At 32.0% G+C, this 144,179-nt stretch overlaps 3 protein-coding genes across 6 annotated transcripts; 2 read left to right on the top strand and 1 right to left on the bottom strand.

The window, feature by feature from the left end:
- Positions 1 to 17,351: 17,351 nt before the first annotated feature.
- Positions 17,352 to 19,549, bottom strand: LOC115698188 (2-alkenal reductase (NADP(+)-dependent)). Its single transcript, XM_030625376.2, has 5 exons — positions 19,132 to 19,549; positions 18,822 to 18,999; positions 18,411 to 18,577; positions 18,006 to 18,088; positions 17,352 to 17,870 (listed from the first exon to the last, which is right to left on the bottom strand). The coding sequence occupies exons 1-5, from the start codon at positions 19,354 to 19,356 to the stop codon at positions 17,492 to 17,494; spliced, it is 1,032 nt and encodes a 343-aa protein (XP_030481236.1). The 5' UTR covers positions 19,357 to 19,549; the 3' UTR covers positions 17,352 to 17,491.
- Positions 19,550 to 32,958: 13,409 nt separating this feature from the next.
- LOC115697112 (ankyrin repeat-containing protein ITN1) lies at positions 32,959 to 82,170 on the top strand. Of its 4 annotated transcripts, XM_061118871.1 has the most exons (8): positions 33,002 to 33,109; positions 33,333 to 33,410; positions 50,360 to 50,557; positions 50,699 to 51,184; positions 65,326 to 65,472; positions 65,599 to 66,035; positions 81,395 to 81,697; positions 81,969 to 82,170. In XM_061118871.1, exons 3-8 carry the CDS (start codon positions 50,365 to 50,367, stop codon positions 81,996 to 81,998), a joined length of 1,596 nt encoding a protein of 531 aa, XP_060974854.1. In that variant the 5' UTR covers positions 33,002 to 33,109; positions 33,333 to 33,410; positions 50,360 to 50,364; the 3' UTR covers positions 81,999 to 82,170. The 4 variants fall into 4 exon arrangements, with proteins under 4 accessions (XP_030479878.1, XP_060974854.1, XP_030479879.1 ...); XM_030624018.2 differs by having other exon boundaries at positions 32,959 to 33,109; positions 33,293 to 33,410; positions 81,395 to 82,170; XM_030624019.2 differs by having other exon boundaries at positions 81,395 to 82,170.
- A 35,193-nt stretch (positions 82,171 to 117,363) lies between these two features.
- On the top strand, positions 117,364 to 131,780 carry LOC115697489 (uncharacterized). The gene is made up of 6 exons (XM_030624515.2): positions 117,364 to 117,708; positions 119,628 to 119,818; positions 123,010 to 123,486; positions 123,600 to 123,749; positions 130,145 to 130,554; positions 131,156 to 131,780. The coding sequence occupies exons 2-6, from the start codon at positions 119,644 to 119,646 to the stop codon at positions 131,555 to 131,557; spliced, it is 1,614 nt and encodes a 537-aa protein (XP_030480375.1). The 5' UTR covers positions 117,364 to 117,708; positions 119,628 to 119,643; the 3' UTR covers positions 131,558 to 131,780.
- Positions 131,781 to 144,179: the final 12,399 nt, after the last annotated feature.

Raw genomic sequence — 144,179 nt, forward strand, 5'->3', positions numbered from 1 at the left:
TTCCTTCTATTTGCTAAGCTCGAAGGGAATCATCACTTGACTTCTATACACCAGTAGAAGCTAAAGATTCTATATTTATGTTCAGCACTCACACTCAATCATACTATCATGTTCCCAAAATATACGTATCACCCTGACCTAAAAGTAGGCTTAACTAATAAATCAAAGAACATGAATAACACTCCTGAGTTGAGCCTAAGCATATCAGGATTTAGATTCTTTTAATCTTAAGATCAACTACTGATATTGGCTTGGAAAGATATATATAATGGTAAGTTTGTAATATCTTAACTTAGTTGCAATATCGGTCCAGTCCAATGTATACTCCATACATTCGAAACTAGTATACTTTACTAATGTCCTGGAAAGAACATAACACTTACTCCAAGTGTAAGTATACATCATCGTTGATTATCACATTAGTGTAAATCCAATAACACTGATGAAACAGGGACCAAGTCTTTTGATTCATATGATCACAATCACATTCCACTGTGTTGACGATACTGTAAATTTTAATAAACATATGATCTGGATTTAACTGATTTTGTGTGTGTGAATGTAATAAACATATTAAACCATTAGCATGTAAAATTCATGAAAACCTAAATCACTTCAAATTTCTTGTATTGATAACTAATCAGATTGTAAAGTGTTTTATTTAGGGCATAAAACCCAACAAACTCCCACTTGCACTAATATAAAACAAAGTATGCAAGTAGGTCAATCTGATGTCTTGATCTTCCGATCAAGTGTAGTATATTTGAATCCACCCAAAAGAGGCGATGGAGGCGAAGTCGAAACTTTTAAATCTAGACTGGTCGCCAAGGGTTACACCCAAGAGAAGGCGTGGACTATGAGGAAACTTTTAGTCCGGTCGCCATGCTCAAATCCATGCGAATTCTTCTCTCCATAACTACTTCTTTCGATTATGAAATCTGGCAAATGGATGTCATGACAGCCTTAATAGAATTCTTGAAGAGACCATCTATATGGAGCAACCAGAAGGCTATGTTCTTCCAGGGCAGGAAAAGAAAGTTTGTAAACTCAATAGGTCCATTTGTGGACTTAAGCAAGCTTCTCGCTCCTGGAACAAAAGGTTTGATGAAATCATCAAGACCTACGACTTTCTTTAGAATGAAGATGAACCTTGTGTTTACCAACTCAAGGAAAACCAAGTGGTAGTATTCCTGGTCCTTTATGTTGATGACATTTTGATTATTGGGAACAATATCAAGAAAATGGCTGACATCAAGGAATGGCTTGACACTCAATTCGAAATGAAAGATTTGGGTGAAGCTGCCTATGTTCTCGGTATTCAGATTATCACAAACTGGAAGAACAGATCCCTTGCGCTCTCTCAAACAACTTACATAGATAAGGTTTTAGAGAGATTTTAAATGACCAACACCAAAGGGGCAACAATTCCTTCTAGATTTGGTATCCGTCTATCTAAGGAATAGTGTCCCAATGACCATCAAGAGATAGTGGACATGAGAAGGGTTCCTTATGCTTCAGCAGTTGGGAGTCTAATGTATGCAATGTTATGCACTAGACCTGGCATCTGTTATGCAGTAGGAATTGTGAGCAGGTATCAGACGAATCCAGGACAGGAACATTAGAATGTTGTTAAGCATATCTTAAAGTACTTGAAAAGTACAAGGCAAATCGTGTTAGTCTACAAGGGTGGTGCTTTGAATCCCGTAGGCTATACCAATTCAGATTTCTAGGCATGTCTTGATGACAGGAAATCTACATCTAGGATGGTGTTTACTCTTGGGGGTGGAGCAGTGGTTTGGAGAAGTGCTAAACAAACCACAATTTTAGACTCTACCATGGAGGCAGAATACATAGTTGTTGCTGAGGCTGCAAAAGAACTTGTCTGGCTTAGAAAGTTCTTCTCATGACTCGGTGTCGTTCCTGGAATGGAAAAACCACTGGTTTTGCTTTGTGATAACACTAGAGCCATAGCCAACAGTAAAGAGCCTCGAAGCTACAAGAGAAGCAAACATATAGAAAGGAAATACCATATCATCAGAGAGTAAGTGGCAAGAGAGGATGTACTGGTGGCAAAAGTGGACACAAAGCACAACCTATTTGATCCATTCACCAAAGTCTTGGCGGGAACAACATTTGAAAAGCACCGTCAGAATTTACGATTAATTGAAATGTACTGATTGTTTTATATTAGTGCAAGTGGGAGTTTGTTGGGGTTTACGCGTTAAATAAAACTCTATTTCAATACAATCTCTATTATTTAAATATCAATAAGGAGATAGAAGTATTTTCATCACTCATTGTGTCATTTGGTTCATGTTATCACTTATTTGTTTATTTGATTTATAAATTCATCCAAATCCTTATCACATTTATGTTCTTGTTATTGTGTGTCGTTAGCACAATGGAAAGTAATCAAGATTGTGTGATTAAATATATATATTCCTAGATTTATCAGTACACAGAGTTTAACTGATATGCTAATCTACAACATAGTTTACTTGCACCTTGGATAAGTGCTATGTCCTTTCCAGGGCATTGATTAAAGTAAAGCTTGGGTTGGATGCATGGAGTATGCATCTTAAGGGACTGATATTGAACTTTGTATAAATATGATAAGTTTACCGTAATATCTATTCAGTTCAATATCACCTAGTTGATCCAAGATCAAGTGATCTTAATCCTGACATGGTTAGGTTCGATCTCAAGAGTATTATACATGTTCTTTGATTTGTTAGTTAAGCCTACTTTTTGGTCAGGATGATACGTACATTGTGGGAACATGGTAGTGCAATTGAGTGGGAGCGGTAAACATAGAGATGGAATCTATAGCTTCTATCAGGGCATAGAAGTGAAATGATGATTTCCTTCGAGCTTGGCTAAACAGAAATAGATGGTTGAGTACTCATGTCAGAGATTATGTTAGTTCACTGAAATATCATTTATAGGTGGCTGAGTGTTTTAAGGATAAAATGCATTGAAGGGTGTAATGGTAAATTAATCCCTATACAATGTAGATCATCTATAGAGGATCATTGATTATTGGGATTATAACAATAGATAACTGATAGCGTATCTATATCGTGGAACATATAGATCGTTCTATATAACTAAGAGTGCAATTCCAAGTTCTATGGTGGATGCAACAAGGAATTAATAAGTTAGTGAATTTACTTGGTAAATCCTAGAGCTACTTATTGGAAGCTCAGATATATAGGTCCATGGTCCCCATACTAGTTGAGATAATACTACTTGTACGACTCAGTTAATTGATTTTGATTAATCAATTATAATTATAAAGTTAGACTATGTTTAGTTTATGAATTTTCACTAAGCAAGGGCTTAATTGTGAAGAAAGAGTTTCTAACGTTAATTTGTTAATTAAGAGACTCTGATAAGTCTAACTAATAAATATATTAAATGAAAATATTATTTGATAATTAATTTTTAGTTATTAAATAATTAAAATTGGCAATTAAATGGTTAAATTAAAAAATTGGCATTTTTGAGAAAATAAGAAGGAAAATGAGAAAAATGGCAAAATTTAAAAGTGGGGCCGAATATCCATTCATGGCCGGCCACTCTATAGCAAATTTTCTATTTATTTTTTTCATTATTTTAATGCCAAATAAATGTAACCTAACCCTAGGTGGTTTTCTATAAATAGGTAGTGATGGCTGAAGGGAAACGATGATGCATCTCATTCCTTCAGTAAAAAATTTCAAAGCCTCCTTCACTACCCTAGCCGAAACCACTCTCTCTCTCTTCCTCTCTTCTAAACCAAGCCTATAGTGAAAGAGTGAGTGCCCACACACATCAAGTAGTACTCAATCATAGTGTGTAAGGCTGTGAAGAATCCAGTTTCAAGAGAAGGAGATTCAGACTCTGATCTTGGTGATACTCTGCTACAAAAAGGATACAAGGGTTAGAGATTTGAGTGGAAGGAGACATTACATTTTGCTGCGAGCACTGTAAGGTTTCTTATACTTTATATGTGTTTATTTCATATCGTTTTAGAAGTTCATATTTAGGATGTTAATAACATACTTGTTGGTAAATCTAGATCCTGGTAAAATATTTCCAACAGCCTTGCAATATTCTTAAAAGAGGGTTTGGAACCCTAATGCCTAGCGCGGACTTGGTTATCTCCAATAGGCACATTCGGTCTATGCTAGTTAGGATCGAGGATAGGGAGTTGAGTGATGACCTTATCGAACTGAAACTAACAGAGTTTGACATCATACTTGGGATGGATTTTCTGTCCAAGTATTAGGCCATTATAGTGTTGGGTTTTGTGCCCTAAATAAAACCCATTACAATCTGATTAGTTATCAATTTAAGAGATTCGAAGTGATTTATGTTAACATGTATTTTTTATGTTTATGGTTTAATATATATTCAATATATGCACAAAATTAGTTAAGTCCAGAACATATATTTATTCACAATTAAAGTATTGTCAACACAGTGGTATGTGATTGTGATTATATGATTCAAAAGACTAAGTCCCTATTTCATCAGTGTTTTGGATTTACACTGATGTGATAATCAGCGATGAAGTATACTTACACTTGGAGTAAGTGTTATGTTCTTTCCAGGACATTGGTAAAGTACACTGGTTTCGAATGTATGGAGTATACATTGGAGTGGACCGATATTGAACTTAGACAAGATATTATAAACTTACCGTTGTATCTTTCCAAGTCAATATCACTAGTTGATCTTTGATTAAAAGAATCTAAATCCTAATATGCTTAGGCTCAATCTCAGGAGTGCTATTCATGTTGTTTGATTTATTAGTTAAGCCTACTTTTGGGTCAGGGTGATACGTATATTTTGGAAACATGATAGTATGACTGAGTGGGAGCGCTGAACATAAATATGGAATTTATAGCTTCTACTGGTGTATATAAGTCAAGTGATGATTCCCTTCGAGCTTAGCTAAATAGAAGTAAATGGATGACCTCTTGTTTCAGTGACTATATCTTAGATCACTAAAACATCATTTACAGGTAGCTTTTTAAGGGGCCAAATACATTGAGGGGTGAAAACGGTAAATTTTATCCCATCTCGATGTAAATCATCTATATAGAGGATCTTTGATCACAATAAGATTATAACGATGGTTAAATGAGATAGCATATCTATATCGTGGAACATATAGAATGCTCTGTATAAGTCTTAGAGAGCAATTCCAAGTTCTAAGAGTGGATTCAACAAGGAATTAATAAGTTAGGGAATTTACTTGGTAAAGTCGGTTCAGCTTATTGGAAACTCAGTAATATAGATCCATGGTCCCCATTCTAGTTGAGACCATACTGTTTGTAAGACTCAATAATTGATTTATGATTAATCAATTATAATTCTAAAGTTAGACTATGTCTAATTTGTGAATTTTCACTAAACAAGGATGAAATTGTAAAGAAAAGAGATTCTAGGTTTATTTATTAATTAAGAGACTCTATATGTCTAATTAATAATTATATTAAATGACAATATTATTCAATAATCTATTTTAGTTATTAAATAATTAGTTTTGGCATTTAAATGGTTAGAATTGGAAAATTGGCATTTTTGGGAAAATAGAAATAAAATTGTGGAAACTGCAAAATCTAAGTGAGGCCCAATAACACCCATGGCCCGCCACTTGTGTATGCATTTTCCAATTATTACTTTCATTATTTTAATTCCAATTAATTACTAACCTAAACCTAGCAGTTATCTATAAAAGGAAAGTGATGGCTCACACCAAATAAGTCAGTTAAGCAATTACTCAGTAATTCAGGAAACTGCCTCTTTCAGAAAGTTGACCTTTTCCTTTTCTCTATATATAGTCGCCCATCTCCTTCTTCTTCAACAAGAGAGATACAATTTCGAATGACCCTAGTGAAAGAGTAGTCCCCACACACAACAAACAGTACCTCAATCATAATTTGGAAGATTGTGAAGGATCAAATCCAAGAGAAGGACATTCAGACTCGGATCTTGATAATACTCTCCAACAGAAAGGATACAAGGGTTAGAGATCTGAGTGGAAGGAGACATATTATTCCGCTACAACCAATGTAAGGTTTTCTTAACTTTATATGTGTTTATTTTTCGTTTTAGAAGTTCATATTTAGGATGTTAAATAACATACTTGTGAGTAGATCTAAGATCCCAGTAAAATAATTCCAACATATAGATTTTAAACAGAAAATGTTAACTTTACAGCTAGAGGGTGAAGATCCATTTGTTTATGTTGGATCAGTTCAGGGGTCTCACAATTTCGGTTATTTCGGTAGTAAGGATAGGGATCTATTACACAGTGGATGTGTAGGATGTTTAGCAGTGGTGATTGACTCCAGCAGACCCGAAACATTTGGGCCTGAGGTAGTCAGAGTGGTTAAAGATTTTCTTGACGTGTTTCTCGAGGAGTTGCCGAGATTACTGCCGCAGCGAGAAATTGACTTTGTGATTGATTTGGCACCTGGATCCGAACCAGTTTCTAAAGCTCCATATAGAATGGCTCCAGCAGAACTCAAGGAGCTTAAATTACAGCTTCAGGGGATGCTTAATATGGGGTTTACACGACCCAGTGTGTCGCCTTGGGGAGCTCCGGTTATGTTTGTGAGAAAGAAAGATGATTCCCTCAGAATGTGTATTGATTATTGGGAACTAAACAAGTTGGCAATCAAGAATAAGTACCTGTTACCCAGAATTGACGTTTGTTCGATCAACTTTAGGCAAAGACAGTATTTTCGAAGATTGACGTATGAGCCGGTTATCATCAACTCAGAGTTCAGGAAGAGGATATACCAAAGACTGCATTCCGAACAAGATATGGGCACTATGAGTTTCTGGTAATGTCATTCGGATTGACTAATGCTCCTGTTGCCTTTATGGATCTCATCAATAGAGTATTCAAGGACTTCCTCGATAATTGTTTCATAGTGTTTATCGATGACATCCTTGTATACTCTTACTCAGAAGAGGAGCACGAGCATCATCTTCGAATGGTATTGCAGCAACTTAGGGATTACAAGTTGTATGCAAAGTTCAAAAAGTGTGAATTCTGGTTGTCAAAGGTATCTTTTCTAGGACATATTGTAGGGAAGAATGGGATTATGGTTGATCCTAGTAAGATTGAGTCAGTAAAGAATTGGCCGAGGCTGAAATCAGTGACAGAAATTTGAAGTTTTCTCGGTTTAGCAGGGTATTAACGACTATTCGTCGAGGGATTTTGTAAAATCTCTATGTCCCTAAGTGAGTTGAGTAACAAAAATCAGCGATTCATGTGGTCAGACAAATGTGAAGCAAGTTTTCAGGAGTTGAAGCAACGTTTAATAACAGCTCCGGTGTTAGCTTTGCCATCAAATGAAGAGAAATTCGTTGTTTATTGTGATACATCCAGACAGGATCTGGGATGTGTTCTGATGCAAGCTGACAGAGTCATAGCTTATGTGTAAAGACCGCTTAGTTTAATTTAGAAATTAGCAGTTAATCATGTTTAATTATGAAAATTATTTATAGATATTTAAATAATTATTTATACTGTTATTATTGATTTCTGAAATGCATTTTATGTCATTTAGTGATTTTCATAAGTTTGCATTTCCGGTGCCCGGTAACATGGAACTCGGTGTTTGGCTCAGTAAAATCACAACTTAGTATGTTAGTATTATGGGACGGTTTATTAGACATTGGGAATGTCGGGATTGGCCGGGAATTTAGAATCTCCCAAAATACCCCTTTAGTGTTATTTATGTTATTTTAGCATGGAGGGGTAAATTGGTCATTTTGCCCCATTGTTATTTTGTCCTTTAGTGGACTTAATAATTGGAAAATATGTGTTTTATTATGCTAATTGTTGGCTGAAATAAGTGTTCTGTTTGCATGCTTCCTCTCATTACTCAAGATTTCAAAACTTAGAAAAAATTAGAAATTTACAAAGCTCTTTTCCTCTCTCTCTCTCTCTCTCTCTCTCTCTCTCTCTCTCTCTCTCTCTCTCTCTCTCTCTCTCTCTCTCTCTCTCTCTCTCTCTCTCTCTCTCTCTCTCTCTCTCTCTCTCTCTCTCTCTCTCTCTCTCTCTCTCTCGGCTGGTATGGTGTACTAGGGCTGGGATTCCTTTGATTTTCAAGCTCTTTTTCTTTCAATCTAAGTGTTCTTCAAGTGTTGGGTAAGACCCTTGTATCTTACTCTTTAAGTTTCTTTAATTTTGATGAAAAGATGATGTTTGCATGCTTAGTTTAGGTTGTTGTTGTTGCTGTGATTTTGTTGTTGTTTGCAGAGGTTTAAGCATGATTAATTGAGGATAATTAAGCTGCTTGTGATGCATGATAGTTAGGTTGTTTAGAGTTGTGGAATTTTTAGCTCAAAAGTTTAGTTTTCAAAGTGAAAGTTGAGAAATTGGTTGTTATGATTGTTGAATGAGTTTGTGTATGTTTTCTGCAGTTTCTAAATGCATGAATATGTAGTTTTAATCAAGGTTTGATGCATGATAGGGTTGTTTAACCAAGTTTGAGTTTTGAACTCAAAGCTTGGAGCTTTAATGACATTTTTGATATCTGTGTGTTGTGGACTGTGTAGATGCTTTAGAAATGTTCTTTGGGGTATTTAGAACAGGTCTGGAAGGTCTGGGGTGAATTGGATTTGATTTGATGAAGTTATGAATTTTTGAGTTTTGTCTGCAAGGAACCGAAATTCCGGTTGTGCATTCAGAATTCCGGATGGGGTTCTGAAATTCCCAAAACTGGAATTCCGGTTGGGCAACCGGTCTGCCGGTTGGGTGATTTTCAGGAACCCTAGATTTCCTCGGTTTTATGTTATTTGGGGTATTTCCATGCTTTTTATCGATAGGGAAACTTTTAGTTCCTAGTTTAAGTCCCCGGGAAGTGATTTAGCGTATCACTTATAGTGTTGTGATTGTTATGGTTTAGGAGCCTGTAAACCGCCGCGCAGTTCGTTCCAGTCAAGTTGACCAGCACACCTGAATTCAGAATTGAGGTAAGATTAGTATAACAGTATGCATATATATTACATGTTTAGCGTGCATGTAGGAAGCCTGTTAGATTACATTAGATATGTATGTTGGCTTCGAACCATCCGACTGTGTCACATCGACATGTGCTAGAGTATGACTAGCAACTGAAGTATGACCAGTGTACCGAGTATAGGCTGACACCGTATCACATCGCATGTGCTAGAGTATGACTAGCACTGGAGTATGACCGAGGTACCGAGTATAGCCGGATACTAGGGTTGGTGGTTCTGTACTATTTGACGTATCACATCGCATGTGCTAGAGTATGACTAGCAGCTGGAGTATGACCAGTGTACTGAGTATAGGCTGATACTGTAACACATCGGTACAGGCTAGAGTATGACTAGTAGCTGGAGTATGACCAGTGTACCGAGTATAGGCTGTTACTTGTCAATACTACCATCTTATGAACGTTCAGGGCTCAGTATCGTGTGGGACACGACAGTTAGGGTTATGGTCAGGGGTATTGGCGTCTGATCATAACTCGGGATTTATGTATGATATTTGATTATGCTTTTCTTATTGAGTCTGTTGACTCACAGTGCTATGTTTATGTGTAGGTAAGGGCAAGGCTAAGGCTGAAGGACCGTGAGAGCGAGTCGGTGAAGATTGTACATGTCGGGGCGGTTAGGCCTGGAGCGTACGATCGTCGGGACAGGAAGGCTATTTTTGTAATTAGTCGCTAGGCGACAAGTATTTTGTATAATCAGTGAACTTTAGTAAATGTTTTGTAATCGGGATCCCGAGTATTTTTGTATAAATATTTTATAAGTTTAATTAAAAAGAAAAAATTTTAATTAATCACGATTTCCATAAACCTCGTTGATTAGCAACGAGCTGCACAGTATGTTTTAAAATCACGTGATACGCCTATGCTAGTTAGGGTGTTACGTTATGCCTCTCATCAACTGAAGGATTATGAGCAGCGCTACCCAACTCATGACCTAGAGCTTATTGCTGTGGTTTTTTCTCTAAAGATATGGTGACATTATCTTTATGGTAAAAAATATGAGATTTATACCGATCATAAGAGTCTTAAATACTTTTTCACCCAGAATGACTTGAATATGAGATAGAGGAGGTGACTAGAACTGGTTAAGGGTTACGGTTGCGAGATTCTTTATCACCCCGGGAAAGCCAATGTTGTGGCTGATTCACTAAGTAGAAGAGGTCTCGGGCAGGTTTGCACTACAGTTTTGATAGCCCCTCAACTAGCTTCTCAAATGGTTAGTGTAGGGATTGAGTTTGTAGCTGGAAAGTTGCACAACTTGACACTTCAATCTGATCTGTTAGAAAGAATCAGAAAGGCACAATTAGAAGATCCCGAGCTAATCAAGATTCGAGATGAGGTAATGGATAGTCGGCCTAAAGACTTTTCAGTCTCGATGTTGTTGTATAAAGCTTGAGTGTGTGTTCCTATTATTGATGAACTTAAGAAAAAGATTCTTGATGAAGCTCATACCACGCCTTATTCAATGCATCCAGGAACTACAAAAATGTATCAGGATTTAAAACCCTACTTCTGGTGGTATGGGATGAAAAGAGATGTGGTGGACTACGTGTCCAAATGCTTAACCTGCCAGCAAATCAAGGATGAACATCAAAGGTCGGCAGGGTTATTGCAACCTTTAGTCCTTCGTGAGTGGAAGTGGGAGGACATTGCAATCGATTTTGTTACCGGTTTGCCTAGAACCACGAGAATGTATGATTCGGTATGGGTTACAATGGACAGATTCACAAAATCAGCTCACTTTCTACTAGTGAAAGTTACATATTCAGTGGATCAGTATGCTGAACTCTATGTAAAGGAGATAGTTCGTCTCCATGGAGCTCCTAAATCCATTGTTTCAGACAGGGATCCAAAGTTTACATCATAGTTTTGGGTGAGTCTTCAGAAGGCTATGGGTACCAAGTTAAAATTTAGCACAACCTTTCACCCTCAGACTGATGGTCAGTTAGAAAGAACAATTCAGATACTTGAGGATATATTGCGAGCCTATGTCATGACTTTGAGGGTTCATGGAGTAAGTACTTGCCTCTAATTGAGTTCTCCTACAATAATAGCTACCAGAGTACAATAGGGATGGCTCCCTATGAGATGCTATGTGGTAGGAAATGTTGCTCCCCTATTCATTGGGAACAAACTGGAGAAAGGAAGTACTTGGGTCTAAAATTAGTTCAGAGGACTAATGAAGTTATTGACAAGATCAAGGCTCGAATGCTTGCTTCTCAAAGAAAGCAGAAAAGTTATGCTGATCTGAAGCGCAAAGATGTCACATTTCAGGCAGGGGAACATGTTTTCTTGCAGGTTTCACCAATGAAGGGTATTAGACACTTCGGGAAGAAGGGTAAGTTCAGCCCTAGGTTCATTGCGCCATTTCAGATACTTGAGAAGGTCGGGCAGGTAGCATATCGGCTAGCCTTATCACCAGCATTATCGGTTGTTCATGATATATTCCATATTTCTATGTTGTGGAAATATGTTTCAGACCCGACTCATATTGTTTTACCTTTGCCCACTCTCAATGGCAACTACGCAATGCTTTGATAGCCTTAATCACATCAACTTTATCTTAGATGGAATAGGATCCTTTGTTAAGTTTCTTTATCTAATTTCCTCTCTGTCACTAAAATTAAAACATATCATTTAATTAATTGTAAAATGTATTATTGCAAATGGTTTGTTAATACTGTTTCAATATTTTATTTATTGATTTATTTTAATTGTTTGGGCCCATTTCTTTGATCTTAATAGACCCTATGATATGATTCTGTTAGATCTTGTACAATTAAGTGGGTTTATTTTTTTTTATTTTTTTAATCACTTTTTTGTCATTTAATACCTCTTAGCAAACTAGATATATAATTGGCTCTTAGTATTTTTAATATATATCTCTCATTCTTTTTTCTCACTTTACATAGTAAGTATTCACTCTTTTCTTTCCTCCACCATCTCTACCGCAACATCACATTAGGTCAATCTTTTTTTTTTTTTTCTCATTTTCTTTTCTGACGCAACGTCACCATCAACATCACAATCATCTTTCTTTATCCAAAAAAAATATCACAATCTTTTCTTTATTATATATAACGATTTGATATTATGTATATATATGATCATATCATTATATTTATAAATATGTATATATATGAACACCATCACCATCACTATCACCATCATATCTAATATATTAGGGAAATTTGATTTTCTATACTTTAAAAATTAAAATATTTTATTCTTAAACCAATACTTTTTAAACTAACAAAAATATGACAATTTTCTCAAAACCCCAAAAATACCCTCAAACTCTCACAACATCTCTCTTTCTCTCTCTATCTCGGCATCCCACACCCCAGGTCCGTTGGTCGGACCATGGGGTCCGATGGGGTTCGACCAATCGGACCCATCGGACCCCATGGTCCGACCATCGGACCGGGCTTTTTTTTTTTTTTTTTTTTTTTTTTTTTTTCTTCATTCGATTTGAGAGACGAAGAGAGAGGGTCGATGGGGTCCGATTGGTTGGACACCATGGTCCGACCATCAGACCTAGGACTTTTTTTTTTCGAACTGATGACCTGGTCCCTTTGTGGTGCCAAGAGACTCATTTGAAAGAACAAATAAAAATAAAAGTAACGCCTAAAGATGACTACAATTGGGAATTGTGCAACTTTTCACACATTATAATTATGCATGGGAAATCTCATAAATAAATCAAAACCATTCATTTATTTATTATTATTAAATTAAATAAAGATGACTACAATTGGGAACTGTGCAACTTTTCACACATTATAATTATGCATGGGAAATCCCATAAATAAATCCAAACCATTCATTTATATATTATTATTAAATTAAATAAAGATGACTACAATTGGGAACTGTGCAACTTTTCACACATTATAATTATACATGGGAAATCCCATAAATAAATTCAAACCATTCATTTATATATTATTATTAAATTAAATTATTCAAACCTTATAAGAACAAAAAACAAAATAATATGTAGACAAAGGGACCAGATCCATCAGTTCGAAAAAAAAAAAAAAAAAAAAAGCCTGTGTCCGATGGTCGGACCATGGGGTCCGACCCATCGGACCCCATGGTCCGACCATCGGACCCCTCTCTCTTCGTCTCTCTCAAATCGAATGAAGAAAAAAAAAAAAAAGCCCGGTCCGATGGTCGGACCATGGGGTCCGATGGGGTCCGACCATCGGACCCCGTGGTCCGACCATCGGACCCCGTGGTCCGACCATCGGACCTGGGCTGTGGATGCCGAGATAGAGGGAGAAAGAGAGATGTTGTGAGAGTTTGAGGGTATTTTTGGGGTTTTGAGAAAAGTGTCATATTTTTGTTAGTTTAAAAAGTATTGGTTTAAGAATAAAATATTTTAGTTTTTTAAGTATAAAAAATCAAATTTCCCATATATTATTGTATTTATTTATTGAAACATATGGATAAATAAAAATTAAAAAAAATCAATCACATAAACTTTTGTGTACAGTATATATATGATTATTGTTTTATTTTTTTTTAAAAAAGAAATATATATAGATAGAAAGATGGCAATTTATATTGTAATATTGTCTACACTATACTATATATCTATTGTTTAATTTTATTTTATTTTTAAGTATTGTGCTTTTTTTTTTATTTAATAGTATAAGAAAAAAAATATTGAAGTAACCATATGTCACTCATATATTCTAAATATTTTTCACGAACGTTGTTTTTGCATATGAATATTTTTCAATAGATATCATTTGTATGTTATTAGATGGAACAATTTAGTGTAAATCAAAGAGTAAGTTGAAAGAATATTGAAGTGGTAAAAATATTTTTGGAGACTTGTATTCAAAAAGTATCTTTACATGGAAGGCTTTGAAGTAGTTTATAGCTAGATTTGTGAAATAAAGTTAGACAACTTTTAGGGACTACTAATTCTTTCTTTGAACCACACAAAAGCAATTGAAGAATCATTTTGATTATCTAAAGGATAAATATCAAACTTGGTTGCCAATAACTATATGAAAATAGGAAATATTTATGATTCTACAACTAATACCATTCTTATGTCCAATGTCAAACGAGATGAGTAAATTAAGGTTATTTCTCTATATAACTATTTTATGATTTAGATATTTAATTTACACATAATAAAATACATTGTGTTTTGGTATTGGATATAGGATCACCCAAAGGCAAACCATTGAAAAGTTCCCCTTTACCCTTTTTAGATCTCGGTAAAGCACTATTTGATGGTACTACTGCAACCGAATTTTATAATTTGAGTCCTAGTTGTACAATTTCTCAACCTATTAACTCATCTACATCTCCTAATATTTAGACAGATGCTTATGTTGAAGAAAGTGCACCTAGTAACCAAATTGATGAAGTTGATAACTTTTCTATCTCAATATTCAACTCCTTTAGGAGGACAAAAGAAGAAAAGAAAGCATTTATCTTAACATAATATTGATGATAAGATGTCTATTGCATTGGAGTTGTTAATTAAAAAGAATAGTTGTCCTGAAGTTGAGGATTGCATGGAAAAATTGGATGGACTTGGATGGGAGGAGCCTTTGTATAGTGCAACTATTGGTATACTTTGTGAAGGCGATAGCTATAGAAAAACATGGATGAACATGAAAGATGTCAACATGGATGGGGGGAGCCTTTGTATAGTGCAACTATTGGTATACTATGTGAAGATGATAGCTATAGAAAAGCATGGATGAACTTGAATGACGTCAACATAATGGAGAATTAGGTTAAGGCAATGGAGAAAAAATTAGGATATTTTTTATTTAGTTATTTAAGATATAATTATGCTTAGATAACTTTTATTTGGTACATCATGTCATGAATATATTTTTTCTTTTGTGTATCGAACTTTATTGATTTATTATAGTTATCTATAAATGTTACATTTTTAATCCTAGTATTGTCCTTCTAAAGTGGCTATAATTTTTTTTAATAGATTTAATATGAAATTTGAGAATCAACTTTTACCCTTAATGATTTTCTATTGATATGTACATCGTAAATGCAACTATTTACTTAGAGGTAAAGATAATACTTCAACTCTATCTTGTACAAGATACACTTTGGAGTTGCTATGCGGCTCAAATCGACAATGCATAGAGTGGATCTAGATATGTTATGATGCATTTGTTCTTTTGTGCAATCATTTTAGACAGAGAGAATGGATTAAAGATAGTAAGCATGTATCAGTTGAAGAAAATATAGAATTATTTTTAACCTTCATAGCACATAATAAGCGATTTGTTGACATAAAGCGAAAAATTCAACGCTCTTCACAAGCTGTTCACAAGTATTTTCATGAGGTTCTTGAAGCAATGATGTATTTTGCAAAAGAGATGACATTAGCCACAGTTGATCTTGATTCCAATATTCTAATTGCTCAAAAAAATATTAGAAAAATTTTCAAGGTATTGTATTTTTAAATCATGATTGTATAAGTAAAATATGTGTCATAAATATTGAAATTATAAATTTATTGTAGGGGCAATAGGTACACTTGATAGAACACTAGTGCATGCTATAATTCCACTTGATAAACAAACTGCTTATAGAGAAAGAGAAAAGGGGAACTGTTACAAAAATGTTATAGCAATATGTGACTTCAACATGGTGTTTACTTATGTTTACGCAGGATGGGAAGGACTAGCACATGATCCACGAGTTCTAAAAGAGATAGTAGCCAAGCTAAATAATTATTTTCTATTTCTTCCTCCAAGTAAGTGATTAACGAAATTTATTTTATCGCGATAAACTAATTCTTTAATTTAACTAATTCAATATTTGTATGTGTATACATTTCAAATACGAATTACCTATGTGATGCAGCATATCCATGCTCTCAGGGATTTTTATCTTCTTATCACAATGTTCGATGTTGGTTAGGAGATTATCGCCGTAGTCGTGCTGTAATGAAAGAGGAAAAGTTTATTCATGCTCACGCTAAACTTAGAAATGTGATCGAACGTTCATTTAGAGTTTTGAAAGTAAGATTTCCAATACTAGATAAGATGGCTCCATATGAGTTTTATGTCCAAAGAGATGTTGTTATTGCATGTTTTGCAATTAACAATTTTATCATGAAGGAGCGTATTAATGGTGAATTATTCAATCAATTTGATCAACCTCAAGTAATTTTTAAGGAAAGATCAGAAGAATAAATTATGGAGGAAACAAATAAACCCAATTGGAGAGCAAAAAATGCACATTTCATGAATAATTTGATAAATGAACTTGCACTAAAGTTAATGCAAAAAACAGGAAACAATTGATACTTTAAATTTTTTAAAATTAATTATATTTTGTATTTGAATATTAAAATACTTTTTTTTTTTAAAATTAGATATAATATAATAAATTTATTAACATTATATAATTAAAAACTCTGAAAAATACATTCAGATATGAAAACGACAAACAATCTATATATTTAAGTATTCTAATTCAGATATAATATCTTATTATTCAGATGTGTATTCAAATTTAAAGGTCTGAATCTTAATAAAAACAAATGCACCTTACACTCTTACTATTGGTTAGAATTATTATTCCCTATTATTAAATAAAAAATATATTAATTTTTTTTTTAAAAAAAAAAATACTTGTTGGTAACCTGTTATAGGAAGTCAACATATTACCACATCATTCTTTTTTTTAATACCCATTGATTACTCATTAAGAAATGTTCCATATATATATATATATATATATATATATATATTACTTAGAAGACATATTATAAAATAGATAAAATATTAAGAGATAAATAGCAAAAAAAAAATGTTGACATCTCATTTGATTTATATTTTTCTTTATATATTGAGAAAAAAATAATGTTAAGTTTCATTTAAAATAATTTAGTTTGAATATTTTTTTAAGCTAATAAAAATATAAAATTTTAAAATAAAATTAAATAAAAAACTTATAAAACAAATATTTATTTAATAATTACTTTTAAAAATATATAAATAATAAAATGTATATGAGAAGAAAGATAAAAAACTATAAGACATTAAAAATAAAATAATAAAAACTAATAAGGTAAGAAATTAATCAACTACCCATAAATAGAAATACTTTTGGATGAATTAATATGGCACAAAAAGAATAATATGCCTACATAATTTATAAACAATGTGAGACATTTAGTTCCATATGTTTTTGTAGTTGTTTTCTAAACAAAATAAAAAAAATTCACAAAATTTTAAAAATAGAATAAAAAAATTCAAGATGCCACCTAAACTTATTGTGTGGTTTCCTTTATATTATATATAGATAGATTAGGGATAATCAAAACCAAACAAGTTATATATTTTTAAGAAAGAAAAGTAGAACAATTCAGAAGGATTTATAAAGACAGTGATTTTAGACCATTCTGTGTTATTTTAAAGTACAGAGGACCATTAGAATTATTGTCAAAGCAGAGGTCATTCCGGAGAGACTAGAACCACCTGTTTTCCCACGTTGCATCCTTTGAAGAGCCCTACCAAAGCTTTTGGGGCACTCTCTAGCCCTTCAGCTATATCTTCAACATACACAATTTTTCCTTCTTTTAAGTAAGGCATAACATATTCGAGAAATTTTGGGTATAGGTGGTAATAGTCAGCAACCAAAAATCCAACCATTCGAGCACTTTTCCACACAAGATTCGTCAGATTATGTACACCTTCAGTTTGTTCAAGGTTGTACTGTGAGATCATTCCACAAACAGAAATTCGAGCATGGCTTCTCATGTTTTGTAGAACAGCATCTAGCAGCTTTCCCCCAACATTATCAAAGTATATATCTATACCTTCTGGAAAATACCTGTCCAAAAATAAAAAAATGTATTATCTCTATTCTATCATTGTAACATTTCCTTAACTAATAAGGATTACAATGAATTATGAGTGCTTCTCAAGAACATAATATTTGGAATTCCACCAATGTACATTGACTGACCTTTTTAAAGCTACATCAAAGTCAGGCTCTTCTTTATAGTTGAAAGCCTCATCAAAGCCAAACTTGTTCTTCAACAAATCAACCTGTGTAGTGGTTATGAAATGTTTCATAAGAGAGGTATATTCAAATGAAGAATTATTAAGACCATGTTAGCCACATGCTCATAGTGCTCTTGACTCTGGTATAAATGTACGGAGTGTAAAATAAAATCGTAACTAGAAAAAAAGGAAGGAAAAGATAACCATAATCACAACATAGTTAATTAGGTAACACGTATTTCTTTCCCTTGTAGATCTACTACAAATATCCAATTGCATTTATGTCCCAATATACGTTCATAGGCATTTTGTACTAGACAAGAGGAATATAAGAATATATGTTTAATATTAGTTAATAGTTGGGAACCTTTTCGTTCCTTCCAGCACTTCCAACAACATAACAACCCAAGAGCTTTGCGAACTGCCCAACAAGCTGACCAACTGCTCCTGATGCTGCAGAAATGAACACATATTCCCCCTTTTTCGGAGAGCAAACCTCGAAGAAGCCAGCATAAGCAGTCATACCAGGCATTCCTTATTTAGACAGAATATGATAAGAGAATAACTTACTAACATCCAACAAACATAGAAAAAAGCATAAAAATAAATGAAAGTAGTCTAACATCTTCTTTTTTCGTTTTCTATGATTCTAACAACATATTTGATCTGATTGATTTTTGCCGTGCCAATAAGATTTTTCTAGAAATTTATTTGAGTAATTATTGATAGTCAATTGACATGAAACTCATTATGATTAACTTATAAGCAGAAAACTTACCTAGTAATCCAGTATAGTAAGACAGAGGCACGTCAGTGTTTTGAATTTTAGACATATATTTCGTGGACTCAATAACACTGTATTGCTCCCACCCTGTCACTCCAGAGACCAAATCTCCTTCCTTGAAGTTTGGATTTCCAGATTTTAGTACCTTACAAATTCCATTCCCAGTGATAGGCTACATATATGGAAATCAATGTTAGACACTCCAAACAATTATTACAATTTATTGCTAAACTCATATATATATATATATATATATATATACAGAAAAACGTGTAAAGTTTGTTGAATTATGTTTGTGACTAACAGAACCAAGTTTGAAGGGCTCTATGAAAAAGCCATTGTTGAGGTTCTTCATTCGGGGTCCCATGTAAGGATCGCATGACAAATAAAGGTTCTTTACTAGAACACCATTGGAGCCTTCTGGAAGCTTAAGCTTGATGGTGGAAGTGGCTAAGACCATATCCGACTCTTTCGGATAACCGGAAACATAGTTCTTCAGCAGCACTTGTTTATTGCTCACTTCTTCCATTCTCGATCTCTCACTCTGTTTACTTTCAGAGAGCACATGAAAGAAGGTATTCTACTTATAATTTTTTTTAGCTATAAAAAGGATTAGGTGGTGCAGATCCCTTCTCTCACTGAAGTAGTTTTCACAATTTCAAAGACAACGTGACAACTACAAGAGACTTATAAATGAAAATTATACTGGTTCGGTAAAGATTCGGTTAAACTGAGTCAAAACAAAAAAAAAATAATAAATAAAATAAAAGGAGAAGCCCAGCTCCCTCCCATCACTCGCTTTCTCTTTTTCTCTAACCATGTGCTGGAACATTAGATTCCCCACCCGACGACGACCTCAACCTCCAAATGGTGTCGCTCCTTTCTCCCCTGTTAGCCTGAGATCGCAAGTCAAAGTTTGAAGATTCAAACTTTGAACGAATTTTTCGGCCACCTCTAGTGTTTGTTTGACGAACTGTCTTTACCACTAGACTCAATTCATCAAAGAGAACAATCTACACTAAGCTATTTTTTCCAGCCCGTTACTTTTTTCTGGTGACGTTTTTGTAGCTCTCCCTTTTCGGCGAATTTCCGGCGATAACGTGTACCGATTCGATAAGTGGTTAACATGGGTGTGATCTATTCGTCGAGGTGGTAGTTTTGATATATGTTACTCCTATTTTCGACGACGTTTTCGGAACACCGATATCTACTGCCACTAATAGTTAGTGTGTACCGTTTAGGTGAGGTTTCAAAACTCCAAACTTTAAATATAGTCTTATATATTTATATTCCGCTGCAACCACTATAAGGTTTCTTATACTTTATATGTGTTTATTTCATATCGTTTTAGAAGTTCATATTTAGGATGTTAAATAACATACTTGTTAGTAAATCTAATATCCTGGTAAAATAATTCTAGCACATGCATGCTCAATGTCACTCGGCCATGTTTCTCACAAATATTACTCTGCAGCCATGGAAATGAACACTCAACATGCCCTCCTACAACAACTTGGCTATAATTAGAGAAATCCTCCTAAGTATGGAAAAGGAAGGTGGCAAGTGTACGACTACAAGGATAAGGTGTGCATGTGAAATGTGTACAACCACGCCTTATGCAAGCTCCGAAAGCAAGGAGGTACGAGTAATGGAGGCAACGCACTTAGAAAGCCTGACAGTCTGACCATTGGTACACAACAGCTACCACTCATGCTACCATGAACTACTTGACACCAGACAAAGGTACAAGGTGCTAGACCACCTCCTGAAATCTGCAATTCACAGACCATGGAGATTGCCATGTCGCTTGGGACCACTATTGTCTACCAGACCATCAGAGCCAATAAATACCCTCTTCTCAAATGTGAGAAGGGATTGGAAAATCTTGTAATCAACATATTAAAAACAATAGAAAGAAATTTTTCTCTCTTACTCTAAAATCTCATTATTATTTGAATTTGTACTTCATCTAATTTATGAGTTATAAGTATAGATTTTGATTTTTCGGCCAAAAATTTAGTTTATGAGTTCTTACCATCAACATACACAAATCATATTACACAATAACAATCATAAATCAATTTACGTTTTACACACAATCTGATTTTTTTTCTTAAAAAAAAAATATATAATTATATACATATATATATATCTATATCATTGAGAGGTAGGCCGCTGCTCGGCCATCTCCAGACCTGGTGGTCTGGCTGGTTGCTGCTTAGTTGACACCGAAGTTGGTGGTGTCAGAAGGCAAGAGAGCTGGTGGTGGCAAACCAAAATAGAAAAAAAAAAAAAAAGAGACAGAAGTCTGAAAAGAATAAAATGAAAGAGATGAAGAAGAAGAAGAAGACGTGGTGGTGGTGGGGGTCGCCATTGTTGGGTTTTATGCCCTAAATAAAACTCATTTCAAAATAATCAGATTTACGTTCACATGATTTATTTCATGATTATATGTACATAATGTATAAATTGATCTGAAACCCCTTTCACATACTTGATCCTGTTTATTGTGCTGTCAACACATTGGAAAATAAACATGACTATGTGAATAAAGATTCCTAGATTTATCAGACATAGGGTTTTACTGATATGATAATCTACAACAGAGTTTACTTGCATTTGGAGAAGTGCTATGTTCTTTCCAGAGCATTGGTTAAAGTAAAGCTCAGGTTGGATGCATGGAGTATGCATCGGAAGGGACCGATATTGAACTTTGACTTAGATTTATTAAACTTACCGTAATATCTATTCAAGTCAATATCGCCTAGTTGATCCTAGATCAAATGATCTTAATCTTGTTATGATTAGGTTCAATCTCAAGAGGCTATTCGTGTTCTTTGATTTGTTAGTTAAGCCTACTTTTAGGTCAGGGTGATACGTATATTTTGGGAACACGGTAGTGCAATTGAGTGGGAGCGCTAACATAAACATGGAATCTATAGCTTCTATCTGGCGAATAGTAAGTAAAGGATGATCTCCTTCGAGCTTGACCCAACGAAAATAAATGGTGGAGATCTCATTTCACATAAGCTAAAATATCATTTATACGGGGTTAAGTGTTTTAAGGATTAAATACATTGTCAGGTGCAACGGTAATCTAATCCTTTTACAGTGTAGATCATTCATATAGAGGATCATTGATCAAATTAGGATTATAACAATGGATAACTAATGATGTGTCTATATGGTGGAACATATAGAGCATTCTATATACTGAGAGTGCAATTCTAAGTTCTATGCGTGGATTCAACAAAGAATTAATAAGTTAGTGAATTTTAGTGATAAATTCTTGATCTACTTATTGGAAGCTCAGTTATATAGACCCATGGGCCCCGCACTAGTTGAGATAATATTGCTTGTAAGACTCATACAATTGGTTTTGATTAATCAATTATAATTCTCAAATTAGACTATGTCTATTTGTGAATTTTTCATAAAGTAAGGGCGAAATTGTAAAGAAAGAGTTTTTAGGGGCATATTTGTTAATTATGATACTTTGTATGGTTCAATTAATAAATATGATAAATGACAATATTATTTAATAATTATTTATAGTTATTAAATAGTTAGAATTGGCATTTAAATGGTTGAATTAGAAAATTGGCGTTTTTGAGAAAATCAGATGCAGAAAAGATAAAACTGTAAAATTGCAAAAAGTGAGGCCCAAATCCACTTTGTATGGACGGCCACTTTTGTAAGGAATTTAAACTGATATTTTTATTATTTAAATGCCAAATAATTCAAACCTAACCCTAGTGGAATGTTATAAATAGATAGTGAAGGCTTCAGGAAACTTACGCTTCTGATTCACAGAAAAACTTGAGCCTTCTCTCTCCCTATCTGGCCGACCACTCTCTCTGTCTTTCTTCCCTCTTAAATTTCGAAATTCTTAGTGTATGAGTAGTGCCCACACACAGCAAGTGATACCTCAACCATAGTGATGAAGATCGTGACGAAAGACTTTCAGCAAGAAGGAGTTTCAGCACTAAAGATTCAGAGAAAGAGATCTAGGTTCAGATATTGATAATGCTCTGCTACAGAAAGGAATTAAGGGCTAGATATCTGGACGGAAGGAGTCATATTATTCCGCTGTACCCAATGTAAGGTTTCCTAAACTTTATATGTGTTTATTTCATCGTTTTAAAAAGTTCATATTTAGGGTGTTAAACAACATACTTGTGAGTAGATCTAAGATCCTGGTAAAATAATTTCCAACAACTGGTATCAGAGTCATGGTAATTGATTTGCTTGCAAGAAATTTGGACTTTAGAACGATTGTTTGATGTTTCGGACGGTATCATGTTGTATTGAGTGTGATTTGATGATTGATTGATGTTTGTGAATTTTTCGTGAAAAATAATTGAATATCTATTTCTAAAATTATTTTTATTGGATATTATGGAAAAAATTAAGCAAGTTACTTTTTTACAGAACTCAATTTGGATTTAATTTGAATTAGTTATGATTTTTTGAAGTTTCGAAAAAAATCCGGAATCGTGCAACTTCACGCGCGCGCGCACGAGGCTTGTCCCTCGGACAGCACGCGGGCAGACAAGATTTTTGTCTGAAATCCTGGGCTCCGCACGCGGAGAGGCTGCTGGCAGCCTCCTGCGCCGAGAAATCTCGCCCATGCACTCCCTGTTGCGCGCGCGGACAGTATGCAATGCATACTGTCCGTACAGCTCGCAATTTTTTCGTTTTTCTTCGTTTTTTCATGCTTTTTCATGGAATTAACTTCCGATTTTTTGTGTAGTTCTGTATTTATACATTTACTATTCCTAATTCAATTCTAATTATCATAATTAAATTTATTAATATTTTTTAAATTTAATTCATGATATTAGTGTAATTTGAATATGAAAATAGTAAATATCTATCTTTTTTTGCTTAATTATCTATCTTATTTTTAAATTTGATTATATCTTATCTTATTTTTAAATTTAAGGTCAGATTTTAAATTTTTAAATTAATTTTTTTTTTTAAATAATTTGACCTTATTTAAATTTAAAATAAGATAACTATAATCATGTAATTTTAAATAGATGTAAGATATTTTGCTAACTTTTAAATTTTGTTATTTTATTTATTTAAATTACATTTAAAATCTGAAAAAGATATTCATTTATCTTTTTTAATTTTTTATTTAATTTTTATTTATAAAATAACATTTAATTTTTAAAAGTAGTTAGCAAATTTTGAAATGATATTTAGGTTGGTTGAAACCTAATTTTTCAAAATTGTAGGTTTAATTTTAAATATTATTATATTAATTTCGAAAATACATAAATTTTATTTTATTTTATTATTTTTTGAAAATAATTTTTATTTAATTAATTTTTTCGAAATAATTTATTTAAAATTAAATAAATCCTACATCCAACTATCCAGCTAACCTTGTTGCAGGAGTATGTGTTTTAGCTTGTTTGTAAGTTTTCAAAACCTATTATTGCTTGATTCCAAATAGTCATGGTTAACTTTTTGCCAGATCTAATAATCTGATGGCTCCCTTGGTCAAGTCAATAATTTGTAACAGGTATATTTACAATCTTCTTTCATCTGTGTATGACCTAGCAACATGATAGGACCCATCCAAAGTGTGCCTGTGTGAGCCTATGTGTTTAATTTCATTATAGATGCATATAGGTTGTTGTTGCTAAATAAAATGTCATAGTTCTTGATAGATTTTATTTAGGCCCATTTAGTTGTTGGGCCTATTCAATTAATAACAGTTGTTCATTTTAAGGTTAAATTCCTCTCTTTTGGGCCTTGTGTAAGAGTTGAGAGCCATAGTAGTGGGCACGACATACTGAACCCAGCCTCCCCTCACACGAACCACCCCAATTGTGAAGGCCCATTTGCCTGATTTGAATAACTGTACTAGGTTAATTAAACTAGTTTAACCTAATAAAATTGATTAGCAACATAATTAATTTCATTTATTTTGAAATTAATTTAAGAAAATTATAGTTTAAAGAATTTTTTTATTCTAAGCTAAACTATATGTATTTTCTTGTATTTAATTAAATATAGAATTATAACCATCTAGATTCTTTCTGAAGCTTAATTTAAATTTTTCATTAAATATTCCTATTTAAGTTGACACTTAGTTATCTATAACTAACCAACTTAAATCTAAATATCTTTTGGATTTAAAATTTCAAAATTAAGTTGAGGAATTTTAGGCATTGGTTATTAAGATTCTTTAGATATTTTTTAAGTTAATATCTTTTCGAATATTAACTTAAAATGAAATATTTTAAATATTTTTTAAGTTAATATCTTTTCAAATATTAACTTAAAATAGAATATTTTCAAATTAAGTGGTTACAACTTAATTTTTGATATTTAATTAAATTTAAATTTGAAAATATTTAAGTTCTTTTTTAATACAACTTAAATTAGATATTTTTTCAAATTTTGTGGAAAAGATACTTAGTCAAATAAGATATTTTCTAGATAGTTATTTCTAGACTACTTATTATTTCTAATATTAAATAGGAAAATATTATACATTGTGAAATTAATTATTTAAATAATTAATTTCAGTACAATTTATTTTAAGTATATTTTTTTCTAGTATTAAACTAGAATTAATAATTAAGCCTTCTCTACACTTAATTATTTATTTCTTGAATTTAATACATTTAATCAATTTGAAAATTAAATATCTAAGTTGATTTTCATCATGATCCTTAAATATTTCTTTTTCATGACACTTAATTAAATAGAAAATTATTTTTAGTTGAAATTTATTTTTTCAACTAAATTTAAATAATTTTCAAAATATATTTTTTCTTTATTTTATTAATCAAATTTCGAAATTGCATTTCTTAAATGCTGGAATTTTGAATTTTATTTGAAAAATAGATTAAAGTTGTAAATTATTTATTTTAATTTTGGACCAACTTAGATCAATGATTTTTTCATTTATTGATTAATTTAAAATAAATGAATTAACATATATTATTAGAAATTGAATTAATTAGTCAAAGAAAAATCTAGATAGGTGATATTTTTGCTAGAAGTATTTTTCTAGTGTATTTAATTAAATAGATAATTAATATTTAAGTTGATTTTCATCATCATAATTAAATATTTGAAATTTTTCTTATATATATTTAATTAAATAGGAAAATTATATTTTTTGTTGTAAATTAATTTTATTAATTAATTTTGGGCCAACATTAAATTAGAATAATTTTTCCAGGATTTATTTTTTATTTTAACATGCATTTTCGAAAACTGTATCCTTGAATACTTTAATTTTTCGAAATGCAATATATATTTATAGAAAATTAAATTTGAGTTGTAAATTAATTTTGTAACAACTTAAATTGAATATTTTTCTAAATATTTATTGGAAATTATTACTAAGATGGAAATAATTCATGTTCTTTTCATATCCATCTAAGCAAAAATTTATATTTAGAATTTTTAATTCTAAATTGGAAATTTTAATTAAATAAATATATATTTAAAAATAAATAGATTAAAAGAGAATCAAAGAAAATACAACTCTCTTTAAATAATGAGCTTTATTATTAAGATATTGGATCTCCATTGTTGGTTTTACATCGCGTTTGTTCTAGTGAGTAATCCTCCCTAAAGGAGGAACGTTCATTAGCAATTTCGCACTGTTTAATCTCGAAAGATAAGTAGTTTGTAAGTGTTTTATATGGTATGGATCACCCTAATGGTGGCGACCATATTTGACTTGCAAATTTCGAAACAATAGTGGAAGCTCATAAGATAGAATTGCCTTGACTCTCGCCTAAACGAGACAATGCTGAATTCCAATCTTGATCGAATAAAAGGTTGCTAGAATGTTTAACATTTTAGATGAGCTGACAACTCTATTCAATGGATGGTAGCTTTGGCTCTCGCCTAAACGAGACACTGATATCAGTTTGTTGAAAACCTTGGAAATTATTTAGGATTGTATGTTTTAGTATTTTCACTAGTTATTCGTACTTGCTATATGTTTTATAATTTCTGAATTGTGTATGAATTTATATTGAACCATGTTATTTTCTGTTATTAAGTTGTAGTTTAATCTCGAATCTTCATTGTTGGTCTAACTTGGCTTGTTTATCTAATGAGATAAATCCCTAGTGGATTTTCACCATTAGACATACATAATAGTGTTAGATCTCGAAAGATAAATATTGTATATGCAACATCTAGCTGTTCATCAATTGATGACACCTTAGACTAGTATTTTTACAATATAAAACAAGAAGATTATATACATAAATAAGATTACTTTGACTTTCGCTAATCGAAGCATCGTTGGATTCTTATTTATAAACAAAATTATCCTAATTCCTCTTAGCTTATTCATTTCGCATTAGCTCAATAACATATCATTGGATGAATGGTCTATATATCATATCATGTCATTCTATATTTTCTCTTAAAAAATTAAATGACGCATATGATTATAATCCTGAAATTCTATTCCCAATTGATATAAATCCTCAATCTTAGAAATCTCCTACTTGTATGGGAAAATTAGACTTAGAGTTAAATTAGTATTGGTGGTCCAAGATAGAATTACTCATTATATTTGGTATAAATTTATGTCTTTGACTTTAATTTTAGATTCCAAACAGAAATTTTCTTATATTTCTAATTCCAGAATACAATGCAGTTACATTTTCTCAAGTGTTTAATATCCATCTTCTATTAATGGATTCAAACTATATGGAATATGAGGTATTCTGTGACCAGGATCCACTTGCACTATTTTAAGAATTCTTTGATGTAACTAAACCTAAGTCATCAAAAGACACTACCACATTTTTTTAATCTATGGCATTTGTATCTTGTTCATAGTGGATTTGACAAGATCAATCTCTGCAAAGAGTTAATATGCCTATATCCACTGAAAGTAGTTCATCTCATTCGCAGATGGATGTACATTCAGGGGTGGATATGAGTTTTTCGTTGTATTCATAAAACAATAACTCTAGATTATACCTTTTAGCAAAGAAATTTGAAATGTTTGAAAAATTTCATTAATTTCTAGCAATGGTGAAACACCATTAAGGTAAGTGGTTAAAGATCTTGCGAACTGATAGGGGTGGAGAAATAGTTAGTAGATATGCAGTTTAAAGATCATTAAATTGATTTTTGAATTATATCCAAACTTACCTCCCCAGAAATTTTGAGTTGCATATTGATGATTAGTTACTAGTCGTTGCTTAAATCCTTCTATGGTAATACAATTTCAGAATGATGTAATGGTTGTATACTTAATGTAAATTATTAATAGATTCATGGATGACCTAATCAAAATCTTAAGAAAAGCTAGAACTGTTAACAATGGTTTGTTAGCTATTCTAAGTGATAAGGGGTGGACCATCCCATTGTCAATAGATAAGAAAGTGTTTGTTCAAACAAATACTACTTTTCTAAGATAATGACTAAGTCTGAAAATAAAGTATCAAATAAAGGAGATATTTTTCTTGATTCCAAAAGTGTTCTATCATATTATATGACATATGATGATCCCACTGCCTCTGTTGTCTTGTCACAACTAAAGAGATAAATACCATTTAGTTTTTTCTTAGACATAATTCACGGTACCTTGTCGTAGTGGGAGAGTTTCTAGGAACTCACCTTCTTATGACTTGGGAGACACTAGTGATTAAAATCCATTGTAAGTTTAAACAAGTAATGGATTGTCAAGATAAGAAACTAAGAAGAAAAGCCAATAGAACTATGGTTTAATCCATTCACAAGGAGCAACCTAAGTTTTCTATTACAAGGACATAAAAGGAAATTTTTGTTTATAAGTCTATTCAATGGACTTAACAAAACTTCATGTTCCTAGTATTACAGGTTTGAGTTTATCTAAACCTATGGCTTGTGGTATGCCTGGTAATTACTTACTCTAATGCAAGCAACTTACTTTAGTAAGATGTTGAAGCATTTTCTTTCTAATGGCAATCTATAGAAGCTTCACAACTTCTTAGGCATAGATTTTATTTATCTAAGGAAAAGTCTCAACTATTCCAGAAAAGATAAAGTCATGAAAGAATTTCTTATATCAACAGTGAGAGGTCTCAGATATGCTTTAGTATGCCTTAGACCAGACACATGTTGTTGAGTGGGAGTAATGAGTAGGTATCAGATTAATCCAGGAGAAGAACATTGGAAGACAATCAAGTAAATCTTAAGATAAAGAAGAGGAACTATATGTTAGTCTATAAGAGTGTGTTTAAAACTCTTAGACTACACCACATCAAATTTCGAAATTTGCCTTTGTACTAGAAAATCATTCTGATAAGATGGTGATTACTCTGGGGTGGAATAGTGATTTTGGAGAAGTGTAAAAACCTATCTGAAGGCTCTAGGTCTACCAGGAAGAGACTGAATGTTAAAGTTGCAGGAAATGTACTTATTCAGTCTAAGGAAAGTTCTATACATTTTTGGCACCATTCCAAATTGCCTAAACTACTAGTGTTATTTCCCTATTAACAAAAAGTAGTTGCTAAAAGTATAGAATCCAGTATCCCAAGAGAGTAGACATATAGAGAGGAATTTCACATTATCAATGATTTTGTGATTAAAGGAAGAGTAATGGTGGAGAAAAGGTTGTGTTTAATTCAACCTTTCAGATCCTATTACGAGGAGTTTACTACTACTACACTTGATTTGTATATCGAGGTGTTGAGATTATTTGAAACACACTTTTTGTTTTATATTAGTGCAAGTGGGAGTTTGTTGGGTTTTATGCCTTAAATAAAACTCATTTCAATATAATCAGATTTACTTATTAATATAGATCAGAAATAACATTTAATGTTGCATGGTTCACATGATTTATTTCATGATTATCTGTACATAATGTATAAATTCATCTGAAACCCTTTTCACATACTTGATCCTGTTTATTGTGCTGTCAACACATTGGAAAATAAACATGACTATGTGAATAAAGATTCCTAGATTTATCAGACATAGGGTTTTACTGATATGATAATCTACAACAGAGTTTACTTGCATTTGGAGAAGTGCTATGTTCTTTCCAGAGCATTGGTTAAAGTAAAGCTCAGGTTGGATGCATGGAGTATGCATGGGAAGGGACCGATATTGAACTTTGACTTAGATTTATTAAACTTACTGTAATATCTATTCAAGTCAATATCGCCTAGTTGATCCTAGATCAAATGATCTTAATCCTGTTATGATTAGGTTCAATCTCAAGAGGCTATTCGTGTTCTTTGATTTGTTAGTTAAGCCTACTTTGAGGTCAGGGTGATACGTACATTTTAGGAACACGGTAGTGCAATTGAGTGGGAGCGTTAACATAAACATGGAATCTATAGCTTCTATCTGGCGAATAGTAAGTAAAGGATGATCTCCTTCGAGCTTGACTAAACGAAAATAAATGGTGGAGATCTCATTTCACATAAGCTGAAATATCATTTATACGGGGTTAAGTGTTTTAAGGATTAAATACATTGTAGGGTGTAACGATAATCTTATCCCTTTACAGTGTAGATCATTCATATAGAGGATCATTGATCAAATTAGGATTATAACAATGGATAACTAATGATGTGTCTATATGGTGGAACATATAGAGCATTCTATATACTGAGAGTGCAATTCTAAGTTCTATGCGTGGATTCAACAAAGAATTAATAAGTTAGTGAATTTAGTGATAAATTCTTGATGTACTTATTGGAAGCTCGGTTATATAGACCCATGGTCCCCGCACTAGTTGAGATAATATTGCTTGTAAGACTCATACAATTGGTTTTGATTAATCAATTATAATTCTCAAATTAGACTATGTCTATTTGTGAATTTTTCACTAAGTAAGGGCGAAATTGTAAAGAAAGAGTTTTTAGGGGCATATTTGTTAATTATGATATTTTGTATGGTTCAATTAATAAATATGATAAATGACAATATTATTTAATAATTATTTATAATTATTAAATAGTTAGAATTGACATTTAAAAGGTTGAATTAAAAAATTGGCGTTTTTGAGAAAATCAGATGCAGAAAAGATAAAACTGCAAAATTGCAAAAAGTGAGGCCCAAATCCACTTTGTATGGCCGACCACTTTTGTAGGGAATTTAAACCGATATTTTCATTATTTTAATGCCAAATAATTCAAACCTAACCCTAGTGGAATGCTATAAATAGATAGTGAAGGCTTCAGGAAACTTACACTTCTGATTCACAGAAAAACCTGAGCCTTCTCTCTCCCTATCTGGCCGACCACTCCCTCTCTCTTTCTTCCCTCTTAAATTTCGAAATTCTTAGTGTATGAGTAGTGCCCACACACAGCAAGTGATACCTCAACCATAGTGAGGAAGATCGTGAAGAAAGACTTTCAGCAAGAAGGAGTTTCAGCACTAAAGATTCAGAGAAAGAGATCCAGGTTCATATATTGATAATGCTCTGCTACAGAAAGGAATCAAGGGCTAGATATCTGAACGGAAGGAGTCATATTATTCCGCTGCACCCAATGTAAGATTTCCTAAACTTTATATGTGTTTATTTCATCGTTTTAGAAAGTTCATATTTAGGGTGTTAAACAACATACTTGTGAGTAGATCTAAGATCCTAGTAAAATAATTTCCAACAGCCATTGCCCGACCAGACTGGGGTTTTGCCGTCGCCGATAGAAGAAGAAGGAGAGAAGGAAAGAGGGATGGTGGTGGGTTTTGGCGTCGTGGTGTTTTCGTTAAGAATTAGGTTCTTTTTAAGGGGTGTCTGATAACATAACAGAATATATATAGATAGATATATAATTAAATAAATAAATAAATATTTGTATTTCAGGTGAGTCTGGGTGAAACCCGAATTTTGGAAGTGTGGAATTTTTTAAATCGAACCTGGCCCGATTCGGCACTTGGTAACATCTGAACCCACCCATGCATTATTTTTTAAAACCCAATTTTTTTGAGTTTTTCAAGTTTGCGTCAGCTAGGTTTGTCGAGTGGGTGCGGTTTTTGATTACATGTTGCATCCATGTAAGATTATTCATATGCATATAATTTATATTAGAGATAAGTTGAGGAATACTTTTTTTTTTGTATTCATTAATCCAAAATACTTTCATATTATATTGTATTAGAATATACCCATTTTTTTGAATGGATTGTCTAATATACACTCACTCTCTACTTAAGTGTAGCACATATTTTATATTAACCTAAAGGGTATAATGAGAACATCATCCATAAAAGTGAGTATATCTTAAAGAATATGAAAATGAAGTTAAAAATTAAAATAAATAAAGTAAAATGGGTCTATAATGTAATTTGCTCTTTATATTATGTAGTTTGGTTCTCCCAAAATATTGTTCAACACTTCGAAATTCTAGTGATGTACTTAATTAGGGATAATATTTGATTGGATTAGAGATTATTAAAAAAGAAAAGAAATATGGGTAATGTCAAGGGATGGTATTGGGAAATCATATATCTCATTTGGGGTTTATTGGAAGAAAACAATAAGGAGATCCGAGTAAAAAGAATAACTTAAAGGTGACATTTGGTAACACTTTTTTAATTAGTTTTCTGTTTTTAAATTTGAAAAAGTGAAAATAATTTTCAAAAACATATTCTATAAAACTTTTTTTTCTTTTTATTTTTTTAATTGACAATCAAAATTTTAAAAACAAAATAAAAAAAAAAAATCATTTTCAATATTTTTTGAACATTTTTTTTTCTTGATCAATATTTTAAACTCCGATTAGACCTGGACCCAAATCCTTTCCCACGGTCCTGATGCTGAACCCAGCTTCTGAGAGGAACCCAAATCCGACCCTGAACTTAGACCCGACTTAAATAAAATCAAAAAATAAAAATGAAAATGAATTTTACAGAACACATTTTTATTTTATTACAAAATAAAACTGATTACATATCTTATTTTTATTTTTCAAAAAATTAAAAAAAAAATAAAAGTATTACACAAGCACGCCTCTTACTTTCTGAAGAGCACAAGGACAAAACGTTGTAGCTGCCTCGAAGATGCTGACAGGACTAAATTAGTGTGGAGTCAAATTTATACTGACTACTTTAGACCTGCATATTAAATTATCTGTTGCCATGATATTTATTTTTTAGTATCAAAATGTCGAAATAATTCGAGCACCACAGAAGTTGAAGATATAATAATGAATAAATGGGACAGCCAATAATGTTGTTGAGTAATGAGTACCTCTTCCATTCCATCATGGGAATATGATGGAATAAACTTTTGATTAATCTAATATTATTGACTCCTCAATCATGATACTGTGGTGCGCGAGGTACACCTAACACTGTTTTTTTCACTAATTTATATTTCGGGGAACTTTCTTCGTCACAGTTATTATTATTATTACATTTTGTTTTTACTTTTCTTTTTAAGTCTTCGTCAACGATTACCGGAATTTAGAATAAAATAAAAATTAATGACTAATTATCCTTTTTGGGTCTACTACATGAGGCAGTAGCTTCCATATTCCATTGTTAAGGACGGAAATATTGCAGGAAAAGTCATCGCAAACTCCTTTCACTTGCATATATGAGGTTGCAGTAGACACAGAGAAGCTGCTAAAGAAATTTCAGGTACATTATTAATTTATCAATTTCCTTGACTTTTTATCCATGTAGAGTAGATTATAGTCTCTCTTGCAAGTTATATTATTATTTTATTGAAATTAATTAACTTTGAGTTAATTAATTAATGTCAAGTTTTCTAAATTTATTTACTCCTACATGATGATGATGATTGAAGCGTGTAGATGAAGTTCATACTGACTAATAATTAATATTACTTGATACAACAATTAATTGGGTAAAATGGAACATTTGCTTTTCTTAATAGTTTTACCTGTTATTTCGACAACTTTGAAGTTCCATAAAAATTATTAGTTTATTCGAAGAATTTCTTAATTGATTGTTTTCATTGTCTGAAACGAGATTCACATGTATAGTGAGCTCGTGGCCATCAATGAATATATATATGTTTGTGTTGTAAAACAAGTTTTATTTCTTTTCTTTTTTCATGAATATATATACGAGAGTTTATATCTTTCCTGCATCACTAAAATAAATAAATAAATAAAAATTTATTCTTAGGTTTTGGGTTCCTTTTTGTCACAATACACTAATATAATATTATATCTTTTGGTAAGTCTATAGTGGTCTGAATAAGTGTGACCATCCATAGATATACAATGAGATGGCATGCACGTGATTACTGTTAGACATTTATATGTATAATATAAAATATATGTATGTGTATAAACATATACACTATATGAATATAAGGATCGAAATACCTCCAGCCATTGATTCTTTGAGCATTAGTCCCACATAAGCATGATCTGCAAAAGAAACCGATTGATGTGGGTAATCGGGCTTCCTCGCTCTCTCAACTCTCTTTAGATGGAATTTTGCTGTTATGAACAGAATGATTGAGGAGCTCGGGGACCGAGACCCTATATTTATAGGTGAGATACTCCATCAGTATCTGCGCCACATTAATTGTCAGAATATTTTGATAATTAATTCAGGAAATCAAATCAGGTAATGAATATAGAAATCTGACCATATATAGAATATTACATAATTGATTTTGTCCAGATTTAATGAATATAAAATATTCATTTAACAGAAAATCAATTATTTATTTATTTCCTTAAATAGAAAATCATTTCCTTAATTAGAAAATAATTTCCATAAATAAAATATTCTAATATTCTCCCACTTGGTCAGCATTTAAACTAAAATATTCAAACCTAACGTTCCTCATTATATAATAAACATACGAATCATAGCGACATGTCCTCATTATGAATCGAGTATTATCTTCCATGTATTACGATATATTTATTATATAACAATGTACTTTATGTGGCAATGTACTTAAGTGAATAAACCCTAACCCTTATGTTTATTCAGGTCCTCTTACGATAATTTTCTCAGATGAAATTAAGGTGCACATAATATGAGAAAATATCGAAATTAGAGTTTCATTAAATAATTTTTGATTGTACAAATAAAAAAAAAAACTGCATATGGGTTAACTGAATCTCATATTTACTTTATGATCCTTGAATTTGTGTTGCGGCATGCCTTTAGTCAAGGATCTATGCGATCACCCAATTCAGTTTGCGTGATTAATGACCACTTATCACGCCTTTTTATGGCTAAATACTTAATGTCGATATGCTAGCTTCGACTAGTACTCTTAGAGTTATTAGCCATAAATATTGTAGCTGAATTTATCGCAAAATTTTCTTAATGGCCTAATGAAACTGTAATTCTGAACTCTAGGCCTACTATGAAACTCTATAATACATCATAGGAGATGTATCCTCAAAACAATAAATGAATTTGACTTCTATAGTGGAAATAACAATCAAGATTCTCTACAATATAACTTACTGGTAATCTTAAGGATGTAATAAAATATTGACTTACGTGAATCAATACAACCAGTGAAGTATGTTAGAATCTAATTGGTTAACTATATTTCCAGATGGTCAATTCATCTTAAAATATGTATGAATATAATTTTTAGTATCTTAAAGATACCTCATCACTTTGTATGAAAAATAAAGTGGTCTTAACTTTAATTATTCTGATACTACTTAACGATCCTGAAACAAATGTAATGCAAAGTCTTATTCAGACTCTTAGGCATACATTAGGCTTCTAAAATAGAAACAAATGAATGTTCTTAATTTATTCTCACTCCAGATCATTTTTCAGATGCTGGTTCGAGTTGAATTTATCACACTTAAAGATAAAGTTATATCTGATGAATAATACATAATTTTATTTAATCAGAGATGCTGTGGCTACTCTCTAATTAATTAAAATTATATATATTATTTATATTCCTTATCTCAAAATAATAATTTGAGATATGAATTATTTCAACTTATATAGAAAACTTTTATCATCATTTGCAAGTAACATATTGTCTACGTATAAAACAAATATTACTCCCACTAACCTTCTGGTATATAATTATTTCCATAATTCTCTTTTCAAGTCTAAATGAAAAGATGATATAATACCAATTTGTGAGATGTTTGTTTTAATCTATAGGTAGACACCTTAAGCTTGCATATGTTCACCACTATTAGAGGAAAATCTTTATGGCAGTCTATATACTTTCTCCTCTAGTTCACTATTTGGAATTGATTAATGAATTAAAACAAGCAACAAATGCCAAGGTCTATAATAGAATATTTTATAAAAACAAGTGAGAATGTAAATCTCCTTTGTTATTGATTCTTATTTCAAAATGAACTTCTTAGCAATGAATATTCTTTTATATCTTTATGTTTCTCAATGTTACCTAATGAATATTATTGGTGAAAAAACTTATGCTTAATTAATGTTCTCCACCCCATTAGGCAACTTTACTAAAGATGAACTTTATTGCTATTTAAGATATTCATTTCTTCATTCATGGCATATTGTACTACAACTTCAATTCTTTATCATTCTATATTTAATTTGTGTCTCAAATTAATATTGTAGTTGAACTCTTATTGTACAAAATGTGATCACTAGAATACATTGATCTTACTGTTCTAATAAGTCATCTTAAGGATGGACCAACAAACTCTTAAAAGAGCAAATGGTTCAATAGCATGTTATTTTAGAAATTGTAAGCAATTACTAAATAACATAACTTATTAGAATTTTACCAATGACTTGTATATTATTAATGATTAGTTATGAATTCTCAATAACCAGTAATCTTAAGGGTTGTTGTGAATCATAATTAATCTAACACTTGAGGTGAAAGTTTGAGAAAATATGAATGATCTTTCTCAGAAACTAGGTTCCTAGATTGATCACTCCCACTGATCAAGTCAATTCTTAATTCCACAGTTCTAGTGTTGTGAGATGGATAATAAAATATGTAGCCCTTAAACCTTATAGCTTTTCAAATGAAATATGCTCATATATGGTTTTGGGCCCAGATCTTTTCTTTGACAATTTTACTCTAACTATATATGGGTATTTATAAAATGTGTACATGTCATCAAGTCGGTTTTTAACCTTATCACAACTCAAAATATGTTTGAGAAACAACTTTGGTTAGAACACGATTCGATATGTACACCCCATTGAAGAGTATCAATAGAGAAAGATTTAGGAAAGTTTGGAGTTTGCTATGTAGGCTCCACCCCATGTCCAAAAATGCTTAGTTTCTTAAATTTGTCACATACTATGATTTAGGTGTACCAGGCATATGTATTGGGCAATGAACCCATGCTTTTAAAGAAACTTTGCAAATGGACTGGGAGTTTATCCATACTCATGAATTTTAATGTAGTATTCTCCATTTTATAATTGATCTCACTATCTTAATATGCAAAATGCACTATTTCTCTACTTAAGATTTAAATGTCTTTGAAACATATAAATCTATACTTTTGTAGAAAAATAATTTATGTGAGTAATCGTTAAAAATGAGATGCAAAATTTGAGTCCATGTCTTCAAAATTAATTGACTTGTATGATTTCTAATATGATAGAATTCTAATATGCACCGATTTTAACTTGTTGGAATACATATTCTTAATGAATTTCACACAAGTTCTAAATAAAGTTAGTAAAATCAGTGTAATGAATATCCCCACCATTTACTAACATTTATTCTATTAATGGATATATGTTCCATAATTTTTGGTGCTATAATATAGAAGAATTCTTATTAACAACACAATTTTTATTGTCAGATTGAACTTGCATATCTTTATGAGTGACATCATTTTGTAGTAAAGACCTTTAAATGTGTCTAAATCAAGTTTCAAAAGAATCTTGGAACATAAAGGTCTTTGTCAATTTTAAAACAAAGTCACTACTATATTGCTTGTTCCTTAAACTTCTAAATGTGAGAACTTATCTTGTCTGTGGATAAGATTTGCTCACAGTTACTGACTTTCTCAGGTTTATTTGTAAACCTTGCAAGAAATTATGAATGTGGAATAACAATCTAAAATAATCCACTGTGTGTTAATAATCACATTAACTATATTAGAATGTATTCATACACAATAAATTAAAATTTATTGGTGATAATAAAGTGTGATTTATTTTTCTTAATTATACAGTAAAAACTGTACATTTTGGATGAAGTTATCAGAATAAATTTTGGAAATTTCTACTGGTATAGAAGAAATTTATGAATAGTGATGTAATAAAATTACATATATAGTTTTGAGGTTTAAATGAATCATGTTTTTACCAATGAATAAACATGCTTAAATATGAAATCTTATTAAACAAAAAATGCCTGTGGGCTAAATTTTTAATTTAATAAGATTAGATTTAGATGTAGATTATGATAGATTTACACAATTTATGAAAAACTTAAAGTTTAATATTTCTATCTCAATGAAAGGTATGAAACACTTAATTATTTATAAATGTTTCAAAATTTTATACTTTATGATAAAATTATTAAATTAAATCTACATAATTTCCTGTGGGATAAATTAAGAGAATTTAATTTAACATATTAATTATGTAAAAATAATAAAATCCCTGTAGGGTAAGATTATTATGTTCACATAATTCATGTCCATTATGTGATCTTAATCCACTTAATATATATAATTTTATATAATTAAGGATGCTGTGGCTACTCCCTAATTATTTAAAATTATGTGGTTCACTAGACACCAAAGTATAAACTGAAGATTAAAATTATACTAAATCTAAAATTGCCTGTGGGCTAAATTTTAAATTTAATAAAATTAGATAAACTTTATGAGATTTAATTAAACAATTAGTTTTGAAAAATGAAGGTTTATTATCTATCTTTAATTAAATTTGTGATAACACTATTAAATTAAATCCCCATAACTCCCTGTGGGGTAAATTAAGAGAATTTAATTTAACATATTATCCTAATTAATTCTACAAATATAATAAAATCCCTGTGGGGTAAAATTATTATACTTATATAATAAATTACAAGTTATGTCCATTAAGGTGAATTTTAATTAATATATAATTTTATACAAATAAGGATGCTGTGGCTACTCCCTAATTATATAAAATTATATTTTCACTTTGACATTAGGTATTGGGCTCTACCTAAAAGTAATTTCGTTATTAACATAGTAGACAATCACTGAGATTAGTGCTCCTAGCTAGTGTGGTCGTCCGAAGATCATTAAAAACCGTTCTAGATATGAGCATTTGTCCCAAGTTCATGTTTTCTTATGTCAAACCATAAAATTACTTACATTTTATTCATATTTTATTCATTTTAGGAAGTTTTATGAATATTTTATGAATAATTTTATGAATTTTTATGAAACTTAATGTGCTATATAAAATATTCAACCTATCTTAATGTTTGAATATTTCTAAATATATCTAGCACTATAAAAAGAATTTATGTATAGCATTTAAATCATACAAATCTAAATTAATTGCATTAAACATAAATTTGCCAAATAAATACAAATTAGTACAATTATTGTATGATAAGAAATTAAATGCTTAATTCCATAATATATAATTAATTATGCATTTATGACCATATAATATCTTAAATATTTATACTAATAATTAATTTGTATAAATAAGGTAAATATACAAATTAGTACAATTAATTATATGAAATGAATTAAATGCAAAATTAAAGAATGTACTTAATGGCAGATTATCAATTAATTCAATCAGTAAATTACATAATTGGTAAATAAATATAATAATTGCGCACTTAATTGTAGAATAATCAAATATTGACATTCTTAAAATATCACAATTATTGTAATTACATGTAAAAATAAAGTATGTAATTAATTTACCAAGTTAAAAACTTTCCATAATAACTTATTACTAAATAACATATAATATATGAAGATATATGTTAAATAAGAATGGAAAGTTTAAACAAATGTAATTTAATTGACTAAATCAATAAAAATAAGGAAATAAAATAAAATTCCAAAAATAAATCAAAATAATAAAATTTCGGAATTTTCTTAAATTTTTCTTAATTTTCCTTTTTTTTTTTTTAAAAAAAATCTGCCCTGAAAAACGACACGTCGTTTTTAGCTATATGAAAAACGACACGTCGTTTTTTACTAAAATGAAGGCTGGCTGCTCACACGAAAAAACGACACGTCGTTTTCCACAAGAAGGAAAACGACACGTCGTTTTATGAATCTGAAGACTGCTTCAGAAGACGAAAAACGACATGTCGTTTTCCACAGGGGAAAAACGACATGTCGTTTAAACAAACGACAGCAGCAACAATACTTGAAAAAACGACACGTCGTTTTCCACAAGGGAAAAACGACATGTCGTTTTAGTAAACGACGAAAGAAAAAAACTTAAAAACGACATGTCGTTTTCGAGAAACGACACGTCGTTTGGGTCGTCTTCTTCAGCCAACCCGGGTCATTTTGACCCGTTTTTCTGCACGTGGGTCCGACGGACCCGACCCAAACCCGATCGGTGAAGAGAATTTTGACGACCAAATTACGTGTTTTTAATCCCGAAATGATCCAAGTGAAAAAATAAAGAGATCTATGTGGATTTTATGCATCTAAAACACGTAAAAGTCGATTTTAATTCCAATGAAGATGAGTTGGGTCCAAAGGTGTTCTTCAAAAAAAAATTTCCAGATTTTGATGTTTATTCAAATCTTTTTCATGCACGAAATCACTCTATAATTTTATATGAATGTGATATTGCAATAAAGATTTAAAATATACACCCAAAAAAGATATATATAAATATATATATATTTTTTTTTTCTTAACGAAGAACGAAACTTAAAACTTTATGTATATATACATATATACGTATACAATATATATCACATAAAATTATCAATCCAATATGAAATATATATAATGAAAATATATATAATTATACATAAATATATAAATATATATATATGAAAAATGTATATATATATGAACAACTTTTATGCATATGGATATATATGTATGTATATGAAAATATATATATATGAACTGAATATGAATATATATATAAACTGAATATATATAAGTATATACGTATGAAAATATATATGTATATATATAATTGGGATTGAATGAATATGAATATATAAATATATACACGAACGAAAATAAATATATATATATCAACACTGAATTAAATATATATATATAAACACTGTATATACGAGTATATATATATAAATGAAACTCAAACTAAAATTAAGGCAGAGATATAAACCGCTCTGATACCAACTGTTAGACATTTATATGTATAATATAAAATATATGTATGTGTATATAACATGCGGAATAAATAAACATATACACTATATGAATATAAGGATCGAAATACCTCCAGCCATTGATTCTTTGAGCATTAGTCCCACATAAGCATGATCTGCAAAAGAAACCGATTGATGTGGGTAATCGGGCTTCCTCGCTCTCTCAACTCTCTTTAGATGGAATTTTGCTGTTATGAACAGAATGAGTGAGGAGCTCGGGGACCGAGACCCTATATTTATAGGTGAGATACTCCATCAGTATCTGCGCCACATTAATTGTCAGAATATTTTGATAATTAATTCAGGAAATCAAATCAGGTAATGAATATAGAAATCTGACCATATATAGAATATTACATAATTGATTTTGTCCAGATTTAATGAATATAAAATATTCATTTAACAGAAAATCAATTATTTATTTATTTCCTTAAATAGAAAATTATTTTCTTAATTAGAAAATAATTTCCATAAATAAAATATTCTAATAATTACAACTTTAGTTTCAAATAATAAAACATAATAAAATGTTATAATTGTTTAAAAATTTTAAATCAAATTAAATTACTACTGCCGCATATATATCTTTCTCTCCCCCCTTTTTTTTTCAAATTCCATTACCATTACCACTACTCTACACCCCCATATTATATCCATCAGCACCACGATAACCACCACCATTAGGGTAAATAGTGGCAAAAGTAACCACCACTACTCTACTGCCGCATATATATCTTTCTCTCCCCCCTTTTTAAGTTTGTAAGTGGCATAATCTCAATGTTTATTTTTAGCGGCAAAAGTACCTAATGTTTGTAAAACTGTAATTTTTCTTTAATTTCGTCAGTACAAACCCTGTTATTTTCTTAAACAGGCCACATATAAGGTCTAGATTCTTGATCATTAGGTCTAAACAAAAACATGTAGTATTAGTTACTTCCAAATGTTCCTTTGATAAATTTAAAACGGAATCTGTATTGGCAAAACTGAAGAAAATTTACAGTTTTACAAATATTGGGTACTTATGCCGCTAAAAATAAATATTAGGATTATGCCGCTTACAAACTTAAAACTTTAGGTACTTATACCGCTATTTACCCCCACCATTATTATCACCGCCAAACCAACCCTAACATCAATCCTTAATATTAAAGAAAGAAGCAAAAGACTGACAAAGTGTATTGAATCTGGAATATTTGCCATTATATAGGCTATATTACAAAGTAGACTATGTGACTAACTTGTCACTATCCTAACTAACCAACTAATTATATTACTAATTCTAATAGGCTCTTTCACCGTGGAGTGTAAAAGTTTTTTACAACCATCTTGAATACAATATTATGAAAATGATTAGGAAAGAGTAGAATTTAGTCAAGATATCCACTAAGTTTGTCTTGGAGGAGATATGGTTCATTTTGAGAGTTCTATTTTTTATCTTCTCTCGAACTATGTGGTAATCTATTTCCACATGCTAGATTCTTTCATGATAAATGAGATTTTCAACAATGTGGATTGCGGCACTATTTTCACAGTAAAGTTTGGACTAGAGAGTGATGGAAACATTGAAGTCTCTCAGGATGGAGATTAGCCAAGTGACTTCACAAGTTGCATTATTGGTCATAGACCGATACTCTGCTTTAGCGGATGATCTTGAAACAATTGGCTATTTCTTTGATTTTCGTAATAAGAGAGACTGTCCTAAGAATATACAGTATTCCAAGATGGATCTTTGAGTGTCAAGGCAAGCTGTACCCCAATGCAACATCATCAAAAGCTTGGAGCTGCAGGGGTTATGGAGTTGTTGCATAAAAAAGTAATCCTTGTTCAGGGGAGCCTTCGAAATAGTTTAGAATTCTAATTCCAGCTTGTTAATGTGGTTGTAAAGGAGCCTGAAGATACTGATTGAGCTTTTTAACAACATAGCTAATGTCAAGTCTAGTTATTGTGAGATAGGTCAACTTTCCAATGAGACTCCCGTAGAAAGTGCGATTAGACATCAAGTCACCTGAGTCATTATTGAGCTTGAAGTTTGGCTCCATTGTTGTGGACACATGTTTGGAACCAAGACATCCTGTATCTTGTAGTAACTGGATTGTGAAAGGTTGTTGTGTGACGGATATGCCTTTGTCACGACGAGAAATTTCAAGTCCTTAAAAGACATGCAAACTACCAAGATCTTTAAGTTTAAACTGAGCATCAAGAGTTTGTATGAAATTGATGAGTGCAGTAGTGTTTTTAGTTGCAATTATTATGTCATCAACATAAATGACAAGAGCTAGGAAGATACCTCGTGTATGATGAGTGAATGATAATTTTGAGATTGGTGGAAACCTTGTTTGAGAAGAGTGGAGCTAAGCTTAGCATACCACTATCTTGATGCTTGTTTTTAACTATACAAGCTTTTATTTAATTTGCATAAATCATTTTGTGGCATGACTCCTTTTGGAGTGTAATCTTGAGGTAGTTTGATGTAAACATTCTCATTGCGAGATCACCATGGAATGCATACTTTATGTGCATGTGGTGTAAATACCAATTTTTAATGGCAGCGAGAGCAAACAATTAATGTGATGAATGTAGCAAGTAGAGCATAAGTATCAAAGAAATTGATACCTTATTTTTGAAAAACTTGAGTCAAATACCATTAAATTTTTAAAATGACAAAAAATTGTTATCTATTCTCAATTTTGAAAACACACAATTCAGCCAAACAACCTGTAAGGATTTATATTAATTTTGCTCTAAGGAATTTGATAAATATGGTAGTAGCGTGGGAATTTCAAGGCATAATATTGTTAGAAAATTCCTCAAAATTGGGGTTATTAAGAGAATGAATATAGCTCTTTTAGAATGTGTGAAATGCATTTTAAAGGGTGTCGACCTAAGGAGGATGTTTTGGGGAGAAGTTCTCACAATAACCAAATACTTGATAAATAGATGTCCCTCAGTATCATTGAATTTCAAAACTCCTCAAGAAGTTTGGAATGGTAAGAAACCTATTTATTAACACTTAAAAGTGTTTGGATGCACAACATATGCACACATAAGACCAGATATGCTTGGGCCTAAAGCTATGAAAAGCATGTTCATTGGATACACCAATGGAGTTAAAAGGTACAAGTTGTGGTTCTTAGAAGAAGGTTTCAAGAAGTGCATCATTAACTTATATGTGCTTTTCAGAGAAGAAGAAATGCCAATTAAAATAAGTAAAGGTGCTGCCAACAGTGTGAATGAAACCAGAACATAGCTAGAAGTTCACAAAGGTGCAAATGTTCAACGACAAATTAATACAACTGGTCAAATTGAACACATTCAACAAGATGAGACAACGAGTGGGTTGAGTGATTACCAGTTAGCAAGGGACAAAAACAGAAGGGAGATCTAGGCCTCAAAAAGTCTAGGCTATGCAAATTTATTACATATGCCCTATGTGTTGCAAAATAAGAAATCAGTTCAGATCCCATTACTGTCCAAGAGGCTCTCAGCAAATTTGAAGAGAAAGCCTGGAAATAGGCTAAGGATGATGAAATGGAGTCATTAAAGAAAAGCAAAGCATGGATTTTAGTTAACCGACCTAGAAAAAGACAAGACTTGTAGGCTACAAATAGATCTTAAAATTGAAGGAAGGAATATAAGAAGTTGAAAGAGCAAGATTAAAGGCTAGGCTAGTAGCGAAAGGTTTTACACAATAGGATGGAGTTGATTTTAATGAAATTTTCTCTCCTATTGTAAAATGGCTTCACTTCACGTCATACTTGTTAGAGTAGCCAAACATAACCTTGAGGTAGATCAAATGGATGGAAAAACAATATTTCTTCATGGTGAACTAGGAGAACAAACCTACATGGATCAACCTCAAGGGTATTAAAATGGAAATCCTAATGAAGTTTTTCTTCTAAAGAGGTCTTTATTTGGACTAAAACGGGCTCCAAGGCAATTAAACATCAGGTTTGACAGTTTTATCACTAGTATTGGTTTCTAAAAGAGTACGTATGATCTATGTGAATACTTCAATCAACATATATACTAACTATTGTATGTTGATGATGCCCTAATTGTTGGAAAGTGTAAGAGTGAAATCAAAAAAATCAAGAAAAGGCTTAGTGAGGAGTTTGAGATGAAGGATCTTGTCAAGGACAAAAAAAATTCGAGAATAGAGATTGATAATGGTCATCAAGGGGTCATTAAACTATCACAAGCAAGCTACTTAAAGAAAGTGTTAGCAATGTTTGGAATGGATAACTCTAAAGCTGTTTCAACACCTCTAGCTCAACATTTCAAATTGTCTCAATCTTAGAATCCTCAAACTAATGCAGAAAGAAAGCTCATGAAAAAGTTACTTACATTAGTATTGTGGAAGCGTAATGTATGCCATGGTCTGTACTAGTTCAGACCTGGCGCATGTCTTAAGTGTTGTGAGTACATTCATGGCTAATCTTAAAGGTGATCAGAGGTCAACTGTCAAATGGATACTCAGGTACTTTAAAGGCTCACTTAACCTAAGATTAATCTAGCTGACATGTTAACAAAGAGTGTGAGCTTGACAAAGTTCAAGCGCTCTCTATGTCTACTCAATATACACAAGTGATAATATTTTAAAATCATTTCTTGGTTCATCAACTTATTAGCTTTGTTCCAGTTTAAATGACTATTCTAAGGTTGATTTGTAGCATTTTAGATCAATCATTTGAGTTGTCTGTTGCTGATGTGTAACAAGCTTTTCACAGCTTTCCTGATTAGGCTTAGCTGACAGGTTTACTTAACTGTCCTATGTCTATAAATAGACTTTATCACAATCATTTTAATAAGAAAGAGAAAATACTTGTCTCTATGAGGATTGTAACAAGTAGGGGTAGGCATCCAATCCAATCCAATCTTTTTTTTCCTCATCCGATCCAATCCAATTAGTAATTGGATTTAAAAATCATCATCCGATCCAATCCAATTAGACCTCAAGATCCAATCCAATTTTGATTTTTTAATTGGAAATCCAATTACACACCTAAATTTCAATATTAACTTAAAAATATTAAGAAAAATACGTGCATCAGATCTTAATTTCCTCATTGGTAAGGTATTGTGTAATTCTAAAATGCTAATCTACTTAAAGTAATCTGTCTTGTACTGATCTCAATTATGAATAAAGTCTCATAGTTATTCACATGTTATTTTTAATCTTCCTGATCATTTTTATTATGGCTTACAAATCAATTTTCATTTTGATTTCTTTACAATTTTGTTTACAAACTCTTTGATTAATTTTGTGTCTGTTAATTGCTGTTATGTTCTTCAGAGTGATATGGGCTGTTAAATCAGTGTCAACCTTACCGTTACAAAATGATATAGAAGTGATAAAACTCTCCTTGTAGATTTACTACAATAATTCTTAGACAAAAGAAAATTAAAAAATACAGCAATACACTGTATATGATATGAACTTAGTTTGCTTAAGATGCTTTGAAAAGTTCTTCATAAGGTTTAAGAACAATTAATATTTATTAACACTTTGCATTGATGACAATGTATATGTATTCTCTAGTCGATTGGTGTTGTTACAAACGGGGTTTTCTAGTTTACGAAAAATGTTACCGTTTCTGGTAACTAAACTAACATTTTTTTTTTCTATTCAGTTCACTAAAAATTCATTTTCAAACAAATGTAGAACTATATTGAACTTTGAAATAGTTCATGAATTTATTTAAGGTATGTCAAACTTTGTTTCATTTTAACAGATTTATGTTTTAAATATTTAGACAAAATTAGAGTACTTTACTGGTTTTCTGCGCAACCAAAATTTGGATTACCAAATGGTTTTTCTTATAAATTATTTTCTCGAGAAACATTAAGGCAAAGTTTGATCTGGATTCAAGACGAATATATAGAAATGAACCTATTTTGATTTTAGTGTTGTTTCTTTGATGTTTCCTTTAAGATTTGTCCTTCAAGTCCTTCCTTCCATTTTATGCAAGCATCAAACTCTATCTTGTTATGCTTCATTGCTCTTGAGCTTCATAATACACTCAAATTAACTTCTTAAAATATAAATCATGGAACATTCACTACAAAAAATCTCATTTTTAGTCACAATAAAATTTGTAACTAAAAGTGAAAAAGCAGCGACTAATTATAAATAATAATTCTTATGTTGTGATTAAAAGTCTGTGACTAAAGATATTAGTCACAAAAATCAATTTGTTGTGACTAAATGTGTTTTAAGTCACAATACTTGTTGTGACTAAAACTATATTAGTGATAATTGTATCTAAATACTATATTTTAGTGACAAGTTACTTTTTGTTATCCTTAAAAGTCACCTTTAGTTACAAAAAATTTATGTTGTGATTAAAAAGTTGTCACTAAAAGTTATTAAATCAAATTATATAGGACCTGATAGTTAATTGCATCCATAACGATATGATATTTAAGAAGATACTAGACACTAATGGTACCTTTTAGCATCTTCTTTAAACCATGTCTAGAGGGTGTTTGATATAGTAGGTTATTGGAAATTGGAATGTACAACCAAACTATGTTTGGTATGGTTTTAGTGGAGAGTTTATGTTTTTGTTGTCTTAACTTTCAATTTATTCATTTTTTAGGTAATTTCAAACTCTTTAAACACTTAAGTTTGAGATTCTTTTAGTCTCAATATCTCTGAATTAAAAACTAACCATGTAAAACTCTTACATCAAACACACTCCATTAATATTATTCATCTTTTGTAATTTCTGTTCTTTTTACATTATAAGAGTTCAATTTTATATTAGACAATATCTATAAAAAAAAATATGTACATGAAATAGTAAAGTTATCCTTAATAGGTGATGAGGGGCATTTGAACTAGGGTTATTTACAAAAATATTGAGAAAAAAACATATAAGCTTTGATATATATGGCATATAAAACTAAAGTGTATAAAATATGATCTTTTTTTTTTAAAAAAAAAAATTAATATGGAAAAAACTATTATATATGAGGTGAAATACTAAAAAAAAAAACTTTGAAATTGTATTTCTTTTTTTCTTTTTAAGAAAATAATGTCAACTGAAGTAGTTTTTTTTTTTTTTTACAAAACTGAAGCAATAGCAAAACAATTTTATTTAGACGATAAATTAATAAACTAATTAATTCTATGTAATCAAAAACTAGTTTCTTAATGAAAAAAAACAGTTACAAATACTAAAACTCATATAAATTTTACAAGTTTCTTAGAGGCTTTGAGACATGACAACCGAGCCATTCGTTAGAGTTACTGCTATGCCAAAAAAGTCGATGGAGTTTGCTGACGGTGCCGGAAAGTCACTGGAGTTGCTGAGCCAGAAAAGTCGTCGGAATCGGTATCGTCATCGGAAAAAATCACTAAAAAAATCGTTGGAGTTAGACGTGGGAATCTATCTCACAGAATACAATCATTTATTAGCTAATTAGAAATCTCACCAATGATATCAGTTTCTTAAAATAACAACAAAAAAAAAAAACCTAAACCTAATTACATTTTTTTTTAAAAAAAAACTAACATTTAAACACGGGCACCAATTATTTAGTACAACAAACTAAAAAATTGAGCATACATAAGACACATAAACAAACTTGTTTCCTATTAAAAAAAACTAGTTTCAAAAATTATAAATAAACAATTAAGAAATTGAATAGGCATAAGACACCTAAGAAAAAAAATTCAAATAAACGTATAAAACTATAAGAAGATAAATTGAAAAAGAAAACATACTTAAAAAAAAAACAAAAATGTATCAAGGATGAATTCTTAAAACTTGGATTAATTTACTTTTTTTTTTCTTGGTATGGAAGAAGTTCCTCCTCCGAGTGAACACTTAAAATCTTTAGCAACATCTTCAATTACATTTTTACAAGAGGAGTTAGATTCCATCTGAATAAAAACACAAAAAATAAATCGCAATTTCATCATACAACAACAACGAACATTATGAAACTAAATAAATACTATTTTGGTCACACAACAACAATGAAAATTATGAAACAAAATATAAATGATATACAATAAAAATAACTTAAACTAATTTCATCAGTCAACCAAATAAAAAATTACAAAAAAATACTAACAAATATAATCAGAACAACACACATGCAATGCACAACAATAATCTAAAAAAAATAAATTATAGATATAAAAACCAATTTTAAAACTGCACAACTAACAATTTATAGCGTTGATAAATTTATAGACATAAATATTATTCCATTGCATTTTATAGATTTATATTCCGTAATAATTTTGAAAGCTAGCAATGAAAATGTCATTGCGGAAGTGACATTTCCTAAAAAAAATGCTAAAAGTGTCTAGCACCCTTATATGTGCTAATATCTCTATTGGTCCAACTAAGTTTCGAGTCCAATATAGTTTAATATAATAATTGTTAAGAAGTAGCGTTAGCCAATCACGGTATATTTAGAAGTGCTAGACACTATTGTGGCTAATAACATTGCTCAATAAATAAATATTATGTATAAAAAATTCTATTTTTTTTATTTTTTTATTTTAATTTTATACCAAAAAATTCTACAATTGTTGTGGCACAACTCAAAGTGTTCAAGTAATTTTTTTTTTTTGTATAAATATAATAATATATCATTTTATTGTTTTATTTAATAAATCATGCTATTTTATTAATCACAATCTATTAAAATAATCGTCTGTAATCTAATCGGGACATCTTTCCTATTGGAGACATGACCATGATTAAAATTAGAAAAACGAACTAAATAATCAGCAGACTAATTCTCATCAGATAAAAAATTTAAAAATAAAATCATATTAAAAAGATTGCAGCATCACAGTTTACTTTAAGAACACTTGTATTCAGTTTCATCTACCGCTTAGAGGACACAACAGTAGAAACTATTAGAGTAGGTTTATTCATCCTCGTAACTTGAGTACTCAACTCTTGTACAAGGTACGTAACTGCACTACATACAACTACTTCAGTCACAGAGAACTTGTTATATATTCCTAACTGCTAATATCAATATGATGGCGAGCACTCAAAATCATGTCACATGGAAAAGACTACTCACCACAGCAAAAATCCTATCGCAATGGCAAAACATAACCCTGATGAAGCCGCAACTATGCTAGGAAAGGCGGCGGGCCTGCCCAGAGAAAAAAAAAATAACCTCTTATAGCTATAAATATAGGAACGAAAAACCCTACAATAAAGACATTTTTATATTATTGAAAAATTATTGTTAGTTTTATTTTATCGGATGTGATTATGATCATTGTTTTTTCGTATAGTAATAATGGAAGGAACCAATGTGTTGAATTCGACGAGTACAGTTCTTCGTATTCATGGAGCTGAAGGAACAGAAATGGTAAAGCAAATTAATACTGTTGCTTCAATTGATGGAAATATTAATGCAAATGGTATCCACATCAACAATATATCTTCAGCTCAACCACGTTACCCTTCTCAACATTTGCTCATCAACAGCAGTAAGATACATACAATTATATAGATATTCCCTTTCAAATTAAAGAGCATAAATACCATTTCAAATAACATCAGCAAGTACTGTAGTAATATTAATAGTCACATTAAACTAAATTGATTTTTCTTTTTCCCTGGAAACGCAGAAGAAGCTAGAAAAATGTACTTGGATTTCGGTGTGCCACTTTACAAAGCCGCATTAAGAGGTGATTGGGAAACTGCAAAGGCGATTCTAATGAAAGATTCGAGACTTTTAACTGCAAGTATCTGCAAAGGAGGCCAGACTGTTCTCCACTTCGCTGCTGGAACAAAGCACGTCCACTTCGTGGAGGCACTGGTGAAAATGATGACAGAGGATGAGTTAGAACTCGCAGACAAGAAAGGGAACACCGCTTTCTGTTCTGCTGTGGCGACGGGGGAAGTACAAGTGGCTATGATTATGCTCCGGAGGAACCCAAATTTGGCAACCATTAGAGGTGGAGGGGATGATCATAAGGTGACGCCACTCTATATGGCAACCATGTTTGGACGCTCCGAAATGGCATCGTGGTTGTACCCCATAACTAAGGAAAGTCTTGAGGAGAAGGACCGCATTGGAATTTTTTTTAGTTGCATCTGCACTGGCCTTTATGGTAAGTATATCAATTCCCTAGATGTCAACATATTTCATTGAAGTTCTACAACACATACTCAAAGACCATTCAAACTGAACAATAAGTTAGGAAAAAGGCTAGAATAACTAACTCTATACCTCAAAAAATGCAACCGGTTTTATACTGGTTCATCCAATATATCACCTACTCTAGTTTTCTCTAAGATAGCATTTGGTGAGAAAGAATGATAACATATAAATAAGAATAATAAAATTAGAAATAGGAATAAAATAGAATCTAACTTAAAATGCAAAATAATAATAATAATAATAATAATAATAATAATAATAATAATAATTGTAGATTTTTGAATAATGGCTTGAATTATTTTATTCACCAAAGAATTACATATAAATAGATAGATTACAAAGCTATACAAATAACTTAGGTCAACTAATCTCCTAAAAATCAGGGATATACAATATATATTAAAGAATAAGATAATTCTAATTCCTAAATAATTGATACACAATAAATATAAAATATTTACATAAATCTACACTCCCCCTCAAGTTGGGTAATGTATATCAAACATTCCCAACTTGCACACTAATTCATCAAAGACAGTTCTGGGAAGGGCTTTGGTAAGAACATCGTCTCTTTGCAGTCTTGATGGAGTATAGATAGTTTGAATTGTGGCATTTTTAATCTTCTCAGTAATGAAATGTCTATCTATCTCAATATGTTTTGTCCTGTCATGATGAACATGATTTTTAGCGATACTAATAGCAGCCTAACTATCGCAAAGCATTTTAATGGACTCTCCTGCAAATAGTCGTAGTTCACTCAGTAATCGTTTTAGCCAAATCCCTTCACAAACACCTAGAACAAGAGCTCTAAATTCTGCTTCAGCTGAACTTCTTGAAACCACTGATTGTTTCTTACTTCTCCAAGTCACTAGATTACCCCAAACATAAGAACAATATCCTAAAGTACTCCTCCTATCTATTACGTCTCCTGCCCAGTATGCATTAGTGTAGACTTTGATCTCTCTGCTATCACTTTTCTTAAATAGAAGACCTTTCCTAGGATTCATCTTGAGGTATCTTAAAATTCTAGTAACAACTTCCATGTGTTCTTCAGTGGGATTGTTCATGTATTGACTGACAACACTAACTGAAAAACCAATGTCAGGTCTGGTATGAGATAGGTAGATGAGGCGTCCAACTAACCTTTGATATCTCCCCCTATCTACTGATGTCATGTCCTTTCCTAAACCCATTTTCTTGTTGGAATCGTTTGGAGTTGAGGAATCAGTATGTTATCAATAATAGAGACAAATGCCTAATAGGATGGTGATAATGCTTTGTAAGATACAAAATTACCAATAGGATGCTTTGTACATGCGCGAACTCCCTTTCTCAATGCAATTGGCAAATCTAAATCATCATTTAGTTGCACAACCTTATCATGGTTAGAATTACTTAAACCTGAATGAGTTTCTAGGGAATGAGGATCCGGTTCCATTGCATGGTGGTCCTCCAGATGTGTTGTGTGCTCTATATCTTTACCAGATATTTTCCTTCTCGTATAGACATGAATTTCTGGTTTTTGACAAGGTGCAAGAGCAATGGGTGGACTTGGACAATGTTCAATGATTTGGGAATCCATGAGTTTAGAGGAGGATGAGACTTGACTTTCTATGACTTGAGAGTCGGAAGAATTCTCATGGTGAACACTAGGAGATGAAGTATTATTAATAATCGGAATAGTGTCCCGAAGATGAGATTCACCTGCATTCTCCCCCTAAATCTCAGTTTTGTAGTAAGCATGATTTTCAAAAAAGGTGACATCCATAGTGTTATACATTTTCCGAGTTATAGGAGAATAACATTTATAACCCTTTTGATGAGAGGAATAACCAAGAAAAATGCATTTGATAGATTTAGGGTCTAGCTTACTATGATTTTGAGAATGAAGATGAACGAAGGCGGTGCAGCCAAAGATCTTAGTATCAAGAAGACTAATGAATTTTTTATGAGGGAATTCTCTCAAAACCGCGTGACATGGAGTTTGAAAGTTGAGTACTCGAGATGGCATTCTGTTGATTAGATAGGTGGCTGTAAGAACGGCTTCACCCTAGAAAAGTTTCAGGACCTGAGTAGAAAATATGAGAGAACGAGAAACTTCTAAAATATGTCTATTTTTCCGTTCAGCAACCCCATTTGGTTGGGGAGTATCAACACATGAGCTTAAGTGTAGAATGCCTTGTTGTGTGAGATAAGGATCGAGAATAGAATTGAAGAAATATTTGGCATTGTCAGTCTTAAGGATTTGAATTTTAGTAAGAAATTGAGTTTGAATCATACAATGAAAGTTTTTAAAAATTTCACTTACTTCTGATTTTGATTTCATGAGAAACACCCAAGTTAATCTAGTATGATCATCGATAAAAGATACAAACCATCTATGTCCAGTTATATTGTTTACGCGTGAGGGACCCCACACATCTCTATGGATCAATGAAAAAGGTTTGGAAGATTTATATGGTATTCTAGAATAGGTACTTCGAGTGTGTTTCGCAAATTGACAAATTTCACAACAAAAAAGTTTTGGATTTTTATTAGTAAATAAAGATGGAAACATTTTGACAAATATAGAAAATTTGGATGAACAAGACGATAGTGCCACAACATAATATCACTATTTTTATGTGAAATAGATTGATTATTTAAAGAAAAAAAACTGAATTTCGGAGTTATCCTAACGGAAGGAGTGTAATCTTGTAGGATGTAGAGCCCATAACACATCTTAGCACTGCCAATCATCTTCCCCGAATCCAATTCCTGAAACACACACAAATTTGAGTAAAACTTAGTCACACAATTTAGGTCACGAGTAAATTTACTAATTGACAGTAAATTACAATCCAGTTTAGGCACATAGAGAACAGAAGTGAGAGTTAGATTCTTATTTATGTTGACTGAACCCAAACCCTCAACCTTAGAAAACGTGTCATCTGCAATTTTCACTGTATGATGCTCTGTACTTGTGTGAAATTCAGACAAAAAATTTGCATTTCCTGTCATATGATCTGATGCCACCGAATCAAGAATCCAAGGGTTAGTAGTTCTTTTATTGACAATAAAAGCTACCGAAAGGTTGCATTGCATGGCCAAATGTTCTGTACCAGGTGTAGTATCAGGCTTTGAAGCGATGTGTGACTGACTTAGGAGTTTTTGAAGTGCCTCTAACTGCGCTTTAGTGAACGGTGATGAATCAGATGTGTCCCCATTTCCTACAACAGTAGCAGTATTTAGAGTGATAGTGACGTTCTAGTGACTCTCTTTGCCTTTCCATGATTTCGGCTTCCAATCGGCAGGCTTTCCATGAAGTTTCCAGCAAGTATCTCTGAAATGCCCGGATTTACGACAGTGATCACACCATGGTCGACCCTTCTGCTGTCCTCTTGAGTAGGAAAAAGAGAAGCGCCCATCATGACCTTCTTTCTGCTTTCTTCATGTCGAACCTCTGAGAATGCTTCTTTGACAGTTGGAAGTGGCTTGATACTCATGATTCTACTCCAGACAGCATCAAGTTCCTTGTTGAGACCATGAAGAAATTTGAAAGTTCTTCTTTTCTCTACAATACTTACGTATAGAGCAGTATCATCTGCACACTTCCAAGAATAAGTTTCAAACAAATCTAATTGATGCCAAAAATGAGTAAGAGTGTTAAAATATTGTGTGACTGTAGTATCTTCTTGGCGGAGATCATAAAGATCAGCATCAATCTCAAATAATTCTGATGTATTATCAGAACTAGAATAAGAATCTTTGAGAGCATCCCAAAGTTCCTTAGCTGTCGAATATAAGAGAAAATTTTCTCCTATATCATTATTCATTGAACTAACAAGCCAAGATTTGATCATGTGGTTATCTGTTTTCCAATTTTTATACTTTGGATCGTCTAGTTTTGGAGTCTCAATCTCCCCAGTGAGATATTCTTCCTTCCCCTTTCCACCGATATACATCATTACTGACTGTGACCATTGAAGATCATTATGGCCATTGAACTTGTGGCTGGTGACCAGAGAAACAACATCATTGTGAGATGAAGAACCTGTTGATGCATGTGGATTAGAGAGGGTTGATGGATAGGAGCATGCATCTGAGTTTAGGCTGTCTTTTCCAGTAGCCATGAAGAATGTGATGTGTTGAAAAGATGAGAAGAGCTGGTGCGAATTTAGGGGCTGGTGCGATTTTAGGCTGGTTAAAAAAAATGCGACTAAGATGGTGGTGCGATTAGGGCAGAGAAGAAAAGAAAAAAAAAATTAAGCGATTAGGGCATAGAAATTTTTAACCGGCTCTGATACCATGTAGATTTTTGAATAATGGCTTGAATTATTTTATTGACTAAATAATTACATATAAATAGATAGATTACACAGCTATACGTGGTAGATAAAGCTACTTCTTTTTATAAATTTAACTTTCAACTTATGCATCCACCAAATGTTGTGAATGCATACCCTGTTATAGACCTCTGGTGTTTATAGTTCCTGCATAATCAGAGTCAACACACCCTGCAATTTAAGCGTCAAACACTGCATTATTCTTGTACATCAATCTCGCACTTGCAGTTCCTGTTAGGTACCTAAGTATCCACATAACTGCATTCCAATGTTCTTTGCCTAGATCAGAGATGAGCCTTCTTACCATACTCAATGCATAAGCCAAGTCTTGTCTTGTGCACACCATGCAATACATCAAGCTTCCTACACATGAAGCATAAGGCACTGTGTCCATATTGATCTTATCCTCTTCTTTTGTTAGTGCTTGATCTTGTGACAACTTGAAATGTGAGGCTAATTGTGTGGAAACCATCTTAGCTTCACTCATACCAAATTTATTAATAATTTTTTGTATGTACCCCTTCTTTGGTAGAAACGCTTTCTCAAGTCTTTCTATCTTGAATTCAATTCCTAGTATTTTTTTAGCCACTCCAATTTTTTTCATTTCGGATTCTGAACTAAGCTAATCTTTCAACATGTTAATGGTCTTTCTTTCCTTCCCAATGATTGTCATCTACATACAGTAGTAGCCCACATGGTGTACTATTGTAGTAGACACGTGAGTCATATTCACTCCTGGTATAACTAGTTTGCAGCATGAATTCATGGAACCTCAAGTTCCATTATCTTGGAATTTATTTAAGTCCATAGAGGGATTTTTTTCGAAAGCGTACTTAGTCTAGTTTCTTGCTTTTGTGTCCATCTGGTTCCGCCATATAGATCTTTTCTTCAAGTTTTCCATGCAAAAAAGTAGTCTTCACATCCATTTTATCCCTTCCATACCAAACATTGACACTTTTGCAATCATTATCCTGATTGAAGTTTGCTTTACCACTTCTGAGAAATGTCATTATAATCAATGCCTTTCTCTGGTTGAACCCCTTTTCTACCAACCTAGCTTTGAACCTCATCTCTTCTTCTTGAAAACCTTCTTTGTGCATGAAAATCTATTTGCAACCTATTACCCTCTGTCCTTTTGGTAAAGGGACAACAATCCATATTGTATTCTTTCTAAGTGAGCACATCTCATAATTTATGGCTTTGATCCATTTCTTTATGTGCTTACCAGTAATAACTTCTCTATAATTAGTAGGTTACTGGCAATCATTGTTTATAATGATGAGTAGGTCACCAGTAATAACTTAAAATAATATAAAAAAAATTATGAAATTTCAATCATTGTTATAAACTTTCATGTGGACAATAATAAATTGTTATTAGCAAAAAAATATCAAATTGTATCACCTTAACTTTAAAAGAAACACAACTCATTAATCTCATTAACATGGCTGACAAAAAAAGAAAAAAAAAATATTAAAACCAGTTTTATAAAAACATAACTCATACTCTAATTTAATAAGTTGTCTAAGTGATTTGATTTGATTTTTAGTTAGCACTTAGGGCCCGTTTGGCACAGCTTTTGGAAAAGCTAAAAGCTACATTTTGAAAAAGCTGTGATAAAAATGTATTTGGTAAACAATCAAAAAACAGCTTTTTGAAGAATTTTTGGAGAAGCTACAGCTAAAAGCTGAAGCTGCTCAAACCTAACTTTTAGAAAAAGTTGTTTTGATAATAATTGTTTTTGTACTAAAACCATATTTACTTTTATTATATATTAAAAAAAATTAAAATAAACTATTTATAATAAAATAAATAATTATTTAATCTCTTATTTTTTTTTTAAAAAAATTAATTTATATTTTATTTTAATATTAACAAACAACATCAACCTAGAATTTTTCTTATATACTTTAGTTTCTATTTTTTTTTTACATTTGATAAAACATAATAAAAAAATAATATAAATTATTTTTATCAAATGCATACAAATTTATATTTGAAAAAAAAAAATTAAAAAAAAATATATAAAAATAAAATATTACATAAAATAAGTTTTTACATATTTGTGATTATAATAAACAAGATTATAACGTTATCATTATCATTATAATAACTCACAGTACTTTGAAATTTATAATTTACCAAACACTCACCTCAGCTTTTTTCCACAGCTTTGCTACAGCTGCTTTTCCTCATAGTTTTGCTACAGCTACTTTTCCTCACAGCACAACTACAGCTGTTTTTTCCCACAGCACAGCTGTGCCAAACTGGCCCTTAAAAAAGACATCACAGAATAATAATATGATTTCATGTAGATAATAATATTAAAAAATAGGTGGTTCCCTCAATATTGTTGGTCAGCTCTTAAAAAGATCGTCTTTATCTTAGCTTGGACCCAGTGGAGAAAATAATAGCCAAAGACATTGATATTTGCAAAAGCTAAACTTATTTTCTTTTCTCTTTCTTAAAGAACAAACAAAAATTATCCTTCCTAAATTTCTTAAGATTATAAGAGTAGATATCATATTTTCTTATATTGTCATTTAAACAAATGTCAAAACTTCTAATTGTTTCTCTAATTCACTTTCACTCAAAAAGATCGAGAGAAAGGGTGAGAAGGAATTAAAACATCACGTAGAGCTTTGGGGGTGTTGTCTATGGTCCTCCTTGTCCATTCAATTGTAGGAATAGCTTCGCCAGAGCTAGCAGTGACCGCGAGAAATATACAATAACAGAGATGAAAGGAGAAAATAAAAAAAATAATAAAGATAAATACAAAAGGCAAAGACTTTAAAAAAAGAAAAGAAAAAGAAAAACAAACTCACCAAAAATTTAGTCCCTGCATTAAAATGAGCTAACAATCATATGTGAAAGTTTTTTAAGCCAAAATCTTCAAAGCCCACCTTCCAAAATCACCAAAACTGGATGAAAAAATTACCCAGATACCAAAAAGCTTGTCTTTCCTTCTCATGTCTAACACTCTTAACTTTCTTCTTCTAACAACTGAAACTTTTTTTGTTAACATCCAAAAAAAGAAGTATATTTAAATTTAAAAGTTGAAAACTTTACAAAAAGATCAAAACTTTTGCAGAGGTTAAGTGAGAAGATTTCAAAAGCTGGGAGAGATCAATGCATTGGTAATGGGTTAAATTTATTAACATGCAACTCCAGTGAGTTCAGCTCTAAAATGGGTCTGACAAAAGTTGCAGAGAGAGGGAAGAAAGAGAGAGACTTTGAAAAATGAAAAAGTCTAAAGAGAAGAGTGAAATTGAAAATTGGGAGGGGAGGGGCATGAGGCTTTCAAAAATACTTTTATAAAGGTAATAAATGGTATTTGCAGTGGTCACGTTACGATATTTAAACGTTAAACTCAGAGCTCAACGATATCTTATGCTGATGGCAAGGAACACATAAGGAGATCTAGAGTTAGAGTCAGGCGGGTCCATTGAGTAGCCGCGGCATTGAGGTTAGAGCAGCCTACAACACCTACAAAGGACAAGGACGAAAGGAAGGAGCTAGTGTCGGCCATTAGAGAGAGAAAGTTTAGGGTTGATTTGAGAAGAGACTCATTAATACAAAATATGGGATTTAAAAAAGGAGTTTACTTAAATATGGCACATTCAAACCCATATAAAAGCCCAATAATAAAAGAAAGTCATAAAAATGATCAAACTTAGAATTGTCATATTTAAGTAAAAAAAATGTAAAATCCCATATTTCATGTAAATTTTACAGAGTGGGGAAAACATACAAGTGGTGAGAAACTGGACAACTTTTAAGACTCTCACTAATAGAGTTAGCTAATATAGGTGTTAGGTGTAAATGTCAATTAGTTAAGTTAGTTAGTCTTTCATCCTAACTAACTGAGTTTCTCTATGCCTATATAAACTCAGCTCATGTATTCCAGCAGTATATCGAGTAATAAAACAATATTCAATTCCAATTGCTCTATTTTTCTCTCATATGATATCAGAAGTATCTCTGCCCATTGCTTCCATTGCCAGACCTTCAACTTGATTCTAAGATGGTGCTCCTCCATCCACGGTCGACCCACCAGCATCTGACATCACGTCTGATCCTCATGCCGGTCCTAATCTAAATTCCTCAGCAGTTCCTCGCAGAAATCAAACTACAAGGCCTCCATCGCAGAACACAAGATCAATCCACCATTGTCGACGATCACCACACCAAAACTCTTCATGCCAATCGCCCTGTCAATGATGGTCATTCTAGTCCTTTCTTACTCAGCACTGGTGATCATCCTGGACTTGTGCTTATGTCCACCGTCCTCAATGACAGCAACTATCAAACTTGGAAAAAAGGAATCACCACGGCTCTCGTTGCCAAGAACGAGATTACATTCATCGATGGTTCTCTCCCAAATCTAGAAATTGGTAATCTCTATCTCAATTCTTGGCTTAGATGCAACAATACGGTTATGTCATGGTTAGTCAATTCTGTTTCTCAAGAAATCGCTCAAAGCATTATGTATTTTGATTTAGCCATTGACGTGTCGAACGATCTTGATGAGATATTCAATGACGGGAATGGCCCTCGAATTTTCAAATTACAAACCCAACTCACCCGTTTACAACAAGGTGACAATCAGTTTCATCATACTTCACTAAAATGAAATCCCTTTGGGATGAGTTGAAGGAATTTCAACCAATCACCACCTGCACTTGTGGTGTTATGAAAATCTTTTTAGATTACTATAACCAGAATCAAGTACTTCAATTCTTGATTGGTCTCAGTGAATCTTTAGCATCGGTTCGAGCCCAAATCTTGCTCAATGAACCGGTTCCCAACCTATCTCGTGTGTTTGCCATGATCATTCAAGAAGAGCGTCAACTGTCTCTTGGCTCTGCTGAAACAGTTCCAGTGGCAGCTGCTACAAGCTCCATGCCTACAAATCCTACAAGAGCCAAGAAACCTCGTCCCTCTTGTTCCAATTGTGGAAAAGCAGGTCACACGGTTGACAAGTCTTACTTCTTACACGGTTTCCCTCTTGGTTATGGAGATAAAAGGCGACAAGAAAAAGGGAAAGCGAAAACCAATCTTGCCAGCAGTTCCAAGAGTGATGCAGATGGTCAATCCATTCCCTCTGATCTTTCAACCCAGTGTCAATACTTGATTTCTCTCCTCATCCAGTAGCTCAGCAACAATACACCTCATGTTGATCTTGCTGCCATGGCACCTGCTGCTTCCAATCTTGCAGGTACAAATCAATTCTCCTCTCCATTCACATAGATTTTGGATAGTGTTGCTACCCACCACATATATGCTAACATAACATGTTTCACTTCCTTTTCCAATCATCATTTTCCTCAGCATGTAATTCTTCCTACTGGCCATAAAATTTTGGTTCACAGGTCTGGTACAGTTCACATTAATACTCATATAACCCTCCATAATGTGTCATATGTGCCAAGTTTCAACATCAATCTTATCTCCATCTCTGAATTTGTTAATAATAATTCTAATTCCATTGTTTTTCATAAAAACACTTGTGTTATTCAGGATCCTACTTGTAATGTGGTGATTGGGACAACTAAAAAATATGGAAAAATATACTTGCTGCAACAAGATGCACCAGTAGCTAATGCCACTTCCTTTCATCTTGATAATAAAAATGTAGATCATTGGCACAATCACTTTGGTCATCCATCTATGTACATTTCCAATCAATCTCTCCATTTTGCCAATCACCACTGTCACATTTGTGAATTGGCCAAACAAAACCGATTACCTTTTCTTTCCACTTTATAACTTTGCCAAAAACATATTCGACTTAGTGCACATGGATATTTGGGGCCCTCTCCACATCACAAGTGTAGAAGGCTACAAATACTTTCTCATAATTGTTAATGATAAATATCATTTTACTTGGATATATAGGCTCAAAAACATGTTTGATGTTCAAACTGTTATACCTAATTTCTAACATGGTTTGCACTTAATTTTCAACCAACATTAAGGCAATTCTATCAGATAATGCTAAGGAGTTGAACCTACAAACCTTTTATTCGTCCAAAGGCATCATATATTACCATTCATGTGTGGAAAGACCACAACAAAAATTGGTTGTTGAAATAAAATACCAACACATTTTAAATGTTGCTTGAGCCCTTGGTTTTCAATCCAATTTACCTGTAGTACATTGGCCCTTGTGCAAACTGCTACTTACCTCATTAATAAAACACCTTCCAAGTTGTTCAAAGGCCTCACTTCTTATGAGTCCCTACACAACACTGCTCCTCACTATGAGCACTTAAGAAGCTTTTGCTGTTTAGCCTATGGGTCCACTTTTTTTTCCAAAAGACATAAATTCACACCACAAAGTAAAGCCTTTTTTTTCATGGGCTATCCACAAGGCATGAATGCTTACATGCTTATGGATATTGAAACCAAACAAGTTTACATCTCTAGGAATGTTGTCTTTTATGAACAAATCTTTCCTTTGTTCTCTGCAACATCTCCATCTAGGGCTAACAACTTGTTTCCCCAAATTGTGCTTCCCACAGTCAGACAAGTACAGCAGATCAATAGGCCAATGCCCACCAATCCCATACCCAAACCAGTTCTAAATGGTTCTCATATCATTCCACAAAACCCTGTTGCACCTAACACCATTACACCAGTACCACTTTCCACTGATACTACACCAACAAAAGTTGTTGTACCTACATTTGCACCCCAGAAACAACAACTTCATGCTGCACCATCAACCACTGGTCGCACCAGTAAAAAACCAGCGTACTTATAAGACTATGTATGCCATACTGCCTCTACCATAGATCCCATTGAACCTTTCTTATCTTACATAAAACTACATTCCCCATTTCAAGCTGTTGTTCTTGCAGCATACTCCCACATTGAACCAAAAAACTATGCTGAAGCTTCTCTCTTTCAGCATTGGTTACAAGCCATGGACATTGAAACCCAAGCTTTAGAAAAGAATAAGACTTGGGTTATCACCAAACTTTCTCCTGGCCGCAAAGCCATTGGCTTTAAATTGGTCTACAAAATAAAATACAACCAACATGGGGATGTTGACAGGTTTAAGGCTCGCATTGTCGCCAAAGGTTTCAACCAAAGGCAAGGCATAGAATTCTCCCAAACCTATGCCCTGTTGCAAAGTTCAACACACTTAAAATATTCTTGGCACTTACATCAATGTACAATCGGCATATCCACCAATTAGACAGTAATAATGCCTTTCTCCATGGGGACCTCCACAAAGAGGTTTACATGAAAATACCCCCTAGATACAAGGGTCCACCAAACTCTGTTTACAAACTAAACTAGAACATATATGGCCTGAAATAGGCCTTCAAACAATGGTACTTTAAACTCGGTACCACTCTCATTCATTATGGTTTTCATCAATCCAAATCTGATAACTCATTGTTCATCAAACGAACACCAACATATTTCTTAGCCATTCTTATTTACGTGGATGATATCATTATTGCCAGCAATAATGTTTCCAACATCACACAACTTAACAACTCACTTGACCAAAAATTTAAACTAAAAGACCTTGGAAAACTTCGTTTCTTTCTTAGCCTTGAAATTGGTCGAACTAAGGGAGTCATCTCTATCTCCCAACGACCTTTCACCATACAGTTACTCATTGATATAGGATAAATAGGTGCCAAGCCAGCCTCCACACCTATGGAAATAAACTTGAAACTGAGTAAAGATAAAGGTGCAACACTCACAGACCCGACTGCATATTGCAGCCTCATTAGCAAACTAATTTACCTAACCATCACAAGGCCCGATATCACTTACGCAGTCATCATCTTACCTAGTTTCTATCTTGTCCCCGGGTGCATCACCTTCAAGCCGCCCATAGTGTCTTACAATATCTCAAGAAGACTCCAGGCCAAGGCATTTTTTTCCTTCAAACAACGTCCCCAACATCACTGCCTTTGCAGAAACAAGCCTGTCATCTAGTGATGTTCAGCTTTCCTTCTTTGCTGATGCTAATTGGGGTAGCATGAAGACACAAGAAAATTGATTTCAGGGTATTGCACCTTCCTTGGTAAATCCCTCATTTCATTGAAATCAAAGAAACAAGTTGTATCTCGATCCTATGCTAAAGCTGAATACCGAGCTATGGTCAATGCTACATCTGAACTGACTTGGATCTTTGCCATTCTCAAAGATTTGGGTGTTCCTGTTTCCACACCACCTAAGATGTACTGTAAAAACACGGTTGCAATCCACATAAGTGAGAATCTTGTCTACCATTAATGCACAAAACATGTGGAAATCGATTGTCACTTCATTCGAGAAAAGGTCCAACAAGGCTCCTTACAATTGATGCATGTCTCCCCTCAGAAGAATTTAGCAGACATATTCATAAAGGCTCTTCTCCCTTCCCAATTCAATAATATTGTATCCATGATGGGTGTCATTAACATTTACACTCCATCTTGAGGGGGCTATTAGAGTTAGTTAATATAGTTTAGTCGGTAAGTTATTTGTTAGGTGTAAATGTCAGTTAGTTAAGTTAGTTAGTCTTTCATCCTAACTAACTGAGTTTCTCTATGCCTATATAAACTCAGCTCATGTATTCCTGCAATATATTGAGTAATAAAATAATATTCAATTCCAATTGCTCTGTTTTTCTCTCATACTCACTAATAGTCATGAACCAAAAAATAATAAAATACACCCTAATGGTTGATTAACCTTGATCACATTTAAATTCATAAAATTTGCAAATAATAAAAAAATTACTAAACCACTAAAATCATCATCATCAATATCTTTAATGAATCCTTCTATTGCCTCAAATCCACCACATAAATTAAACTCATATGAATTAATATAATCAAAACTCCATAAAATTAATATCAATCCTTACCAAATAAGCCTTTTAACATGTGTGGATGAGTGATGAGCTGCACCATGGTTGACTCGTATGTAAATGAGGGAGGAAATATAATGACAATAAAATAGAGAGGGAAAACGAATTGATAGAGACCGAGCCTCTAATTTTTGATCTATTCAAGCTCAAGGCCAAACAATCGACTCCATGAGCAAAGAAAAATTTGATGCTCTGTTCAGACAAACGAGAGAGAGAGGGAGAGAGAGAAAGAGAGAGAGAGAGAGAGAGAGAGAGAGAGAGAGAGAGAGAGAGAGAGAGAGAGAGAGAGAGAGAGAGAGAGAGCTACGTGCCGAGAGAATGAGAGAGCTACCGAGAGGAAGGATTGTAGTGGACGACGCAACAGAGAGGGGAGGTGGATGACAAAATAAAGAGGGACTGTGGGCGGGTAAGGCTTTTTTGAAACAGGTAAGAAGGGGAAAACTTATGGTGCGCGGTTGTCTGCTAGGGTTTCAAAATGGGGGGGGGGGGAAGAGACGAAATGAAATCCTTTTTGTGAAAATTGAGGTTTTTACAAAACTTAAATCATTTTGCTCCAGTGGATAACCATGGCAAATTGTTTAACCTTTATTTTCAATCGAAGCAAAAATAATTAGCATCACTTTTCCACCTAAGAAAAATGTAAAAGATCATTTTTAGAAAATTTCCTTTTTTTCTCGGTTTTTCTTTTACCATCGGAGTATCAGCTGACGCTAATTAGTATCTTTTAGCTTTAGTTATACTCTGAAGCATAAAATCTCCACTTATTTTTTTTGTCTCGATCAATCATTTTAGTGAGACACGTTGACCGATGCAAATTGAGTCTTTTGTAGTAGTGATAATTCATGTAAAAAAGTAAAACAATCTTAAGTTAGTATAATTTTTCAGGCTTGGCACTTGAAATTCTTCAAGATGAGACATGGCTAGCTAGTGCTCGAGATAAGGATAATAAGACTGCTTTGCATCTCCTTGCTTTATCTCCCTCTGCTTTTGACAACCGGAGTCCTATTGGGTGGAACAAACTCGTGAAATCATGTAAATAATTTTTTAATTGTATTTTCTTATTGTCTCACTAGTTATAACTGTCACAACCAAAGAGAATATATAACATGTAAAATAGCTACATAACATTAAGATGTATTTTCTTGAAATTTTTATTAGGTTTTAACATTGGATTTGAAAGAAACGTGAAGCAATCTAAAGCCCTCGAGCTAGTTAAATGTTTGTGGGAACATGTTTTAGATCTTGGGGATGTGGAAGCTATGAATCTTATCATTTATCCATCAGAGTTACTGTTTGATGCTACAAAATTCGGAAATTTTGAATTTCTAGCAGCACTTATCAGTTCTTATCCAGATTTGATATGGGAAACTGATAAACAAAATAGAAGTATAATTCATATTGCCGTGTTATATCGTCATGCAAATATCTACAATCTAATTCATGAGATTGGTTCAATTAAAGACCTTCTTGCTACTTATGAAGATACAGATGAGAATAATATATTGCATTTGGCTGCGAAATTACCCCCTCCAGAACGACTAAACATTGTATCAGGGCCAGCTCTACAAATGCAACAACAATTATTGTGGTTTGAGGTACGTACAAATATCTTGTTTATTTTAATTATGTGTGTTAATATATTTATCTGATTTTGAGTAATAAATTATTTGAGGTACAAAATTTATCAATTACTTTTTTTGTCAAAACTAATTAGCTATTAGTGTGGGACAAGCGTAACAACTTAATTTTCTAGTTTGAAAGAATCCTATATGAACATATAACCTAAAAATATATCACAATTCATTTGTAATAGCCTAAAAATATTTATCTAACTAATTGAGGGTTATGAAATTAATAACCACATGTTATTACGAAAACCTCAAAGAAATTTATTAAACTAATAAAATTTTGTGATCCAATAGGGATACACCTCCCAAAAGGTAAGAAATCCATTACAATGCTTAGCCACTTTCCACTTAGCCATAACTTGAGCTTCTTTATTGGCTCTACGAGGGATAAAACAAACCTGAAAATCAGTGGCATCAAGGGCTAAGCATCAAAGTGAAGGAAGAATCAGTTGACTTGTTAAGAGCTTTTTAGGTATGAATCGAACATGAAATTATCTTACAATCTATAAGTAGTTTAAAATCTCTAAGATTTAAGGCTTAATTAAGATACCTGACTCCCATTGATCACAGCCTGCAATTCCCCTGCCAAAGAATTAGGAACTTTGCTCTTCTTTGCAAACAAGCTTATGATCTGGTCCTCTTCATATATCTTTGAAAGAAACTCCAATGCATCAACCTTACTAAAATCCATAGAGACAATAACATTCATCTCCCCTAGTTGAGGTAAACTCTAGAGCTAAAAAATGTTAGAAGATAAATTGAAATGATTTTATACAAGAGTTACCAATACATTTGATTACAATCAAGTACCAAGATCTAAGTCCCCTTAGATCTAATAAGATAAGATCCCCTTGATTCCATCAAGTTGAACTCCCTCCAGTAGATCAGTTTAAACTCCCTTCAGACATTGCAGATCAACATTCCTTCTTCAATCCTTGAAAATCCAGTGAACTACAATCGACAATACAACCAATAAAGAAGAAACATAGAAAAGTATTTTGCCATAGCAGAGCAATAATCACTAGAAGATTCTATCAATGATGGTGAGTTAGTTTTAAAAAGCTAGATTAACTTATTTAACTAACACTTCGATAACAGTGACTTAACTAACCAAAGCACCAGTTCAATCTAGCTGGCAATGAGCTGAACCAAAAAATAAAACAAACTAAAAGTTGACCTGACAAAAGATAAATGAGCCAGACTAAACAAATGCATATAAAAAGACTTAGATGATCAACTCAAATAGCCAGGAAAGAAATAATTCAGAACACAACTAATAAAATATCAAGAAACATTATTTTCCATACAAAAACATGGCACTTGCAATCTCCTCCTTGGAAAATTATGATCAACGACCAAGCAATATAGACAAAAACACACAAAAGAAGAACTAAGCACAAACAACCCAAACGATATTATCAAATCAACTTACCCATTGATATTGTCAAGTTCAACAGACAGAATAACAAAAAAAAACCTAAACCCAAAATATGAACATTGTTTAGCATAACTGTACAAAAATGTAACACATTATCTCCCCCTCAGTGATCATAATCATTCACTGCTGGAATAGGCTACAAGAGAAGCCAGAGGAACATGCACTAAATTATCAACAACATCAATACCATAGGGGAGGAAATCAGTTGAAGGCTCCCCCTGACACCAACAGTTGTTGAAACTCCTTGACCATCAACCAAAACCGACTTTCCCTACACCCAAGCAAGAACTTGTTCCCCCTGGACAATAGCACAAGTATTTGGGCTTTGATCAATAGGCACGGATGAAGGCTCAATAACAAAAGTAGGGACAGAAGGTCCATGAACCACAACATGAGATGGAATATAAGTCAGATCAAATGTGGATAACACGGTGAATGCTCAGAGAAGGCATCGTCACCATCTGAAGAACTCAAAAAATCACCACCAGTGGGAACAAAAGGACCAACCTTAGAAAACTTTAAAACCACAATCATAGAAGACAAAACATCAACGACAACTTTCTCAAAATGACACTGACATTGTTGATCTCGTGCATAAGAGTCAGCTAAGTTATGCACCAAGGAGAATAGCTGACCTTGCGAAGTAGAAGGACTGAACCCTTTAAGAGTCACTGAAGGAATAGTGGAGGTTGATGGAACATCAGTGGTTAAGGCCTCACCAATGGCAGGATTATTCCTAACAAATAAAGGCAAAGGCTTGCCAAAAACAGGAGAGAAGGACTTGCCAAGTTTAGGGACTGGTAGAATCTTGCCTTAATAAAACACAGTAAGAAACCCCCTTTGCACAACTTGATTAATCAAATAGGGATAAGGAAGTGTGTGTTTCACCTGTTTGGCAGTAGCAGAGTTCACAATCCGATCATACATAAGGGATGGAAGATCAATACTGACACCACTTCCAAATGCAAACAGAAAATTGCCAGTGTTATAATTGATGGTAGAAATGTGTGAGTCAGCCCACCAATTGGATAATGCAATCTTATGAAGGACTTTATAAAACTCAGTAAGCACGGTGACATGTAACTCCTTTCCATTCTAGATAAACTTAGAGTTGCTAGTGATCTCAGACCCTATTTCTTTAAAAGTAGGCTTAAAATCCTCATTAAAAAAAGGGTTTGCAATGGTTTTGATTTTCAAGACATAGCTAATGGTTGAAGAGGCAAACCAAAATCGATTGCCTTAGATATAAGCTAAGTATTGGAACTTTCTTTTCTTGTTCAAAATGCTACCATCAAGATTATCATAAAATTACCTTACTAAATTTTCATTTGGCTACTGAAGATAAGTGACAGTCAACACCCACCCTCTCTTTTCAATCAGCTCTCTAATTTTTGAAAAGTACTTAAGTTTGACTTAATATTCAGGCCAAAAAGGGTGAAAATACACATTATCCTGAAACCTAAGCAACTTATCATTCAAATAAAATGATGCACCCATTGGTTTGGCTCCGTCATATTAGGGTTTGAGAATGACCTAGGATGAGGAGATTTGGTTTTATTAGGGGCAAGAATGCTAGGAGAAGTAGATGGAACTATTTTTCGTTTAGTTGAGGACTTAGGGCCATGAGGATTGGATGGTAACGACTCGAGAGGTTCCATTGATGATTCAGCAAGTGAGATGGTTGTGGAATGTGGTTGAACAAAAGGAGTAGACATAGAACGAGTAAATCTCCTAGGCAAACTAGAAAAGGCTAAGGACATACCTAGGTCCGGTGTGGAATGAGTCAAGTCAGACACAACATGTGAGGAACAAGGGCTCACGACTTTGGACAATTGTGATGGTCCACCACCAGAAAAGGAAGTCCTTTTGACCTTGCGACACACTTTCTTCCCCATAACAGAATCTTTAAGTACAATACACAAAAGAGAACAAACAAGGAAGATGAACAGTACCATGGAGTGGTTCAGAATTTTACTTAACGAGGAAGGAAAACGTAAATGTGAAATGAAAATCAAAATGGTAAATGAGATATTTATTAACCTCAAGTAGATAAAAAATGACTGAAATACCCTTCAACCCATTAATGATAACCCAAGCCCATTAACACCAATCAAAAACCAAGAAAAAATCATCACTAAAAGAACAACATATGAACACACGGTAAAAAAAACATTGGAATTAAATTTGTATTACCTATAGTGAAAATTAACACAAAGTGATCAACTTGAAAACATTGAAAGATACAAAGTGCATCAGATACGAGACACTAATGCTCAGCTTAATCCAAATAAAGACACAGACACCAAACATAACAAATTTCATATCAGCAAGAGAAATTAGTCAACTGTGGTTGGACTAACATGATGTCAAGATCACATATAAACTCAGAACAAGAATTCAACTAGAGATGCAAATAGTAATGTCGACATAAGTGTGTGATGTGTCCTCATGTGAGCCATCAAAAAATTAATCTAGACAGCTCACTCATCATTTGCCTAATTAAATGATATTGCATGTTAATGTGCTTGGTACGAGAGTGTTGTACTAGATTTTTTGAAATGTTAATAGCACTTGTGCAATCACACAAAAAAAAAAAAAAAAGAACTAAAGAATCTTGTCGAAAACCATAATCAGTTACCATTTTCTTTAGCAAAATGAGTTGAGTACAATAAATCCCAACTACAATAGACTCAACTTCGGTTGTGGAAAGTGAGATGAATATTTGTTTCTTACTCAACCACGAGAGAAGATTATTCCTAAGATAAAAACACCCTCCAATGGTACTTTTATGGTGATTCAAACTTCTAGCCCAATCAGATTCACTAAAACCAACAATAGACATGTTTGTATCTCTCGACTATCATAAGCCAAACTTAGAAGTACTAGACATGTACTTGAATAAATGTTTACATTAGAAAAATGGGATTGTTTGGGATTGGCTTGGCACTGACCACATAATCTGATACTAAAAAAAATATCAGGGCGACTGACGTTAGGTAAAGAAGATTCCCTATCATGTCTCTATAAGAGATTGGATCGACAGACTCACCAGACTCATGTTTACTCAACTTAGTTGTGCTGCTTAAAGGGGTAGGAGCATGTTTAGTGTGATCTAAGCCAAACTTCTCAAGCATCTTTTTGATATATTTGGACTTAGAAATGAAAATGCCCTGGTCAATTTGTTTGACTTGCAATCCTAGAAAGAAACTAAGATCTCCTATAAGACTCATTTCAAATTCAAATGTCATGAGATCAACAAATTTGGCAGCCTTCTTATCACATGTAGACCCAAAAATAATATCATTGACGTAGATATGAGCAATAGAAATTCCTTGTTCCAAATGCTTGATAAATAGAGTATTATTAGTAGTGCCTCTCACAAAATCATGAGAAATGAGGAAAGAATTCAACTTGTCATACCATGCTCTCAGAGCTTATTTGAGACCATACAAGGCCTTCTTAAGTTTGTAAATATGATAAGGATACTTGGGATCGTCAAAACCTTGGGGTTTATTCACATACACTTCTTCTTGAAGAAAGCCATTAAGAAAAGCACTTTACACATCCATTGGTGCAACTTAAACTTCAAGAAACAAGCCATGATAAGTAATAATCAGATTAATTCAATCCGAGAAATTGATGCAAATGTTTCCTCAAAATCCACTCCGTCAACTTTATTATATCCCCAAGCCACAAGCCAAGCCTTGTTCCTTATAGCAGTTCCAAACTCATTTGATTTTTTCTTGAAAATTGACTTTGTCCCAATGATATTGACTACATTTGGTTTAGTAACCAAGATCCAAACTTTGTTCCTCTTTAACTGACCCATCTCATCTTGCATAACATTATTGTAGAATTCATCTTGAAGAGCCTCAGTGACATTTTGAGGTTCCACTAAAGAGACATAACATGCAAATGCTATGACAATTAGGACATTTCAACAAGTCACCATTAATGCAGTAGTATCCCCAATCACTATTGTAGGTGCATGAGCTTTATGTATCTAGGATGGAGGGCCTTTCTTATACAGTCGAGCATGATAAGAACTATCAGGATGCCTACTGGACACTTGATAGTCCGAAGAAATCTCACAAGTGTCTGTAGTAACTAGAACATCTGTAGAAGCACTTGTAGTATTCTTAGATGACACTGGCACATCTTCAAATGAAAGAGGCCTTGATGATCCAGAAACTTCTTGAAAGTTAGACATTGAATGCATCATTGGTATTTGTGGACCAAGAGGATCTTCATAGCATTAGCAGAGTCTAAGACTTCTAGATCATCAACTTTCACATTCATTAACTCCATCGTCGTGGAAGTTCTTTTATAATACACTTAGCATGAACGACTATTTGTCGAAAATCCGAGAAAAACTCCTTCATCACTTGTAATACCGAATTTTCTGAGATGATCTCGATCAATCAAAGTATAGCAATCACAACCAAAATTGTGCAAATGACTCAAATTATGAGTCTTTCCTTTCCACAACTCATATGCACTTTAAGTAGTGCCCGTCCTCAAATGAAGACGATTACAAATGTAACATGTTGTATTAACTATATCAGCCAAAAAATGTACAACAACATCCTTTGCACAAAGCATAACTCTTGCCATCTCCTGAGGAGTCCTGCTTTTTCGTTCCATAACCCCATTGTTTTGAGCGATTTTAAGAGCTAAAAAATCATGACTAATCCCCATTTTATCACAAAACCAAGCAAAAATTACATTTTCAAATTCGTTCCCGTGATCACTTCTGAAACGATATACTTTGGCAATTGTAACGTCTTTCTCAGTTTGTAATTTCAACTAAGAAGGCAGCAAAAGTATCCAACTTTTCTTTCAGAAAGTTCACCCTAGTGAATCTTGAGAAGTTATCAACACATACCATGACATATTATTTTCTAGAAATACTAGCTATTTGCATAAAACCCATTAGATCAATATGCAGTAGTTCCAGAACCCTCAAAGTAAGAAGGGCATTGGTAGGAGGATGAGAAGATTTTATTTGTTTCCCTTGTTTAAATGGTACACATAATCAATGTCTTTCCAATTTAAGTTCAAGAACTCCACGAACTGATTTAAGAGTCACAATCTTTTTTAGATCTCTATAATTTAGGTGACCGAGTCTATAATGCCATAGGTTAGGTCTGTTTAGAAAAACTCTATGACATTTTATTTTGTTGCTTAGGACATAATAATGACCAACAACTATGTTACCTGTAAGGACTGACTTCCCATTATATGAGACTAAACACTAGAATTTAGTAAATCTAACATCGTAGTTAGCATAACATAGTTGATTGATGCTAATCAAATTTGCTTTCAGCCCTTTTACAAATAAAACTCCAGTCAAAGGAAATGCATCTAAGAGATTCAAATCTCCTTGCCCCATAATTTTCCCTTTATTCCCATCACCAAAAAACACAAATACTTCTTTTAAATCATGAAAGTTATGCAAAGATTCACAAGAACCAGTCATATGTCACGAGCAACCACTATAAAAATATCAATAGTTCTTTTTCATGAAAGATAATGAAGTATGAGCAATAAGAGAATGATTGAAACCTTTCGGTTTCCATTTCGTAGTTGTACATGTTGTGGAGCTAGAGGAAACTTGCTTTGAGCAGTTTGATTATTGATGATATTAGTCTAATAGGTTTTGAGTTTGTAATATCTAGGTTTGATGTGACCTATTTTCTTAAAAAAATGACATGTAGGAACAAATCGTTCTGTCTATCTAAAACATTATTTCTCACCATTAGATTTTCTTCTATCCATGTCGATGTTAGATTCAACTAAGTTCTTATTTGACTCTTGTTTCTTGATTTCTACAGCACCATACATAAACTTTATATTGCCACTAGAATATGGAGTAGTATTTTCATAAATTGACAGGTCTTGACCCTATTTTTACAACAATTTATAGCTAATTGAAGTTCTATCACCCCAAAGGTTTCTGGCTCTAAAGAACCTGATTTAATGCGATAGTCCCTGGAGGTAGGAGGGAGAGAGAGAGATTGTTTGGCCCGTACAAGTTTTGCAATTAACTTGTATATTTCACTATCTTTGGAGCATAATTTTGAAGTCATTTGCTTGAGTTTATCCTCAAGTACATATTTACTCTCATCAAGCACCTTTTTCAGATCCTAAAGCTCTTTAACTCTCTTAGCCTTATAAGTCCATTGTGTAAACATCTCTTCATAGGCTTTATTCTTTTCTTTAACAACAAATTCAGAATCAGAAGAAGTCACATCTTAATCAGATCCTTCTGTCATAGTTTCTTGAGCCATGAAAGCTATCACTAATTATTCTTCTTTGGCGTCATCGCTAACTACTTCCTCTTCACCATCACTCCAAGTAACAATAAGTTTCTTTTTTTTCTTTAGAGTGTTTGCACATTCTATTTGAATATGGTCAAAACCTGCACATTCATGACATTGAATTCCTTTGCTCTTTTTCTCATATTGTTGAGGATGCTTGTTGGGATTAGAGAAATTTTTGCTTGTAGAATTCTCTCTGTTCCCAAAATTGTTTTTCTTGAAGTTCTTCTTGTGAAATCAAGCATAATTCTTGGCCAGAAGAACAAGATTTTCATTGTAAAGGATTGAAATAAGTCAACCTCCTTATAATCTTCTTCCGTGTGAACAATCCTTTACAAATGAAAATCCATATAGCCTCTTTGATGGGGCCCCCCTTAAGTTGGTATTAAAGCCAACAGTTATAACTAACAACAACTTTCTTCATATTCATCTGATGAGTGAATAGATGGACCTACTGACTTTAACAGATTAAGTGAGTTTAACCCCAACTATTCTACCTGATTAGACTCACTTAATCAATAATCCAAATGAAATGAGTGAGGCCATCAAATGTCCTCAATGCGCAACAAGTTTAGACAGTACCGAAATATTTCTCTAGTTACACTTTTAGTTAAAATATCTGCAGGGTTATCATGTCTTCCTTGCACTTGCTTGGATGGCACCATATTTCTTATGAAGTGTAACTTGATATCAATTTTCTTTGACCTCTCATAAACATTGGATTTTTCATGAGATGCAAAGCACTTTGATTTTCATAGTAAATTGTGATATCCTCATATTTGAAACCTAACTCCTTTGTTAACCCCTTAAGCCATATAGCCTCTTTGATGGCTTCTGCAGCAGCCATGTATTCAACTTCTATTAATGACAAGGCTACTACTTTCTATGGGTTAGATTTCTAGCCAATGCAACCCCTAAGAGCAGTGAATAGAAACTCGGTTATGCTCCTTCTAGTGTCTAGGTTTGCTACAAAATCTAAGTCCAAAAAACAAGTGATTTCTTCCTTGTACTGGATCTCTTTGCTGAACACAATACCAGTGTCCAAAGTACCTTTCAGGTACCACATTCTCCATTTAGTGCTTCCCAATGTTCAAGGCCAACGTTTGAAATGTACCTATTGACCACACTCGTAGCATGAGTTAAATCTTGAACACACCATGGAGTACATGAGACGCCCAAAACAACTTGACTAGGGAACTTTGCTCATCTTGGCTCTTTCTACATCTTTTTTTGGTGAATGAGATGCAGACAACTTAAAGTGTTGAGCAAGTGGTGTTGCAACTAGTTTGCACTTGACCATGCCAAGCTTGTTTAATACTTTCTGTAGGTAGGCAACTTGAGAAAGTATTATCATGCCAGACGTAGGTCTCTTTATGTCTATCCAAATAATTCTCGTTGCTTTTCCTAGATCTTTCATCTCTAACTCATCACTGAGTTTCCTTTTCAACTTGTCAATCACTGACTTTGCTTTGCTAAAGATCAGTATATAATCAACAAAGAGTAGTAAGTATGTTTGATTATTGAAATACACACATGAGTCATACATGCTTTTAGTGTATCAGATATTCTGCATGTAGGTTTCAAACCTTAAGTTCCATTGCCTAGGTGCCCGCTTGAGGCCATAAAGATATTTTTTTAGTAGGCATACCTCATCTGGGTTCCCATTTTTAGAGCCCTCAGGCTGTTGCATATAGATTTCCTCTTCTGATTCCCAATCTAAGAAAGTTGTCCTTACATCCATCTGTTCAATCTCTAGATCCATGTTTGTTGCCTTTACCATCATGTCTCTGATTGAAGCTTGCTTAACAATTGGAGGGAAAATCTCATTGAAATCGATGCTTTCCTTTTGAGTGAACCCTTTGGCAACTAACCTTTCCTTGAATATGGTAGGTTCATTCCCTAAACCTTTTTTATTCTTGAAAAGCCATTTACATCCTACCAGCTTGTAAAACTCTAGTTTCTTCACAACGATCCAGGTTTTATTCTTCTTAAGAGACTACATCTCTTCTTGGATGGCCTGTAGCCATGCTTTAACATCTATACTTCTCATAGCTTCTTGAAAGCTAGTGGGTTCTGCAATCATAAGTGCATATGTAATGAATTCAGCATAACTAAAACGATCAGGGGTCTTTCTCTGACTTCTCTCTGTATCTCTAGCTAATTGATAGTTGTTGAGTTCCTACTGATCTTCAATGTCTTCTCCTTCTATTACCTCAGTTCAATCTTAAAAAACATTAGTTGGTGCTGTAAGAGCAACCTGCTCCACCTCAATATGGACATTCTCATCTAATACAACTTCATTGTCTTTGGAAGTGCTCTTGGTTTTCATGGCCATTTCATCTTCCTTGGAAAAACCATCTCTACTAATCAAGCACTTCTTGAATCTAGGTTATAAGAACCACATTCTATACCCCTTAATCCCTTCAGGGTAGCCAAGAAACATGGATCTCAAAGCTCTAGGTTGTAATAATCTTGTCTAACATGCACAAATGCAGTACATCCAAACACTTTTAAGTGATCTAAGTTCGGGGGTTTACCTATCCATAACTCTTCTGGCGTTTTGAAGATATTTGGCACAGATGGTGATCTTTTGATTATGTAGGAGGATGTTTTAAGAGCTTCTCCCTGAAAGGTTCTGTCTAAACCAGCTCCAAGTAACATGCACCCAACTCTCTCAATCAATGTTCTATTCATCCTCTCAGCAACACCATTTTTCTGAGGGGTTTCGATCACAGTTCTATGTTTCTGGATTCCCATTTTGGCACAAAATCGCTTGAAATCTTTTGAGCAGTACTCAAGACCATTATCAGTTCTTAGGACCTTAAGTTTTTTTCCAGTCTGGTTTTCTAGAAGCCCCTTCCATGTATCAAAGGTTCCTCGAGCCTCATCTTTGCTTTTCAACAAATAAACCCAGACTTTCTTGATATAATCATTAATTATACACGTGAAATAGCGTGCTCTACCTTTTGTTGGAATCCTAGATGACCCCCAAAGGTCAGAATGGACATAATCTAACCTCTCTATGGTGGTGTGTTCTGCCTTGTTAAACATCAATTGGAAAGCCTTCCCCAAAACACATTCATCATAGAATTCAAGTCTTCTATTAGCTTCTCTTCGAATAGTCCTTGCTTATTCATTTCCTCAAGTACCCTCTGACTTACATGCCCCAATCTGAGGTGCCATAGCCTTGCTTGGTTGTATCTTTTTTTTAAGCTAATAATAGGTGTTGAACTACCTATTATTGTCTTTCCATCTAGGAAATACAATCAATTACTCAACGTTCCTCTCATCACAGTTTCAGTGCCTTGTTCAATTTTCATTACACCTTCCTCAACTTTGATAACATACCCCAGTTTATCAAACATACCAATAGAGAGAAGATTTCTTTTGACATCTGAAACATACCTGACCAGCTGCAAGGTTTTCATGACTCTATCATGATTCTTTAACAAGATTGTTCCCACAACTTTGATCTCTAAATCATTGTTGTTCCCAAGAAGAACTGTACCTCCATGACTCTCTGAAAGAGTCCTAAACAATTCTTTGTTTGGTGTCCTATGAAATGAACACCCTAAATCTAGAATCCAATCTCCAACTGAATCTGATCTAGACATCACAAGTGCATCAGATGACACTACAAGTGTATCAGATGACTGAGCCATCAAAAACATCAATAACTCCATGCCTTTTGGACTTGTGATGATTTTCTCTCTTCAATTTAGCCTTTAAAGCCAAACAATCATATCTAAAGTGGCCCTCCTTCTTAAAGTAATTGCATTGCTTTCCTGCAACTCCATTAGAGCTCGGCCCTCCTGTGGAATTTCTAGAATTGGATCTTGAATGGTTACCTTTGTAGCCATTTGAGTTCTAATATCCCTTGTATTCCCTCTTGGGAAATTTTCCCTTAACAATGAGTAATCGTTTCCCATTGGTCTCTTCTTTCTCATCTTTCTTCTTTTGAATTTCTTTAGAGTTCAATGCAGCCTTAACCTTTATCATGTTCAGAGTTTCCTTGCCATACAAGATTGTATCAACAAAGTGCTCATACATCTTGGGAAGTTAACTCAACTGGATTATAGCCTGGTCTTCATCATCAATTTTCACCCCAAGATTATTCAGATTAAGAATGATTTTGTTATAATCATCTAGGTGCTTTCTCAATTCTTTTGACTCATCCGTTCAAAGTGTGTATAACCTCTTCTTGACATATAACTTATTTGCAAGAGATTTCTTCATGTAGATTGAAGTCAACTTGTTCCAGAGACCCAAGGCCTTTTCTTCATCAAAAACGTCCCTCAAAACATCATCACCAATATTGATGACGATGGGACTATGTGCCTAGGCTTCAATTTCAAGTTTCCTCTTCTTGTCTTCAATCAATTCCATGGCTTCAGCATCAAGTGCTTCATAGATCCCTTGGTGAACTAGAAAAGCTTTCATTTTCATTGTCCATAGGATGAAATCATTGGAACCACTAAACTTGTCCACCTCAAACCTTGATGTAGCCATTCAAACCAGGTTCTTGATTTCTAAAATTTGATTCTTGAAAGTTCGAGTTTGATTCTTTAATGGCACGTTTACTACACAGTATTCAGAATCGGAATAAAGTAATAGAGAAATGTAACAGAATAAATGAAGAATAATGAGAATCAATATTTGTAATATGTTATTTACTAATTTTTTTGGAAACAGAATGATATTGATTTATCTTGTTTACTTTATTAGGAAACGTAATCGGAATGCTTAAATTGACTAAATTACCCTTTTGAATTAAACTATAGTATATGGTAGTTATTTTGTAAGACTTAAATAAAGGATAAAATTGACATTATAAATTTAATATTAAAAAATAATATAAAAATAAAATGCATTGCCTTAATGACATTCCTTAGAAAATTGGTGGGGGGAGTTCTCTCTTTCTTTTCTTCTTTATTTAATCAAGTTCTCCCTTTCTTAAATTTAATAAATAAAATAAACAAATATAATGGAATGACTACCTTACTATTGATTCTCATTGCTTATTAGTAAACATGCCATAAATGTTGAAGATGAATCTCGATTAGTTGAATGTGATTCTTGAACTCTAAACTCTGAGCTCTGATACCATTTATGGTGAATGATCACCCTCAAAACTTATTTTTATAGCAGAACAATATTCAAGAATGTACAAACAAAGCTAAAAACTAATCACAAAATCAAAAGTAGAAATTAATTGAATTTAGACAAGGATAAACTTAGCTTGAGAGTGAGTGAATCACAAATCTTTATTGATTGAATAGCCTGTAGTACAAAATGAGATAAGTCTAAGCATACAACTTAACACAATGAACTATTACAAAGAAATATCTTATAATGAGAGAAATCACTTCAAGAGTGATACTCCCATTACATCCTTCCACACACACTCACTATGATCCTGGACTCTCTCTCTAAACTTGAATCATAAATCTAAAGTATGAGCTTTAGAGATTAGAGATCATAATTCCCTTACAAGAGTAGACACACTCCTATTTATAGTTTTTGGTGGGACACCCTTTAAGTTGGTATTAAAGCCCACTGTCATAACTAACATTAGCTTTCTTCAAATTCTTCTGATGAGTGAATAGATGGACATACTGTCTTTGAAAGATTAAGTGAGTTTAATCCCAACAGAGAGCATGTAGAGCTCTAAAATTAAATTTTGTTCATTCCATCTCCTCTGTAGACCATTAACAGGATTTCTTAATCTTTTCTTCATCTTCATCAATGACTGAAGGTGGAGACCAACCTTTGGTAACAACCATCCACACACTTTCATCCATAGCTTTCAAGAATCTGTCATTTTAGTCTTCCAATATGGGTAATTGGATCCTTCTAATATTGGAGGATGAGATGTAAATCCTCTTTCTTTGAACATTTCCATTTCTTGTTATTATGAGTACAACAAAAAAAGAAACTATGTTGCACTACAAGATGAATCTCAGAGTGGATTAGTTTTCTAAAAAAAATGAGAAATTTGACAAAGATGAAATACAATAGAATTAAAGCAGAATTGATTTGAAAGCTAATCAGATATCAATTATCTACAGGATCACAATTTCTTTACATGAAAAAGTTAGCTTTGATACCAATTGAAAGTCCTAGTTAATTTGAAAGCTAAGTAATTGATTTTAGGTTTGAATCTGGCGAATTAAGTCTAAAATGATAAATCACTAATCAAAGAATTTACAAGCTCCCTCCAACATTAAAAACACATTCCAACCGAGTAGTGCTTGGGTCCCCAAGAACCGGATAAAGTACCATTCACTACAAAATCATTCAAAATACATTCACTAGTTCCAATTTACAAATCAACAACATAAACTAAAATGATTTTATACAAGAGTTACTGATACACTTGATTACAAGCATGTACCAAGATCTTTGTCCCTTTAGATCTAAGAAGACAAGATCTCCTTGCTTCCATCAAGCTGAACTCCCCTCCAACAAATAAATCTGAACTCGCTTCAGACATTGCAGATCAACAGTCCTTCTTCAATCCTTGAAGATCCAATGAATTACAATCTGCAACACCTACAACAAAGAAGAATACAGAAAAGTATTTTGCCTTAGCAGAGCAACAACCACTAGAAGATTCTATCAAAATTGGAGAGTTAGTTAGAAAAAGCTAGATCAGCTTATTTAATAACACTCCAATAACACCAACTTAACTAACCAAAGCATCAGCTCAATCCAGCTTGCAATGAGCTGAACCAAAAAATAAAAATACAAAAAACTAAAAGCTGGCCTGACAAAAGATAATTGAAGCCAAACTAAAAAGATGCATCTAAAAAAGAATTAGATGATCAACTTAAATAGCTAGGAAAGAAACAGTTCAGAACATGCAGCTAACACAATATCAATCAGCATAATTTGCTATACAAAAATATAACCTACAAAACTAAAGAAAATTCAAGATTTCGTCCTTAGTTCTCTAATCAAAATTACTGGAGAAAAACACATTTTACTTGTGTATATTGATTTTTTGGCTACATTGACAATACTTGTCCAAACACTTCATGATATTTCTCATATCTGCTTTGACCCCTATAATTTCTCTTATACTCTCCTTGTAATAAATGAGTCGAGAAAGGACTTCTGAACAAAGAATGAAAATATATAATGAGAGGGGATATCCTTGCTGGATTCTTCTCCGAAGCCTAAAGGATTTAGTAGGCCCTCCTTTCAAAAGGATTTGGAAGCTTATAACAAAGTTCATACAAAACATAATAAGCCTTATGAAACTCATACTGAATCCCAAAGCCCAAATGTTTTTCAATGAATGGTCATTCCAAGCGATCATATGCTTTGGACATGTCACACATGATTACCACATACACCACATTTCCTTTTTTTCTCCATAAATCATTTAAAATTTCGTGGGAAATTTATCATTAATTATAACATTTCCTAATTCGTTAGATGTAAAAATAATGTGAGAAATATATGTACTGCGTTAGGAAAATAATAAACATATTTAATTGATGTACATATATTTTTTGATTAACTTATTCATATGATATATTGTCTTATATTATTTTATAAAATAGGAGGTGAAGAAGATTGTGCAACCTTCTTACGAAAAGGCCAAAAATAAGAAAGGTAAAAACCCCGAAGAGTTATTTTGTTTGGAGCATAAGAGATTGGTGAGAGAAGGAGAGACATGGATGAAACATACAGCTCAATCATGCATGCTTGTGGCAACTTTAATTGCTACTGTAGTTTTCGCAGCAGCATTCAGTTTACCAGGAGGTAACAATGACAAAGGGTCTCCAAATGATCTTGCAAAGACCTCATTTCTAATCTTTGTCTTGTCAGATGGAATTGCATTATTGAACTCAATAGTTGCAATGGTAATGTTCTTGTCAATCCTCATATCTCGTTACACAGAATATGACTTTCTCAAACGGTTACCGTTGAAGCTGATTATTGGACTAACATCACTCTTTTTCTCAATGATAGCCATGATGGTAGCCTTTAGTTTTGCCTTTGTATTAGCTTATGATCATGGGATTAAATGGGTCCCTTTATTAATTTCTATGCTTGCCATTGTTCCAATCGCTTTATTTGCTGTTTTGAAATTTCCCCTAGTGCTTGACACTTTCAATTCAACATATTGTTCAGGGACACTTTTTCGACCAAGACACATGTTGAACTAGAAATGTTGAACGTTCACATTTTCCATGAGGGTAATTAAGTATTATTTTTGTATTAGGATGCTACCATTAATTTAGTTGTACATGTAAATAATATATGGCATCTAACAGATATTTTACATATATCTATATTAAGTTATTATTACGTGCAATACACATATACTTATTTATATTTTTATTTTTTATTTTTGTTATGTGTATTTTTAAAATTTTATAAATTACTGAAAGTTAATGTTTTAGTTTTGTTTTTTTTCGATATTTAAAGATAAAAATTTGAGAAAAATAAATATAAATTTTAAGAATATTAAAAATAAATATACTTCCAATATTAAAATAACAATAAAAAAAATAATAATGTTAACAAATAATATATTAATATTTTTATATATTTAAATTTATCTAAACTAAATTATATTAATATTTATATATATATATTTATAAAAATAACTCTACTAACACCGTTAAATTAACGAAATATTATGATATTCTTAAAATATTTTATCAATCCAACAAAAACTGTTAGATAACTACATATACATCTAAATGATTCTAAAACTAAGAGAGATGATGTGGTATTATGAGATTTTATCTTTTTATATTATTTTTTTCTCACTTTTGTATATGTTTCCAAATTTTAGATGATATGCTCCATAATATATGTTTAAAGAAGTCACATATTGATTAGTTAGTATGTTATATGTTATGTTGTACATTATAAATAACACATGTAATTATTCACTTTTATTTGTATTAATTTTTTTTTTTTGTTCTCTTATATGAGGGACTAATTAACTTAATATTACCTAATTATCTTAGTTTTTTCTTTTTTTTTTAAATATTTCATTAAATATCAATTATAATAGGATTATATGATTATATTTTGTATATTATTATAAAATATTTTATCAATTTTAAGAATTAATTTTTTTAATTGAAAAATAAGTAAATTTTATATATATATATGCAAAAATAATTTATAAGTCAAATAAAAATATAAAAAAAATTATAGTAGGGACCACTTTTCTCTTTCTGGATATGTTTCTATGTTTGACATTTAGAGAAATCATAATTCTATATCTTAATATATATTTTAATTTGTATCATTATTGAATTTTTACTTTTTGTGATGTTTCTTTGGAGAAAGTCTAATATCTATATATCTATATAATTTTAAAACTAATTAACTTAGTATTACACAATTATTTTAATTTAATTAAAAATTTGTTAAAAATATTTCATAAAATATCAATTATAATAGTATTATATGATTATATTTTATATAATATTTTATTAGTTTTTGAAATTAAAGTTCATTTTAGTTAAAAAATAAGTAAAACGCAAAAATAATTTATAAATCAAATATAAAATTATAAAAGATCTATCTATATCAATATATATTTATATAATTCTAAAATTAAAATCATTAATTATAAATAATTATTTTCATAATATGATAAGATTTGTATTACAAAATTTAAATGTATTAATGTTTAATATTAATGCAGCAAATCAGTCCTCTCTTTCTCATCAAACACAACTAAACAAGTTCAATCGAATCTTCAATAGATTTTAGATATACCTATTTAACCATGCCATGAACGATACTTAGGACTACCATCATACTCTGGAAGGGATAAGAAATATTGTTTGTTGATATAAATGATAAGCTTTGGAAATTTTTATCCTCTTGGCAAGAATAACTTTTCTCTATTGGAGGTAAAGAAGTACTTTTAAAGACGGTTGCACAATGGATACCGACTTATGCCATGAGTTGTTTTTGACTCTCTAATACGCTCATCGATCAAATAGAGGTCATGATGAATAAGTTCTGGTGGGGCTCCAATTCTTCAAGAACTAGTATCAATTGGAAAACTTGTAAAGCTTTATGTCAAGCTAAAGTGGAAGGTGGTATGGGTTTTAAAAGTTTCGTTCATTTCAATCAAGTTTTACTCGCTAAGCAAGGTTGGAGAATTTTTCAGAATCCAACCTCTCTCCTAAGCCAAGATATTTCAAGCATAATAATTTTTTAGATGCTGAAATTGGAACTTATCCATCCTTAACTTGGAGAGGCATCATATGGGGAAAAGAGCTCCTGACACAAGGACTGAGATGGGAGGTTGGCGATGGTCACAACATTTGTTGTGCAACCGATCTATGGATACCTGGTTTCACTTACTTTAAACCTCTTCTTTTCAAAGGAGGTGACAGAGAAATGAATGTTTCGAACCCGATTTCAGACAATAGACGATGGGATTCTCCTCTTCTTCAATCTCTTTTCCTGGACTCAAATGTTAAGAAGATTCATACTATTTCACCATAATGATCATCTCATTTGGCACCATAAAAATAATGGATGCTATACTATTAAATCCGCTTACAATATGGCTCTGCTCTTAGAAGAACAGCAACCGAACACCAGTAATACAGCAGGAGTTACTTGGTGGAAAAAAATTTGGTCACTATCAATTCCATCTAAGGTTCAAATTTTCCTTTGGAGAGCAATACAAGACTGCTTGCTAGTCTTGGACGTCTTGCATACAAGGCACATAAGTGATACTAATAGCCTTTGTTCTTTATGTCACCGTGAGAAGGAGACAATTATTCATGCTCTCTTCCAGTGCAAACATCAAAGGAAATTTTGGAAGTTATCTAATTTCTCTATTGATAGCCTCCTTTCAACTCATGTTTCACTCGAAGAGTTCATGATCCATGTCTCTACAATATGGTCAACTTTGCAATTGGAACAATTTGCTTGCATTTTATGGAGCCTTTGGACAGAAAGAAACAAGGAACGCCATGGTACTAAACCCCATCTGATTGAATTGTTTTTATTCAAAGCCATGTCATACCTGGAGGAGTTTCAATCAACCCGTATGGCCAAGAACCCACACCAGCAAGCAATAACACACCAGCAGGCAGGTTTACAATCGAATCAACCATCTTCTAAATGGTTGAACCCACCTTTGGGTAGGCTAAAACTAAATACAGACTGTTGGGTTTTGTCCCCTAAATAAAACCCATTTTAATATAATAAATTTACTAATTAATAAAGATCAGAAACTGCATTTTATGTTGCATGGCTCACATGATTTATTTCATGATTGTTTAATGTATAAATTCTATTAAGTCCAGAACATATGTATTTGTTCATGACTATAGTGTCGTCAGCACAGTGGAATATAATCATGATTATATGCTCAAAAGTTTAATTCCCTGATTTTCCAATTCACTGGATTTAGACTGGCATGATAATCAGCGATAGGTATAATTACACCTTGGATAAGTGTTATGTCCTTTCCAAGGCATTGGCAAAGTTTATCAGTATCGGATGTATGGAGTATACATTGGAAGGAACCGATATTGATCTTAGATAAGATATCCTAAACTTACCGTTATATCTTTCTTAGTCAATATCAATGATTGATCTTAGGTCTATGGATCTTAATCCTGACATGGTTAGGTTCGATCTCAAGAGTGTTATTTGTGTTCTTTGATTTGTTAGTTAAGCCTACTTTTTGGTCTGGGTGATACGTAAATTTTGGGAACACGGTAGTACAATTGAGTGTAAGCGCTAATCATAGATAGGGAATCTATAGCTTCTATAGGTATTTAGAAGTGCAACGATGATCTCTTTCGAGCTTGGCTGAATAGAGATAAATAATGATTGAGGCCTCATTGCAGTAATTATATTAGTTTACTGAAGTATCATTTATAGGTAGCTAAGTGTTTTAAGGATAAAATACATTAAAGGGTAGAACGGTAAATTTGTCCCTATTCAGTGTAGATAGTCTATAGAGGATCCTTGACTATTAGGATTGTAACAATGGATAATCATAGCATATCTATATCGTGGTACATATAGAGCGTTCTATATAACTGAGAGTGTATTTAATTCGAAATCTATAATGGAGCAAGGCGGAATTAATAAGTTGAGAATTTACTTGGTGAATTCTAGATCTACTTAAAGCTCGGTTATATAGGCCCATGATCCCCTAGTTGAGATAATACAGCTTGCAGACTCAGTTAATTGATTTTAATTAATAAATTATAATTCTAAAATTAGTCTATGTGTTATTTATGAATTTTCACTAAGCAAGGGCTTAATTGTGAAGAAAAGAGGTTTTGGGGTCAATTTGTTAATTAAGAGACTTTGTATGCTCTAATTAATAAATTACATAAATGACAACTTTGTTTAGTAATTAATTATAATTATTAAATAAATAGTTTTGGCATTTATAAGGTTGAATTGGAAAATATGGTATTATTGAAAAGAAGAATAAGTTGTTGAAATAAAGTGGCAAAATTGTAACTAGACATGGGTCCCTTTGAAGTGTGCGGCCACATATGTTTCTTTCCCAATATTTTATTATTTTTTAATCCATATAATTCAACCATAAGCCCTAGTTGAAATAATATAAAAGGAACATGATACTCTCATCTCATTTAGACTTGAAACTTTTGTCAACCTGAATATTCAACCAAACCTAGATGAGAGAGTTCCTTCTATAGAGATTTCACCTCCTTCGTTATTCTTCCATATTCAAACCTTAAGTGAATGAGTGACATGCCCACACATAGCAAGTCAAGTACTCAATCATAGTGAGTAAGACGGTAGTAACCAAACCTGAAGGAGAGAAAGAGATTCAGGTTCAGATCTTGATAATGCTCTGCTACAGAAAGGAATCAAGGGCTAGAGATCTTGAACGGGAGGAGTCATTATATTCTACTGCAATCAATGTAAGGTTTTCTTAAACCTTATGTGTTTATTTCATTGTTTTAGAGAATTCATATTTAGGATGTTAATCAACATACTTGTTAGTAAATATAGATCCTGGTAAAATATTCCCAACAACTGGCCTCAGAGCCATGGTAATGATTTACATTCATGAAATATGGATTTAAAACGATGAATATTGTGTTGGGTTTTATGCCCTAAATAAAACTTCATTTCAATGTAATCCATTTTATTCAATATCAATAAAGAAACAAAAGTATTTTTCATTCATTTGTATGTTTTGGTTCATCTTATCAATTGTTTGTCTATTTGATTTATAAATTCATCCAAACCCTTTTCACATACTTGATCCTGTTTATTGTGTTGTCAACACAGTGGAAAGTAAACATGACTATGTGATTAAAGATTCCTAGATTTATCATAACACTGGGGTTTTACTGATATGACAATCTACAACAGAGTTTACTTGCATTTGGAGAAATGCTATGTTCTTTCCAGAGCATTGGTTAAAGTAAAACTTGGGTTGGATGCATGGAGTATGCATCGGAAGGGACCGATATTGAACTTTGACATAGATTTATTAAACTTACCGTAATATCTATTCAAGTCAATATCACCTAGTTGATCCTACTTTTGGGTCAGGGTGATACGTACATTTTGGGAACACGGTAGTGCAATTGAGTGGGAGCGCTAGCATAAACATGGAATCTATAGCTTCTATCTGGTGAATAGTAAGCAAAGGATGATCTCCTTCGAGGTTGACTAAACGAAAATAAATGGTGGAGATCTCATTTCACATAAGTTGAAATATCATTTATACGGGGTTAAGTGTTTTAAGGATTAAATACATTGTACGATGTAACGGTAATCTAATCCCTTTACAGTATAGATCATTCATATAGAGGATCATTGATCAAATTAGGATTATAACAATGGATAACTAATGATGTGTCTATATGGTGGAACATATGGAGCATTCTATATACTGAGAGTGCAATTCTAAGTTCTATGCGTGGATTCAACGAAGAATTAATAAGTTAGTGAATTTTAGATGTAAATTCTTGATCTGCTTATTGGAAGCTCGGTTATATAGACCCATGGTCCCCCCACTAGTTGAGACAATACTACTTGTAAGACTCATTTAATTGGTTTTGATTAATCAATTATAATTCTCAAATTAGACTATGTCTATTTGTGAATTTTTCACTAAGCAAGGGCGTAACTGTAAAGAAAGAGTTTTTAGGGTATATTTGTTAAATATACCCTAAATATGATAAATGACAATATTATTTAATAATTATTTATAGTTATTAAATAGTTGAAATTGACATTTAAATGGTTGAATTTGAAAATGGGCGTTTTTGAGAAAATGAGATGCAGAAATGATAAAACAGCAAAATTGCAAAAGTGAGGCCCAAATCCACTAAGCCATGGCCGGCCACTTATGTAGGCTTTATCATTTAATATTTTCATTATTTCAATGCCAAATAATTCAAACCTAACCCTATGTGGCATGCTATAAATAGATAGTGATGGCTTCAGGAAAAAAAATCTTTTGCATCTTATTCCTTTCAGAGAAAACCTGAGCCATCACACTAAACCTAGTCGCCACTCTCCTTTCTTCTTCTTCATTGATTGTTTCGAACCCTCTTAGTGATAGAGTAGTGCCCACACACAACAAGTAGTACCTCAATCATAGTGTAGAAGATTGTGAAGAAAGAAATTCAACAAGAAGGACAATCTGGCTCAGATCTTGATAATAATCTGCGACAGAAAGGATACAAGGGTTAGAGATCTGAGTCGAAGGAGGCATATTATTTCGCTGCACCCAATGTAAGGTTTCCTAAACTTTATATGTGTTTATTTCATCGTTTTAGAAATTTCATATTTAGGGTGTTAATCAACATACTTGTGAGTAGATCTAAGATCCCGGTAAAATAATTTCCAACAAACTGTTGTTGGAAAGTATTTTACCAGGATCTTAGATCTACTCACAATGTTGATTAACACCCTAAATATGAACTTTCTAAAACGATGAAATAAACACATATAAAGTTTAGGAAACCTTACATTGGGTGCAGCGGAATATAACGACTCCTTCCGTTCAGATATCTAGCCCTTGATTCCTTTCTGTAGCAGAGCATTATTAATATCTGAACCTGGATCTCTTTCTCTGATTCTTTAGTGCTGAAACTCCTTCTTGCTGAAAGTCTTTCTTCACGATCTTCCTCACTATGGTTGAGGTATCACTTGCTATGTGTGGGCACTATTCTCACACTAAGAATTTCGAAATTCAAGGAAGAAGAGAGAGAGAGAGGGTTCGGCCAAAGATAGGGAGAGAGAAGGCTGAGGTTTTTCTCTGAAGGAAAAGTAGAAAATTTAAGTGTAATTTTCCTGAAGCCTTCACTATCTATTTATAGCATTCCACTAGGGTTAGGTTTGAATTATTTGGCATTAAAATAATGAAAATATCAGTTTAAAAATTCAAACCAAGTGGCCGGCCATATAGAGTAATGGGCCTTACTTGGATTTTGCAGTTTTCTCAATTCTGCATCTGATTTTCTCAAAAACGCCAATTTTCTAATTCAACCATTTAAATGCCAATTCTAACTATTTAATAACTATAAATAATTATTAAATAATATTTTCATTTATCATATTTATTAATTGAACCATACAAAGTATCATAATTAACAAATATGCCCCTAAAACTCTTTCTTTACAATTTCGCCCTTACTTAGTGAAAAATTCACAAATAGACATAGTCTAATTTGAGAATTATAATTGATTAATCAAAACCAATTATATGAGTCTTACAAGCAATATTATCTCAACTTGTGCGGGGACCATGGGTCTATATAACCGAGCTTCCAATAAGTAGATCAAGAATTTATTACTAAAATTCACTAACTTATTAATTCTTTGTTGAATCCACGCATAGAACTTAGAATTGCACTCTCAGTATATAGAATGCTCTATATGTTCCACCATATAGACACATCATTAGTTATCCATTGTTATAATCCTAATTTGATCAATGATCCTCTATATGAATGATCTACACTGTAAAGGGATTAGATTACCATTACACCCTACAATGTATTTAATCCTTAAAACACTTAACCCCGTATAAATGATATTTCAGCTTATGTGAAATGAGATCTCCACCATTTATTTTTGTTTGGTCAAGCTCGAAGGAGATCATCCTTTGCTTACTATACGCCAGATAGAAGCTATAGATTCCATGTTTATGCTAGCGCTCCCACTCAATTGCACTACTGTGTTCCCAAAATGTACGTATCACCCTGACCTAAAAGTAGGCTTAACTAACAAATCAAAGAACACGAATAGGCTCTTGAGATTGAGCCTAATCATAACCAGATTAAGATCATTTGATCTAGGATCAACTAGGCGATATTGACTTGAATAGATATTACGGTAAGTTTAATAAATCTAAGTCAAAGTTCAATATCGGTCCCTTCCGATGCATACTCCATGCATCCAACCTGAGCTTTACTTTAACCAATGCTCTGGAAAGAACATAGCACTTCTCCAAATGCAAGTAAACTCTGTTGTAGATTATCATATCAGTAAAATCCTGTGTCTGATAAATCTAGGAAACTTTATTCACATAGTCATGTTTACTTTCCAATGTGTTGACAGCACAATAAACAGGATCAGGTATGTGAAAAGGGTTTCAGACGAATTCATACATTATGTACATATAATCATGAAATAAATCATGTGAACCATGCAACATTAAATGTTATTTCTGATCTATATTAATAAGCATATCTGATTATATTGAAATGAGTTTTATTTAGGGCATAAAACCCAACAACTGTTTGTGTGGTGATTTGGATGTGTTCATGTTGGTTTATGTGTTATTTGATGAATGTATGTGAATTACGAAATTTTTCCATGAAAATAAATTTATTTTCTTTCTGAAAATATTTTATTTGAATTTCTTGTGATAAAATTAAGCAATTTTGGTTTTTACGGAACTCTATTTCGATAAAAACTGGAAAATTTATGAAAGTTTGAAAATGGGGTGCACATGCCTCAATCGCACGCACACCATTCCTTTAGACAAGGTGATACGCGCACGGATGTTTGGGCAAATCGTGTCTGAAGACATGCGAGTTCACCCGTTCAGACATGCTGCACTCGACCAAGACTCTACATCACGCCGAGAGACATCTTGCAGGTGCCGGGGTTTGCCGCACATCAGAGGCTACAAATCCCTCTCCCGCGCGCGCGCATGGGCTGCTAGCAGCCTGGCTAGGCTGCACGTGCAGCCTCCTGGGTAGCCACTCCCCCTTGTGCGATTTTCATGGGATTTTTTCCCAATTTCGAATTTTTCCAATTTCAAACCCTAAAAACCAAAATAAAATATTATTTTTAAAATATTTAAACTTAAATATCAATTTTAAATTAATAATATTTGATTTTTAATAGATTATTATTAATTTTTGATATTTTGAGGTTTAAATTTAAAAATTGATTATTATTTTTTTTTAATTATGGTTAGATTTTAAAAATTTGTTATTTTTCTTCAATATTTTTATATTATTTAATTATAAGATCAGATATTTTAACATTGGGCATATTTTAAATTAAAAGATATCTTTATCTTTTTAATTTTAAATATTATATTAAAATTATGTTATATGATAAATTAAATAATTAATAAATTTGAAATTAACCTAGATATTTTTATAGATATTCTAACCATAATATTTTCAAATTCAAAAATTTGTTATTTTGTTAAACATTTAATTGTTTATAAATTATAAGTTAGAAAAATGATATTTATTCTATTTTATATCATTTTACTTATTAGAAATTTATAAATTGTATTTTAAATATTTAAATAACCTAGATATTTTTGTAGTTATTTGAAAAGTGCTTAATTTGAGATATTTTGACATAATTAGGATAATTATTATTATTCATTATTTTATTCATAAAATAATAGTATCTAACCATATCTATTTTAAAATAGGTTTATTTTGTTATTTTAATTTTATTAAATTATAAGATTAGAAAATAATTTTGAAAATATCTTTTTTGATTATTTTCAAATCATTTATCTTATTATATATTTAATTTAATTTGATAAAAATAATTCAAATGAACCTAGATATTTTAAATTAGTTTCATTTTTTAATTTTAAATTTTGTTGAGATAATTAAGGTTGTTTCAACAACGCTAAATTTTCAAAATAATTTGTTAGATTAAATAATAATTTAATTATATAGAACTAAATATCTTATTTCACATTTTTTACATGGGCATTGTTTGTTTATTTAATTGTTTATTCAAAACTTTTTTTTAACAAACCTATTATTTATTTGATCTAAATTGCTATGATTAACTTGTTCACAGATCCAATAATCTGATTTTAATCATAGTCCAATTGTCAATAGATCCTACAAATAATTTTTAACAGGTAAATTTTGTACTTCTTTCATCTGTGTAAACCTAAAAACATGATAGGGCCCATCCAAATCAATTTGACCTATGTCAGCCTATATGTTTGCTTTTCGGCTTAGATGCATATAGGAAGCCCATTTATTTCTAGATATTTAAATGGACTAGGTTGCTAAAATAAAATATCACCATTGATATTTTTATTTAGGCCCAATTAGTATTGGGCTTATTCAATGAATAACAATTGTTTAATGAAAGGTTAAATTCCTCTCCTTTGGGCCTTGTGTCAGAGTTAGGGGGCCATTAGTAGTGGGTATGACATACTGAACCCAGTCCTCCCTCACATGAACAACCCCAATTGTGAAGGCTCGTTTGTCTTATTTAAATAATTGTATTAGGCTAATTACAGTAGTTTAACCTAATTAAAATTGAATTAGCAACATAATTAATTTTAAAATAAATCTAATTAATTTTTCATTAGATTATTTTAAAATTAATTTAGATAAATACACTTAGTTTAATGAAATATTCTAGATAGTGATTTCTAGTAACTAATTTATATTTTCTAATATTTAGTTAAGTAGAAAAATATATTTAAGTTAAAAATTAATTTATTAATTAATTTTAGACCAATTTAAATTAGAAAATTTTTCTTAGAACTTAGAATTTAAATAGAATTAATAATTCAGGTTATTTTATTCAAGATACTTAATTATTTATTTCTATTTCATGAAATTATAATTAAATTAGAAAATATATTTAAGTTAAAATTAATTATTTAATTAATTTTAGACCAACTTAAATTAGAATATTTTCTAACATATTCAATTACAATTAATAATTAAGTTGATTTTATTCTGGATACTTAATTATTTCTATTTGAATGAATTTAATTAAATTAGAAAATTATATTTAAGTTTAAAATTATTCAATTTCAGATCAACTTAAATTAGAATAATTTTCATAATATATTTTATTTTATTTTAATAATTATTTTCCAACCTAATTTCAAATTGTATTTATTTATTTTAAATCCAGATATTTCGAAATTTTTCAATTTTGAAAATTAGATTAAAGTTAAAAATTAATTTTGGATCAACTTAAATAAAGTAATTTTCATTAATGATTTAATTAAAATAAATAGATTAAAATATATTATTTTAATTAGAAAATTAGTAATTAGTTTATGAATTATCTAGATAGATATTTTCTAGGTACACTTTTTGGTATTTTTCTAGATATATTTAATTACATAGAAAATTAATATTTAAGTTGATTTTATTCTAGACACTTAAATATTTGATATTTTTCTTAAGAGATTTAATTAAATTTGAAAATTATATTTATGTTGAAAATTAATTTATTTAATTTTAGACCAACATAAATTAGAATAATTTTTCCAGTTTTATTTTATTTTATTTTAATGAGAATTTCGAAATGTAATTTTTTTTATACATTAGATTTCATATATATTTATAGAAAATTAAATTTGAGTTGAAAATTAATTTTTTTTTAATTAATTTTGGACCAACTTAAATTAATTAATTTTCATAATATTTATTGGAAAATTAATACTAAGGATGGAAAATAATTTATTTTTATTTTTCAGATCTTCCTAAAGTATAATTTTACAAATATGAAAGTAAAATTTATATTTAGAGTTATCTAAATTAATAATTTTAATTAAATAAATAGATTAAAATAAGTGTCAAAAGAAAATACAACTCTTTAAAATAATGAGCTTTAGTTATAAGGATATTCGATCTCCATTGTTGGTCCTACATGGCTAATTTGTTTTTTCAATATAACCTCGAGACGCTAGACTTCGTCCCCCTAATGGATGGTTATTCGTTGAAGCATTTAACACCGTAACGATCTCGAAAGATAAGTATTTTGTAAGTTTTCGTCTCTAGTAGACTCTCCCCTACGGTGACTACTTAGAGATAAATTTACGAAGTATGAAATAATGGTGGAAGCTCATAAAATAAGAATAACCTTGACTCTCGCCTACCGGGACAACATTGGATTCTTATTTTGATCGAATAAAAGATTGCTAGAATGGTGTCCATTGTAGATGAGCTGACAACTCTATTCAATGAATGATACTTTGACTCTCGCCTACCAGGACACTGTATCAGTTTGTTGGAAACCTTAAAAATTATTTATGATATGATATTTTTGTATTTTCACATGTCTTTGTTATTTGCTAAATGCTATGATAATTTCTGAATTATGTATGAATTTATATTGAACCATGTTGTTTTCTGTTATTAATTGTAGTTGTAAATTTCGTGTAAAAATAAGAATAACTTTGACTCTCATCGTTGGATTCTTATTTTAAATCCAAATTATCCTTTAATTATTCCTCCTAGTTTATTCATTTCGAATTTGCTTAAATAGTATATCATTGGATGAATGATTTATAAATCATCTGCTTACGATGTCATTCGGTTTTCCCTTATGAAATTGAATGGCTCATATGATTATATTCTCGACATTCTATACTGAAATGATATAAATCCTCGATCTTAGAAATCTCCTACTTGTATATGCTTACTTTAGGCAAATTAAACTTAGAGTTAGATTAGTAGTGGTGGTCCAAGCTAGAATAAAACTCATTGCATATTTGGTATCAACTTAAGTCTTTGACTTTAAAATTTTAGATTCCAAATTGAAATTTTAAATTTCAGTTTACAGAATATAATACAGTTCAACTTTCACAAGTTATTAATATCCATTTTCTATCAATGGATCCAAACTGTATCTTAATGTACGGAATATGAGTTTAGTATTCTGTGACCAGGATCCACTTGGACTATTCTAAGAACTCTTTGATGTAACTAGACCTAAATCATCAAAAGACCACGACCACTTATTTTATACATCTATGGCATTTGCATCTTGTTCATAGTGGTTTTGACAAGTTCATTCTCTACAAAGAGTCAATACGCCTATATCCACTAAATGTAAGATCATCTATATTCGAATATGGATGTACATTGAGGGGTGGATATGAGTTATCGATAAATTCTTAAGACGGTCACTCTAGATTTTACCTTATGCAAAGAAATTTGAAATGTTAGAGAAATTTCATGAATTTCTAGCAATGTTGAAAACATTTAGGTAAGTGGTTAAAGATCTTGCGAACTGATAGGGGTGGAGAAATATTTTGTGGATATGCAGTTCAAAGATCATTAAGTTGATTTTTTAAATTGTATTCAAACTTACCTCCCCAGAAATTCAATTTGCATATTGATGATAGTATAAGGTTTATGATTAGTTACTAGAAGTTGCCTAAGTCCTTCTAGGGACATACCCTAGTGATAATTTCAGAATGATGAAATGGTTGTGTACTTAGTGTAAACCATTACTAGCTTCATGGATGTCCTGGTCGTGACCTTAAGAAGAGCTAGAACAGTTAACCAAGGTTTGCATGTTTGATAGCTATTCTATGTGATTAGGGGTGGACCATCCCATTGTCATTAAGATAAGAAAGTGTTTGTTTCAACAAACACTACTTTTCTAAGAAAATGACTAAGTCTGAAAACAAAGTAGCAAAATAGAGGAGACAATTTTTTTTTCTTGATTCCAAAAGTGTTCTATCATCTTATTTTGTATAAGATGGTCCCACTGCCTCTATTGTCTTGACACAATTGAAGAGGTTAATACCATTTAGGCTTCTTGGACAGAAAGTCACGGTACCTTATCGTAAGGAACTCACCCTGTTATGACTTGGAAGACACTTGTGATGAAAATCAATTGTTAGTTTAAACAAGTAATGGATTGTCAGAATAAGAAACTAAGAAGTAAAGCCAAGAGAACTACTATGGTTAAAACCATTCATATGAAGTTACCAAAAGTTTTCTATTACAAGGACAAGAAAGGAAATTTCGTTAATAAGTCTATTCAATGGACTTAACAAAACTTCCTGTTCCTAGTGTTATAGGTTTGAGTTTATCTAAACTTATGGCTTGTGGTATACCTGGTTAATTACTTACTCTAATGCAAGCAACTTACTTTAATAAGATGCTGAAGCATTTTCTTTCCAATGGCAATCTATAGAAGCTTCACAACTTCTAAGCATAGATTTTATTTATCTAAGAAAAAGTCTCAACTACTCCAGAAAAGATAAAAGCCATGAAAGAATTTCTTGAATCAATAGTGAGAGGTCTCAGATATGCTTTCGCAATGCATTAGACTAGACACCTGCTGTTGGGTGGGAGTAATGAGTAGGTATCAGATTAATCCAGGAAAGGAACATTGGAAGACAATCAAGTGAATCTTAAGATCAAGTAGAGGAACTATATGATAGTCAATAAGGGTGGTATTTAATACTCTTAGACTATACCAAATCAGATTTCTAGACTTGCCTTAGTGCTAGAAAGTCTGCTGATAAGATGGTGATTACTCTGGGGGTGGAGTAGTGATTTTGGAGAAGTGTAAAAACCTATCTGAAGTCTCTAAGTCTACCAGAGAGACGTTAAAGTTACATGAAAGATACTTATTCAGTCTAAGGAAAGTTCTATACATTTTTGGCACTGTTCAACATGTCTTAATTACTAATGTTACTTCCTGATTAACACAAAAGTAGTTGCCAATAGTAAAGAATCCAGTATCCCAAGAGAGTAGACATATAGAGAGGAATTTCACAATATCAAGGATTTTGTGATTAAGGAAATGTAATGGTGGACGGAAGGTTGTATTGAATACAACTTATCAGATCCTATTACGGAAAGAATACCACATACTACACTTGATCTGGATATTAAGGTGTAGACATTATTTGAAATGCACTTTTTGTTTTATATTAGTGCAACTGGGAGTTTCTTGGGTTTTGTGCCCTAAATAAAACTCATTTCAATATAATCAGATTTACTAATTAATAAAGATCAGAAACTGCATTTTATGTTGCATGGTTCACATGATTTATTTCATGATTGTTTAATATATAAATTCTATTAAGTCTAGAACATATGTGCTTGTTCATGATTATAGTGTCGTCAGCACAGTGGAATATAATCATGATTATATGTTCAAAAGTTTAATTCCCTGATTTGTCAGTTCACTGGATTTAGACTGGCATGATAATTAGCGATATGTATACTTATACCTTGGATAAGTGTTATGTCCTTTCCAGGGCATTGGAAAAGTTTACCAGTATTGGATGTATGGAGTATACATTGGAAGGGACCGATATTGATCTTAGATAAGATATCCTAAACTTATCGTTATATCTTTCTAAGTAAATATCAATGGTTGATCTTAGGTCTATGGATCTTAATCCTGACATGGTTAGGTTCGATCTCAAGAGTGTTATTTGTGTTCTTTGATTTGTTAGTTTAGCCTACTTTTTGGTCTGGGTGATACGTACATTTTGGGAACATGATAGTACAATTGAGTGGGAGCGCTAATCATAGATAGGAAATCTATAGCTTCTATAGGTATTTAGAAGTGAAACGATGATATCCTTTGTAATGACCGCTTTAGTAATTTGGATTAGTGAAGGCAATTAGCACTAATTTCTGACATTTTTACAATTGTTTATGAGTTTAATTATTTCTGGGCCCCATTGTTAGAAATGGGCACTAGAATTATAATTTCTCAGTTTCGGGAATTTTATTAAACTCTTGGGGTATTTTATGAATTATATATGAAATATATTATTTTTGTAATTTTTGTTGGGCGACAACGAAAAATGCGATGGATGACTAGTTTGATCACATGGGTAAGTTTAGAATCTTATTTCTTAGTGGAATAAATATTGGAGAAAATAAATTATCGGGGTTAAGCAGGGTTATGGAATTTGACCATTTTACCCCTAGTTTTAGAAAATGCCTAAGTTTGAACTTGGAGGGCATTTTAGTCTTTTCTTTGGTGTTGGTGTGGTGGCTGCCTCGGGAGGTGACATGTGGTTTCTTTTATTTCAGCAAGGAATTAATTTCCTAGGCTTTAGTTTATTAGGGGAAAATAAGGAAAATAAGGCATTTAACCAAAAATTGACAAAAGCTCTCTCTTCACCTCTCTCTCTTCGAATCAGCCCTGAACCAAGGAGGTTGTTGCTGGATTTTGTGTTTTCAGCAAGATTTTGGAGGGAATCAAGCAAAGGTAAAACCCTAGAACCCATGAATTTGTATTTTGGAGCTTTTTCTTTAGTTTGAGTTTGTGATTTTATGAGTTAGTGGCTTTTAGGGTTTGAATTTTTGGGTTCATTTGAGTTGAATATAGCTTCTTGTAGCTGGTTTTGATGTTTGGAATTTGTTTTGTGCAAGTTTGAGCTTTGAGCTCAAAGCTTTGATCTCTAATGGCATGTTGAGTTTTACTGAGTTTTTCTGTGAAATACTGACTGGAATATATTGATTGTGCATTGTTTAGGTGTTCTGGAAAGTATGGTTGCATTTGGTGGAGGATTGAGAAAGAAATGGAAAGTTTGGGGTGAACTGATGGAAACCGGCTAGCCGGTTTCACCAGTACCTCGAAAACTGGCTAGCCGGTTTTGGCAGGGTCCCTGAATGCTCCATTTTCTCAATTCTCATCCATTTCAGTGTCGTAGTTGGGTGTTTCCCTATTTCCTGAGTTAGTGTAATCTCGAGAGAATATAGCAGAACCTAAAATTGTAGGTTCGGGTTTCTTAGGATTAGGGTTTTGATCATGTGATTTACCAAGTTTTATTATGTAATTAGGGCATCCATCTAGCACGAGACTTTCCATTCAGGTCGACCAGCACACTTGAATCTGGAAAGAAGGTAAGAACTGTATATAATGTGTGATATTAATATCTGAGTGTATTTATATGTTATGTGTATATGCATGCTTAAAATATTAGTTGTGCTACCATCACTTGTACAGTTACGGTGATACCAACACCTATACGGGAAAGTATAGGGTGTTGTGGTATATCACTCAGTGGTGCTCATGGTATGAAATAAACTCTACCAACACTCGTACAGTGAGGTACGTAGTGTATGTGGTATAGTGGCTATTGTTGGATATTTATTTTACCAGGATCTTAGATCTACTCACAAGTATGTTGTTTAAACACCCTAAATATGAACTTTCTAAAACGATAAATTAAACACATATAAAGTTAAGAAAACCTTACATTGATGCAGCGGAATTAATGTCTCCTTTCGCTCAGATCTCTAACCCTCGTATCCTTTCTGTAGCAGAGTATAATCAAGATCTGAGCCCGAATGTCCTTCTTCTCCAAGTTTGATCCTTCACAGTCTTCCAATCTATGATTGAGTTACTGCTTGTTGTGTGTGGGCACTTACTCTCTCACAAGGGTTCGAAATTGATGAATGGAAAAGAGAAGGATGATTTCGGCCAGGTATAGAAAGTAGGGAAGGCTCAGTTTTTCTGAAGAGAGAAATTTTTGTCAGAAAAGGTTATTTGAAACTTATGATTTGACTGAGCCATCACTTTCTATTTATAGGCAACTACTAGGTTTAGGTTAAGAATTATTTGGCATTTAAAATAATGAAAATATTAATTTGAAAATCCACAATAAGTGGCCGGCCATGGTGTTGTAGTGGGCCCCACTTGATTTTACAGTTTTATCAAATTTTATTTCTATTTTCTCAAAAACGCCAATTTTCGAATTCTAACATTTTAAATGCCAAAACTAATTATTTAATAACTAAAATAGATTATTAAATAATATTTTCATTTAATTTAATTATTAATTAGATATATAAAGTCCATTAATAAATAAATAAACCTAGAAACTCTTTTCTTTATAATTTCACCCCTACTTAGTGAAAATTCATAAAATTAGACATAGTCTAACTTTAGAATTACAATTGATCAATCACGAATCAATTAATGAGCCTTACAAGCAGAATTTTCTCAACTAGAATGGGGACCATGGATCTATATGCTAAGCTTCCAATAAGTGAACCAAATTTACCAAGTAAATTCCTACTTATTAATTCTTCGTTGAATCCACTCTTAGAACTTAGAATTGCACTCTCAGACTTATATAGAGCATATTATATGTTCCACGATATCAATATGCTATCTCATTTAACCATTGTTATAATCTTATTGTGATTTAAAGATCCTCTATATAGATGATCTACATCGAGATGGGATTTCTTTACCATTCTCACCCCTCAATGTATTTTGCCCCTTAAAACACTTAGCTACCTGTAAATGGTGTTTAGTGATCTAATAATTAGTCAGTTAAACAAGAGCTCATCCATTTACTTCTATTTGATAAGCTCGAAGGGAATCATCACTTGACTTCTATACACCAGTAGAAGCTATAGATTCCATATTTATGTTCAGCACTCCCACTCAATCATACTATCATGTTCCCAAAATATACGTATCACCCTGACCTAAAAGTAGGCTTAACTAATAAATCAAAGAACATGAATAGCACTTCTGAGTTGAGCCTAAGCATATCAAGATTTAGATTCTTTTAATCTTAAGATCAACTACTGATATTGACTTGGAAAGATATATATAACGGTAAGTTTGTAATATCTTAACTTAGTTGGAATATCGGTCCAGTCCAATGTATACTTCATACATTCGAAACTAGTATACTTAACTAATGTCCTGGAAAGAACATAACACTTACTCCAAGTGTAAGTACACATCATCGCTGATAATCACATTAGTGTAAATCCAATAACACTGATGAAACAGGGACCAAGTCTTTTGATTCATATGATCACAATCACATTCCACTGTGTTGACGATACTGTAATTGTGAATAAACATATGATCTGGATTTAACTGATTTTGTGTGTGTGAATGTAATAAACATATTAAACCATTAGCATGTAAAATTCATGCAAACATTAATGACTTCAAATTTCTTATATTGATATTTTAATCAGATTGTAAAGAGTTTTATTTAGGGCATAAAACCCAACAGCTATACCCTGGTATGGAACGTTCTTACTCATCTGTTAAGCCTTGTAAATAGGTGTATGGGCGCCTAAATACAAGTCTGAAATTATGTGATATGTTATATGCTTTTCTTACTGAGTCTATCGACTCACAGTTCTGCTTCCATGTGTAGGTAAAGGAAAGGCGAAAGCTGAACAGGATAGAACCTGAGCTGGGGTGAAGTTGTACATGTCGAGGCAGCGCGACCTGGAGTGTTCGGTCTCGAGACATCTGGGGTTATATTTTGTAGTCGTTGTGCGACCTGGACATCATGTATTTTGAAAAATTATCTTTAAAAGTTTAAAAATGGGATCCCAGAACTTGTAAATAATTTTGTATATTATAAAGTTTACTATTTATTATAAAAGTTTTAATTTGACACGTTTTTCGAGAAAAATCTTTGATTAGCAAAGATAGCACTGTAATTAAAAAAGTACTGTAACGTGCCTTAGCATTAGGGCATTACTGTTGGAAATATTTTACCAGGATCTTAGATTTACTAACAAGTATGTTGTTTAACATCCTAAATATGAACTTCTAAAACGATTATAAATAAACACATATAAAGTATGAGAATCTTTACAGTGGTTGCAGAAGAATATGATGTCTCCTTCCACTCAGATCTCTAACCCTTGTATCCTTTCTGTCGCAGAGTATCACCAAGGTCTGAGTCCGAATGTCCTTCTGTTGAATCTGGATTCTTCACGATCTTCCACACTATGATTGAGGCACCACTTGATGTGTGTGGGCACTCACTCTATCACTCAAGGGGTTCGGTTCAATAGTGAAGAAGAGAGAAGGGAGGTGGCGGCTAGGTTAGGTAGAAGGCACTCAGGTTTTTCTCTGAAGGAATAAGATGCATCATCTTTTTCTGAAGCCATCACTACCTATTTATAGTATGCCACCAAGGGTTAGGTTAGAATTATTTGGCATTAAAATAATAAAAAAATAAATGATAAATGCCTACATAAGTGGCCGGCCAAGGCTTTGGATATTGGGCCCCACTTTTGCAATTTTGATGTTTTATCATTTCTACATCTCATTTTCTCAAAAATGCCAATTTTCAAATTCAACCATTTAAATGCCAATTTTAACTATTTAATAACTAAAATTAATTATTAAATAATATTGTCATTTAATATATTTATTAATTAGACTAACCAAAAACTCTTAATTAACAAATGTACCCTAGAAACTCTTTCTTTACAATTTTGCCTTTGCTTAGTGAAAAATTCACAAACTAGACATAGTCTAATTTTAGAATTATAATTGATTAATCAAAATCAATTAACTGAGTCTTACAAGTAGTATTTTCTCAACTAGTATGGGGACCATGAGGCTATATATCCGAGCTTCCAATAAGCAGACCAAGAACTTACCAAGTAAATTTACTGTCTTATTGATTCTTTGTTGCATCCACGCATAGAACTCAGAATTGCACTCTGAGTTATATAGAACGCTCTATATGTTCCACCATATAGACACGCTATTAATTATCCATTGTTATAATCCTAATTTTATCAATGATCCTCTATATAGATGATCTACATTTTATAGGGATTAAATTACCGTTACACCCTTCAATGTATTTTATTCTTAAAACACTTAGCTCCGTATAAATGATATTTCAACGAAGTGAAATAAGTACTCAACCATTTATCTCTGTTTAGCCAAGCTCGAAGGAAATCATCATTTCACTTTCTATTTGCCAGATAGAACCTATAGATTCCATCTTTATGTTTAGCGCTCCCACTCAATTGCACTACCATGTTCCCAAAATGTACGTATCACCCTGACCCAAAAGTAGGCTTAACTAACAAATCAAAGAACATGTGTAATACTCCTGAGATTGAACCTAATCATATCAGGATTAAGATCATTTGATCTAGGATCAACTAGGTGATATTGAATTGAACAGATATTACGGTAAGTTTAATATATTTGAAGCAAAGTTCAATATCGGTCCTTTCCGATGCATACTCCATGCATCCAACCCAAGCTTTACTTTGACCAATGCTCTGGAAAGAACATAGCATTTATCCAAGATGCAAGTAAACTATGTTGTAGATTGTCATATCAGTTAAACCGTGTGTTCTGATAAATCTAGGAATATTTAATCACATAATCTTGATTACTTTCCACTGTGCTGATGACACAATAAACAAGAATATAAATGTGAAAAGGGTTTGGATGAATTTATAAATTAAATAAACAAGTAATTGATAATATGAACGAAATAACTCACAAATGAATGAAAAATACTTCTGTTTCTTTATTGATATTGAATAATAGAGATTACATTGAAATAGAGTTTTATTTAGGGCATATAACCCAAAAAACTCCCACTTGCACTAATATAAAACTAATCAATACATATCAATTAATCATAAATTCTGACGGTTCTTTTCGAATGCAGTTCCTGCCAAGACTTTGGTGAATGGATGAACTAGGTTGTCATCTGTGTCCACTTTCTCCACCAGTACATCCTCTCTTGCCACATATTCTCTGATGATGTGATATTTCCTTTCTATATGCTTGCTTCTCTTGTGGCTTTGAGGCTCCTTACTGTTGGCTATGGCTCCAGTGTTATGACAAAGCAAAACCAGTGGTTTTTCCATTCTAGGGACGACACCAAGTCCTGTGAAGAACTTTCTCAGCCAGACAAGTTCTTTGGCAGCCTCTGCAGCAGCTATGTATTTTCCCTCCATGGTAGAGTCTGAAATCACGGTTTTTTTAGCACTTCTCCAAACCACTGCTCCACCCCCAAGAGTAAACACCATCCCAGATGTAGATTTCCTGTCATCAAGACATGCCTGGAAATCTAAATCTGTATAGCCTACGGGATTTAAAGCACCACCCTTGTAGACTAACACAAATTGTCTTGTACTCTTCAAGTATTTCAGAATATGCTTAACAGCATTTCAATGTTCCTGACCTGGATTTGTCTGATACCTGCTCACGATTCCTACTGCATACCAGATGTCACGTCTAGTGCATAACATTGCATACATTAGACTTCCAACTGCAGAAGCATAAGGAACTCTTCCCATGACCTCTATCTCTTGAGGATCAGTGGGACACTATTCCTTAGATAGACGGATACCATATCTAGAAGGCATAGTCGCCCCTTTGGTATTTGTCATTGAGAATCTCTCTAAAACCTTATCAATGTAAGTTGTTTGAGAGAGAGCAAGGGATCTGTTCTTCTGGTTTCTGATAATCTAAATACCGAGAACATAGGCAGCCTCACCCAAATCTTTCATTTCGAATTGAGTGTCTAACCATTCCTTGATGTCAGTCATTTTCTTGACATTGTTGCCAATGATCAAAATGTGGTTAACATTAAGGACCAGGAATACTACTACTTGATCTTCCTTGAGTTGGTAAACACAAGGTTCATCTTCATTCTGAAGAAAGTCGTAGGTCTTGATGAATTCATCAAATCTTTTGTTCCAAGAGCGAGAAGCTTGCTTAAGTCCATAAATAGACCTATTTAGCTTGCAAACTTTCTTTTCCTGCCCTGGAAGAACATAGCCTTCTAGTTGCTCCATATAGATGGTTTCTTCAAGAATTCCATTAAGGAAGGTTGTCTTGACATCCATTTGCCAAATTTCATAATCGAAAGCGGCTGCGATGGAGAGAAGAATTCAGATGGATTTGAGCATGGCGACTGGACTAAAAGTTTCCTCATTGTCCACACCTTCTCTTTGGGTATAACCCTTGGCGACCAGTCTAGCTTTAAAAGTTTCGACTTCGCCTCCCGCACCTCTTTTCTTCTTGTAGACCCACTTACATCTGATTGGACGATAGTCATCGGGTGCGTCTACATATTCCCAAACTTTATTCTTTTTCATGGAATCCATTTCTGAATCCATGCCGGCTGACCACCGTTTCCGTTCTGGACTTGCCATTGCCTGTTTATAGGTTAATGGATTGTCTTCAATACCGTCACCAACGACCATATTGATTTCACCATCCAAGCCATAACGAGACAGTTTAGTAGAAACCCTCCCACTACGATGAGGAGTGGTGATCTTCTGAACAAAAACTTTAGTGGTAGTGCTCTCAGTTGTTTCGACTGAGGGAGTGGTATTATCCTCTTCTTGGGTAGAAGAGGACGGAACATTGGAAGGAGTTATATCTGAAAAATTTCCTCTAATACAACTTTACTTTTCGATTTGTAGTCTTTCATATAGTTTTCTTCAAGAAAAGCAGCATTTGTAGAAACAAACACTTTGTTATCCTTGTAACTATAAAATAGTCCACCCCTAGTCTCTTTAGAATTTCCGACAAACATGCAAACTTCAATTCGTGATTCCAGTTTGCCTTCTTTCTTTCTCAAGACATGAGCAAGGCACCCCCAAATCCTATAATGGCGTAAACAAGGTGTACGACCATTCCATAGTTCGACGGGTGTCTTAGGAACTGCTTTAGATGGAAAAACATTTAGTATGTCGTTTGCCATCTATATAGCATATCCCCAGAAGGACGTAGACAGAGTTGAATAACTCAGCATAGACCTAACCATTTCAAAAAGAGTGCGATTTCTTCTCTCTGCAGCTCCATTTTTCTGTGGAGTGCTAGGGGCAGTATATTGGGATTCAATTCCAAGTTCAATTAAATGATCTTTGAACTGCATATCCATACATTCTCCACCCCTATCAGTTTGCAAGATCTTTAATGTTTTACCTAATTGGTTTTGAGCCAAAGCATGAAATTCTTAAAACTTGTCAAACAAGATTTCTTTTGCATTAGGTAAAGAAAATTGTATCTAGAGAAATCGTCAATGAAAGTTACGAAATACTCATAACCACCTCGGGCTTTTACATTCAAGGGTCCGCAAACATCTGAATACTCTAACCCTACGGGTTGGTTGGCACGCTCTCCCTTTTCAGAGAAAGAATGTTTGGTCATTTTTCCTTCTAGGCAAGACTCGCATACAGGTAATTCACCTAAGACGACATTTTTCAATGGACCATCTTTGGTTAGCCTATTGACTCTATCATAGCCTATGTCACCTAAACGTAAATGCTATAGATAAGTCTGTTCATCATTATCAATCTCTTTTCTTTTAAGGTTTCTAGGTCAACCAACATTGAAAAGTTCACAGTTTAGTGCGAATTGTATATTTGGTCTTAAAACATAAAGCCCTTGTTCCATGTGAGCAACACATAATTGAAATCCATTACGAGAAATTGAACAATTAGAACTCGAAAAATTCAATTTATAAAATTGTGTTTGTAAACATGAAACACTAATCAAGTTTCTACTAATGTTTGGAATATATAAAACATTTTCTAAAAGTAAAAATCTCTTTTGAAACTTGAGGCGGCCTTTTCCTCTTGCTTTGACCGATACTAACTCGCCATTTCCAACTATAAGCTTCAACTCTTCTGGGTGCAGATTCTCCCAAGTTTCAAGCAGCTGCAATGAAGAACAAACATGGTTAGTAGATCCAGAATCAACAATCCATATGGATTTGTCATTCTCTAAAACACATGATTCAAAGACAAAAGCATTACCTTCGCTTGAATTGTTTAGAAGCCGGGGACATTGTTCTTCTTGATGTCCCTTTTCATTACAATTGGAACATAGAAGATTATGTCTAATAATTGTACTTGAAGAAGCAGCTTTGTTAGAAACTTCATGCTTAATCCTTTTCCTCTGATTAAGATTTGCGAACCCAGGAGGTCCCATTGCAATCAGATTCCGTTCATGGGCTCGTAATTCTGCTTCGAGCTTGTCCATGTCGGAGGAGTTGAAATTGTTGATCATGTAAGAAACAAAAAATTCATTATACTCCGGAGGAAGACTATTAAGAATGAATTGTACCCATTATTCTCTTGATAAATCAATTCCTAGTAGATTTGCCTTTTGGAACTCAGATTCATCATCAATAGGTGCGAGTTTATGCAACTACCAGGGTGCATTTTCACACTATAGAGTTCATTTGCTAAGACATTGACTAGGAGTGGGTCGGGGTGTGGGTTATTCATATTGGCACTACAAATACCAATAAATGAGAAGTAAGGTTTGGTTCAATAAATTCATACACAAGTTTAGAAAGTAACAAATAATCACATATGTTTATAAAAATACAAAAATTCTAACATATTTTACTTTCTAAAGTTTCCAACAATCTGATACAGTGTCCCGTTTAGGCGAGAGTCAAAGCATCATCCATTGAATAGAGTTGTCAATTCATCTAAAATGATAAACATTCTAGCAACCTTTTATTCGCTCGAAAAGAGAATCCGACGTTGTCCCGTTTAGGCGAGAGTCAAGGTCATTCCTATTTCATGACCTCCCACCATTATTTCATACTTTTGTAAGCCCTATAATAGTCGCCACCATTAGGGTGATCTATACTAAAATAAACACTTACAAATAGTACTTATCTTTCGAGATTCTACATCGTTAAGTTGCTAATGAATGTTCCTCCATTAGGGAGGATTACTCACTAAAACAATAACTCTGTAAAATCAACAATGGAGATCGAATGTCTCTTGATTAAAGCTCATTATTTAAAAAAATATATATGTATTTTATTTAATCACTTATTTTAGTCTATATTTTAATAATGAAAAATTACAAATTAAAGTTGGTTAAATAAAAAAAAATTAAAATTTTAAAAAAATTTCCAACTTTAATTAAATTTTCAATTATTTAATATTCGAAAAATAAATTCGAAATTAAATAAATAATTAAAATATAATAAAATAAATTTGAAAAAAATATCTAATTTAGTTGTTATAGAAAAATCTAAAATATCTAACTTAAATATTTTTCAAATAAAATTTAATTAAATATCAAAATTAAGTTGTAACCACTAATTTGAAAATATTCCATTTTAAGTTTATCCATATTTTTAAAAAAGAATATCAACTTAAAAAATATCTAAAGAATCTTAATAACCAATTCCTAGAATTCCTCAACTTAATTTTAAAATTCAAAAGATATTAAAATTTAAGTTGATAAATAAAATTAGTTAAAAATAACTAATTTATAACTTAAATAGGAATATTTAATGAAGTAATTAAAGTAAGCTTCAGAAAGAATCTAGTTAGTTATAATTCTACATTTAATTAAATACAAGAAAAATACATATAGTTTATCTAGAAATTAATTCATCAAACTAAGTGTGTTTTTCTTAAATTAATTTCAAAATATACGAATGAAAAAATAAATTCCATTTATTTTGAAATTAATTATGTTGCTAATCAATTTTATTACGTTAAACTAATTTAATTAACCTAGTACAGTTATCCAAATCAGACAAATGGGCCTTCACAGTTGGGGTTGTTCATGTGAGGGAGAGCTAGGTTCAGTATGTCGTACCCACTTCTATTGGCCCCCTAACTCTCAGACAAGGCCCAAAATAGAGGAATTTAACCTTAAAATGAACAACTGTTATTAATTGAATAGGCCGAAAAACTAAATGGGCCTAAATAAAATCTATCATGGTGTGATATTTTATTTAGCAACCTAGTTCATCTAATTAAAAATTAAATGAACAACCTATAGGCATCTAAACATAAAGTAAACATATAGGTTCACACAGGCACACAGATTTGGATGGATCCTATTGTGTTACTAGGTCATACACAAATGAAAGAAGAATGTAAAATTTACCTGTTACAAATTATTTACTTGACCTATTGACAATTGAACCCTGTGTTAAAATCAAATCATTGGATCTGTCAACAAGTTAACCATGGTAATTTAGATCAAGCAATAATAGATTTTATAAAACTTACACACAAGCTAAAAGACATACTCCTGCAACAAGTTGAATTTGATAGTTGGATGTAGGATTTATTTAATTTTCAATTAATAAAAAAATCAAAAATTATAAATAAAAAAAAATATTTTTTCGGTTTTTAAATAAATTTAAATAAAATAAATTAATATTTAAAATTAAACCAACAAATTTGAAAAATTAGGTTTCAACTAACCTAAATATCATTTCAAAAAAAAAATTGCTAACTATCTTTTAAATTTCATGTTATTTTATAAATTAAATATTTAATAAAATAAAATGATAATTAAATATCCTTTTTCTGATTTTATAATTTAATTTAAATAAAAAAAATAACAAAATTTAAAAGTTAGCAAAATATCTTATTTCTATTCAAAATGGCATGATTATAGTAATCTTATTGTAAATTTAAATAAGGTCAAATAATTTAAAAAAATAGAATAATTTAAAAAATATTAATATCTGAACTTAAATTTAAAAATAAGATACAATAATCAAATTTAAAAATTAAGATAAAAAAAATTAAGCAAAAAGATAGATTTTTACCTATTTTCAAGTTCAAATTACACTAATATCTTAAATTAATTTTAAAAAAAAATCCAATTAATCTATTTTTGATAATTAGATTTGAAATATGAAAAAGTAAAAATTAAAATACAAAACTACACAAAAAATTGGAAGTTAATTCCATGAAACAGCATGAAAAATCGAAGAAAATCGAAAAAAATGTGAGCTGTACGGATGGTATGCAAATGCATACTCATCCGCGCGTGCCACAAGGTGACCAGCCGAGAAAACTCGGCGCCAGGAGGTCCCTGCATGATTTTCGCGCACGCAGAAGAGGGATTCAGACATCCCTGGGCGTGTTGCTCGGACAGCACCTTGTTCGAACACGCTCCTGACCGTGTGAATGGACCATCCGCGCGCTTGGGAGGAGGGTGATCACCTTATCCTTTTTCAAAACTTCAAATAATCATAACTAATTCAAATAAAATCAAAATTGAGTTCTGTAAAAAAGTGAATTGCTTAATTTTTTCCAAACTAACCAATAAAAATAATTCTAGAAACGAAAATTTAATTATTTTTCATTAAAATTTCACAAACATCAATCAATCATCATATAACACACAGATCAACATGAAACCATCCAAATCACACACAAATCGTTTTAAGTCCAAATTTCTTGAAAGCAAATCAATTACCATGGCTCTGAGGCTAGTTGTTGGAAATATTTTACCAGGATCTTAGATTTACTAACAAGTATGTTGTTTAACATTCTAAATATGAACTTCTAAAAGGATTATAAATAAACACATATAAAGTATGACAATCCTTACAGTGGTTGCAGCGGAATATGATGTCTCCTTCCACTCAGATCTCTAACACTTGTATCCTTTCTGTCGCAGAGTGTCACCAAGATCTGAGTCTGAATGTCCTTCTATTGAATCTGGATTCTTCACGATCTTCCACACTATGATTGAGGTACCACTTGATGTGTGTGGGCACTCACTCTATCACTCAAGGGGTTCGGTTCAATAGTGAAGAAGAGAGAAGGGAGGTGGCGGCTAGGTTAGGTAGAAGGCACTCAGGTTTTTGCTCTAAAGGAATAAGATGCATCATCTTTTTTTGAAGCCATCACTACCTATTTATAGTATGCCACCTAGGATTAGGTTAGCATTATTTGGCATTAAAATAATAAAAAAATAAATGATAAATGCCTACATAAGTGGCCAGCCAAGGCTTTGGATATTGGGCACCACTTTTGCAATTTTGTTGTTTTATCATTTCTACATATCATTTTCTCAAAAACGCCAATTTTCAAATTCAACCATTTAAATGCCAATTGCAACTATTTAATAACTAAAATTAATTATTAAATAATATTTTCATTTAATATATTTAATAATTAGACTAACCAAAGTCTCTTAATTAACAAATCTACCCTAAAAACTCTTTCTTTATAATTTTGCTCTAGCTTAGTGAAAAATTCACAAACTAGACATAGTCTAATTTTAGAGTTATAATTGATTAATGAAAATTAATTAACTGAGTCTTACAAGTAGAATTATCTCAACTAGTATGGGGACGATGGGCCTATTTATCCGAGCTTCCAATAAGCAGACCAAGAACTTACCAAGTAAATTTACTGTCTTATTAATTCTATGTTGCATCCACGCATAGAACTCAGAATTGCACTCTGAGTTATATAGAACGCTCTATATGTTCCACCATATAGACACGCTATTAATTATCCATTGTTATAATCCTAATTTTATCAATGATCCTCTATATAGATGATCTACATTGTATAGGGATTAAATTACCGTTACATCCTTCAATGTATTTTATTCTTAAAATACTTAGCTCCGTATAAATGATATTTCAGCGAAGTGAAATGAGTACTCAACCATTTATCTCTGTTTAGCAAAGCTCGAAGGAAATCATTATTTCACTTTCTATTTGCCAGATAGAAGCTATAGATTCCGTCTTTATGTTTAGCGCTCCCACTCAATTGCACTACCATGTTCCCAAAATGTACGTATCACCCTGACCCAAAAGTAGGCTTAACTAACAAATCAAAGAACATGTGTAATACTCCTGGGATTGAACCTAATCATATCAGGATTAAGATCATTTGATCTAGGATCAACTAGGTGATATTGAATTGAACAGATATTACGGTGAATTAAATATATCTGAATCAAAGTTCAATATCGATCCCTTCCGATGCATACTCCATGCATCCAACCCAAGCTTTACTTTGACCAATGCTCTGGAAAGAACATAGCATTTATCCAAGATGCAAGTAAACTATGTTGTAGATTGTCATATCAGTTAAACCCTGTGTTCTGATAAATCTAGGAATATTTAATCACATAATCTTGATTACTTTCCACTGTGCTGATGACACAATAAAAAAGAATATAAATGTGAAAAGGGTTTGGATGAATTTATAAATCAAATAAACAAGTAACTGATAACATGAACCAAATAACTCACAAATGAATGAAAAATACTTTTGTTTCTTTATTGATATTGAATAATAGAGATTACATTGAAATGGAATTTTATTTAGGGCATAAAACCCAACAGTTACATCCTTCGAGCTTGGCTGAATAGAGATAAATGATTGAGGCCTCATTTCAGTAATTATATTAGTTTACCCGAAGTATCATTTATAGGTAGCTAAGTGTTTTAAGGATAAAATACATTAAAGGGTAGAACGGCAAATTTGTCCCTATTCAGTGTAGATCATCTATAGAGGATCCTTGACTATTAGGATTGTAACAATGGATAATCATAACATATCTATATCGTGGTACATATAGAGTATTCTATATAACTGAAAGTGTATTCAATTCCAAATCTATAGTGGAGCAAGGCGGAATTAATAAGTTGAGAATTTACTTGGTGAATTCTAGATTTACTTATTGAAAGCTCAGTTATATAGGCCCATGATCCCCTAACTAGTTGAGATAATACAGTTTGCAGACTCAGTTAATTGATTTTAATTAATAAATTATAATTCTAAAATTAGACTTTGTCTTATTTATGAATTTTCACTAAGCAAGGGCTTAATTGTGAAGAAAAGAGATTTTCGGGTCAATTTGTTAATTAATAGACTTTGTATTATGGTCTAATTAATAAATTACATAAATGAAAACTTTATTTAGTAATTAATTATAATTATTAAATAAATAGTTTTGCTATTTATAAGGTTGAATTGGAAAATATGGTATTATTGAAAAGAAGAATAAGTTGTTGAAATAAAGTGGCAAAATTGTAACTAGAGATGGGTCCTTTTGAAGTGTACGACCACATATGTTTTTTGCCCAATATTTTATTCTTTTCTAATCCATATAATTCAACCCTAAGCCCTAGTTGAAACAATATGAAAGGAACATGATACTCTCATCTCATTTAGACTTGAAACTTTTGTCAACCTGACTATTCAACCAAACCTAGATGAGAGAGTTCCATCTATAGAGATTTCACCTCCTTCATTGTTATTCCATATTCAAACCTTTAGTGAATGAGTGACATGCCCACACATAGCAAGTCAAGTACTCAGTCATAGTGAGTAAGACGGTGGTAACCAAACCTGAAGGAGAGAAAGAGTTCCAGGTTAAGATCTTGATAATGCTCTACTACAGAAAGGAATCAAGGGCTAGAGATCTTGAACTAAAGGAGTCATTATATTCCGCTTCAATCAATGTAAGGTTTTCTTAAACCTTATGTGTTTATTTCATTTGTTTTAGAGAATTCATATTTAGGATATTAATCAACATACTTGTTAGTAAATCTAGATCTTGGTAAAATATTCCCAACACAGACATAGATGTTAATAAAGCTAAACAAATTACTAGTTTTGGTGCTATATTACGAAACAGTAATGGTGAGTGCATCGCTGCTACGTCAAGACCTTTCCCAGGTTGTTTTAAGCCAGAAATTATGGAAGCTTTGGCCCTGGTCCATAGTCTACAATGGATAAAAGACCTACAGCTACCTGTGGACTACATTGAATCTAACTCTCTTGTAGTCATTAATGGTTTGCAGACACAACATGCATGTTTCTTTTTCGGACTTTCACTGCTTGTTGACTTGTATTTGACTTTTTGTATCCAATTGCCTGTTGGAAATTATTTTACCAGGATCTTAGATCTACTCACAAGTATGTAGATTAACACCCTAAATATAAATTTTCTAAAACGATGAAATAAACACATATAAAGTTTAGTAAACCTTACATTGGGTGCAGCAGAATAATATGACTCCTTCTGTTCAGATATCTAGCCCTTGATTCCTTTCTGTAGCAGAGCATTATCAATATCTGAACCTGGATCTCTTTCTCTGATTCTTTAGTGCTGAAACTCCTTCTTGCTGAAAGTCTTTCTTCATGATCTTCCTCACTATGATTGAGGTATCACTTGCTGTGTGTGGGCACTACTCTAACACTAAGAATTTCGAAATCTTTAGGAAGAAGAGAGAGAGAGGGAGTGGTCGGCCAAAGATAGGGAGAGAGAGAGAGGCTCAGTTTTTTCTGAATGAAAAGTGTGAAATTTAAGTGTGTAAATTTCCTGAAGCCTTCACTATCTATTTATAGCATTCCACTAGGGTTAGGTTTGAATTATTTGGCATTAAAATAATGAAAATATCAGTTTGAAAAATCATTCCAAGTGGCCGGCCATGTAGTGTAATGGGCCTTACTTGGATTTTGCAGTTTTATCTTTTCTGCATCTTATTTTCTCAAAAACGCCAATTTTCTAATTCAACCATTTAAATGCCAATTCTAACTATTTAATAACTATAAATAATTATTAAATAATATTGTCATTTATCATATTTATTAATTGAACCATACAAAGTATCATAATTAACAAATATGCCCCTAAAACTCTTTCTTTACAATTTCGCCCTTACTTAGTGAAAAATTCACAAATAGACATAGTCTAATTTGAGAATTATGATTGATTAATCAAAACCAATTATATGAGTCTTACAAGCAATATTATCTCAACTAGTGGGGGGGACCATGGGTCTATATAACCGAGCTTCCAATAAGCAGATCAAGAATTTATAACCTAAATTCACTGACTTATTAATTCTTTGTTGAATCCACGCATAGAACTTAGAATTGCACTCTCAGTATATAGAATGCTCTATATGTTCCACCATATAGACACATCATTAGTTATCCATTGTTATAATCCTAATTTGATCAATGATCCTTTATGTGAATGATCTACACTGTAAAGGGATTAGATTACCGTTACACCCTACAATGTATTTAATCCTTAAAACACTTAACCCCGTATAAATGATATTTCAGCTTATGTGAAATGAGATCTCCACCATTTATTTTCGTTTGGTCAAGCTCGAAGGACGTCATCCTTTACTTACTATTCGCCAGATAGAAGCTATAGATTCCTTGTTTATGTTAGCGCTCCCACTCAATTGCACTACCGTGTTCCCAAAATGTACGTATCACCCTGACCCAAAAGTAGGCTTAACTAACAAATCAAAGAACACGAATAGCCTCTCGAGATCGAGCCTAATCATAACAAGATTAAGATCATTTGATCTAGGATCAACTAGGCGATATTGACTTGAATAAATATTACGGTAAGTTTAATAAATCTAAGTCAAAGTTCAATATCGGTCCCTTCCGATGCATACTCCATGCATCCAACCTGAGCTTTACTTTAACCAATGCTCTGGAAAGAACATAGCATTTCTCCAAATACAAGTAAACTCTGTTGTAGATTATCATATCAGTAAAACCCTGTGTCTGATAAATCTAGGAAACTTTATTCACATAGTCATGTTTACTTTCCAATGTGTTGACGACACAATAAACAGGATCAAGTATGTGAAAAGGGTTTCAGATGAATTCATACATTATGTACATATAATCATGAAATAAATTATGTGAACCATGCAACATTAAATGTTATTTCTGATCTATATTAATAAGTAAATCTGATTATATTGAAATGAGTTTTATTTAGGGTATAAAACCCAACATTGCCCTGGAGTACAGATTACTCATGTCAAGAGGTGTGCAAATACTGTTGCTCAGACTCTTGCTAAAAGTATGCTCTTTTGGTGGATACTAATTGTTTAGTTGGAGGAACTTCCACCTCCACTAATGTCTATTGTATTATAACTTTCTGTTTTAATATAATTGATTTTTCTCAAAAAAAAATATTAATATAATATTATTGTTATAGTAGTACATTTATCTATTACCTTAATAAAAGTAGTAATATTTTGGTCCTTAACCAATTAAATTACCAAAATTTCTTTTTATTTTCACTATATGCAATGACACATTATTAGGTAAAGCATTTGGTTGTTCTATATTATCCAAATCACATTATTATTATTATTATTATTATTATTATTATTATTATTATTATTTGTTCTTTTCAAAGTTCACATCATTATATATGCTATAATTTTGTAATACAAGTATAATAATTAAGTGATTAAGAAAATGTGTATTTGATAATAATTTTGTAGCAATTTCAAAAAAAAAAAATAAAAAATTGTGGGTCTATAATTACAATAACATGAATTTTAAATTTCATATATTTTATAAATATAGTAGATATCTAATAATTTTCTCAATAATTTTTATTTCTAAAAATAATATTCAAACAATTAAATAAACACTTATTATTTACAAAATAACTAAATTGTTAGTAACAGTTTCACATAAATTGATTTTTTATAGTAATAAAAAGTTATAAGAATCTAATATATTTGATATGATTAATAAATTAAAAAATAATAACTAATAAAATATTTAAAAAAATAGTATTAATAACTTCATCTTACTTGAAAATACAATTAAAATAAAACTGATTGTTAAACAAAAAGTAATAAATTTTCAATTATGATTGTTTTATTTCATTTGTTTTTTTTTATCAAGTATTTTGGTCTAATCTATTTCATATTTTAATAATTAAAATTATGACTAATATTTCTATTATATGTTGACAATAAAGACAATCTATTTTTTCTCTGAGTGAATTTTAATTAGTTTTTAAGTGATAAATAACAAACTATTGGCAAAAGTATATAAATATAGTACAATTTTGTAGGATAAATAAGAATTTGTCCCTCATTACTATTACAATTGTAAAATTTGGTCCTCTAAATTTTTGTTTTATTACTTTAATTTTTGTTCTATTGCAAAAAAAATTTTCGATAAAAATTACAATTTATTGTAACTTTTGTTATCTTCTATTAATTTTTTATATTACGATAATCTATTTATCTAACTGATATTATTTAAAATTTAATTTATTAATGCTACACACAAAAAATAACTCTTAAAATATTCTTAAATTTTATCTCTAGAGCACAATTTATGTTTGTATTTTTTATAACTTTTAAATCACACCATATATATTAACGGAACATCAGTAATATGTTAATAAATAGTTTGAAAAATGAACGAAATGTAATAAAAAGACATTTGCTATAGTTGTTATAGTTCAAGAGAATTTTTGTACAAAAAAAAAATAATAATAAAATATAAATCTGTAGATTTTATAATTCAAAGGAAACATTTAGTATTACTAATTTAATAAATGCATTTCACTACCCGTACTATGAAATTTGTATTTAACTAATAAATAAAAAATTCACAATATTATATGTGTAATGAAATTATAAAAAATTCACAATAAAAGAGCTGCTGTAGTGTACTAATCTAGTAGTTATCTTATAATTAATTAATAATTTTTTATAATTTTTATTAAAACTTAATATTAAATTACACACCAATAATAATATTATATCCCCTAAAAATACTGACCATACAATGATGGTCTTTACCATTTATCTTATAAAAAAAAAAATATTGTTATTAGGTACTATTTTCATGTCATGTTGCGATTGGCTAGCGAAATTTCTTAAAATTTATTATATTAAATTTTATGGGATTCAAAACTTAATTAGACCAATAGTGATACTGACACATAGAAAAAGTGCTTAGACACCAGTATTTCTCTATAAAAAGCTCAAGAGAACATTGGAGTTGATGAAACATTGATGAAGTTTCCCTAGAAAAGTTGATTAAATTTCCTGTTTCCTTCTCCCCACTCAATGAGTTTGAAACTATCACCATGTCTTCTAGCAGAAATTAACAAATTAATACAATTTTTAAATTTGTAGAAAATTTCATTGGGACTTTCAATTAATGTGTAACACGTACGCAATAGGTATTCTCGTCTCGTCATGATTATCGGGTTGACGCGCCCACAGAATGATTCTGTTCAGACTCTCCTTCTTATATAAACATATATCAATGACTCCTCTCTACCCAGCTCATACACTCTTTCAAAGACTTTGAAGCTCATAAGTTCATAACAGGTACGCTTTTCATTCTATTCTATACTACTACTCTCTACTTATTAGTACGTACACGAATATCTATGTTACATCTTTACTTGCTATTGGAAATCAATAACCCCAATATACAACTGATTATTGACATTTAAAAAAGTTTTTTAATCTATTTTTTATATATTGGTGTATATTAGGATTATTTAAGAGTATTTATATATTTTTTAATAATTTACAATATCAAAAATAAAATTTTTATATTTTATGACACGCTGTATTATTTATTTTTAGGTAAATTGCGGCATAAATACTTAATGTTTTAAATTTTATACACTTAAATACCTAATATTTATTTTTTTAAGCAGTATAAGAGAATTGTAACATTAGGTATTTTTGCCTCTAAAAATAAACATTAGATATTTAAGTGTATAAAATCTGAAACATTAAATATTTATGTCACAATTTACCGTTTATTTTTTATATTTGTGCTAAGTAACAATTTAAATCTTATTTGTTGGCACTATAAATTATTTAAAATTTTCTAAAATTTTACAAATTAACTTAAATAACTACAACATACATAATCATAAAAAAAAAAAAAAAAACAAAACAAAAAAAATTGAATAAAAACTTTTTTTTGATGCCAACACCAGGAGGACGCTTTAAGGAGTACTATTATCCTTGTATATCAACCTTTAAATTCAATGATAATTCATCATATTCATGAAAAATACTTTTAACACAATTTATATCCTAAAATTTTAAATTTTATGTTGAACTCCAATCATATTTATGGAACTTTTTCGTGTTGTTTTTCTGAGATATAATTAGAGTTCAATACGGAAAAAGTTTTATTTTTATTTTTTGAGCTTTTTTATTTACAAAAATATTTTTTTAATAAAAATAATAAATTATTATTTTAGTTGTTTTATAATTTATTTATAGTTGTACTATAGTTGTCATGAGATATTTTTTTTTGTTATTTTGCTTATTTATAGTTTATTTATAATTGATTTATAGTTGACCGGAGATTTATTTTTTATTATTTTTTAGTTATTTTTTATTTTTTGCTGAGAAAATTATATTTGTGTAATTTTAAAATTTTACAAATGTATTTTAGTAATTAAAAATTTTAGATTGTAAATTCGACCATTAATATGCTTGTTTTGTTTTTTTTTTGAAAAAAAGTCATTTTTAAGTGTACGAAATTTATTTTCAAGAAAAAAAGTGTACGAAATGCAACGGATGGAGGTATTTTATTTCCGTCCTTTCACGTTATAAATACTAATGTATTTTCAACATAAGCATTATTTTGTGGGGATAAATAATAGGAATAATTTTTCTTGTTTCCACCAAATTCATTACCATATTCCATATAACTTTATTTATTTATCTAGCTTTCAAAAAAAATAACTTAATTTCTTTAAGTGGGAGAATATTACACTTCAAAAAAGAAAAAAAAAGTGGGAGAATATTTTGAAATTATAGACGTAGAGTATCATATGCTGTTTATTTTTTTCAAGAAAGACGGAATATGTTATTTTTCCTGTTTTTTTTTTTTTTTTTTTTTTTTCTGAAGAAAGAGAGTACACGTTCTAGTTTCTTGTGTTTACCATATTTACAAGCCAAGTGGTTACTAAGTCTTCGAATAATGGTGGCTCTAGATAAGACAAGCTAGTGCTGAAAATTGAGAAACAAGTTTTAGACATTAATATATTCGTTAGAAAACAAGTGGTACACATATTGACAATATTGTATTTATAAATAAATTATTTAATTTCATAGTAGTTAGTGTATTGCATGCCAACATATATATTTCATAAAAATTTGCGTTTACAGTTCATAGTCATATAATTTATTTTTATCTTAATTATTTTTTCTATTTATTTTAACTTACACGTTTTGTTTTTCCTCAATCCTTTTTCTTGGAAAACATTGGTTTAAAGAAAAAAAAGAAAAAAAATGGGAGTAAATAAAGAGGTGGATAGAAGAGTGACCACAGAAGCAAAAGATGATGAATGTGAAATCAAAATTAAAATAGTCACACAAGACGGAAGAGTTCCCACGGAAGAGCACACTGTCACTTCAGATCAACATCGTATTAATAAACCCCTACTCTGTCTTTTTGATGGTTCCAGTGAGTTTCTCTTCTCTCTCTTGGTTATACATATCATTTTATTTTATTTATTTATTTGCTTAATATATATACATATTTTATTTGATTGACACGTGCATTATGCATGTATTGTAAATTATAATTTCTCTTTATTTTTTTATTATTAATGTTTTATTTCTTAAATATACTGCATTTTTTTTAAAGCTAGTGTATTTCTGGATAAATAGATTTCCAAGTAAAATTTTAAACTTGAATAAGACTATGTAAATAAAACTATGGAATAGTATTACGTTATAGATATTATTTATTACCAATTTAAAATTACTATAATTAAACAAGGAAAAAATCAAATTATAAACATTATTTGATTACCAATATTATTTAGTATCGACTTGTATTAATAACTTATGTAAAATTATAATATATTTTTAATAAACTGAATCTCAATACAACTAATACAGATTATTTATTAAATAATATTAAACTTACATTGTATTAAAGTATTGATCGTAATAAATAATGACTCTTATACAATTTACCAAACTATCAAAGGAGCCCTAATAAAATAATAAAATAAGAAACGAATAATTTCAAACCCTTTCTCTTCCAACACCATATCAAAAAGAAAAAAAATAATAATAAATTTAAAAAATAATAACGTCCTAAACACAATAACGATTTTATATATTCTTTATTTACTTATTTTTTTCTTGAAAAAAAAAGCAATAATAATGTACACTAACTGATATTTTTGTATTTCAGCAACAAAAATAATAAAAAAATATATTTATTCTTGACTCTTATAAGGTCATCTCTAATACTAAAACTCAAATTTAGTGTTGAACCAATACTAAAAAAATATAATATTTCAGTAATTTTTTTTATTCTAACCACAAAATTAAATAGTACACACTGAATATATAAATATATATTACAGAATATATATTACAAACAATACATAAATATGGATTGGCAAACAAAGCTAGTGCTATGTGAATTGGGGTTAATCACTCTTGTGTAAATCTTGCTATTGAGCATGACATGCCTAATCCTTTGTAATTTGGTTCTGTGTTCAAAAAAAAAAAAAAAACTTCACTATTTTAATTTTAAGTTTATTTAAAAATATTAATGGAACAACCAAATTGCAAATACTCTACACTAAGTATGCTTTGAATTCCTTTATTTTAAATTAAAAATTCAACATGCTCTATATTTATAATTAATACTTATTATTTTTCTAAATATATTTTACTAATTGTTTTTAAATTTTATTTTTCTTTTATATGGACATATATATTTATTTATTTTTTATTTCTGAAGAGTACAAAAATTCCTATTAATACCATCATCAACAATGATCAATAGGATGTATTATGATTATTCATCTAATATAAAATGCATTTTCAGCTCAAAAAAAAAAAAAACAATGATCAATAGGATTGTCAATTACAACCTTAGACAAAAGAGAACAATTTTTTTGCAGATTAATCTTTGCCGAACCAAGGGTCACTTTATTCTTCTCGCCAGGAATGAAATGATTGGAACCAACCTAACAAGAAACATGCATAATAAGATTTTGAATATCACTAACAAAAATATTGTCTAAACTATGATCATAGTATTTAATGAATATCACCTTGAATTTAATGAATGAAATTAAAATATATGTTAACATAGTATTTTAATAATATTATATATTGGTAAGGACTAAAATATGAAAATATTAAAAAAATAAAGTCTTAATGATATATTTTAAAGAAATTTTACAAGGTAATATAAAATTTTGAGGTAAAATAGAAGGGTTTCGGTTATTTGAATAATTTCTTTTCAAGAATATAGAGTAAAGACCATACTACTATTACAATAATTTACCTTAATAACTATTTTTTATGGAAATAATTTTAAGAAGATATTATATCTAACATTATTGGACTTGGAAAAAAATTATTATTTTCATTTAGACTTTGGTGTCACTAATTTGTGTCACCTTAACAAGTGAAGTTTTAAACTTGTATTATTTGAATCACCGTGGAGGTGATGCTGATGAGCCCCCACAACAACAATAGTGTCACCTCTAGACACTGACTCAAATTCTTCCCCTATACCATGACTCAAAACACTTCTACTAACAAGACATCCCTAACTATCCACCTCTTACTCTATCATATACTCTGTGTTTTTTTTTGTTGGAACTGTTGCTGATAAGTTTTTGGAAGTACTTTAAGGTAGAGATTTCATGAGTAGCTATTTATAATTTATTATTAAAGATTATAAGTTTTTGGTGATGGCTGGTAGTTGAAGATAAATGTTATCAAAATTGTTACTGTTTGAAGCTTTTCTCACCATTGATACACAGTATCAAGAACAAGTAACAGAAAGAGAAGAGGAGAGAAAGATCAGAGAGAAAGAGAAAGAAAGAATTGAAAGATTGTAAAGGTTCTATTGTATTGAGAGAGCTGGAGAGTTTATAGACAGAACAAACAAAGCAATAACAGATTCAACAGAAACGAAAAACAAGAACAACAGCACTAACAAACTCGTACAAACTTCTAACAGAATTAAATGCCTTGACAAAAATAACTTCAAAAAGAGGTGGAGAACAAAATTCACATATCTAAAGTGTTAAAAAAAAAACTTTAAATTAATTTGAACAAAATTAATTAGTGACAAAAATGCCAATAAATAAATCAAAATTATTTGCGGTGCAAATTTAAAATAAGCTCTTGAATACATGCTCATTACCTTGGCCACCCCCAATTTTTTCTTCTGAAAATTAAATAGTATAATAGTAAATGTTCCTTGATTTATTTTCAAAATTTTACATTTTGCACCACTTATATAAATTTCTACATTTTGGCTCCCTTAAATGGCGTCTCATTCTGATTTCTAAATTAGTAGGGGTTTTTCATGCCTTAACAAAAACACGATATTATAGTTATTACAAAATTCTTTGGTAATAAAACTTCTTTTCACTTTGATTTGGATATTGAATTTTAGGAAAATTACCAATTTATATATATTATGATTATATATTGTCATATAACAAAAATAGAATCATAACTATTAAATCGATGTAGCCTTCTTTTAGGGGTCTACAGAGCTCCCATAGTTTTTTTCACTAAAATTTATTAAGTTATCTATAGTCTACCAACAATAATAAAAATATTATTGCAGATATATATAAATATATTAACTACTACAATTTAACGTAGAACTAGCAAGACAACAATATCTACAAATTGGTCTTCCCCTTTACAAAGCTGCATTGAAAAATGATTGGAGAGCTGCAAAAGCAATGATACAAAAGCAGAGCCAATTATTAAGAACAGCAATTACTTGGGCTGAAGAAACTGTTCTTCACATTGCCACTGGAGCAAAACACGTACAGTTTGTGAAGGAATTGATAAATTTGATGGACGAAATCGATGTGGCTTTGCAAGACTCTAAAGGGAACACTGCATTTTGCCATGCAGCTCTGAATGGAAGCATAGAAATTGCAACCATTATGATCCAGAAAAATGAGAGTTTACCACTCATACGCGGTGGCCAAGGAATGACACCCCTCTACATGGCTACTTTGTTTGGTCAAAGTGAAATGTCATGGTTTTTATATCCTTTAACAAAGAGTATTCTTGGAAAAGGAGAACGGATTGGAATTTTCTTCAATTGTATCAACTTTGATTTGTATGGTACGCACATCTATAAATATAAATATCATTGATTTCATTTATCCAACAATATAGAATATTAGTACTAATAGTAATTTGTATTGTATGATTAAATTAACATATATATTACACAGATCTAGCCTTGAAAATGTTTGAAGACGACAGAGCGCTGGCCATGGCTTGTGATATGCATAACAATACCGCGTTGCATATTTTAGCAAGGAAGCCCTATGCATTTTGTCATCACAAAACTTCTACAATACGAACAAGCTACACCTTCTCAAGTATGCATATCTATTAAACTACTATTATTTTTTTTGTTCATTTTATTTAATAAATTTTTTTACATTAATAATATAAGATGAAAGTCGTCATAGGCATAGTCTAGTGGTTCCACACTTCTCCTCGTATAGAGGAGGTCTAAAGTTCGAATCCTCCCCCTCCAAAATCAAAAAAACAATAAATAAATAAAATAAGATGGGTGTTTAAAAAATATTAAATTAATAATGCAAGATTATGGAATACCCATCTTTTTGTGTTAAGTATCTATTAAAATTGCTACACATTTCTACAAGATTTAATTTAGTCTAGAATTTGCTTAATTTAGTTTAAAATCAACAACAGATTAACAAGAGTGTAACATTGAAAGATAGTATTTTTTGTAAATAAAATTATAAAAATCGTAAAAATGTTTAAAATTCCGTACAACTATATTTTTGTGATTTTATTTTTTTGTTTTTTTATATATATTTGTGAAATAATCCCTATTTTTTTTTACTATTTTAAAAATACACAATTTTTTTTTCTATTTTAAAAATACACATTTTTTTTTTAAAAAAAAAAAGAGTTAATTTTTTTTTTCTATGTGCCACTAAAGATTAAGTCCGACCTTGTGTATGTTATAGCCACAAGAGTTTCTTGGCTTCCAAATTGTGTAACAAAAGCAAATTACAAACAATTGATAAAAAAGCTTACTACTTTATCATAAACTTTTCTCTTCTAAGCCAAAATATATTCTCACCACTAAATTATTCCAAAAAATTAATCTGATAACTTAATTTTTACACAACGACTGTGTTGTTATCAGAAACACGAAACTATCTTTCTTAAGATGTTTTTTCAAAATAATTAAATTTATCTAAATTAAATTAAATATTAATTTTTTTTTCATGTCAATTTTTTTTCTATTAAATAATTTCTTTAAAACTAAATATTTTTATATTTAATACTAGAAGAATTCATACAATATTTTCATATTTAATACTAAACATGACTTTTATATTTAAAATAATTTATACTAAAAGAGTACATAAATTAATATTGAGAGAAAATAATAATGGTGCATATCAATAATAATATTGGGAGAAATTATCCTTCCTAATGAAAGAAAAATGTTACCAATGTCATTTTTCTATTTAATTAAAATTAAGCTATAGGTGTGTCTCCTAACAAAAAAAGTAATAGGAGTGTCTAATAATGTTTACACCAAAAGTAGTCTTGATGATGTGGACATCAATGTTTGACATGTGGCAAGAAAGGTAACATCTCAAAATTGAGTAGTCCTAAAATTTAGCAAGTCGGCCTGGGTGGGGTCCCTAGCCCTGCGCCCAGGTTGACTTCGAGAACATCGAGATGGAAGTTAGGACTTTGATAACTCATTTCCAACTCACTATCTTTTCGTACTATGTACTATGAAGACATGAAACGATCAAATCTAGGCATTGTGAGCTGAAATTACATGAACTTGCACCTAGTAAGTCAACATGGGCACCTAGGGTCTCACCAGTGCCCAAGTTGACATCTCTAACTAGGATTTCAGTTTTTAGGACCGTCTTAGTGCAAAAAGGTTAAACTTTTCATTGGACATCCAATAGACATGCCGCGAACATATTTGAGGTATCAGAATCAAATTCAGAGCAAGTTCATTTTTGAGTACTTGGAGCACCCAGTGTCATATCCTCAATTGACCAAAGATCAGCTAGTGACAAAACTGACAGTCTTCAAGAAGACCTCCTCCACTGTAAAGCTAAGGAGATGATGAAGACCTCCTGTACTGCAAAGCCAAGGGGATGTTGAAGGCCTCCTTCACTGCAAAGCTGAGGGAATGTTGAAGGCCTCCTCTGCTACAAAGTTGAGGGGATGTTGAAGGCCTCCTCTGCTGCAAAGTCGAGGGGATGTTGAAGGCAACTTGTGCTGTAAAGCTAAGGAGATGATGAAGACCTCCTGTACTGCAAAGCCAAGGGGATGTTGAAGGCCTCCTTCACTGCAAAGCTGAGGGAATGTTGAAGGCCTCCTCTGCTACAAAGCTGAGGGGATGTTGAAGGCCTCCTCTTCTGCAAAGTCGAAGGGATGTTGAAGGCAACATGTGCTATAAAGCTAAGGAGTTAATAAAGGCCTCCTCTGCTATCAAACTAAGGAGATGAATAAGACCACCTTCGCTGAAATATATCCAAGGGAATGCTAAAGCACTTAAAAGCGACAACCTGACAGAAGACAACAGTTACATCTATAATCACATAAACATAGAGTGTGACGAGAGAGTCAATGCTAAGACAAAAGCCAAAAATCAAAGTAAATGTTGACATTCCAATGTCGGCATGATTTAATAGTATCTCAAATCAAAAGAAATCACTGAAGGAGTTATATAAATTTTAAGTTGAAAAAGAAAAGATAAATGATAAGAAAAAGATGGTCATCTTTTGTCTTCTCCTTCTATACTTAGAATTTTGAATTCTACTATTCAACAGGGAATGGGAATTTAAACTCCTACTCTCAGTGGGAATGCTTGAAGAATCGAAACAATAATCTAAGATTGTCAAAATTAATGCCCACCTGTTAGTTTCAAGAGAAATGGGCTTAGTTCACGTCACTAAGTCAACCTCCCACAAGTGCGAAGTTGACTTGGGGGGCAAATTTTTACACCAAAAGTAACCTTGATGATATGAACATCAATGTTTGTCAGGTTGCAAAAAAGATGACATCTCAGAGTTGAGTAGTCCCAAATTATAGCAAGTCGACCTGGGAGGGGTCCCTAGCCCTGCACTTAGGTTGACTTCGGGAACTCTAGGATAGAAGTTTGGACTTTGATAACTCGTTTCCAACTTTGTATCTTTTAGTATTCTGTACCATGAATACATGAAGCAATCAAATCATGGCCCCAGGAGCTGAAATTACATGAACCTGCACCCCATAAGTCAAGTTGAGCACCTAGGGTTTTAGCTAGCACCCAAGTTGACATCCCTAACTAGGACCGTCTTAGTGAAAATTGGTCAAACTTTGCATTATAACATCAATTAGACATACCACAGACAAATTTGAGGCATTTGAATAATATTCAGAGCAAGTTCATTTTTGAGCACCCGGAGCACTTGGTGCCCAGGCACCCAGTGCTTAGGGTGACAATTTGTCAATCTGGGTGCCTTTCAAGTATTAGATCGACAATCCAAATTTCACATCTTCTTTGTCTTCATAAAAAATAGGGAAATAGGTACTTTTGGGAAAGAAACATCACTTCTTGGGTGCCAGAAGCACGACCCAACACCCAAGTTGAAACCTTGGGCTGACCCAGCGCCGAGGTTGATATTTTGTAGACCTAGGGTGATTTTGATGATGAATTTCTAGAACTCTTCCGAGCATCTTCTTCGTTTTCAGCAAAGATTAAGATTCACTTATTTTTAGGAACCAAATAGAAATTTTGAAGGGCCATAAAAGGGACTCAGTGCCCAAGTTGACACCTGGCACTGGGCCTAGCACCTAAGTTGACATACTGTTAACTTGGGCTGTTTCCAATCATTTTCTTGAAAAAGTGTTCTAGGCATTTATTTTTTTCATCGGAAATAATGAAGATTCAAGCGAACTTGGGGATAAAATTACAAACTAAGGCCCTATAAACAGGGCCCAATGCCAAGGTTGACCTGGTGTTGGGCCCAGAACCCAGGTTGACAATCAACCTGTTGCGCTGGTTTCAATTATGCAAATGCCAAATCTGATTCGAACAATAAATATGGAATGGCCAAAAACGAGGTAGGAGATCTCATCCTCAAGTTCAAGAATCTCAAAAGTATCAAAATGACATCCTAGGATCTTAGGAATGAGTGCCCAGCGCCGAGGTTGACAAATGGCCTAGTGCACTAGGTTTTGCTTATCCGATTTTGATTCTGTTTTGACCGTCCGTCTAGTTTTTACAATAAATAAGATCCATGAAGTTAGATAAGTCAAATTAAAAACTTCGCATTTCTCATTTCCAACATGGAAAACTCACTCGAAAAATGAAGAGGTTTCGAGTCTTTTATTTCTGCAGAACAACAACATCTCCGAGAATTGGTGACTAGCTTCACCACAACATAGAAATAGACTAATTGATGTCAAAATATCTCTCAAAATATTATTTAGGCATCTTAAAGTACATCCCTTGGACATTTCTACACTTACCCAGCATCCATATGTCAACCTGAGCGCTGGTTCATGAAATGCCTTTAGTAAAATGACCATAACTCACTCAATATTAATTTGATTAACACAATTCAACTTGCATTTCAAAGTTATTTCAATGATCTATCAAGTCATGTCTCTTAATTCAGTCACAATTTTAAAGATATCAACCTCAAATTTCACCCCAAAAGAAGTTACAAAAGTAAGCTCCAAGTTACCCGCAGCGGGGCCCGCTGGACTGAAAAATGACTATCACCATCAGTAGCTAATTTTCACCGTTGGATCATAATATATTGTAAAAATATCTAAGTTATATTTTTCTCTTATTTCTGTGGGTCTCTTTCAACTATAAAAGGAGAGCTCCCTGAGCTCATTTTTCACATGCAGAAAACTACCCACATGGTTAGAGCATATCTCTCTAGTTTCTCTCTAGAAACTAGAGCTTAAACACTTAGCCTTTTTTCTAATTACTATCTCGTGAGAAATAAATTCAAAATAGATGTAGCTCCATTACCATCGCAACATGGGGAGCTAACTAAAATAGATTGTGTGTGTCTCTTTAAATTTTTTTACTTAAACTCATTATTCATCTCATCAATCTGGCAAGCTAGTGTTGGCTACTTTCCAGCGTCAAAAAATAATATGTTGTTATACTCCATCTTTGACAATAGTATACATAAAAGTGATCATCCTTGTTGAGAATAAACACTACTAAAATTTACACATTTAGTGACTGGTGACCAGTTTCCGCAAAACAACATCTCCATGAATTGGTGACCAACTTCACGAGAACACAGAAATAGACTAAGTGATGTCAAAATATCACTCAAAATATTCTCAAAATATCACTTAGGAATCTTAAAGTACAATCCTTGGACATTTTTACACTTACCCAGTGTCCATATGTCAACCTAGGAGCTGGGATGTCACCTAGGCGTTGGTTCATGAACTGTCTTCAGTAAAACGGTCATAACTCACTCAATATTGATATGATTGATGCGATTCAACTTGGGTTTCGAAGATATTTCAATGATCTATCAAGTCAGTCTCTCACTTAAATCGCAATTCTGAAGCTATCAACCTCAAATTTCACCACACTGGAGTTACAAAAATAAGTTCTGGGTTACCCACAGCAGGTCTAGCCGCGCTTCGAAAAATGACTATCACTACCAGTAGCTAATTTTTACCATTGGATCATAATCTATGGTCAAAAATATCTAATTTATATTTTTCTTATATTTTTTTGGGCCTCCTTCAACTGTAAAAGGAGAGCTCCTTGAGCTTGTTTTTCATATTCAAAAAACTATCTACAAGGTCAGAGTATCTCTCTCTAGTTTCTCTTTAGAAACTAGATCCTAAACACTTAGTATTTTTTTTTTTCTAATTACTATCCTGTGAACAATTAATTCGAAGTAGATGTAGCTTTGTTATCATTGTCACATGGGGAGTGAACTATTATAGATTGTGTGTATCTCTCTAAATTTTTTACTTAAACTCATTATTCATCTCGCCAATCTAACAAGCTGGTGTTAACCACTTTTTAGCGTCAACAAATTATAATATGTTGTTATACTCCATTTTTCTCAATAATATACATAAAAGTGATCATCCTTGTTAAGAATAAAATTTTATAGTTTTATATATGGAATAAATAATATTTAATCAAACAACAATCGTACTACTTTGTTTAAAGAAACTCCTTTTTTTTTTTTGTTTTTTTGAATAAAAGCGTTTTTGATTAATCAACAAGCTAGACCTCGCGGTCATTACATAAGATGTTTAAAGGGATGGTGGATACCGGAATATCACCAACCAAATTGTGGGAAAAAGCCCACTTAGCCACATTATGGGCAACAAAATTACAAGTCCTGCTTATATTAGAGAAAATACAAGTCTTGCTTACAAGTCCTCTTAATAGTTAACATCATAGTTTTATTTCATACCATGTTTAATTTATAGATGCATTTATAATCACTTTTTTTTTTTTTTACATTATTGTAAATTATGTTTTTCTTTTTTCAAAATTTTTTACCTTTTTTTTAAATCAATATTTTTACATTGCTTTCTTATAGCAGTAATGTGAGAACAACTTCAATTTCAAAATAATAGAAAAATAACATTTTGTATGCTGTTAAAAAAAGCATTAAAATTCGTAAAGATATAAAAAAAAAGAACTATATATCCGTAAAAATGTTAATTTTTTTGCTATTTTTAGATATTTATAAAATAATCCCTTGTTTTAATTCAGAGTGCAATCAAGCCCTTCAACTTGTTAAACACATATGGAAGGAGATTCTAGTATGTTTACCTAATGTCGAGGTGCATAATCTAATAAACACACCAACTAGATTATTATTTGAGGCAGCTGAATTAGGTAATTATCAATTTTTGGTGGAGCTTCTTGGTTTATACCCTGATTTGGTATGGGAAGTAGATGAAAAAAACAGAACCATATTCCATATTGCTGTTCTAAATCGCCATGAAAACATATTCAGTTTGATACATCAAATTGGCTCAGCTAAGGATATCATAATAACGTTTGAAGATGATGAGAATAACAATATGTTACACCATGCTGCAATATTGCCTCCTTCACATAAACTCAACATTGAACTTGGAGGAACACTACATTTAGAGCAAGAGTTATCCCTTTTCAAGGTAATAAGGCAACATTTATTATTATTTGAGTATTTTAAATTATCTAAGCCATCCTCAGAAAGTATAATTTTTTTTTTTTTTTTGAAAATATATTTATTTAGGTGGCGTTTGGTAATACTTTTTTAATTAGTTTTCTATTTTTAAAATTAGACAAGTGAAAATATTTTTTAAAAACATGTTCTATAACGCTGTTTTTACTTTTTAATTTTTTAATTGATAATTAAAATTTTAAAAATAAAATAAAGTCACTTTTAATATTTTTTTTTCCTTAATCAATATTTTGGACTTCGACTAGACCCGGACCTCTATCCTCCCACGGCCTTAGCGCCAAACCCGACCTCTAACCCCGAACCTAGACCCGACTTAAATAAAATCAAAAATTTAAAATCAAAATGAATATTACAGAATACAATTTTGTTTTCTGTTTTTAAAATTGAAAATAAAAAAAAAAGTGATTACAAAACGTATTTTTGTTTTTCAAAAATAAATTTTTTAAAAACAAAAATTTTATTTTTATTTTGTGATTAAAAAATTAGAAAACAAACGTATTACCAAACGGTAGCTTAGTTACTTAATTTTCCTTTCACATTCACCACTGCAGGAAGTGCAAAGGAATATGCTGCCTTCATTTGCACACATGAAAAATTCAAATGGCTTAACGCCTGAAGATGTATTCATCAAAATGTATTACCCTTTTCTCGAAAGTGCTAAAAGAAGGATGAAACGTACAACTAAATTGTGCCTTATGATTTCTATCCTTGTTTTTATCGGAATTATGATCACAACATCATTATCTTTTTATAATGATATTAAAAAACCAAAAGAAAAGTTCTTAGAAGAATTAGCATTATTTTTCTCATGCATATCAACATTAGCTTTCTCCTATATTCTCACTTCAAACAATTTAAGGATTGAAAGACTCACTACATTACAGTACAAGTTGAAGATTGGCCTTGGAATGCTGTTCATCTCTATGTCAATGATGTTGTTAGCGTTTATATGAAACTTTGTTCTCAACCTTTTTCTCATCCTCATTTATAAAATAATGAAAAGGCTACAACTATCTAAATTAGTTGTAATGTGTATTCATTTTGTTTTCCATGTTTGTCTTTGGGGTTTTCTAATTCAATAAAGACTATTCTGTGTGGCTCGTGTGTTAGGGTTTATGTCCTAAAAAGTCTGTAAAGACATTTTTAATTATTAATAAATAATTGAATATTTTGATATATGCTTGAATATTAAATTATTAATATTTATTATTGGATAATTTATATTAAATATCAAAAAATTTCTTATTGATATATGAGGTTATGGCTTGTAGCTGTACAGAGAACTAAGACCACTTAGCTATGAATAAAACAATCAACAACATATTAAATTTTAAGAATCTTTTATCAATGGTTGCTAGTACGGTCCACTTGACGCCCATTCTTCGGTGCAAGTAATCTCGATATGAATTACAGATGTAGTATGACATCAAAGTGAAAGTGTTGTATATAATAGAGATTATATATGATAATAACCGATATGAATGAAGCTGTATTTATCTAACATGTCGTTTACTATAAAGACCTAATTCATATCATAACGACGATCAATAGTAGATCGGCTTAAATCTTGTGTAATCGTGAACTCATGTTCATGTTATTAGTTTCTTTGATTCATTCGTTAAAGTTTCTCATAGAATATGATTCTTACAACTTCTATTTTGGGAATCTAATAATGTGGATGGCTGCAAACATGATCTACAATTATGAATCCTGACTTTTCTAACGAATCGAATGCTATATCCCTTTAAGTGTTAATTCTAGAACTAAAAAGTTGTGTACAAATTTAAATGGGATCTAAATTATACTTTCACTAGTGAATTAATGAACTAAAGGATAAAGAAGTAATTAGAAGGTAAAATGATAATTTCACCAAAAGTAATTAGAATGGTAAAACGATAATTTGACCAAAACTAATTACGAACCAACACATGGAGGGCTAATCACTATAATTGATTATATCAATGGACCCCGTAGTAAAAATTGTTGGGTTTTATGCCCTAAATAAAACTCATTTCAATATAATCAGATTTACTTATTAATATAGATCAGAAATAACATTTAATGTTGCATGGTCCACATGATTTATTTCATGATTATATGTACATAATGTATAAATTCATCTGAAACCCTTTTCACATACTTGATCCTGTTTATTGTGCCGTCAACACATTGGAAAGTAAACATGACTATGTGAATAAAGTTTCCTAGATTTATCAGACACAGGGTTTTACTGATATGATAATCTACAACAGAGTTTACTTGCATTTGGAGAAGTGCTATGTTCTTTCCAGAGCATTGGTCAAAGTAAAGCTCAGGTTGGATGCATGGAGTATGCATCCGAAGGGACCGATATTGAACTTTGACTTAGATTTATTAAACTTACCGTAATATCTATTCAAGTCAGTATCGCCAAGTTGATCCTAGATCAAATGTTCTTAATCCTGTTATGATTAGGCTCAATCTTGAAAGGCTATTCGTGTTCTTTGATTTGTTAGTTAAGCCTACTTTTAGGTCAGGGTGATACGTACATTTTGGGAACACGGTAGTGCAATTGAGTGGGAGCGCTAGCATAAACATGGAATCTATAGCTTCTATCTGGCGAATAGTAAGCAAAGGATGATCTCCTTCGAGCTTGACCAAACGAACATAAATGGTGGAGTACTCATTTCACATAAGCTGAAATATCATTTATACGGGGTCAAGTGTTTTAAGGAATAAATACATTGTAGGGTGTAACGGTAATTTAATCCCTTTACAGTGTAGATCATTCATATAGAGGATCATTGATCACATTAGGATTATAACAATGGATAACTAATGATGTGTCTATATGGTGGAACATATAGAGCATTCTATATACTGAGAGTGCAATTCTAAGTTCTATGCGTGGATTCAACGAAGAATTAATAAGTTAGTGAATTTTAGTGCTAAATTCTTGATCTACTTATTGGAAGCTCAGTTATATAGACCCATGGTCCCCCCACTAGTTGAGATAATATTGCTTGTAAGACTCATGTAATTGGTTTTGATTAATCAATTATAATTCTCAAATTAGACTATGTCTATTTGTGAATTTTTCACTAAGTAAGGGCGAAATTGTAAAGAAAGAGTTTATAGGGGCATATTTGTTAATTATGATACTTTGTATGGTTCAATTAATAAATATGATAAATGACAATATTATTTAATAATTATTTATAGTTATTAAATAGTTAGAATTGGCATTTAAATGGTTGAATTAGAAAATTGGCGTTTTTGAGAAAATCAGATGCAGAAAAGATAAAACTGCAAAATTGCAAAAAGTGAGGCCCAAATCCACTAGTATAGGGCCTGCCACTTTTGTAGGAAATTTAAACTGATATTTTCATTATTTTAATGCCAAATAATTCAAACCTAACCCTAGTGGAATGCTATAAATAGATAGTGAAGGCTTCAGGAAATTTACACTAAATTTCTACACTTTTCTTCTGACTTCTTCTAATTCAGAAAAACTGAGCCTTCTCTCTCCCTATCTTTAGCTACCACTTCTTCTTTCTCTTCCCTCTTGAATTTCGAAATTCTTAGTGTAAGAGTAGTGCCCACACACAGCAAGTGATACCTCAATCATAGTGAGGAAGATCGTGAAGAAAGACTTTCAGCAAGAAGGAGTTTCAGCATCAAAGATTCAGAGAAAGAGATCCAGGTTCAGATATTGATAATGCTCTGCTACAGAAAGGAATCAAGGGCTAGATATCTGAATGGAAGGAGTCATATTATTCCGCTGCAACCAATGTAAGGTTTCCTAAACTTTATATGTGTTTATTTCATCGTTTTAGAAAGTTCTTATTTAGGATGTTAATAAACATACTTGTGAGTAGATCTAAGATCCTGGTAAAATAATTCCAACAAAAATAAGTAAATATAATTTTATAATTACTAAGAGTTCAATTCCATATTTTAGTGAAGTAATCATTGAATTAATAAACAAGGAATGTTTGGTTGATGAGAATCAATAAATAATCTAGTTTATTGGAGCTTAAAATTATAGGTTTATGGTCTCCGAATTCTCACCTTGAAACACTGTCAAGGGAAGAGATAAAGAGTAGTACAATGTCGTTTGTAAAAATTTATTTTCAATTGAAAAAATAGTAATTATTTATTTTTGTAAAAAAAAATTAATTTTTTAAATTAATTAAATAGGAAAAAGACAAAAATTATCAAGACAATATTTGTTAAGGAAAAAAGTTTTTAGGACATGACACCATCCTTGTCCTAAACGAACAAGGGTAGGTGCCTAGCATGTAGCCTGTCCCTACACTACAATAAATATGGTGTATATCTTTGATTTTTAACGATATTAAATATAAAAACCGATGAGAAAAGTAGGAAGAGAAAGAAAGAAAAAATTCGCAAACCTATAACTGCCGTCATTTCGAAATAAACGAAGACATAAGTCATGGAGACCTTTATCTTTAGTTATACATAGGTGTGCCTATGTCTTCATAGGTTTCCACAACCTTAGCCTCATATCAAATACACGTGGAGACCTATATCTTCGGTTATTTTGAAATAACCGAATATATATATATATATGTCTATAAAATCTTAATTTCAAATTTAAAACTCTCATTTCCTTTTTCTTCTCCATCTTTCCTCTCAACAAAAAATGCTGCCACCATCTCTCTTGAACCCCATTTTCTCCATACACCATTATTTTTCCTCATATATTTTTTTAAATCTTCTAGTTTTCTCAACAAAAATACATATACACTAGGGGTGTTCGCAATGCGGGTGGTACGGTTTTTGACCCTTTTTTCAAACTAACCCGCACATGCGGTTTTTCTAATTTTTCAAACTGCACCCGCACCGCGAAATTAAATACCGCAAAAACTGCACCGCAATAAATGATGCGGTGTGGTTTTTGCGGTTTGGATTATCACCAATAATTAAACTATCACAAATACAACAAAGCTTGAGCAACACTTGTCAAAAATACCATAAGGCTTGAAAATAAATATGAAATAAAAAATTAAGTTTCAATTATACAATAATTAGTGGGCTTTAGGTTGGACATTCACATATTGGACCTAACTAAATATAAAAATTAGAATTTTTATAATGTGCGGTGCGGTGCAGTTTGAACCGCATATCAACAATTCAAAATTACAAACCGCACCGCACCACGCGGTTTAGAAAAAATTCAAACCATGACCGCACCGCAAAGAATTTCAAACCGCATTTTTTTGCGGTGCAGTGTGGTGCGGGTGGTTTGAACGGTGTGATGAACACCCCTAATATACACTAGAAAAAAATAATGTATTTTAGGATATGAAGTTAGGTCTAAGAGTTTATGCCGACAATTTTTTAGGATTTTTGGAGAATGACGGTCGGCTAATGGTGGGGATTTTGAGACTTATGTTGTCTTCTAACTTCAGTTGAGGTATACATCGCTATAATATATGCTTTTAGCTTATATTATATTTTTTTAGTGTGTATGATATAAGATTTGGGTATCACCGTGGTGATAGGATAATCTATGGTGGTTGCTAGAAAATCAATGGCGGTGCTCGAAAGTATAGTAGTTTTGACGGTAGTAGTTGAAAAATAACATTGTTTAAGGATTTTTATTTTAGGGTTTCGTGGGTTTGGGGCTCGGCGGTGACGGTGTTAACGGTAGCCTATGTTTTCGGTTATTTCATAATAATCGAATACACAAGTGGCCTATGTCTTCGGTTTTTTGAAGTAAACAAAGACATAGGTCCCCCATATGTTTCGGTATTTTTGAAACCTACGTCTTCGCCTCAAATGTCTTCGGTAGTGAGAATTTTTTTTAACTAAAGATAAACCAGCTTAAAAATCAAATAGAAAGCTATTTTTTCTAGTAGTGTAAAATACAATAACTGTATTTTAGTTAAAAACATTACTATGGAAATTATTCCAACCCAATTTGTTATTGAGCAATTTACGACAATATTGTGGGAATCTTATCCTAAATTTCAAAGAAATAAAAAATCAAACAAAACCTCTAAAGACTATCTAATTCAAAAAAAAAAAAAAAAAAAAAAAAAAAAAAGCCTAATGAAGTAAAGAAAAAAAAAAAGCCACTAAATCCAAAAACTTAAAAAGAAGCACTTGTGATTCACAGTTATAATGAGCCAGAAAAGAGCTGATTGTGATCGAGGTTTCCAAAATGGTGAACAAAAAATAACTACCGTCTTAACAATGTCAAAGTGCCACACATTACTCCTTTCATTACCAAATAATTTTGAGATAAAATCTTATCTTAAATTCTAACATTTGTCACAATATAACTAAATAGATTGAAAATATGTCAATCAACTTTTCTCACTAATAAATTGTTCCAATGTGGACAAAAAATGATAATTGATTTCCACACACAATGTTATATATATGGAACACTTTTTAATAGGTATTACCCATGAATAGTTACTAAACAAATTTAACTATAAATATTAATTTTAAAAATATCAAACTATCGAATTTTGATCTAATAACGAATAATGAAATCACAAATTTGAATTTCTATACTTAATTTAACTACTTAATTAAAAAAAATATATCAAAAAATATCTCTTTTTACACTATATCAAAAATATGTTCATACAAAAATATTTAACTCAAACTCAACTTTTTCTTTTCTTATTTTTCTTGCTAAAAAACTTTTTTTTAATTTTTTTTTTACCGATAGAACAATCTCAGCCCATATGATATAGAAATGGGAGATTTTTTTTAATTAAATAGAAAAATTAAGCATAAAAACTCAAAATTTTCTAATTTTATCCATTAATAGATAATACACATTAAGAATGCACTCATATATACACTTCTTAATTAGTATTACCCATTGATGATTACTAAATAATCTAACTATAAATATTAATTTTAAAAATATTAAACTATTAGATTTCAATCCAATGACCAATAATAAAAGAAAATTTTAAATTTCTATGCTTAATTTAAATACTTAATTAAAAAATATATCAAAATATATTACTTTTTACACTATATCAAAAATATGTTTGTATATAAAATACTTAAGTCAAACTCTTTTTTTTTTTTTTTTGCAAAAAAACTTTTTTTCTTAATTTTTTTCAGCCGATAAAACAACACCAACTCATATAATGTAAAAATAAGAGATTTTTTTAATTAGATTAAAAAACTAAGTATAAAAACTCAATTTTTTTATAATATTATCCATGAATGGGTAATACCTATTAAAAGTGGACCCATTTAGTTGGATAATTTCTTAATGGGTAATACACATTAATGAATACTAAAAAATGAGGTGGCAATTTAGTGACTTGCTAGAGTAGGTTACCAACAAGTATTTTTTTTAAAAAAAATTATGTTCCTTTTTTTAATTATAGAGAATGATGATTCTAAGAAATTATTTTTAGAAATTAATTTATTTTACTGAAACTATGACATTATCCTTACATTAATATTAAATGTATAATGCAATGTCAAAGATCTATCTCGGTTGAAAATTTTGTTCTTTTTGTTTTTGGTTTATGCATTATTATTATTTAATTTTATTTTCATTTTTTTATTCTTTCTTCCTCCCTTCCTATCCATTGGACTTTGTGTTTAAAGTGTTTTTTTTTTTTTTGCATTTGGGTCCAATTAACGGTTGAATCAGTTTTTGAATAATATTTGAGAAATGAGATTTTTAGTTGATGAGTCTTTTCTACATTCGAACTGTTACTTTATGCTCTTTCTCTTGTAATTGATTTTTTGGGTTCATTTCACTTGTGGGTGCTTGAACTTTCTGAGTTTAGGGATATAATAAAATTTTCGGTTAAGATTTTGTATCCCAGAAAGTGAAAAACGGAAAAAAATTTCATTGTTTTTGTATTTAGAATTATTCTAACTTGGTTTTATTGAGCTTTTTACTTTTAAGAAATTGAGCTTTTAGGTTGAATAATAAATTAAAGTGTTCAAATTAATCAAAACAATAATTATAAATTAATATTTTCTTTAATTATTTTATATTCATTTAGGAATGAGAAGAGAATACAAAGAATAGAGTTTGAAAAATAAGCATAGGTAAAAAGTAAAAACAAAAAATATTAATTTTAAAAAAATTATGAATAGCTATCTATATCATCCATTTGATCAAATATAATAGTCAATAATTAAATACCCATTGATAGATTATATTCATTAAAAGTGAACTCATATTTAGTTATAAATACTTTTATTATAATAATTTCTATGGACAGCTTCTTGACCTGTATTTAGTGCAATTATATCTCCCAATTGTATATTTTCACCTGACACCACTTTATATTTCAAAGTGTAGCTAACTCAGTTTCTAGAATTAGTCCAATAGAAATTTTAGATAGGACAAATAAAAATAAAAGTTGTAATCCTATATATCATCCAAATTATTTTTTTATGTCTTAAAAAATATTGTAGGGATTTTAAATGTTAAATTTACCTTACACTAACAATACACTTTATCAATTTTGCTGAGGTCAAGACTGGCCATTTTATTTCCTTTGACTTCAACAAGTCAATGAGTCAAAACCACTCTGTTCCACCTAAAAACAAAACCCCTTGTAGAACCTCAGAATATAAAGTTCAAGAAAACAGAGTAAACAAAAATAAAGGAAAAATACAGAGAAGATGAAGGAGAGTAAAAACTAGAACTTAACTTCTTTATTGAATAGACAAGAGTATTTATATACATCTTAAAGACACATAACAGAATTAGTTACAAGATAAGTGTGTCAGACGAAAGTTGAAAAACAGTTACAAAATAACAGAAAATACTCACTTAACAGAGTCTATTCAACTATATTAACATCTCCCCTCAAACTAAATGGTGTTGGAGCCATTTTTAGTTTGGATTTTAAGTACAGAAACCTGTCAGTTGAGAGAGCTTTGTTAGAACATCTGCAGCTTGATCAACGGACGGAACATAGCGAACAGCAAGTTGATTATCCAGAATTTGATCCCTTACAAAATGGAGATCGATTTCAATGTGTTTTGAGCGTGCGTGGAAGACTGGATTTGCTGCAAGTGCCAATGCTTTTTGATTGTCAACCCAAATGACAGGAATTTGATGAACAGAGACTTGAAGCTCTTGTAATAGAGATCGAATCCATTTGAGTTCAACAGCAGTATTGGCGAGAGCTCTGAACTCACTCTCAGTGCTGGAACGTGCCACTACATGTTGTTTCTTGGCAGACCACCAGTGAATCGACGGTCATCTATGCTGCTGGCCCAGTCAGCATCTGAGTAAGCATGAAGAGTCATGACAGAAGAAGGTCGTATCCATAATCCATCTTTGATTGTGCCTTTCAAATACCTGAGCAATTTCTTGCAAGCTTCCTAGTGAATAGATGTAGGAGCATGCAAGAAATGACTTAATTTGTTGGTGATGAAAGCCACTTCGGGCCTTGTTAAAGACAAATACTGAAGTGCACCAAGTGTGCTTCTGTATAATATAACATCAGGAAATGGCTCTCCTTCAATGAGAGAAAGTTTGACAGTAGAACTCATTGGGTTTGGACTTGCCTTGGCACCCTCCATATGTAACTTGACTAATAGATTTGTAATGTACTTTGATATATGAATCATGTGTTGATAGATTCGTTCTGTAATATCCCAGAAAATAAATAATATTTAAATGGACATATTTTATTAAATATGTAATTACTTGGAAAATGAAGTAGGATTATGATCTTACTTAGATGAATTTTTGAGAAATTATTTAATGAAATACGTTATTTTGGGCCCGGTAATTGTGGAAATTTAGCTATGTGGTTAGCAATGTCACGACATTAAATGAAAGAATTATTTTAAGAATATCCCGGATTAAGTTAGAATTTTATTAGAATGTCGGATTGGGGAATTAGTAAAATTACCAAAATGCCCCTAGGGTTTTTTTAAAAAAAAATTTATGTGAGAGGGGTAAATTAGGAATTCAAGAAAACTTTTTTGGTTTTTCCTCTTTTCTTTGCTGCTGCCTATTGTTATTTAAGGAAGGAAATTTTAAAAAAAAAAAAAAGAAAGCAAAGCATTTTAAAAAGAAAGGAGAAGCTTTCTTCCAAGGCAAGTAACCTATTTTTTTCTCAACCTTCTTCTCCTCTTCCTTCGAGCAAGTTGAACCGACCACTGTAGAGGGATTGATTTGCTTCAGCCAACATCAATTTTCAGAGCTAAACTCCATCTTCAAGTTAACCTTGCACCCTAGGTAAGTTCATCCTTTTAGTTTTGATGTTTTCTTAGGTTTTCAAGCTAGGTTTGTTATTTTTTTTAAAAATTTTCAAAGCTGTAGGTTTAGTGAAGGTTTAGGTTTGTTATCCAAGTTGAATAAGGTCTGTTAATGCATGTTTGGATTGAATTCATGGCTGTTGGGATTGATTGGTGAGTGAGGAAGCTAAAAGAAATTTGATTTCTTCACTTGAGTGTGTGATTTTAAGCTAGAGATTGAACCATTGTGTTTTGCAGCTTAGGTTATGCCATATTTATGTTAATATACTGTTCTGGAAAGTTTGGTTAGGTTTGGAGGGGTTTTGGTTCGATTTTGGTGAAGAGGAACTTTTGTTCTGGTTCGCGAACAGGTCGACCTGGATGGGTTCTCGTATATCGAACCGGCCGACCGGCTGTTCTGCAGGGAGAATTTTTTCGGGTTTGCGTTATGTTCGCTTTTGACCCGGGGAGTTGAGTACTATCTGTTTTAAATTAAATATGGGATGCTTGACCTAAATTGGGGTTGCTGGGAGTTAGGTTGCGTTTGATTTCTAAATTAGGGTTTTAATCCGGAACTTTGAGTTAAGGTATTTATTGTGTTTCAATTGTCGTGACATAGGACCGGATTGCTTAGCTTGTTCTTCCACTCGTGTCGACCATACTTTTGACTTCTGAATTAAGGTAAGAAAAGTGGTAAGCACCGTATGTGGTTAAAGATTAATGGGTGAATGGAAGTGGCCTTAATTATTATCATGATGCTGATTAAAAGTTTATTAAGCCTAGGTTATGACCTAGGGTTGGAAACGGTTATTACCGTTATGAGTAATTACTCTTGAAACCGCGGTTAGGTTTCTTACTTATCGTTTGCTTTATCGGGCAACGATAGTGACATATTCAGCTCGTATGTAACGAGTGGTAAAAGTGGTACTTTATTAAGTACCAGGAATGTATGATGTTTAAGGGAATGCTTATTATTATCGAATAGTGAGTAAACATAATGGCATGAGAATAAGTTGATAATTATTTTCTTTCGATTATTGTTTTGATCACTTTCTTGCTGAGTCTCTGTGACTCACTGGTGCTTTATGGTGCAGGTAAAGGAAAGGCTAAAGTCGAACAACCATGAGTATGGTCGCAAAGAAGAATGTACATACCAGCCCGCAGTTTACAGATGCTCTATTTTGATTGTATTTTGGAAAATATAAAGCTTATGTTGTAAAATACTTTGAAACCAGTTTGTAAATATTTTGAAAACAGGGGGACCCCATAAATCATGTTACTTATCTTTTGTTAAACAATTTAAAGGTTGAGTTTTAACTATCAAAAATTTAATTACCCACACTTTTAGTATAATTACATCTTATATAATTATTGGCATTTTAAATAAAGTGCACACACGTGGCGTCCCTGTTGGACAGGGCGTTACAACATGGTATCAGAGCGCCAAGGTTTTTAGATCCTGAAGACTCGTTTGATATGTACATTGGCTGCAAGGACCTGATCGACTCATGGTTTAGTAAGCTTTAAGTTAAAAGATAGCTTGTTAATTTTCTGATTATTTGATTATTTGAATTATGTTGATATCAGAATGTTGTGGGAAGGATTATAATATATGGAAATACTTATCAGTATTGTTATTACTTGGAATGTGATCGCAGGTGTATAGTTATGCACCCAAGGCGGACTGGTAGAGGTGCCCGCGAGCTAGCTGGGCTCGGGGCTGCCGGTGAAGGTGAGAATCCTTTACCACCACCTAATTGGGAACAGTTATATGCTGCTATGCAAGAAACTATTCGGCAGCAGGGTGAACAAATCAGAGAATTAAGAGAGCGCCGAGCTCGGCTCGCTCTAAATCGAATCCCGATCCTCCGCAAGACCTCTAGTAGTGCCACCGGATGCAGGGAATCGTTTGGAACCATTGTATGAGCGGTTCAGGAAGCAGAATCCGCCAGTGTTTGAGGGTGGTGCTGATCCACTCAAGGCGGAGCAATGGATGAGTATGATAACATCCATTTTCGATTTTATGCGAGTTGAAGATAATGACCGGGTCAGGTGTGCTACCTATATGCTACGAGATGATGCCCGTATTTGGTGGGAGATTGTATCTCAGGGCCATGATCTGAATAATATGACCTGGAAAACTTTTCGGGCCTTATTTTTTGAGAAGTATTATAATGAGTCTATTAAGGCAGCAAAGGCAGAAGAGTTTATACGGTTAACTCAGGGTAGTATGACTGTGACGGAGTATGCTACTAAGTTTGATCGACTGGCAAAGTTTGCCTCAGATGAGGTGGCTACTGAAGCTGCTAGAAAAGCAAAGTTTATTCGGGGGCTGGATGAACACATCGCCCGGATGTGATTGTTGCTTCTAAACAACCGGGGTTGCCCGAACTTATGCTCGGATAGTTGAGTTGGCTTTAGTTTACGAGGGTGCAGAGGCTCGGATACGAAAGAAAAATATTGCCGAAGAGATTCATGGAAACAAACAAAGAGTCTTTGGTTCGGGTAGAAGTACCGATCTTGGTGACCGGCAGAAAAGACCTAGTGAAACATCGGCGGCGAGGCCCAAACAAAAGATTCCGGGGTAACCAAGGTTTCCGTCGTAGTGGGAATGAAACCGGCGGACATTTCCTGAATGTCCGAGGTGTAAAAGGCATCACCTGGGCGAGTGTCAGGCTAGGGCCTGTTTCCACTGTGGAATGGTGGGTCACATGAAGAGAAATTGTCCTCAATTGCTACGGCTAGAGCAAAAGAAGGATGATACACCCGCTCCTGCCCGAGTGTTTGCCCTGACTCAAGCTGAGGCTGATGCTGGTCCTTCTACCGTGATGTGCCGCCTTTCGTTGCCGGTACTTTATCGATCGTGTTAATTGATTCGGTGCGACGCATTCTTATATTTCAAGTAGAATAATTGAGCGATTTGAATAAACCTGGTGATGTGCTTTCTAGAGGTTTTGGAACCTTGTTGCCTACTTGGGGAGTTGGTTATCTCCGGCAGTGGGTTCGATCCCTTCCGGTGTTTGTGGAAGGAAGAGAGTTATCGATTGATGCGATAGAATTAAATCTGGAGGATTTTGATGTTATTTTGGGGATGGATTGGCTTGCTAAATACAACGCCACCATTGACTGTAAAAGAAAGATGGTAACTTTTCACTCGAGGGCGAGGACCCTTTTGTATTTGTGGGTAAGATGCAAGGATCTCGGATTCCCTTAATTTCAGCCCTTAAGGCAAGGGATTTGTTGTGTGAAGGGTGCATTGGTTTCTTGGCAAGTGTTGTGGATATTTCTAGGGAACCACTAGTGGGACCGGAGCATGTCCCAGTGGTTCGAGAATTTCTGGATGTGTTCCCTAAGAGTTACTGTGGTTGCCACCAA

This window comes from Cannabis sativa, chromosome 7, assembly GCF_029168945.1.
Source record: "Cannabis sativa cultivar Pink pepper isolate KNU-18-1 chromosome 7, ASM2916894v1, whole genome shotgun sequence".
Lineage (NCBI taxonomy): Eukaryota > Viridiplantae > Streptophyta > Magnoliopsida > Rosales > Cannabaceae > Cannabis > Cannabis sativa.

Coding starts and splice junctions, on each gene's coding strand:
- LOC115697112 (XM_030624018.2), top strand. CDS start 50,365: ATGGAAGGAACCAATGTGTTGAATTCGACGAGTACAGTTCTTCGTATT. Junction 65,473..65,598: donor GAACAAACTCGTGAAATCAT/GTAAATAATTTT, acceptor AATTTTTATTAG/GTTTTAACATTGGATTTGAA. Junction 66,036..81,394: donor AACAATTATTGTGGTTTGAG/GTACGTACAAAT, acceptor TTTATAAAATAG/GAGGTGAAGAAGATTGTGCA.
- LOC115698188 (XM_030625376.2), bottom strand. CDS start 19,356: ATGGAAGAAGTGAGCAATAAACAAGTGCTGCTGAAGAACTATGTTTCC. Junction 19,000..19,131: donor AGCCCTTCAAACTTGGTTCT/GTTAGTCACAAA, acceptor CCATATATGTAG/CCTATCACTGGGAATGGAAT. Junction 17,871..18,005: donor TTTGATGTAGCTTTAAAAAG/GTCAGTCAATGT, acceptor ATTTTTGGACAG/GTATTTTCCAGAAGGTATAG.
- LOC115697489 (XM_030624515.2), top strand. CDS start 119,644: ATGGGAGTAAATAAAGAGGTGGATAGAAGAGTGACCACAGAAGCAAAA. Junction 123,487..123,599: donor TATCAACTTTGATTTGTATG/GTACGCACATCT, acceptor TATATTACACAG/ATCTAGCCTTGAAAATGTTT. Junction 130,555..131,155: donor AAGAGTTATCCCTTTTCAAG/GTAATAAGGCAA, acceptor TCACCACTGCAG/GAAGTGCAAAGGAATATGCT.